This window comes from Gigantopelta aegis, chromosome 9, assembly GCF_016097555.1.
Source record: "Gigantopelta aegis isolate Gae_Host chromosome 9, Gae_host_genome, whole genome shotgun sequence".
Taxonomy (NCBI): Eukaryota; Metazoa; Mollusca; class Gastropoda; order Neomphalida; family Peltospiridae; genus Gigantopelta; species Gigantopelta aegis.
In genome coordinates, this window is record NC_054707.1 from 47,891,781 (window position 1) to 48,035,959 (window position 144,179).

Here is a 144,179-nt window from a genome sequence, read left to right on the forward strand (position 1 = left end):
TGCACTGAAAATGTAAGATATTATATGATAAATATATATACATACAGTTTGTTGTCTATTAATTAGCCAATACTAAATACACCCACATAAAGCTGTTATCACTGCGAATCCACCTGCTCAATTGGGGCGGGATTTAGGTCAGTCTGTCGAGCTCTCGCTTGAAGTACTTGCGTGGTCGCAGGATCGAACCACATGTGTGGATTCATTCAAGTAAAGGGACAGACCCTAGTTACGGCTAGTTATTAACCATTACGGCGTTGTTTTTCGCTAGTAAACCCATTTTTCACAAATAAAATTGCACTTTACTTACCGTTTATTATTTAGAATATACATTTCCATTCACCGGAAGTGTGTTTTGGTAATCCTGGTAATCCTGTTTTTTTTAATACCACAAAATGCATTTTTCGTATTTCATAAAATGGCACGGGCCTCTGAGAAAAAAACGTTGAGCAGACAAGGTCTAATCTATTTTTAGAGGGGATATTTCCATTTCAAATTATAATTTATTTTCGCTGGATGGAACTAGGGTGTGCGGCTTTAATTGGGTTTTTATCGTTCCATCCATTGCACCACAACTGGTCAGATGTTGCGGTATGTGCTTTCCTGTCTGTAGGAAAGTACATATAAAAGATCCCTTGCTGCTAATGGAAAAATGTAACGGGTTTCCTCTGATGACTACGAGTCAAAATTACCAAATGTTTCACATCCAATAGCCGATTAATTAATCAGTATGCTCTAGTGGTGTCATTAAACAAAACAAACAAACTTCCCTGCTCTACAGTCTGAGTTAATAAATCACATTTTTATTTTGGAGACGTATTCTCCAGGATTAGGTAATGATGGTTTCATAATTACAAACAATACTATCTTCCAAATTGACTGAAATGTTCTTACAAAGTAAACTGAATTGTGTTGCGTTCCAGTCTAATTTCCATTGTGTATGGTTATTAACATATTAAATGTTATACAACGTTTGTAGGCCTGAAATCTGTTGATATAGTCTAATTCCGTTAATGGTCTATGAAGTAACTAAGCCAATAAAAAATGATGCATGTGTCGTCGGCATATTATGATATTAAATACCCTTCACCATCTATATCTATATATATATATATATATATATATATATATATATATATATATATATATATATATATATATGCCTTTAATAATTAATAATTGCAATATTTTCAGCACACAATAAAGATCCATTTTGATTTACTCTTCTTAAATAATTATTATAAAACGTTTTGATCCAGGTTTTTTTAAAGATTACTTACAATTAAAAATACGAAGTGCTTACTTATAAATGACCATGGTAATGTATCAAAAGCATTTTCCAAGTTTATATGTAATACAAATCCATGAATGTTATTAAGTTCAGTACTTTGCATAACGTCATAGATTAGTCTTATATTTTCTCGAATTTGGTCATTATCTATCATTTTGTTCAGGATCTGTGTTCGTCTGTTAGCAATGCACATTGGAGCCATTTTATAAACGAAGTTTAGCAGTTAAGGGTCTCCAATTAATTTGTTTTTAATATATATATTTTGGTTTATTTGGTTTTGTAATACATGTAATTGTATCTAATTTTTGTACATCTGACATTCCTATAATAGAAGAGTTATTACTGATGGCCCGGGTTATGCAATGTCCTAAATCAATCCAATGTTTTTTAAACTTCAACTGAAAATACGCCGTTTTAAGATATGATAGTATTTCTGGATACGTCAGTTCGCTTTGAAAGCTATTAGCGTACTCATCATTTATTTATTGAATTTTATATTCGACATTTTTTTTCCAGTTATAGCTGTCGTTCTTTAACAGTAAGCATTCTACCAGCTGAAAAATGTCTTGTAAAAGATGTAATTCAACCAGATGGCATTATTGTTATCCCAGTAACTAGGCCTCCTGGGGGTATTGGCCCCTGAAATCCTATTATAAACTAGATTTCTTTAATTACAAGTTGAGTAATGCCCGAATGACAATTGAAAATTAAAACGCTTTATTTGCAATCTATATTGACAATATTTACGTCATAATGAAGAACTGAAATAACCAAAGCCAATAACATTTGACAAGTACATTGCATTAGATGTTTGTAAACTGGAGATACCTTTTCCCACACTCAGTCCAACATCCTGTGAGTTTCTGTTGTGACCTAAACCTGTTCTCCGATTAACATATCCAAAGATCTGTGCGTCCATCCATCCCAACTCGCTGTTTTGTTTCCATGTAGTATTTGTTGTATCTCTGTAGTTCTATTTCAGCGTTGATCTTCTGTTTTTCCATTATTAGATAACAAATGCAACATATATATCTTCCAAATATCAGACGTATATTTATAATATGAGTTACACGACGAATTTGCATATGGAGAACATTTGCATACGAGTAATTATACTTCTGCACGACCTCATGACTAGGTACAAATGTACTCCTGGAATAACTTTACTCATGTGGACAAATCTGTATACAATACTGTATTGTATATTAAAAGTAGGCTACATTCAGTGATGTGACAAATTTTACTTATTTCATTTTGTATTGAACATTTCTTGTTACTGATATTGACAAATGGTGCACCAATTAAATCTAGAGTCTGATTTCACTGTAAAAGACACGAGTTTCATTTTATTCCTTTAACAATTTTTGTTTCTATATATTCACATTAGTATATATTTATCTATGTGAGTAAACTGGTGCATGCGTTTATAGTACAAGTCTTACTCGAAGTATTAACTTATTTGTCACATCTAGTCATGTGAAATGTATTTCCAAGTGTATAATTAACTACAAATTTGCTCTGCAACGCAAAATGTTCAAACTGAAGAGACAAGTATATATTTACATGTTTGTTTCCCTGTTTAAACATCGCTGACTTTAGCTTCTCTCTGTTATAACCTTATCCAAATATGTGTTGCAAGTTTGTAATCAACTAAACTTAGTGTCCATTTTCACAGACTCAAACTTGGGTCTGCGCCTTTAAAATTGTAACAAGTTATTTTATTTATCCTGCATCCCAACAAGAATAATCGACTAATCGTATTAATCCAGTTTTTGTACGCAAAATGAGTGCCATCAAACTAGCAAAGCTTATGCAGTTAGGCGTAATTCAAGATACATTTTCTCATATTCAAAAAGCGATTCTAAACTACAATAAATAAATAAATAAGTAAATAAGTTATGTATTTTTATGTGACATGTAACGTACTGTACTGTACTGTACTGTACTGTACTGTACTGTACTGTACTGTACTGTACTGTACTGTACTGTACTGAGATGAATGCTTTAAAAAGTGTGTAATTGAAAATATAGTCTGAAATATTCGAGTCGAGCTTATATAGCGTTACCTATATTTCTCGTCGGTGGCCGAATTTTTTTTTTTTTATCTTGTTACTTGTAGTCATCATACGTTTCCAAAGCATATCGTGATTACATATAGTCATGTTTAAGTATCAATATATTTATAACAGAAGTGGGATCTTTCTACGTGATATAATAGTATGCATGTGTTACATATAGTTCTGTTTAATACGTGTATATTATCCTGCATGGGTATGTACACAAATGGTTAAATAAAATAACATAAATCGAAATATTAACTCTGAACACCAAGGAATCTTAAAATGTCTGTAAAATAAAACACACTGTCGTGTACAAAAATAAATTAATTCCCAGCAATGATTAACATAATGGATTTTATTTATTGATTATGGTTTGGTATGCCAATATGTCAGCGTGCAATCTTATACACCTTTTCACAAAGTTTTATCTCTTTAAATGACGTAATCTGCGGAAGAAAAGTTTTCTGAAGGCTATGCGGAAACTTGGATTGAAAATGGTATATATGATTGGATTCAACAAACTGTTGAAATATCCCAGCCACAAAAAGAAGCTGACAACTTCCCTGTGTGAAGTACACGACACGCTACAGAATGGAAGGATGAGAGCATTCAGAAAGAAGGGCAACCAGCAAACAAGAAATGCTCCCGTAATGATGCCCAGAACACGGGCCGCTTTGCGTTCCCTTCTCATTTCTATTTTTTCTTTCCTCAATTTGTCTTTCTCCCTATTCCTAGCCCCCTTGCTGTTATTGTTAGATCTGTTTTTGGAGACCACGTACACGTTTCCGTTATTGGGAACAGTCAATGAGGGTCTGAAATTTGGGCTCAAGGTTGACCCAAGGTTTGACCCGCACGATGTCACGTGCATCATGCCGTTGAATGACGTCGTGGTGGTCGTGGTGGCTGCACCGTCGTTCGGTCCATCGTCCATTTGCGAAGGTTCGTACGTGCTTTCGAACTTAGAACACTCGTTCATATTAACACACGATCCATTGTACATAGAAAAACCGTCTTGACTGACGTCACTTCCAGAAGAGTTCCTCGACGCGTGTCCAGCAGTTCCGTTTTCGACCGTCACCATGGGAACTGGCACTGGGCGTGGTTTGCCGCCGAAATTCTTTTTCCGTATACGCGATCTAGCGGCTATATATATTTTATAGTTAAGCACAAGCATGAAAATTAGCGGGAAATAGAAGGCTCCAACTGTGGAGAATATCGTGTAGCCTTGGTCTTGGCTTATCAAGCACATGCCAGTGTAGTCCGGGTTGCCCTCGTCTTTCCAGCCAAACAGCGGTGGAATGGATATACTGATGGCGACGAACCACACCACCACCACCATGATGATGATCTGCTTGGCACAGCGACGACGGATGTAGTCTATGTTGGACACGGCCCAGAACCGATCCAGCGATATGGCGACGAGGTGCAGGATGGACGCCGTGCAGCACAGGACGTCCATGGACACCCAAAAGTCGCACACCTCCTGCCCGAGATACCAATGGACGCTGACGTCGTTAATGAGGCTGATGGGCATGACAAGCACGGCGACGAGGAGGTCGGTGACGGCGAGCGATAACACCAGGTAGTTGGACACGCCCTGCAGGCTCTTCTCGATGACAATTGCCGTGATGACGAACACGTTGCCCAAGATCGTCGCCAGGATCATCGCTCCCAGCAAGGCACAGATCACGGTCATGATGCCGACGTCGTAGCGGGGAACGTGCATCATGTACCGGGTCACCACGTCGTCGTAGGGTGTGCCATTCACGAACACGTCCGCCGAATCGTTGGCCAACACGTACGTCGAAACGTTGATCAGCGACGTCGAATTAGTGTCGAGGGTCTTCAACGACACCACGGTTATCGTACTGATGGTGAAGTTTTCCATGGCCGTCTTCTTGGTGGGCATTGAAAAAGGTTTCAAGACGAACAGGTAGATGCTAAATACTCATACACATACATACACGAACAAATATACTGGTTATGAAAGACGCTTTTTGTCGGGTAGTGTTTGTTTAAGTTGAAAGATTTCGGTAAAGTTGCATCCGGAGGTTGTTTTTGTTTGTTTTTGTGATTGCAGTTTAAGGTGATACTAGATCGTACATCTCAGCGGTCATGTTGTATTCATACGTTCTATGATGAAATTGCTGATTTTGGCAGTAACCTGTAATCAAATAAAGAAAAAAAACCAGGGTTACAAAGCGAATAATATTGGTTTTAAATTGTGAATAATTATAATAATTATTGCTTTACATTGTAGTACAAATTAGTGGGTTTTCTGTCTTTTGTGGCCCGCGGCAAACAACAATATAGAAGGTAACATTCCAAGCCGACAGAAAGATGTTATAATACATAAATGAACACAATATGCATTAAAAGAAAACCATGGCACGTGATGACATACGCCAATCAAAACTGTTGATGTCCTTTAATAAACTGCTCTTCTCTCCAAAGAAATATTCTACATCCGCCTCTGATTGGTGTTATCACTCATTAATGTATCAAAGAAACGAGTTATAGAAATTATATAATTTATTTGTGTGTTTTGTCTCATTATAGTGTAAATTTCAAGAAAATAACCAACAAAACATATGTTGTTACGTAAACAACCATTAAGATTTGTTTACAAACTGTATAATCAAGTAATTAGTATAAATACGTGTTACAAACATCGAAAACCCCCACATTTGACGTCAAATCATATTAATGTTCCATAGCACTCCAGGTGATACACACACACTGTTGTGAATAAATGAATGAACGAATGAATGAATAAATTAATGCGTGAATATATGAATTAATGCACTTTGGTTGTTGAGTGTTAACAATGGAAAGCACTAGTAACTATATATTATTTCTGTTTCTGTGTTATGGTACGGGTACTGTATTATTGCGTCATACAGATTCCTAGACTGTCACGTGGTTCTGTGTTCGTCATTATAGTTCGTCATTATAACTAATTACTTTTTTTTTATCAATGAGTTGATTAAATCACCGAGTATATCCGATGATTGGATAGCGAGAGAGAGAGAGAGAGAGAGAGAGAGAGAGAGAGAGAGAGAGAGAGAGAGAGAGAGAGAGAGAGAGAGAGAGAGAGAGAGAGAGAGATAAAGAATGATAGAAATGAAGAAAGAAAGATAAGAATGAAAGAAATAAAAGAAAAGAAGGGGGAAAAAAGGAAATCAATAAATACGCTGGTACCTCAATATGCTGTGGCATGATTTTTAAATCGCATATCTACTTTTAATTATTAATATTATATATTTTACAGAACTATAACATTTTAAGCTACATTTCATTAACACAGGAAGCTGAGAAACCCTCCTATGCTCCAAGTCTGGTAGTGATCTAGTATCAACACCTGGGCCCGTGCTTATTAAACTTAAAATCTAGACTTTAATAAAGTCCAGACTTTAACGTAATGCTATTTGAATGGCGTTGCCATGACGTTAAATTCTTGACTTTATTAAAGTCTAGACTTTAGGGTTTATAAGCACGAGGCCAGAAAGAGTCAATAATCCAAGCAAATAACCGTTGATTAAGTCAAGTCGTTTTTTAAAATAAACATTCCTTTCCTCTTTTTCACATGTACTAGGTTCGTTATACTGCGATTATTTTCCGTTCCGAATAAAAACTGCCACTGACATAAATTAAAGAGACTATCTTGAGTTTGTGGCCATTGTAAGATGTTTCAGAGTAATAAAAACTTTAAAAGTTAATATTACATACTAAATATAGCTTCTTGTTTAGAATATCAGTGTCTCTATATTCAATGAGTTTCTGATCGTCCTAATGTTTGCATGAAGCCGAAACTGAATTTGGTCTCCTAATACTTTCGTAGGTACGAAGAAAGATATCTTAAAAATAAAAAGGAAGTTTGACCTAGTACAAACATTAGGGTGATAAGAAACACTTTTAGCATTCAGTCAGTGAGATACTTTATGAAGAAAACTGTAGTAATTATGGAGATATAGTCGTTAGAAAGTGTCTGGTAGCCGGACATCCAATAGCCGATGATTAATAGATCAATGTGCCCTAGCTGTGTCGTTAAAACAAACCATAACCTTAACTGCTAGCCGACAACGGCTTAACAAGGCAGCCTACTCGGGACTGTCCCTTTAACAGCTAGTCGACAACGGCTTAAAAAGGCAGCAAACTCAGGACTGTTCCTTTAACAGCTAGTCCACAACGGCTTAACAAGGCAGCAAACTCAGGACTGTCCCTTTAACTGCTAGTCGACAACAGCCTAACAAGGCGGCAAACTCAGGACTGTTCCTTTAACAGCTAGTCGACAACGGCTTAACAAGGCGGCAAACTCAGGACTGTCCCTTTAACTGCTAGCCGACAAGGGCTTAACAAGGCGACAAACTCAGGACTGTCCCTTTAACTGCTAGCCGACAACGGCTTAACAAGGCGACAAACTCAGGACTGTCCCTTTAACTGCTAGCCGACAACGGCTTAACAAGGCGGGAAACTCAGGACTGTCCCTTTAACAGCTGATCGACAACGGCTTAACAAGACGGCAAACTCAGGACTGTCCCTTTAACAGCTGATCGACAACGGCTTAACAAGACGGCAAACTCAGGACTGTCCCTTTAACTGCTAGCCGACAACGGCTTAACAAGGCAGCAAACTCAGGACTGTCCCTTTAACTGCTAGCCGACAACGGCTTAACAAGGCGACAAACTCAGGACTGTCCCTTTAACTGCTAGCCAACAACGGCTTAACAAGACAGCAAACTCAGGATTGCCCCTTTAACAGCTAGTCAACAATAGCTCAACAAGGCGGCAAACTCAGGACTGTCCCTTTAACAGCTCAATTTAAATCTCAGGCCAAGATATAATTACTCTTGCGATCGACGTTTCAATGACCAGTTTCACTGAATTCCACCCACAGCAAATTTCGCACGTATGACACCCGATTAGATGGGACGAAGCTCACGTCCGTCTGTAACGCTTCAAAATATTTACTTTCCATACTACACACAAAACTACGTTCATACTTCAGTCTTGGAATTTGGAAGGAAAATGCCAGTAGTCATCTGCTAAGTGAAAAACGTTCTAGTATTTGCTGTAATTAATTAAATGAAAGTCTTTGGTCTATGACAAAGAAATTATATTTACTTTCTAATAACCGCCGTTTGCCAACTGATGCCAAAAATAACACAACTGTTCGATTCTACAATTACGCCGTCAGAATGGGATGTTCCACATACGGCATTTATTAATTCCCAAATAACAAGAACTATTTCAGTTCTGCTTTGTTCTGTGAGAGGAAATAGATTTCTGCTTGTGTACACTCACGCCTCCGAAATACGAAGCATTTAAGTAACAATGCTCTCGAGTACTTGGGTATACAAATCTTGTTTGAGACAGAGAGCATCTGGTGAAAATCAAATTGTAGAAAAAGGTTTCAAGTGCCATTTAGGCCGGCTGCGAGTTTATTAATAAACCTCACGTACAAAGAGACAGTGTTAACATATACACGTCTCAAAAGAAAGAGGGGATAAACCTGCCACACATGTACACCAATCCGAAGAAATAAACATAAACACACGCACACGCACACGCACACACACACATGCAAGCACGCACATACGTATGGTCACACGCACGCAATCACTCACACGTACACACATCACAAGGACACTAACAGTATATGTATCGATGTTTGTCCGTTTCTTTCCCTCTGTTTTTGTCTGTCTATATGTCTGTCTGTCTGTTTTTCTGTCTGTCTGTCTGTCTGTCTGTCCGTCTGTCTGTCTGTGCGTTTTGGCACTATTACTCTGCAAGAATAACCAACCACACTCGGATGTAATGCTTCCAAAACATAAATAACTTTATAAATAAAGAAAGGCACTTCCGGTGTATAGGTAAGAGTAAAAGTAACTTCTATGTCTGTCACTTCCAGACAAGGCTTCACAATAAAGTTGAACCACAAGTCTAACGTTAATCACGTGTTATTGTTTAAATATGAGAAGCTGCATGGATCTCCGTGGCAGAGAGATCGACCCAAGTGCAATAACGTTATTAATAGCTACGCATAACAAGCTATATCAAAGCTATATACGCACTGTTAAAGGGACACACCCTAGTTACGTTTATTTGTTAACCATTACGGCGTTGTTTTTCGCTATTAAACCCCATTTTTCACAAATAAAATTGCACTTTACTTACATTTTATTATTTAGAATACACATTTCCATTCACCTGAAGTGCTTTTTGGTAATCCTGATGTTTGTAAAACCACGAAATGCATTTTTTGCATTTTTTCACAAAACGTGTTGTCGAGAAAAAACCGTTAAGCAAGCGAGGTCCAATCTATTTTTAATGTCACAGACGTTGGTATATCACGTGACCGTTATCATTTTGGTTCGGTTTGTTTTCTCGTGCACGGTTCGCGCAATCAACATCCGATTTATTGTTGTTCATTTGTGAGATTTTTTTTCACAGTTAGTGAACATTTTCAGTAACAATAAAGTTCAGACAAGTAAGTGTCTCAATACAAAACGTTACAAACTCTTTAAAACCAATAATTTTGCTAAGTCTTACGATATCTGGAGAGGAGATACAACCAGGACAGAACAGTTGGAACATGTCCAGGAGAGGTGAAAAGAACTCACCCCAAGTCTGTGAAATTTGTCGTGACGTAGGCATTGTTGTGCTTCTACCGGTGACATCAGAATACTAACTTTCAAAATTATTTCAAGCAATTGGGACATGGGGATTCCCATGGTATTTATCGATATAAAACCTGCTTTTTCACTGCATTTGATAAAAAACGTGATCTATGTGTGTTACAGGTTTGTAAATTAACCAAATTATAATTTATTTTCGCTGGATGGAACTAGGGTGTGCGGCTTTAAAACATAATACCTTAAATTATTTTATACATACTCCCTAAAATTGTTATATCTAGCCAATTGTAAACCAAAAGGAAAAAAGGTCAATGTTTTTTACTACCGCAGCTATTAAAACGTAAATAATCACAATGAAATATATATCAAACATTTTAGAAAAGCCCCCCCCCCCCCCCCCACACACACACAAAAAGAAGAGTTAACTAATGACAATGATGAACAAAACGTGCTAGCTTTGTCATGAATCTTGATCGACAAAATCGTTATTCATGATCAGGACCGTATTTCCGCACAGTACAGAGTCAAATGAACATTTCGTGCTTATATCCAATTAAGGTTCAATCACGCTGTCCTGGGCAGACACCTCAGCTATCTGAGCTGACTGTCCAGGACTGTGGGTTAGTTGTTAGTTCGTTAGAGTGAGAGAAGAGGGTGTAGTGGCCTTACACATAACCATTGAGCCCTTAAGAACTCGCTCTGGGTTGGAGACGGTACCGGGCTGCAAACCCTGTACCTACCAGCCTGAAGTCCGATGGCTTAACCACTGCGCCACCGAGGCCGGTTATCCCATCAAGAACCTTAGCTACATAACTGTCAAAACACGTTTACTTCTTAATCCACATTCACTTTAAACAAGGTCTTGTTCTCATTATGTGTCACCAAGATGAGAGAATCCCATTACAATGATACAATAATAGATGAAACACATTCAGAGAATCGTATAAAATCATTAATTAATTTCAGGTATTAGGTACACAACAGAACTTCACTACAATTCAGCCCGTTAAATAATTACTGAATGAATGGAACATTACACGTATTACCTGAAAGAGTTCATTGATTATATATAATCCCCGATGAAAGGTATTCACTGTAAAATTTATAAAATTAAAATGTGATTTCGACGACAAAAGTTCAAAATGAGTGTAGTGCTCATTGTATACGAAGAAGTCGGCCTGTTCATTTTAACTTGGTCTTCGTCCCTGTCACACACCTAAGCTATCTGGACTGCCTTCTCGGGACAGGTGGCTAATAGTTAGCTTTGTAATGATTAGTGAGACAGAATCCCCAAATGGACCGTCAAAACTCACTGTAGATTGGAGCCGGTACCGGGATGCGAGTTCAGTACCCACCAGCATTTAAGTCTGACGCGTGACTGAATCTAGCTCAGTCAGTAGAATGCACATCTGAGGTATCAAAATCGATTGCTCTTGATGTTTTTATCCGTTCCAACCAGTACCCCCCACCACGACTGGTACATAAAAGGCCGTGATATGTACTCTCCTGTTTATGCGAAAATACACATAAAAGCCACCTTGCTGCTTTTCGAAAAAAAGTGTCGAAATAGACACCAAATAGCCAGTTTAAAATGTGCACAGATATCATTAAACAAACATTCCTTTCCTTTCCTAAGTCCAAGACCCTTTTTTGTCCCCTCGTGACACCAGCTATTCTGACTGTGCACGTAAAATAACCCTTGCTGCTGATAGGTGTAACCAATGTAGCTTCAGCGGATTTGCTCTGTGCTAATAAATTACCCCATTAATATCAGCCTTGGACAGAACGTCGACTTGCTTGCCCCAGACAGTGTTTGAACGTTAATTGAAAGTAAACACGAGAATAAGTTATCACCATCATTACTGATGTAAATATGAGGCTATGTGTTATTGAGATTAAGATGTCTATCTACACTGCAAGAGCATTTTAGAGCTAAACTGAGCCAGACTTTCATAATTGTACAAATATCTTTGTAGTTTAATTGGTCGCTTGGTGTAACAAACTATCGAAAAGGATTAATGCTATTTAGGGCTGTGTCGTTATAAAAATCTCCCGAGTAAACAGAATACGATGGAGTAAAACAAACGAGAGAGAGAGAGAGAGAGAGAGAGATAGAGAGAGAGAGAGAGAGAGAGAGAGAGAGAGAGAGAGAGAGAGAGAGACACACACACACACACACACACACAGAGACAGACAGAAAGACAGACAGAAGAGAAGAGATGGAGAAAAGGGGGGGGGGGGGGTAAAATAATATAGCTCGCTATCTATCTGTCTGTCTCTCTATATATGTCTATGGCTATGTTCATATTAAGATCAGCAGGTAACAGGAGAAATATATATGACTAAGTAATAAACCCCCGAGTTTATTTACTATTTCCAAAAATGCATCTAAGGACATCTTCAACTGAACAACATAACATGAGCTTGTTCCATCCTCCCTAGACTCAGATAAGTAACTTAAATTAAATTAAGTTACTTTTCTGGGTAGGGAAAGGATGAAACAAGTCATATTTGTACGGATGTTCCCCAAAAAGCTCTGCCAACCACGATAAGTAAATGACCAATATCAGACCTTCGTTTTTGAAAAACTAAAAATCGCACTCCTCAAAATGCTTACGAGGGGAGTAGAAATGACACTTCTCAAAATGCAGAGGAGGGAAAAATTGCACGCATCAAAATAATCAGAATTGGAGGCAAGAGACCGAGAGGAATTGTACCCATGAACATGATTAAATTTGAGGAGTAATGATTTCTAAATTAAATATCTTAAGAGTTAATGTTTTGTGTTTTCAAAATAAATATCTTAATTTAACTAATATGATAGTTGTTCTCAAAGATGATGGAATGGGCCATTGCAGTCTTTCACAAGAAAAAGAACACCATGAACACAACATTTATCGATTTCTTATATATTATATGCATATTATGTTGCATTAAAATTCTGAATCATGATAATCTGTTGACTATTTATGAATAAAGAATTGAAACTGATTTGTTTGTGTTTATTCTGTTTTATTTAAAACAAGTACAATAATAATTTTAATCTTCATCGCAGAATGATATGATTTCTCCATGGACACAAACCTGTGAACTGAATGTGAATTGGCATTGTAACAACTATGGTATTGTTTTCTACCCAAATATATCTTACTACAATTTTTATAAATATATATTTTTACAAACAGGATTAACTTTAATTATCTGTGTACTGTAGTTAACACGTCATTTATTATACTACTAACTCGAATCATAGCAAACCATAAACAAAACAAAAAAACAAACAAAACAAAACAAACCCCAACATAACCACCCTTATGTAAATTTAATTTTAAAATATACATGCTTTACACTCGGCAAAGTCGAATTACTGAGTTGAAATTAAATCGGTGTATGTTTGTTTCAGGGTTCCGTCAACCGATCACATGTACTAGAAATCTGACTCTACCAAGGGCAATGTCCTTTGCTTTAAATCACGTGGCAGTATCGTGAAACAGAAAGTAGAAATGTCTACGAGTACATCGCTATGTTATTAACGAAAGCAAAACCTGCTTTACTAAATTACGTTTTTGTTTGTGTACGCGTTTACTGTGATATCAACATGTATAAACATTATACATTAAACATTATATATACTGGACAACGCACCTATTATTTTTCCTGTACGTGATCAAAACGACGACAGTATAAACACATTTCGCGATCATTACCTGCATTGTACGAAATTAAACAAACAAAACCGACGAGATCTTAATAATAAGTGAACTCCTAGCTGAATGGCTCAGTGTAAAGATAACCAACCAATCGTGTTTTAATATGTAAAAAGTATTCTAGGAAGTTCATTGTGAACAGAATGGAAAGATTTTTGGCGTTGTGGATTGGATTCAATAAACAATTAAAATGGCGGAGTTAAAAAACAAACAACACAAGCGTGATTTGTTCAATTTAGGGGCGCGTTATTTCGCGCCCGTCAGATTGAGTTGACGGGGGTTCACGGGCGTGATAGCGCTCGCGCCCTTCAAAAACGAAGGTCTGCAATATCAGCTATATTTGTGCGGATGTCCTTACAGATCCTAGGCCCAATTTCACAAAACATCGTAAGCCACGGTTTGCACGTGAACGTGTGTGTATGTATATATAGCTATGTTAATATTGTGCGGATGTCCTAGCCTATCTAGATAAGTAACGTAACGATATCAGCTACGTTAATATTGTGCGGATGTCCTTGCCTATCTAGATAAGTAACGTAACGATATCAGCTATGTTAATATTGTGCGGATGTCCTTGCCGATCTAGATAAGTAACTCAACGATATCAGCTACGTTAATATTGTGAGGATGCCCTTGCCGATCTAGATAAGTAACTCAACGATATCAGCTACGTTAATATTGTGCGGATGTCCTTGCCGATCTAGATAAGCAACTCAACGATATGAGCTACGTTAATATTATGCGGATGTCCTGATCGATCTAGATTAGTAACTTACCAGTATTAGCCATATTTGTTCGGATGTCCTCACAACCTCTTACATCCAGTATGTCTCCTACGAATCCACAGTTGTAGAACATACCTATACAACTACTACTTCTACTAATAATGTCTTCCGTCGGATTATTTATAGACATCTTGTGAAGTCACTGTCAAAAATTAGAACTTTTAACAACCTACTAAGTGACGCAGGTTCTTCGTATGCTCTAAATGTCGATGTGACCAGCGCATCTGCCAGCGTTTTCAAACGAAAGACTTACTTGAAGGAACCGGGCCATTACATTGCCATGGGCTCTGAATTACTGAGAGCTTTCTTCACTAAATGTTAATCACGGTATCTGGACGTCTAGAGGGTTGATGGACGACCGGATGTCACTAACGGTTCATTATCGAGGTCACAGTGTCTGCTACGACTGTTAGTACGGTTTTTGTCTTTATACATACAACAAGTCCCATGACATTGTGTAGATATTTTGATCTGTTATTATTTCCTCATTCCAGTCATTGCTTTGCGGCAGGTGTTGAAAAAAGAAGAAGCCAGGGATGAGTGTAAAATACGTGTCTCCGTAAAGGGTTGAACACCACCATTCATTACAACATGCATTACAATTAACAATACATGTCAAAACATTAATAAGTGACTATCACCTTTTGAACCTATATTTACCTGATAAATAGCATGAAAACAAACACAATATACATGTAGAATGGCCACAGATGTGTTTAGCTATCTACCCATAAACCGGAACACCGGCACGTTTTGCTATTAGGTACCCATACCCATAACGTTTACTTTTATTGACTGATTGACTGATTAATTGATTGAACATTGCATTTACCATTGTTGTACAACATAATGCTTGCACTTATCAGAGAGACTCATAAGTTTGAGAACTTGTGCCCAATCATTTTGTATATGTACACTATATGCAATAAATGACCGCATACTGCACTAATAAATTATGTTACTTAGTAATAACAATAACAGATGCTGTCTAAAGACTGGGCAGTTTAAACATTACCATGGTCAACCTAGCTATAATCATCAAAGAAAACATTTTTCATTTTTGCTTCTACAAAGACCTATTTCCTAAACCGGCCTATATTTAGTTGCTGCAGCTAGTGACGACACGGCGATCGGTGGCGTGATACCTTAAAGAGTTCCTATGTGCCTCAGTACAAGACCATAGTCTGTGGAGACTGGAAAGTGGGGGAGGGAGTAGGGAGGGGACAGGGAGTGGGGAGGGAGGGTTAGGTCGATCCACGTCTAGCGGACCAAGTGATATTTTAGTTTAAGTAAATTTATTCAGTATTTGTCAAAACAAATCTACACCACAAATGTGGTAAAATAATGTTTTAATTAGATCGGTTAGGTTATATGTTCCTTGTCAAATTAACTGCGTCATACATTTCACTGTCTTTTAAAGAACTGAATATTTTGCTTAATAATCTAATACAAAAGGTAGACTTCATGATAAAAACGATCCACACATGGGTCAATGACGGCTAATCGTTTATGCATTCAGATGTATATATTAAACTATTCTCGATCCTGAATCACTAAAGTCCCACTATCATGCGATCTCATAGTGCATTGAAAAGAAAGAAATGTTTTATTTAACGACGGACCACAGGTATTGAGAGAGGAAACCCGCTGTCGCCACTTCATGGGCTATTCTTTTCGAGTAGCAGCAAGGGATCTTTTATATGCACCATCCCACAGACAGGGTAGTACATACCACGGCCTTTGATATACCAGTCGTGGTGCACTGGCTGGAACGAAAAATAGCCCAATGGGCCCACCGACGGGGATCGATCCCACACCGACCGCGCATCGAGCAAGTGCTTTACCACTGGGCTACGTCCCGCCCCTCATAGTGCATTGAGAACAGACTTGCAAAGACGATGTGATGTTGTTTAGGAGAGCCTAAGAGAGCCTTGCGAATTAGGCCCCTGGTTGTAAAGGCCGGCCTAAATTACGATGCTATGTTGATCTCTCTCAAGTGAAGTCCTTTTGCATTGCACTGCCAGATCGCATCGTCATGGAAGTCTTTTTACATTGAACTGTCAGATCGCATCGTCCTTGGAAGTCTTTTTGCATTGAACTGTCAGATCGCATCGTCCTTGGAAGTCTTTTTGCATCTCACTGCCAGACCACAAAGTTTCTAGAGTTTAGTGAATTAGGCCCCAAGTCTTGTTGGTCATTTGGATGGCCCCCACAGACAGGTTGAATCTTGTACTGAATCAAATGCATGTCCTTCCGAATTGTCTATAATTATAACTAAGCGTGCTATTAGAGGAATCCTCTACCGTATTCTGTATGTATCAAACTTGAACCAAATGGATTGATTTTCATATTGTGTAATAACAAAACATTAACCAAATAACTCCGCTTCCATATTATATATACGAGCATATACATACCAATTTTTACAGCGGCAGACGACGAGGATGCCAAGTGGGTGCAGGGAAGGACAGAAGCTTCGCCAAGAAGAAACACGAAATAGGTAGGTGATGGTGTGAGCATATCAGAAGACACAACTGGTCAAATGCTGTGGTATGCTTTCGTGTCTGTGGGAAAGTACATATAAAAAATCCCTTGCTGCTTTAGGAAAAATGTTGCGGGTTTTCTCTGACGACTATATGTCAGAATTACCAATAGCCGTTGATTTAATCAATGTGCTCTAGTAGTGTTGTTAAACAAAACAAACTTTAACTTTAGAACAAGGGTAAAAACAGACTAAAATCATGGGCGAGATTGGAACGTTTTTTATATATTAAGATCATGACAATGATAGGCAGAGGGTGATATATTAGAAAGAAGAATAAAAGCGTCAGCCAGCTTTAATGGGGTTACTATCGTAGGTTCTATATGACAACAGATTGAACCAAATGAATGTATTTCTGTATTGTCGTTATTAAATCAAACGTATTCACTTTGGTATTCTCTTTTAATAATAAAGAAACAAGCAAAGAAAAGAAAAAAAAAAGAGAAACAAGGACAAAAAAAGAAGATAAAAAACAAGCAAAAAGCAACAACAAAAATAAAAATATCTCCACCTCCTCCCGCCACCCCCCCCCCCCCCCTCCCCGAAAACAAAACCCTTTTAATTTCATCTACTTCAGCTATTTTCTATACAGAATATTGAACTAAATAATTCTACTTCCGTATTCGTTAAACCGGGTAAATAAAAATCACCGAACCACATGAATGTACTTCCGTATTTCCTAAATAACAACAACAATAATAATAATAATAATTAAAAACAAATATTGAACAAAATGAAACCACTTTTTTTTTTACTTTTTATAAACCAAATATCTTGAACTAAATTCCCTTCAGTGTTTTTTGAAATATTGAATTTCCAAATATCATCTTTTAATTATATATTGATTTTCTATTGAGAAGACCCCCCCCCCACCCCCGCAAAAAAAACATCAACAAAAAACCCCAACAACCCCCCCCCCCCCCCCCTGTAAATAAAATAGGGAATTATATAAAATGAATAAACGTATGCACTTACAATTCTGAAGGATCACTACATGATGAATGTATTTACGAATTTCCAATCTGTTGTTTCACATAACACAATGAGATGTCTGCTTCATTGATCCAGAACGTGGACGTTTCTGTCAACAGTTTCTCAGGGTAAAACACAGGTTGTGTGTACGTGACGTATGCGCTTTTAACACCTATATGCTGTGCCAGCTGTTAACCGTGCATGGCCTGACAAAACACTGATTTCCACCCTACTTTGTTACCATCCCTGAAACGTAATAGTTGTGCACAGCCAACCTGTTACCACCAGTATCTAGTCTGTGACCTTTCCACTAAAACATGAACGTAGAAAATTGATAAGATCAGTAACCGGAAACCTATCTGTGTATCGATGTTCTAAGCATTACAAGCAGGATGAATAATAATAATAATAATAATAATAATAATAATAATAGTACTGCTGCTACTAATTAATTAGGCAGTCATCTGTGTGTTTGTCCGTGCTTCTCGTGAGGTGACATGCACTGTACAACTACGGCGCGTGTACACAGCGGAGGTGAGTTCCCTGGATGAAACCCATTGCTCAAAGCGATTAAACATACCTGCGTTAAATAATTTTACTTGTTAAATGCAGAAAACACTGCATGTCAGGACTGCCGCACGTCTACGACAGCATGCCCCTGAACCTTTCTGGAATTGACGTAAACGCGTTACTAAGTAAAAAGTACATAAAAAGTAAAGTTTGTTTTATTTAACGACGCCACTAGAGCACATTGATTTTTTTTTATCTTATCATCGGCTATTGGACGTCAAACATATGGTCATTCTGACACTGCTTTTTAGAGGAAACCCGCTGTCACCACATAGGCTACTCTTTTACGACAGGCAGCAAGGGCTCTTTTATTTGCGTTTCCCACAGGCAGGATAGCACAAACCATGGCCTTTGTTGAACCAGTTATGGATCACTGGTCGGTGCAAGTGGTTTACACCTACCCACTGAGCCTTGCTCACTCAGGATTGGAGTCGGTATCTGGATTAAAAATCCCATGCTTCGACTGGGATCCGAACCCAGTACCTACCAGCTTGTAGACCGATGGCCTAACCACGACGCCACCGAGGCCGGTCTTTTCAATACAACGTCGTACAAAGATACTTGAAAATAATACATTGCAAAAAAAGAAAGAAAAAGAAGAGATTTTTCATCTATATAGGCGACATTTGCTACAATAATTGTAACGCATTATTTTATTGGATTATATAGTTGATCATATGGAGTAATTATTTCATTTGGTCCAACAATTTAGTACATGACTGAGGTGTTTACACAGAGAAGCAAACAAATTACACGTCGTGCAAATGCATTTTTAAGTGTTGTATTTACTAGCATTTGTCATGTAGAATTTTACTTGAAGAACGTAGAAAATTGCTTTTTAAGGCATCTAGTTTTCAACATTTTCGGACCCCACTAGAAATTTGTTATCCATCTCAGCCCGCCTGAAATGTGATGCCAATGGACGCATTAAGTTGGAATCACGTCAATAGATACTTTGAGGTTTAGTATTTTAAATGAACTATGAAAATGAAATTCTTCAACTCCGGAGCAGAAGGAATGCTTCTTCACGTGACAAACACAAACCAATATTACGAAGAAAAAGTATTATGTCTTATATGCTTTTGAACGAGGTATATATAGGTAGTACTAAACCAAATAACTTCCGGCTGGGTCAAAGTTCGAGGTCCACCCAACTTTTGATGAAGAAGTGAACACCACAAGTCCTGTGATTGGTTATAAATGTGAGTGTGTTGGTTGTAAAAAATAATAGTTTCATCTGGGTAAAACAAATATGCAATTTTATTTCATCTAGTACCAATGTGTCAAGTAGTCTTGTGCTTAAAACATGTATGGGATACCTGGTAAAAAAAGTACTCGAATTTTCTGCGGAACTAGCAGCTTGACCCCCAATCTTTTCTGATTCACTTTAAGTGTGAAGGGTGGTAGTATTTATATCCGTGGTGTTTATGTCGATTGATACGCTGCAGGTAGGATTTTTAACCACATATGTTACTATTGTCGTCTATGGAATTGGATTTGGTAGTATACACCCATTAGGACACGTTTCTTTACTTAATTTAATTTCCTCTTAGGCAAGGTATACTCCAAAAAAACAACAACTTGTAATTTCTTTTCGTAGATGTATAAAACCGAAACGTTTCAAACAGTGACGTATGTATTCCGTAGCTAAGACATGCACATATCTACCACGGAATACGTCATAAAGACCCTATAACAAAGAAACGTTGCTTTGTTTAACTACGCCATTAGAGAATATTAACTGATTACTTAATCACTGACTATTTGATGTCAAATAAGTGGTGATTCTCATTCTCTCAAAGAAAACATTCTAATTTTTTTCCATTAGCAAGAACGAATATTTGATAATATGCAATACAGTACAGTAAGTACCAATGCCATTGATATACCAGTCGTGGGGAATACAATGGAGAAATATATTAAGATTATTCTAAATTGAATCAGTCATTGTTAGAACTGCTTACTCAATGACTATTATATAAAAATCAGTAAGATGGGTATACAAGGCTATGTCTAACAGTGGTGGAATGGACAAGTGCCCTCTCCTAATTCTGAAACGTGAAAAAGTGCCTGAAATGGTCACACTAAACCCACAGTTATAGCTGATGAGACTTGGCAGGTATGTAGCACGTATGGCCACAAGAGACAAGCACATTCTGCGGTTGGAGTGCCAAGGACTAGGATGTGGAGGTGAACAGCGCAAGACGTTGAAACATAGGTGGAGCTGCCAGATCGGGAAAAAATAATGGAATTCAAAGGAGAGAAAGGAAAGGGGACAATGGGATAAGTAAAAGTGCCCCTTATTAGTTTAAACGTTCCCTTTTATTCTTGCTGGAAAATACCCTATATGCTTGAATCCCGATTCTTGCTTTTTACAGCACCCCCTAGTTATTTAGACTATGTACGACCCTGATGCGTGTGTTTTTGTTATCAAATCAAGGAAGAGGCATTCTGCAACTATATGTGTTCAACAGGTGGATACGGTTCAGTTAACATTTGAATCTCCAATCTTGACTGACTAATTCTTTTTTTCTTTTTTTTTCTTTTTTTTTCTTTTTATTATTTTCTTTTTTGTCGTCAGAAGCGTGAGTTGTATGACATAACAGCCGACATTGATCATGTCTTAGTGTATAAATTGGCAGATTCCCTCCATTACATCGACTTTCCATCCCTCGTTAAATGTGATTTAATGGTGAGTCCTGTGAGATAACGATCAGCAAGTATTTCTAGATGCGCTAATGCCAAGACCACCACTCTCACACAGCGCCTACACAATGGGCTGTAACGTCTGCAGAATTTATTTACACCAACATATATATTGACGGAGTCACTACAATAATATAATATATTGATGGACTCACTACAATAACATAATCTATTGATGGACTCGCTACATCAACATATATATTGATGGACTCACTACAATAACATATATATATCGATGGACTCACTACAATAACATATATATTGATGGATTCACTACATCAACATATATATTTATGGACTCGATACAAGAACATAATATATCGATGGACTCGATACAAGAAGATATATATTGATGGATTCACTACAATAACATATACATATTGATGGGCTCAATACAATAACATATACATATTGATGGTCTCAATACAATAACATATACATATTGATGGACTCAATACAAGAACATAATATATTGATGGATTCACTACATCAACATATATATTGATGGACACAATAACATAATATAGTGATGGTCTCACTACAAAAACATTTATGTTGATGGACTCACTACTATAACATAATATATTGGACTCAATAACATAATATATTGATGGACTCACTACAATAGCATATATATTAATGGACTCAATAACATAATATATTAATGGACTCAATAACATAATATATTGATGGACTCAATAACTGAATAAAATTCTGGTCTGGTCTATTCCGCGGATGTTGTATTTCTCTCTTTACACATTTCAGCGTTATAAAGAGAAATAATTTACCAATGTATTAATACGGGACGTGTTTCACGGGATAAATCAAGTGATCACTCACTGGGCTGACAGTTACAGGAGTCTCCGATAACAAGTCGCACAGATCTGGATGGAATGGTGCAATCTAGCTACACATCTAATGTTTTGCTCCGGTTCACATATAATTTTGTGTAACATTCTAACATCTTGGATTAGGCGGTCTGGATTGCGCGGTTTAGTGGTCCCAACAGAGTGAGTAGCAAAATATTTGCTCTGTGTCTATTTGTACATAGGAATATGAGAAGGAACATGATCTGTCTATGAAAATGAAAGGAATGTTTGTCAAAGTACGACTATTGGGTGCCTAACCTATACAGATGGAAAGACATAAGGAATAACCTATACAGATGGAAAGACATAAGGAATCACATAAATAATAACAGTTTCAAGAAGTTAAGTGTTACCGACATTCTGTTCGTGATTACCGACATTTAGTCCCAGATTACCGACATTTAGTCCCAGATTACTGACATTCAGTCCCAGATTACAGACATTCAGGCGCCCAGATTACTGACATTCAGTTCCAGATTACCGACATTCAGTTCCACATTACCGACATTTAGTCCCAGATTACCGACATTCAGTCCCAGATTACTGACATTCAGTTCCACATTACCGACATTCAGTCCCAGATTACCGACATTCAGTTCCACATTACCGACATTCAGTTCCACATTACCGATAAAATTATAGCACCTCAGCTGAGCGCTCTACCGACTGAGCTAGATCCCTCCCTTTGTAAGAGAATATATCAAGTAACAGCAACTCATCTTTTATTATTACCCATATGGGCTCAAATATACGGGGTAATATTTTTTCGATCTCTGCACAGTGTGCAGATTGCTTCTACAGTCACTGATTGGCTGGCTTTAAAAAGACAAGATTTGATTGGCAATTACATACTGCCGGGACTACTTTTTGTTCATTCATGATTCCATTCATCGGTCAAACTATTACTACGAACTTCAAATATTTTTTGACGATACGAACATTTACGGAATTAAAAATCAAAATATATGTACAAATGTTTAAAAATGTTTTTATTTTATTATTTTGACTGGTTTTTTTTGGAACTATTCTTTGGTGGATACTGTTGGGTGTGCACCGGTAACGGCGCGTATGAATATATTGTTATGGCTGGTAGAGCTTGTTAGTTGTTACAGCAGCGAGAACGTAAATATACTTTTAAAATCGTTAAAGATTGACAATGGGTAATAAAGAGAATAACCAACTCACTACGAGGAATTACGAATTATCTGTCCCTCGTGAATTAATGCTGTAAAACCCTCGCCAGAGGCTCGGGTTTACAACATTAATTCACTCGGGACAGATAATCCGCAATTCTTCGTAGCTCGTTAGTTATTCTCTAATTATGCATCTTTCCACTAAGTTTTTTCGTTCCAATCAGTGTACCACAACTGGTCAAAGGCCGCTGTATGTGCTTTCCTGTATGTGAGAAAGTGCATATAAAAAATCCCTTGCTGCTAATGGAAAAAGATGTAGCGGGTTACCACTGATGACTACAAGTCAGAATTATCAAAGGTTTGACATCCAATAGCCGATGATTAATTAATCAATGTGCTCTAGTGGTTTCGTTAAACAATAATAAACTTTTAAACTCTTGCCAATAATTTTTTTTTTTTTAAATCACCGGTCGAGTGGAACTGATTGGAACGAGAAACGCAATGAAACCACAGTGAATCAGTGCAAAGAAATGATGGTTATTATATCTATGAATAAAAAATGAATGTGTATTTAACAACACCTCGGCACATGTACACTACGGATATTCACAGCCAAATTTTGAAATATATCAGATCTCAGAATTAACGGCGACACCGACGGCAATTTCCGTAGTTGCTTTAAGTCCGCCTGGGCTTTACTGATGGTAGGTTTTTTTTGTCACTGGGAAAAACGTATCGCTGTCTGTTGAAGGGATAATGCTTGGTTTTTATTATTATTATTATGTTTTATTTGTTTCAAACGTTACTAGTTTAAACTTACTATAAGCAAACTCAACATTGCCAAAGGTTTGCATCTTGCGTATAGCTAAAAACTTCCAAAATTGCCGTAGTTAGGAAATTCTTAACTTCGAGCCCTAATAATGGTTTGTTAAAGGGACATTCCTGAATTTGCTGCAATTTTTAATATGTTATTGACTAATAGCGACTTTTTAACGATTGAAATTAGATATCAAATATATATTTCTGCATAATATATTAGTGGGTGTATATTAAACGTGTTTCTGATCGTTCTTATATTTGTACCATTTAAATTTCATATATTTCCTAAAATAATTTTTTTTTAGTACGTACGAAATTATTTCAAGACAAAATCCAGTTTGGGCTTCTTACAAATATTAAGGCGCCCAGAAACACATTGAATATATAGACACTGATATTCTAAACAAAAAAATATATTTAATATGTAAGTTTAATCGTAGAAATATTTTATTAGTCGGAAACATCTTACAATGCAGCAAACTCAGGAATGTCCCTTTAAGGGTTGTTTTCGTTTGTTTTTGTTATGTTATGTTTTGTTTGTTTATTGTTGTTGGTAGTTGCTTTTTTTGTTGTTGTTTTTTCTTTTGTTTTAATTTGTACAGTCATTAAATTCAACAAAGTATACACCACAGTATTTGGTAAACGTCACTTCTTTATGTCTATTTGCAGGGGTTAGGCGTACTTCCCGTGTAAAATTCTACGTCCAGAACGAAACATATGTTTTAATTTGTACCTTTTACCACTATGCTCCTTAAACCGTCATTCCAATATTGTTGACATACTCGACCAAGGGTAAACAAACAGCGTCAGTCAACAACTGTAGAGGCCATTTATGTTATTTCTCATTTCATAATCATGCATTGAGGGGTGCATAATCGCCAGAGTTGAGAGACCAGTGACCCCAGACGCTTCAGAATTCTATCAAAACATTAAAGAAAACTCTAGTGTTTAGTTTTGCACATTCTAGATCATATAAGTACAACTTGAAATGCTCATCTTAAAACGAACATGAGCCCTAAACGTTTTTGTTTTATCTGATCGCCCATTTAGTAGTGTTCTCCGCCAAATCGCACAGATCTAGTAAACCGGCAGATTTCCTTGACATAATGTCACCTTAATTACGTCCACAAACTAGGGATGGGGAGAGGGGAAATGATTATCAGACCATACTTACAATTTATGTATTATCGTGTCTGCCAATCTCAGCGATCATACTTACAAGCTATGTATTATCGTGTCTTCCATTATCAGCGATCATACTTACAATCTATGTATTATCGTGTCTGCCAAACTCACCGACCATACTTACAATCTATATATTATCGTGTCTTCCATTATCAGCGGTCATACTTACAATATATGTATTATTGTGTCTTCCTTTTCAGCGATCATACTTACAATCTATGTATTATCGTGTCTGCCAATCTCACCGATCATACTTACAATCCATGTATTATATTGTCTGCCAATCTCACCGATCATACTTACAATCTATGTACTATCGTCTCTGCCAATCGGTTGGCGTCGACACACCAAAATGGCAAAAACGATAATAACGTTACAGAAATTATATATAATATTGTTTTATAGCAATCAGGAAAGAGATAACTATCTCAGACAAAGGTTAGTTAACCTAGTTAGATTTACACTGTTCTGAGAAACGTTCATCAGAAAGCAAACGACCCTCCCCCTCCCCCGTCCAGGTCACTTCTGGGTCCATACAGCGAAAAAGGTGGCCAACATGAATTGTTTCCTGTTTCACCAAATGGAGTCATGTATCAGAAAACAAGAAAACAGATCGTAGAAATGTTAGAGGAAATAAATTAAAATATGAAATATCTTCGAAATGGTATATGTCGTGAATGCCAACGCGAACCCAATCTATTAGCAACCTTGATCTGAAGTGTATTGATTTCAAAGACAGACGACACCTATGTGGACTGACAACAAAGATCCAGATAATTACGATTTTTATTAATTTGTTTATAGTGTAAACATTATTATTAAAATTTTATCATAGATTTTGGCGCGAAAACACGGCGTTATACGCTTAAGGCGTAAAACAATTTAGTTTTCAGGAACACGACCTTACCAAAGAAAAAAAAAAAAAAAAAAAGAGAAAAAAAGGGCGACTCTAATAGTTTTCAATGTATTATTTATAACGACTTGTTATTAAAATATAGGTGAAAAAAAGGAGTACAAATGTAGTTTAAAACAAATGACCTACAATACCTAATTTGTTTTTTTTGGCACGTTCCCGAAAACACACAATTTGTTTAAGGCCTAATAGGAAACAGACCTTAGACTGGAAGTTAAAGTTTCACATTGATCACATTGATTAATTAATCATCAGCTACTGAATGTCAAACATTTGGTAATTCTGACATCAGAGGAAACACGTTACATTTGTCCAATTGCAGCAAGGGATCTTTTGTATGCACTTTCCCATAGACAGGATAGCACTTACCACAGCCTTTAACCACTTGTGCTGGACGGATTAGAACGACCCCCCCCCCCCCCCTCCATTTAGGTGAATGGATCCATCGAGGTAGTTCGATCCTGCGGCGAAAGAACCTCAAGCCAGCGTTCAACCTACTGAGCTAAATCTCGACCCCCTACCTCCACCAGACGTTTCATAAAGATAGGATAACATATACCACTGCATTTCATATACCAGTCACGGAACACTGATTGGAATGAGAGAAGAAAGACAGCAGAGTGTTGAAGACCAAAATGTCCCAATTTCCCAAAATGTCCCAATTGGTGTGGTTTCTTTCTATAATTAGACATAGGCGACGCAAAACGATACGATTGCATAGCAAGCGATTAAATCGTAATGTTGTTTGTGAAAATAAGCTATTCTAGTGGTTATTCTCGTATAAGACACTCGTGTCGTATAGCGTCGCCTTAAGTGATTTCTCTGTAATATTAAACAGGCCGTGCGAATATGTAATGGGCTGCCTGTTGTTAATGATAAGTGACACACCTGTTGTGATTAAAAGTGGTTTCTCCATAAAACTAGACATATGCAATTATCCAATAGCATGTTTTACTGGTTAGCAGCACACTTTTAGTGATTTAATAGCTCCTCAAATAGCATGTATAGTGACGAAGGGATGGGATGGTTGGGGGAAGATTTTCTAGTGAATTTTTATGTCCCATTTCAGTAATGCGTCAGTCTTTAATTAATCCCCTGCACAGAAAATATAAATAAATAAAAAATAATATCAAAACAACACCCAAATAAATAAAGCCATTCCCCTAAAAAGCCCAACAATTAACCCAACAACCTCCCCACCCCCCGAACAAACACTACCCTCCCGCCAAATCCTGCCATTGGGTATCAAACCAGGGTCTGAGAAACGGTAACTGGATGACAAGACCGTAGTGTATGTATCTGTAACGAAGATAAACATCAGGGCAATCTATACTGTTCAAACTAAATAGGCGATATTCAAACATAACACACGGTACTACGAACAATTTAATAAAGATAATGATACAGCAGAATCAATTCTTTGACACGGTATTGTCATTAAATGTTTTTTGAGGATACAGAAGATCTAGCCCAATCTAATCCCCTTAGTGGACCGACTCGCTGAATGGATTTTCCCATCCCAACCAGTAGTCCAGTGGACCACGACTGTAATATCAAAGGTCATGGTATGTTCTGTCTCTTGGACAATTTATATCAACGATAAATTTTTGCTAATGAAGACATGCAACGAGATCCTCTAAGATTATATATTAAAATGTTTGAAATACAACAGTATAGTCGATGATTAATAAATAAATGTCCTGTAATGATATCGTGTAACGCAAAACAAACGATAACGTTTAGTAACGCTTAAAACCACCACAGTTCTTTAAAAATGTAATGGCATCATCATGTAACCGCAGTGGTTAAATGGTTAAATGTACCAAATTATGGAACGCCACTGATGTTAACTGTCCCAAACGTGTTACATGGGAAAAAGATCTCAGTTCAGGGTTGGCCCCGATATTGGTTCGAAGCTTTCTTTTGTGTTGATGGTTTTCTTGTGCACGTACTCTTCATTTCAGACATATTCATATTTGCAATTAAATATCCCTTATTTATTTTGAGCAGTATGCTTCAACCAAACTCCAGTACTAAAAAAATACATTGTTTAAAAATTGTATAATAAATGAACGCAAATACAAGACACCGAGTGCCAAAGCCACACCTACAAACGAAGCAGCGGTACGAAACAACTAAGTGTGCTGAAGACGTAGTGTAATGCTAGGCTCATACTACCAACTGTCACTATAAGGTTGGCCAACTTTCTGCTGTGACGACTGCTACGACTGTACAGTTGCTAGTGTGAGCGCTCTTACAACTCTATTCTCGTCATATAACCCATTATTTGTTAGTCTGAACGCACCCGTCGTAAGTCGGGAAGTGGAGAAATTACAACGCGACCGTCGAGTTGTCCAACTTTCTGCTGGCAGTTGGTAGTCTGACACAGCCCCGTGGTTATAAACTTTAGAGTCTAGACTTTAACTTTTATAAGCACGGGGCCAGACATAATATCCTGACGTCATTATTTCAGACATTGACGATGATTCTCAAAATTTACTATGATAATGAAGTTCAGTTGTACACATTGCAATAGACTGTTCGCCGTTTCGCTTACTTATAGCATAACAATAATAATAGCTTAACATTCTACAACAAATAATTGAAGATTCAAACAGCAACCTCGTGGATGACACATTCGATATTTGAATCGACGCAAAATAGATATCAGGAAGAAAATAAATGGCAGTCTGAAGATAAACATATACACGCCAGCAAATTAACATGTCAAAGGGGTATTAACGCCAAACCAAACTGTTCTCGAATTATAGTTTTTACCAGATTACAGGCCATCAAACATGATTCGATCATTCAAGGTAATATTCCCTGTTAACTACACGAAGAGAAAAGTTAAAATGATTTCATGATGCACGCAATATGTGATATGAAATAATCACGTCCGTGGTAGCGATATGTTCATGGAACAGGACGCAAAGTAACAGCAACGACATACCGACACAATCATCGCCACTGACAACAGCACTATAACTTCTGTAAAATTACTAAACGCACAGCTAGAGATGACGATGAGGGAAATGGCAGGTTTGTGTAGCACTGGGGGCAACAGGAGAGAAACGCCTGTCGCGGATTTAGACAAGAACTGGCATGTGGAGGTGGACAGCAAAGGAAAGGAAAGAATACTAGGAGCTGTGAGATCGTGAAGAAATAAGATGGAATAAAACGGAAAGGGAACAGTGGAATAAACGTAAAATATCAGAATACGAAGTGCATGTTTTATCCAATCTCGCGATGTAACTATATGGAAAGACACGAGTAATGGCACCAACACTAACAGGAGAGAGGGACTGCAACCAAACACCCCATCCACAGAGTCAGAAAGATAACCGTGTACCCGGTATTGAAACTCCACATTACTGGTCTACAATACCAACAGTGTACCTGACATTGAAACTCCACCTTACTGGTCTATAATACCAACAGTGTACCGGACATTGAAACTCCACCTTACTGGTCTACAATACCAAGTGTTCCTTTATTTCTTTCTCTTAGTAAAATTGGCAGATGAATAATTATACCCAGCAGTCCACAAATACAAGGTATCCCTTGTAACAATGTTTCTTTTGCAGTTTTATTCAGTTTGTTCTAAATACAGATTGCTAATTCCTTCTATACGTTATATTATTAGAATAAATCATTGTCGACAGATAAAACCATGATAAATCTTCACAGGGACGATCCAACCGTACCAGATGTTGCAGTTTTCATTAAACTCGTCAGTGGCAGTGTATTCTCTCACGCTCAATCACTGCACATCAATCCGAAACAACGCAAGCCACATTCAGATGATATCGTCATATGACGCACCAGACAGCCGTATTGATTACGTGTTTATAAGTTATCATATGTCGCTGTCACTTATTAAAAACCGGGAGGTATTTAAAGGTCCATTATCATAGTTGCAATGTCATATTTCGCTATAATTTTTGTGATAAATGAGATAAATAACTACACATTAATCAATTCCACACACATTATTAAATATTTGCATAATTAAAGCCAGAATATCAAGATTGTAATATTCTATCACAGGGCGTAAATCAAGAATCCTTGGTTAAAAATAGAAAGTTCACAGAAAATTTACACCATGTCCTTTTGCTGTTAAATCCGCAGTAGTGTATTTCAGCTTCCATTCCCCGTATAATGCGGTCTCCAGTATTTTTTTAAAACATATAAATTGACGACAAAAAGATGTACGTATAAAACTGTAACGTGAAGAGTTTATCTTTTCCGGTCATCCTGTATCGATTTTTTCCCAATATAATTAGAACAGTTCTACGAGTAAATGGAAGTCTTTAATTGTTATTTTATTGGCATGCACTTGAAGGTACACTGTGTACAGTTTGAAACAAAATGTCATAAATACTTTAGGTGTGGAGCAGCCATGACGCAATTGCGATAGAGATAGGGAAAAAGAAGATTTGTAAAATGTCATCCAGGACTACAGTTAAATTGACTATCCGGATTTTTCGGCCTTAGCGACATTTCCATTTGTTTCCCCAACAAAATAAAAACACATCTTGCTTTTTATTTTTATTTTTAAAAAGCACCATGATGCCTTAACACGTTTTAAATATAAAGGTTAAAGCATTATACGGATAATTACATTTGGAATTAACTTTGGCTGAACTATTTTAAATTTCGAAATTATTTTAGACAAACATCGACACTGAGACACTATAAACTTATTACGGTATCCAGATATGCTTATAAAGATATTCATATTTTAAGCAACAAAATATAAGTAAATTGTAAATCTTCTTTACTATTTTTATTTATGTAAACCTGTTTTATTTGCCGAAAACCTTTTAAAGTGGCTATGAATTCAGGATAGTCCCTTTAACCACTAACAAGGATCGGGGATGTTGTAACCTGTTCAACTCTGCAGTTATGTCACATTTAACGTCTGTGTTGTAACCTGTTCAACTCTGCAGTTATGTCACATTTAACGTCTGTTTTGAAACCTGTTCAACTCTGCAGTTATGTCACATTTAACGTCTGTGTTGAAACCTGTTCAACTCTGCAGTTATGTCACATTTAACGTCTGTGTTGTAACCTGTTCAACTCTGCAGTTATGTCACATTTAACGTCTGTTTTGAAACCTGTTCAACTCTGCAGTTATGTCACATTTAACGTCTGTGTTGAAACCTGTTCAACTCTGCAGTTATGTCACATTTAACGTCTGTGTTGTAACCTGTTCAACTCTGCAGTTATGTCACATTTAACGTCTGTGTTGAAACCTGTTCAACTCTGCAGTTATGTCACATTTAACGTCTGTGTTGAAACCTGTTCAACTCTGCATTTATGTCACATTTAACGTCTGTGTTGTAACCTGTTCAACTCTGCAGTTATGACACATTTAACGTCTGTGTTGAAACCTGTTAAACTCTGTAGTTATGTCACATTTAACGTCTGTGTTGAAACCTGTTCAACTGCATTTATGTCACATTTAACGTCTGTTGAAACTGTTCAACTCTGCAGTTATGTCACATTTAACGTCTGTGTTGAAACCTGTTCAACTGCATTTATGTCACATTTAACGTCTGTGTTGAAACCTGTTCAACTCTGCAGTTATGTCACATTTAACGTCCGTGTTGAAACCTGTTCAACTCTGCAGTTATGTCACATTTAACGTCTGTGTTGAAACCTGTTCAACTCTGCAGTTATGTCACATTTAACGTCTGTGTTGAAACCTGTTCAACTCTGCATTTATGTCACATTTAACGTCTGTGTTGTAACCTGTTCAACTCTGCAGTTATGACACATTTAACGTCTGTGTTGAAACCTGTTAAACTCTGCATTTATGTCACATTTAACGTCTGTGTTGAAACTTGTTAAACTCTGTAGTTATGTCACATTTAACGTCTGTGTTGAAACCTGTTCAACTGCATTTATGTCGCATTTAACGTCTGTGTTGAAACTGTTCAACTCTGCAGTTATGTCACATTTAACACCTGTGTTGAAACCTGTTCAACTGCATTTATGTCACATTTAACGTCTGTGTTGAAACTGTTCAACTCTGCAGTTATGTCACATTTAACGTCTGTGTTGAAACCTGTTCAACTGCATTTATGTCACATTTAACGTCTGTGTTGAAACCTGTTAAACTCTGCAGTTATGTCATATTTAACGTCCGTGTTGAAACCTGTTCAACTCTGCAGTTATGTCACATTTAACGTCTGTGTAGATCTGCGTCCGGTACAGATATTATGGAAGCTTTGCTTAATTCAGAAGTGGTTTATTTGTGATAAATAAAGAAACATCTGTCAAGAAGATTTCAATTGGCATGGAAAACTCCCCACTCCCAAGGAAGGTGGGGTGAAAGAACAAATGAAACAAGAAGAAGAAAAAACCCCAGCTGCTAAGTAATTCGTTGGGTTAGCCAGACAAATTAAAAAATGTTTACACAGTTACAATTTTTCGATTGAAATTTCAAAAGAAAAAATTATTCCGTTCTTGGATAAACTGGCATTTTTTATGGTGTTAAGTAGTAGCATGGAAAATCGATGTTTTCAATTTATAACATTCTTTGATGTAGCATCTAATGTTTCTAAAGCACTTGAATGTCTTTTTCACAGGAACTTTTAATAGCGATCCATGAAAGTGGTCGAAAGCGTTAATGGATTCCAAGACGTCCACGACACAAACCATGAATAACCCAGAAAAAAAGGGGGAAATAATACTAATCTTTATTAAATAAATAACTTGTCTCCCACAAAGAAAAAAATAATAGAATAAAAAAGCGAAAAAAAATCTATATTAGATTACTACCTGCACCTTTTTCCCCCAACATAATTAACTTCCACGAAAAATACAGTATAGTTATCTGCTATCCCAATTTTATCGTAATGAATCCTGATCCGTTTTATTAGAAGATCATATGTTTAAATGCGCATGGCGATGCTGAATAAACATGTGCTCGGGAAACATCGGCTGATTACGTAAAAGATATTTGTAATAGGACAACGTGGTATACACATAATAATTTTATATAGGATCTTTCTCAGTTCAACTAATATTAAAATATTTGTTTTGTAGCATGTCATCAAAAACAAGAATTAAGACATGGTAGTAGCAGCAGTACTAGCAACAGCAGTAGCTTTAGTGGCAGCAGCAGTAGAAGTAGAAGTAGTAGTAGTAGTAGTAGTAGTAGTAGTAGTGGTAGTAGAAGCAGTAGTTACAGTAGTAGTAGCAGCAACAGTAGTAGCAACAGCAGCAGTAGTAAAGGTAGTAGTAATAGTAGCAGTAATAGTAGAGTAGTATTAGTAGTAATAGTAGCAGCAGTAGTAGCAGCAGCAGTAGTAGCAGCAGCAGTAGTAGTAGTAGTAGCAGTAGTAGCAGTAGTAGAAGTAGTAATAGTAGCAGTAACAGCAGTAGTAGCAGTAGTAGTAGAAGCAGTAGTAGTAGTAAAGGTAGTAGTAATAGTAGCAGTAGTAGAAGTAGTAATAGTAGCAGCAACAGCAGTAGTAGCAGTAGTAGTAGAAGCAGTAGTAGTAGTAAAGGTAGTAGTAGTAGTAGCGGTAGTAATAATAGCAGCAACAGCAGTAGTAGTAGAAGCAGTAGTAGTAGTAAAGATAGTAGTAACAGTAGCAGTAACAGTAGCAGTAGTAGAAGTAGTAATAGTAGCAGCAACATCAATAGCAGCAGTAGTAGTAGAAGCAGTAGTAGTAGTAGTAGTAAAGGTAGTAGTAGTAATAGTAGCAGTAGTAGAAGTAGTAATATTAGCAGTAACAGCAATAGTAGCAGTAGTAGTAGAAGCAGTAATAGTAGTAAAGGTAGTAGTAGTAATAGTAACAGTAGTACAAGTAGTAATAGTAGCAGTAACAGCAGTAGTAGTAGCAGTAGTAGTAGCAGTAGTAGTAGAAGCAGTAGTAGTAGTAAAGGTAGTAGTAATAGTATCAGTAGTATCAGTAGTAATAGTAGCAGTAACAGCAGTAGTAGCAGTAGAAGCAGTAGTAGTAGTAAAGGTAGTAGTAATAGTAGTAGTAGTAGTAGAACTAGTAATAGCAGTAGTAGCAGTAGAAGCAGTAGTAGTAGTAAAGGTAGTAGTAATAGTAGTAGTAGTAGAACTAGTAATAGTAGCAGTAGTAGTAGAAGCAGTAGTAGTAGTAAAGGTAGTAGTAGTAGCAGTAGTAGTAGAAGCAGTAGTAGTAGTAAAGGTAGTAGTAATAGTAGCAGTAACAGCAGAAGTATCAGTAGTAGTAGAACTAAAAGAAGATGATGAATGGTAACAACAACATGGCCATTTATACTATAAACTGAAAATTGTATATACAGTATATATATATATTATTCATTCCATGATGGTTCTGGTTTCGGGAAACATGGGAGTCTCATTTGTGTCGTCACTTAGTAAACAAATCACAATATCCCACAAATAACAGGGAATTTAATTTGCTGCCTTCCTATTGTGTGAATTTGTTGGGGGTTTTTAAACGTTTGTTTAGCGAAATAAAGAGTAAGCAAAAGTATATGTTGGCTTTGCGTAGTCGAATAGATGTTAGTAGTGTTTAATTTTCATGTCGATTTTCAACATGACGGAACGTCCAGCTAAACGTCGCCGTGTTGAACTCTCGCTCAATGATAAACTCAAAATAATTAAAATTTTAGAAAGTGTACCTAAACCAACGTTAAGATCTTTGAGTGAAAAGTTTAGTATTGGCAAATCAACAGTTGGAGATATCATCAAAAAACGAGAGGTTTATAAGGCAGAGTTTGAAAAGAATATTAGCGATAATAAACGGTGGTTTAATAACGCATGTAAATTTGATAAGCTCAATGAACTGGTATGGCAGTGGTTCTGTCAAGCTTGCGCTAAAAACATCCCGATTTCTAGTCCCATCATCCAAGAGAAGGCCCGTGAATTTGCCAAAGAACTTGCAGCTGCAGATTTCAAGGGCTCGAATGGCTGGCTGGACAGGTGGAAGTGCAGGTATTCTGTGAAATGTTTCCAGGTCAGTGGTGAGAGTGCTGGAGTGGACGTGGCGGTGGTGGAAGACTACAAAGCCAGAATCCCGGATGTTGTTAGCGGCTACGCACCAAAAGACGTGTTTAACTGTGATGAAACAGGCCTGTATTTCCGCGCTCTACCAACCAAAACCCTCTCGGTGAAGGGCGAATCGTCTAAAGGATGCAAGTCGTCGAAAGAACGAGTGACTGTTATGTTTGCTTGCAGTGCAACGGGAGAGAAATTGAAGGCGCTGGTTATTGGAAAATCACAGAAACCTCGATGCTTCAAGAATGTAAACGTAGATACATTACCTGTTACGTATGTTGCCAACAAAAAGGCGTGGATGACCATCGCATTATTCACGGCATGGATAACAAGTGTTAATAAAATAATGAGACAACAGAAACGGAAAATAATCATGCCGTTAGACAATGCGACGTCACATGGGCCAAACCTTGAACTTAGCAATGTTACTTTGAAATATCTACCCGCGAACACAACTTCACACCTTCAGCCTCTTGACCAGGGGATTATTCGCGCCTTTAAAGCCAGGTACCGCCGACACATGCCCCGTTATCTTGTGACGAGGATTGACGTTGTCGGGAATGCACCTGACCTGTGTAAACAGCTGACACTGCTGGACGCTATTCACTGGATTTCACGGGCTTGGAACGAAACGAAGCCGAGTACGATCAGCAAGTGTTTCTCCGTCGCTGGTCTCTCGCCGACCGACGAATCGGTGCTTGAAGACGATGACGACGACGACATTCCGTTATTACGACTAGCACGCGAACTCGTCACTGCCGACGTGGACACTGACATCTTGACCAGCTTCGACGATGACGTGCCGATTGAAGACTGCACAAACGAGTGGGAGAGAGAACTAGTGGCCAACTTCCGTGGGGACGAAATACCCAATGACGGAAGCGACAACGAATCCGAACAAGATGTATCTGTTCCGGGAAACGATCTCAGCTATCCTTACGTGTTGAACATGCTTCAGATTTTAAAGGACTATGCAATACAGAAAGATGAACGTTTCCTATTGCATGTACAGGAATTAGAAAATTTAACGCAGGCAACCATTGTTATACACAGATGTGAAAGACAATAGACATCGATGGATACGTTTCTCAACGTAGGCTGATTTATCGATTGATTGACAATTTGTGGACTTTTTAATGTATTTTTTATTCAATATTACTCCCATGGATGTTTTTATTTTTCTAAATGCTCATAAATGCACAATTTTTCAACATATTCTTGTTGTTCTTGTTTTAAAACACTTTAACACTTTCCCTATTTTATGGAGAACGGAAGGTATTTCCGTCCAGGCAGACCCCTGAAAACCGGACACCTCTGAAAACCGGACATTTTACTTGGTCCCATGGATGTCCGGTATTGAGGGGTTTCACTGTATATATATATTATTCATTCCATGATGGGTCTGGTTTTGGGAAACATGGGAGTCTCATTTGTGTCGTCACTTAGTAAACAAATCACAATATCCCGCTCACTCTGGTCGCGACTGCAATCAAGACGTCATCACCATCGAAACCCCGTTCTATTGGCAGCCCGGATATAGAGCCTGAACCGATTAATAAGACTTTCAGTAGCAATGTCCGAGAGGTTATCTCCACAGAGACTTTATTTAGACATAAAATGTATACTGGCTCCACTGGACGAACATTTAACACCCAAGATGCAATCATTACAAATGCCACTAGAAGTAAACAAAATTCATCATCCTGTCTCCACGAATAATTTCTCACCGTCTGTGTTTTGACAGTAATTCGTGGACACGAACTGACATGGATTTATGGAAAATTGTCCCCTGAGAAAACTCTGGCGATTAACATTCTTTTAAAGCAGCTAAATAAGCAACGATTTTTAAGAAGATTCAACAGTCTGGATTCATGCTGTAACATTCATTAACACAAATCGGTAGATTATAACGGAATTTTTGTCACCCACGGTTTAAAATTACAACAGTATACACACTGCTTTGCAAACATCAAATTATAAAAATAGAATGCTAGAATATTTGAAACGCACTGTGCAAACAAAATACCAGTCGCATAGTCGACCTATTGGGTTATATAATTTCCTGGTTCAGCAATCTATTATGCAACGGAGAAAACATTGTGAAACTGTAGCTCAATTGTAATGCATTTTATCTTAATTAAATATACAACAAATGAATACTGTTTACTATTTATGCTATACAACAAATTAGAAGTGTTTACTATATATAAACATCAAGTTATATAAGCAAACACCAAACCAGTAAATCCTAACAGAAAACTGAGATTAGCATTTCAATAAACCTTCGCAACACAATACTGAGCAAGACATCCGTGAATTACGTTGCTTAGCAAATGCCACGTGCATGTGTTTATGACGTCATAATTGTTTCAAGTCAAGCATGTCGAACTCCCAACCGAAATCAAACATTATTATTGTTGTTACTAGTTTAACGTGGTATTTTTGGTGTGGGTTTTTGTATGCTGCTCAGTGCTCATTTAAGAAAGACGAAGTTCGGGAATAGGAAGCTAGGATCTGTCCCAGGCCTGATGTTTATGCAATTATCAGTCTAGACTCGAGACTAATGTTTCACCAGGGGTGCAGACGGACTGAATGAGGTTCGCTATTTATTAGGGGTGCAACGATACGATCAAAACCGTATTGCGATATATTGCGATACGACAAACCGTATTGCAGTATGTATTGCGATATATATCTGATATTTATGGATTTGTTTAATGAAGGCAGAAGCGAAACAAATCTAATTGTCTAAATTTAACATAATGAAATAAATAATAAATGAAAGGAATAAAATGTATGAATTTTAATTACCATATATATATATATATATAACGTACGAGTATTCAGTACTGTGTCCAGAAAGTTAATAACAGATAACGCCGTTGGGACGTTTGACAGCTTGAGATAACACCAGGGAACATTTTTGTACTCTACTAGGACCTACCTTTAATTACCAGTAGGTTTCTCCCACGTTAGTCCAGACAAAAATCGTGAAAAATCCCCCAAACCAACATTACAATGACAAATATTCCACATACTAGACGGTCACCTATATCGAGGGGCGGGACGTAGCCCAGTGGTAAAGTGTTCGCTTGATACGCGGTCAGTCTAGGATCGATCCCCGTCGGTGGACCCATTGATCTATTTCTCGTTCCAGCCAGTGCAACTGGTGTAACAAAGGCCGTGGTATGTACTACCCTGTCTGTGGGATGCGGCTAATCGAAAAGAGTAGCCCATGAAGTGACGACAGCGGGTTTCCTCTCTCAACATCTGTGTGGTCCTTAACCATGTCCGACGCTATATAACCGTAAATACAATGTGTTGAGTGCGTCGTTAAATAAAACATTTCCTTCCTTCCTATATATCACCGGCTTCGGTGGCGTCGTGCTTAGGCCACGATTGGAAGCCAGTTTGGAAAATTATACATTATTGTGATAAGACTTCGGAATTTGTTGACTTAGATTTTAAGACAGCACATAACATTATATTCACATATTCCAAATTATTTAAATACGGTAAAGTAGCATCTAGCCAATGTCCTGTTTGTTTTAAACAAGAAGAAGATATGTGTCATTTATTGTTGTATTGTGATGAACTTTATGATTTAATTTCTATTTTTCATGAAATATGTATTTATATGTTTAAGGATAATGGTTTTTCTTTAGAATTGTTAAAAAAAATGATTGCTTTTTGGGTGTTACTTCAAAATACAAAATTGCTCAAATGAATTCATCAATGCTTTGCTCTCAATATATAGAATATCAGTTTTCAAGAGACGTTTTTAAAGCATTATTTGCATCAGTACTTCTTACTACTTTTAAATCAATATCGCTTTAAAAATAGATTTTCTGCATTTATTAATAAATATATTAAAAATAATATTTTTCTTGATCTAAATAATGATGAATTAGTTTTTAAATACCCACTTGAAAACTGATATTTATATTTAGTATTTTTCTTTAAAATGTCATATTATCTTATAAGATCAATATCCCTCAATTTTCGTTTAATGTTTGCGTGTGTTTGTGTGAATGTGTGTGAGTTCGTGATAAATGTGTGAGTGGCTCTATGCGAGAGTATGTGCGTGGATATGTGTGAATCTTTTTATTATTTTTATTTGTAAATTTTATGTATATGTGCAATATTGAGTTTCACAAATAAAAAGATAAAAAAGGCCATCGGTCTACAGGCTGGTAAGTACTGGGTTCGGATCCTAGTCGAGGCATGGGATTTTTAATCCAGATACCGACACCACACCCTGAATGAGTGCTTCGCAAGACTCAATGGGTGTAAACCACTTGCACCGACCAGTGATCCATAACTGGTTCAACAAAGGCCATGGTTTGTGCTACCCTGCCTGTGGGAAGCGCAAATAAAAGATTCCTTGCTGCCTGTCGTAAAAGAGTAGCCTATGTGGCGACAGCGGGTTTCCTCTAAAAACAGTGACCATATGTTTGACGTCCAATAGCCGATGATAAGATAAAAAAATCAATGTGTTCTAGTGGCGTCGTTAAATAAAACAAACTTTACTTTACTTTTCCTTCCTAAATTATATCGACTTCGATATGATCTCCCAGGCTAAAAGGCATGTACTTTTTCGCCTGCTGCCAGTTCGTGTCATCGCTAAGTTTAAAGTCGCCGCGTAAACAGACGAGTGCTGTGCATGGTTATTTGCACACTTTCTGTTTGTTTGTCAAATAAGATACAAGAAAACAATAACGTGTAAATATCGCGATACACAAAACTGTACCGCGGTTCGTATCGAGCTGATGAAACGTCGTGATATACCGGTATACCGGTTTATCGTTGCAGCACTGCTATTTATGCACCGGATTTCACTTGTGACAAAAATGAGCCAGGACACATTTGAGTAATTTTCAAACAACCTCATTTTGTGACAAGAAAAGAGAGAAAAGTTTATTCAAATGGAGATTTTTGAAAGGTGTGATAAACAAAGTTTCCATAAATATATAATATGTTTCATTTATCTTTAAAAGAAAGGTTGGCAGTTGTGATGCCAGAGTCCAAGTTGAAGATTCACAAATAACTGTAGACTTTCTAACTTATATTGTCAGTCGACCATTCACCGGAAGTTCGCCTTGGTAATATTGTCGAAATAGTTTAGCAGCCACGGAAAACTGTTTATGCGCAGCAGTATCTTAGCAAAATTTAAAGATTAACAAATAAAGACATCAAAACAATTGTTTAATAGAAAAGGTTGCATTATGACAGAAGACTACAGTTATTTGTGAATTTTCAAGTGGGTACCCAAGGGAGCTAACTGTATACTGCTATCTCTATGCTGCTGTATTTAGTTTTGGTACAGCCAGCCACGTGGAAACAGGACTTCAAATATACCGCCCCTGCGTGTGCTGTAACCTCACCGTGGTGCAGGGGTGTAACATTCTCTTAGAGAATGGCCAATACAGCACAAAATTGAAGTTTTGAGTAAAATTCAGTATCCGTAAATTTCTGTGATATTTGTGTTTTTGTACAGTTCTTTACACTGTTTTTGTTTAAGTCTTGAATTTTTATATTGATGTTGATCATCACTTTATTTATTTGCATTACCATAGTTTGACACCCAATAGCCGATGTATTTTTCGTGCTGGGGTGTCGTTAAACATTCATTCATTCATTCATTCATTCAAATATACCGAGGCTCCATAATATCGCTCACTGTCGTGCATGCCAGGTGGTGATGTGCGAAATTGACCGAGGCGTCCCGAGTAGGTCACTCACTCAACAGAGCCGGATGCTAACCGGTTTTTCAACATTGTATAACTGTACCTTTCGAGTTTCCTTTTTGGGACATATATAATTAGAAAAGTGTCACGCAGACCAATATTCGAAATTTTCTATTAGTGGCTGTCTGTTGTTTCCATCGTCATATATCTACGTTCAGATGACACAATAAAATCCTGCTGTCATAGCTAAATGTTTTCGATTAACTACAACAATGGTAACTAATAGTGCTTCGGTTTTAACGTCTTCACTAAATACTGATATTTCGAAAATTGGCACGTGTCAATTGAAATGAATCTCTGACGTTTGATTGACGTCATTTTGTGATAAAGCCTCGTTTTGGCGGTACCGTTATAGAAGCTGTCACACTAGTTATCGATTCTATTACTGAGCACGTCACGGCATTGCCCATAACACGACAAGTACCGTACTACATCAGCAAGTGAGGGTGCGTACAGATAATACAGTGCTGCTAATGGACATATGCTGCGGGTTTCCTCTAAGATTGTCTATCAGAATTATTAAATGTTTGACATCCAATAGTCGATTAAAAGATCAATGTGCACTAGTGATGACGTTTAATAAACCGTATTGACATTTGTACACAAGCAGAACGACTAGGTGATGCACCTTCCGATTGATAGCAACATTCATTTATTCACCTCAATTTATATTCATGCTTATATCCACTTAAGGTCTAAGCACGCTGTACAGGGCACACGCTAGAACTATCTTTCTGTCTGCCGAGGCTAGTAGGTTAGTGAGAGATAATTGAGTGTATTGGCCTTATACCCATTCACCTGTGTGATCTGATGGTATCCATGGCCTACTGAAGACTTGTAAAATATAATCGGCCCCTTTAACGTAGCGGCTGGCACTTTGTGCAATGAAAGCTGTCTCAAACAGAAAACAAACCAAGATAGTTGAGAAGTATGTCCAGGACTGCATACTTGAATGTAAACTCCACTATAAACTGAGATGAAAATGAATACTAAACTAGGAACGAATTTATTTATACTGTTGGCAATGTATTTTAGTTCTGGGCCCGAGCTTGTAAAACTTTGGACACAAAATTCCAATAACGTCACAAGAATACTGCGTTTCCATAGCGTTACAGTCTGAATACTTTATTAAAAGCTAGTCTAGACTTACAAGGTTTCATAAACATATGGCCTGAGAAGAACTACCTAGTTAAGCCACAGGTCTTCAGACTGTTAGGTACTGGGTTCAAATCCTCAACTACTAACAATTCAATTCAGGTGCATATCTCTGCCATGCCGACGTACGTTAAATGTCGACCATTGGTGCTAATAAATCGGGGCAGTTCTTGTTTCTGACGAGAGTTCCTATCTTTCTGCGATATTTGAGCGCAAGCCCGTTTTTCCAGACGAAGACCGATATGTTAGCTTTCTCGGTTCAATATTAGTTTTAGATTAATTATCCTGGATTAAAATCGTCGTCGGTTTGCAAAGTCGACCAGACTAATGTCGTTTCCTGTATTCTATTTCCACGACACCAATTTCATCACGCGACGTGGAGGATTAAAACAAAATGTGCCAAGAAAACCAAAATATCGGCCATCGACAGGAAAATAGGTTTTCGTGCATATATCGCAGATATACGAGTACTCTCGACGGAAACGAGAACTGCTTTGGCGATTTCTGATTTGTCGGCATCAAAAACCTGACTTTTATCATATGGTAGGATCTCAAAGATAAGATTCCGGTTTAAGGATTAACCCAATGTCCTGGATAGAGGGCCCAGACAGTTCAGGTGCGTGCAAAGGACAGCGTAATAATCTTGAAATGAAATGAAAGAAATTTGTATGGAATTATGTCTAGAATAAATCAGCTGCCAGAATTACGTTATTCATACGTCTGGTAGATTGAAGGGATTCATTTATAATACAAATAAAGCCGAATTCTAAATCAACGTTTATTAGAACGAATCCGATTGGATCCCTACTAAAATGTAGGGTGGTAAGTTCTGCTATTTACCGGCCGCACATTTTCGAAGTTGAACTACGTCATAAATTAAGCAACAAAAAGGTTTCTTTGTAATGACATCATGAATACAATTTCACTAGCGCACATATTATGCTATCGCGTCGCCAATAAAACTAAATTTGCGACAGTAAATCTACCGATGTACGTCGGCAAATCGGGAAACACGCAGCAAGGTTATGCCCAGGATTGTTAAACTGCGTGGGTGCTGTATTTTGAAAACAATTTGCCTCCCATATCTCGAGGACGATAATTCCAGAAATTTCTTAAGTCAAGAGTGTTTACAGTCTGAAAATCACCTATAACTTGGCATAAATGTCACTGATCACGTTACTCGTCTTGTTGAGGCGTGAACCGAAAACAAAATTGCCGCCCACACCTCCAAGGCGATATATACATTAAATAATACCCGGCATCCAGTATGGCGAACAATGTTTACCAGTTGAGAATCACCTGTAAATGAAACTGGCAGCGTTATTCGTCTTACTCTCGATTCGATGCAGGCCTGCTTCTTAATACCACTCACTTAGTTTCAGTTTCGTTTTGGGCGTGTTTTGTTTCCATCAAAGCTAAGACGTCACATCTTAGTCCTCTAATGTTTTCAACGGTGACAATGCCAATGCCACTTTTATCCACTTTGTGACATTAAGAACACGGCAGGATGGCCCTAAAACGCGGACCGCCTACCGCGACTTCGTGCCTAATCTAATCGGCGACAATAATGCGCGATTACGGGCAAACTGTGTGGTTCATTCTAACATACGTCGCTTATTTAGAATCGGGGCTCTCTTGCCGTCCGGCCAATAATAGCTACTTATGACGCTAAATCAGGCATGCATAGACGAAAAATCCGAAGAAGCGGACACAAATTTGTATGATAGCAATTGATCTCAAAGTAATTTCGCTCCTTCGACGTAAGGCCATTGCCGAAAATACGTATCCTCAACCTTTCAGCTGATCGATGGAAACTTCCTGCAAGATAGCGTTACACAGCTGAGCATGGCGATCTTAGAGAACACTCGGCAGTCTAACCCAGCACGAAGGAATTACGGCTAGCAGAGTATGCGCTGGCATGTTGCTGAAAAGACCTTCAGTATTTATTGCCTTAGGAGTAATTATATACTCAAACCTGAGATTCTCTAAAAGTGGAATTCCTCTTTTCTGAGAGTCATCTCGTGTACTTGTACAAAATTGGTAGGCGACCTGTCCTGACAGGTCCCATTGTGAGGCTATTGATCAAATGATGCGTTATTTGCTCTCCGCGATGTGAAACAGTTTCAGTTGAATGTCCAAGAAGACACGTGGAAGATTCGATGGAAAGAAATACATTTTGAACCTTATATTTTACTTTTTTAAAATCTAAAATATTCCAACAGAACTATGTCCATCATCATTACAGCCGCCATTGTCAGTTCCACCACAACCTATACTTCTAACACCATCATCATTATCACAAGCCCCATCACCTCACCCACGACCATAGATATCGCTACCACAAACATATTCACCACTAACAAAATCCTAAATCCTATCACCACCACCATCTTTATGACTCCCATCACAAACACATTCGTAACCATCATCGTTACCACCACGAACACACAATCATCACGGCCAATCCATCATCACGGCCACCACCCACCCACCATCACCACCATCAATATAACCACCACCACCAGACCCCACCCATCACCATCATCACACCATCTATCACCCACCACCACAACCATTATCATCATCATCATCATCATCATCATCATCATCACCACCACCATCAATATCATCAAAAACCACTACATCCATCACCAATTTACATCGGTACTAGTTCGAAAACTAACAGACAACATCACCACACCAATTGAATGATAACTATTGCGATCACCAAGACCGTCCCAGCACTACTGATTTCAACAACAGCATCAACATCAACAAAACCAGCAGCATTAAATAACAATCCTTATCAGAAGACTGTATCTCGCAGACGTTTGAGGTTTTAATTGGCTGGACATTAATTGTATGGTTTGATGGCTCCGTGCAAAGGGACCGGCCTCGGTGGCGTCGTGGTTAGGCTATCGGTCTACAGGCTGGTAGGTACTGGGTTCGGATCCCAGTCGAGGCATGGGATTTTTAATCCAGATACCGACTTCAAACCCTGAATGAGTGCTCCGGAAGGCTCAATGGGTAGGTGTAAACCACTTGCACCGACCAGTGATCCATAACTGGTTCAACAAAGGCCATGGTTTGTGCTATCCTGCCTGTGGGAAGCGCAAATAAAAGATCCCTTGCTGCCTGTCGTAAAAGAGTAGCCTATGTGGCGACAGCGGGTTTCCTCTAAAAACAGTGTCAGAATGACCATATGTTTTACGTCCAATAGCCAATGATAAGATAAAAAAATCAATGTGCTCTAGTGGCGTCGTTAAATGAAACAAACTTTACTTTAACCTTACCGTGCAAAGGACCGAGTCAGAGTTCACCTAGTGTGGATGGTTGGAGGGCTTTGTTCTCACAGACATGCCGGGACTTCCAGTACTATGGAGAGTTATATTTCTCTACAGTCGCAGTAGGTTAACATTAAATGTATATAAGCTATACAGCTTAAATAATAATAATAATAATAATAATAATAATAATAACAATAACAATATTGATACTAATAATAAATTAATAATTACAATAACATTATTAAATAATGTTAATAATGCTACTACTATTACTATTACCCCTACTACTGCTACTGCTGCTACTATTACTACTACCATTATTCTCCCACCACTACAACTACTACAACAACTACTACTACTATTATTACCACTATAATTACTACCACTACCACCACTGCCTCTACTACCACTAGCACTACTACTGCTACTAATATTACTACTACTACTACTACCATCACCACCACTACTACCACTACTATTACTACAACTACTACTACTACCACTACTACTACCATTACCACTACAACTACTATTACTGCTACTACTACACCTACTACTGTTTCTACTAATAATCAGTGATATGGTATATGTACACATATATCTGTGGTATGTGTATACACTCGTATGTGTGCATGTGTGTGTATGTGGTTGATTGTTTTGGTTTGTGTACGTGTATGTGCATGTGCATGTGCATGTGCATATGCGTGTGCGTGTGTGTGTGTGTGTGTGTGTACAACAAATTAATGTCCTGACTCTAGCATCAACAAACCTCAGATTCATGTTCTGACTCTAATATCAACAAACCTCATATTCATGTCCTGACTCTAACATCAACAAACCTCAGATTCATGTCCTGCTTCTAACATCAACAAACCTCAAATTCATGTCCTGATTCTAACATCAACAAACCTCAGATTCATGTCCTGCTTCTAACATCAACAAACCTCAGATTCATTTACCGATTCTAACATCAACAAACCTCAGATTCATGTCCTGATTCTAACATCAACAAACATCAGATTCATGTCCTGCTTCTAACATCAACAAACCTCATATTCATGTCCTGACTCTAACATCAACAAACCTCAGATTCATGTCCTGCTTCTAACATCAAGAAACCTCAAATTCATGTCCTGATTCTAACATCAACAAACCTCAGATTCATGTCCTGCTTCTAACATCAACAAACCTCAGATTCATGTCCTGATTCTAACATCAACAAACCTCAGATTCATGTGCTGCTTCTAACATCAATAACCCTCAAATTCATGTCCTGCTTCTAACATCAATAACCCTCAAATTCATGTCCTGCTTCTAACATCAACAAACCTCAGATTCATATCCTGATTCTAACATCAATAACCCTCAGATTCATGTCCTGATTATAACATCAACAAACCTCAGATTCATGTCCTGATTCTAACATCAACAAACCTCAGATTCATGTCCTGATTCTAACATCAACAAACCTCAGATTCATGTGCTGCTTCTAACATCAATAACCCTCAAATTCATGTCCTGCTTCTAACATCAACAAACCTCAGATTCATATCCTGATTCTAACATCAATAACCCTCAGATTCATGTCCTGATTATAACATCAACAAACCTCAGATTCATGTCCTGATTCTAACATCAACAAACCTCAGATTCACGTCCTGCTTCTAACATCAATAACCCTCAGATTCATGTCCTGCTTCTAACATCAACAAACCTCAGATTCATGTCCTGATTCTAACATCAATAACCCTCAGATTCATGTCCTGCTTCTAACATCAACAAACTTCAGATTCATGTCCTGATTCTAACATCAACAAACCTCAGATTTATGTCCTGATTCTAACATCAACAAACCTCAGATTCATGTCCTGACTCTAGCATCAGAAACATCGGATTCATGTTCTGACTCCAACATCAACACACTTAAGATTCATGTTCTGATTCTAATGTCAGCGTTTTTCTGACTGCCAATTTTCAGATTCAGGGCAGTCCTTTTCTGTCAACACATGTAAAACATCTTCTTTGATGGACACCTAGAGCTCTGGAGTATTCGTGAATTTGTTGAATATGATCGAAGGACTGGCCAAGGTATATAATACACCTTACAACACAAATAGTAAACCTACACTTTATCATTAATGGTTTTAAAAAAGGTTATTTTTCTCATTTAGTTCAATATATTATATGTATCTATATGTGTGTGTGTGTGTGTGTGTGTGTGTGTGTGTGTGTGTATGTGTGTGTGTGTGTGCGTGCGTGTGTGTATGTGTATGTGTATGTGTATATGAGTATTTGTGTGTGTATGTGTATGTGTATGTGTATGTGAATATGTATGTAGAAATGACCTTTGAAAACAAGTAGCACTTACACCAGGTATCGATTGTTGCTGATTATTGTAATGTTATACATACCATGTTTGTCTCATTCTCTTGTTTGTATTTCAGCTTATCTGAAAAGAAATTAAGAATAAATAAATCAATCAATCAATCAATCAATCAATCAATTAATAATAATACAAATAACAAAACATAATACTTTTATCAACAAGAACACCAGTACCACCACAAGCAAAAACAACAACCATGCTCATAATCATAATCATCACCACCACCATCATCATCATGAAAATCATCATCATAACCATCATCACCATTATTACCATCATCACCACAATCATCATCACCATCATGGTCATCATCACCACCACCACCATCATCATCATCATTTAATATATTTGAGCTATACAAAAACGTGACACTATATTAAAACTCCAATGACAGCAAAGTATAGTCGCAAATACAGTTGACATAGAAATGTTTGTTATTAATATGTTTACACGTTAACACACACACGGTTAAAGTTTTACAAAGATCGACTACGAATAAAGCAAGTATACAAGTTCGCGTCCCAGTACTTGCTCCTGTCCAAAATGACTTCAATAATTATAGATATAAACAAATGGAATGCTGTTATTTAATATTAGTTATGATAGTGATGGAAATAGTGGTAGCCATGGTAGTGATGGTAGTGATGAAGGTGATAGCAACGACGATGACGAAGAAGATGATGATAGTAGTAATGATGTGAAGATAATGGTGGAGGTAATGGCAAATGGTATTGATAATGAGGTAGATGGTGATGATGATGGTGATGGTGGTGATGATGATGATGATGATGATGATGATGATGATGATGAAAAACCAAAAAGACGACGAAGAAGAAAAAGAAGATGAAATGGGGGGAAAAGGAGAAATTTGTACATAACCCGATTAAACTTTATTAAACTTTACACATAACAAGAACTAATAGACATATTTCAGATACATTAATCTACAAAACTGCTTTTGAATGTGAAACATTAGATAATTATGACATATAGTCTTCACAGGAAACCCTCAACATTTTCTATCGGCAGAAAGGAATTATGTATATGCACTTTCCCACAGACAGAACAGCGCATACCATGACCTTTGATATACCAATCATGGGGCAGTGGTTGGAACGGGGTAAAACTCAATCAGAGAATGGGCAGCCTGGCGGGGTTCGACTGAACGATCAAAGCACCTCAGGTGAGCGCTCTACCGACTGATCCAGATCCGGCCCCTATTGATCTAAACTGCAATTGACTATTTCAAGCGAATAACTTTTAAATATTTACTCCCTCTCCAAAATGTCACCTTATGGGGTATCAAAGTAAGAAAGTATTAGGGACTTTAGCGGGACCCTAAATTATAAAAATATTTTATTGCGTAAAGAAACAGGTCAGGTCAGGTCATAGGGTTTAACGTGCACATTCAGAGCAGGCTGTTGTAGCGCACGTCTGTCATGGGCGCAGGTGTCGACCCGTGCCGGCTCCTACGTTCAGGACAAGAAAGGGTTTGGGGTTGGTGAGAGGAGGGATCACCAGCACAGGCAAGTGCAAGAGAGCACCAGCAGCCCGACCATATTTAATACATTTTCATCTCTTAAGGATCTCAGCGAAATATATTGCCCAGGACACGAACACCCCTTACGCTATCCCTTATCTCCCTTTTACTCCCACACGTCTAGGAAATTTATAGATGTATGGCGAGCTAACGCGACTACTAAAACGCGAATCCAATATTATTCATCATCATCCCGGTCTGCCATAAAGCGGCCTCTCTCCGTACGCTTTTCGCACCGAGGGATAACCATAAAACAAGTGCGGTCTAAAATTAAAAGGAAATTTCAAAATGTTATTCGGTTCGGTAACATCTCTATAGACGGGGTCAAAGTTATGACAACTCTTTCGATACTCGTCGACATCTAATCAATATCCTTGAGATAAAGAAAGAAGCAGTGTGACGAACTTACTGAATGGGCGGAAGCACATTTCTTAGAAAGCAGTAATTTGCCCGAGGTATTTATATTAGTCACTAGACCACAATACAACAAATTTTCAATCGGACGATTGGGTTACAAAAGAAACAAATATAATTATTTGTGAGTAATCGTGTTCGCATAATCATATTATATGGAATCGGATTTCTGGATAACATTTTTTTTTTTTTTTTACTTGGATTAATGATTTAAAAAAATAAATCGGTCAATTTAAAACATTAAGCCATCAGTAGATATATGAATGTATGTACTGAACGGTGTTTGAGATTTAGACTTGTAACATAGAACACTTTAATGCGAATGTCCAAGGTTAGGTATAAGTCAGTATTGGACATAACTGTATGCCATCAGACATAATTTCAGTTTAAAATGAAAATTAAATCGCAAGCAGTTTAAAATTGTATGCACTTCAACTTATATGCATAATGAATCACGAAACTACAAAGCCAACTGGATTCCCTGGCCTAAATATTTTCATACTGTGAGCAATGATAAACTGTATAACATGTGACGTGGGCAGTAATTTCAGTTTGATCTCTCAAATTCTGATGCTGACCTTGACCGACGTAGATATATTTTGGGGTGGTGTTTACCGCTCGCCTAATATGACGCCAGTGGGTTTCTTCCCTAGACAGGGGCGGTACGTAGCCCAGTGACAAAGCGGCTGCTTGTTGCGCAGTCGATCTGAGATCGATCCCCGTCGGTAATCCCATTGGGCTATTTCTCGTTCCAGCCAGTGCACCACGATTGATATTTCAAAGGCTGTGGCATGTGCTACCCTGTCTGTGGGTAAACATATAGACATGAAATGTGCTGTGGTCGGTAGAGGGCTCGACTGAGGTGTTTATGTCGTGTAATTGAATCCCTCCAGCAGACCCAATCCTTATTGGGGGTTTTCTCATCTCATAGCTGATATTTCAAAACCGTAGTATATGTTGTTATATTTGTGTGAAATATGATATAAACTATCTGTTACTGAGTATTAACAGTGTCGTTAAACAAACTAAAACCGGCTCCCAAACACTAAAGAGACGGCGGTGCCACATCTAAGAAAGAGGCATTTCGTCAAATTACGTCATATATGAATTACCTCATACATATTATTACACCTCGCCATATGTCATAACCACTTTAAAATAAATCAATCCACGTCACTCCGGTGACAACTCGAAAACGGCAGGTCTTTGTGGTAAAATCCAATTTTAGACAAAATTACTAGCCGAGACAAAATATCACGGATCATCATCATCTGTTTGTGGTCAATAAGTAACTAGACGCCACCAGTGCATCACCAGATAATGTCATACCACAATGCAACGGTACACGCAAATATGCAAATGCCATACTAGTACGTAGACACATCAATATAAAGTCGATTATCCCGGTCATTACTATGGAAAGAGTTCACCCCCGGGGTCAGATTGCGACAGACGGAACGAGCCGGCTGCCTTACGAAGGAGACTAATGGGGTTGTGGTTAATTGCATGATGGCAGGGTGGCAGCTTACATCTAGTGCCACTTGTCAAGGACGTCACCTCTCAGAGTTTCTAATCACATGTAATTGTCCAACACAACGGAATCAGTTGTTTCCCTGTCCTGGACAGAACTGTCTGGCAAACGTGTCCTGGAATAGTTTTCTGATTATCCAGACCATCGGCTGAACTTATAAAGCCTGGTGTGTGTGTGTGTGTGTGTGTGTGTGTGTGTGTGTGTGTGTGTGTCTGTCTGTCTGTCTCTCTCTGTCGTTCTCTCTCTCTCTCTCTCTCTCTCTCTCTCTCTCTCTCTCTCTCTCTCTCTCACGCCCCTCTCTCTCTCTCTCTCTCTCTCTCTCTCTCTCTCTCTCTCTCTCTCTCTCTCTCTCTCTCTCTCTCTCTCTCTCTCTCGTTTTAAATACAATTATGTTTGTTTGCTGGCGCTTTTTTTCGTAAAGAAGATCAGTTTGTTTTCCTTTTTCATATTTGTAAACTTCAGTGGTATCACCGTAATACCGCAACAAGCAAGACACATCACTCACTGTAATTTCCTGCGATTTCTTCACAGTTTATTTTCCTCTCTTGGTAATACTATAAATAACCAATACGGTTTTTATTTGGTTAACTGTCCTTAGAGATAGCTACATCTGTCATATAGTTCAGATGATCCATCTGGATTACATTTCAAGGCGCTAAAAAACGTCCACATGTCATTTGACTATATAGCAAAACAAAATACTAAAAATAATCACACGAAAGCCGACACAAAACCAATAATCGTGCCTTAGGGACAGCTTTCCGACTGACGCTTTGCACTATTGGACACTTCACCACTACCACCACTACCACAACCATAATTGTCATAGTCGTCATCATCATCATCAAGACCGCCATCATCATCATCATCATCATCATCACACCCATCATTATCACAATAGCAAGTAGATATTAATGACTATAATTATAATGCATGTCATAATGATGATACTGACGATAACGATAACGTTGATAATGATGATGATAGTGTGATAATGATGACAGTATTATAACAATATATAATGGCAAGAATGATGATGGTAATGATGATAATTATAGAAGACGAAGAACAACAAGATGATGAAGAAGAAGATGATGACGATATAGATGGTGAGGAGGAATAAGAACAGGAAGAGTGTAGTCTTAAATCCGAATCTTTATCTGTAGTAACACACAAGAAGGAAAACGGAATCAAAGTAAAGACTCATATATACTGGATGCAGCGCGTGCGTACGATCCTGAATTTTTTTTTTAGAAAAACATTATTTTCAATGAGAACATCTAGATTGAATACGTGCGATGCGTGCGTTTGCAAAACTCTTGCGGTTGCGGCCAGCCCCAAGGAAATAACCGTACATGCTGTATGTGCCCAAAACTCAAGCCGCAGACGCCTTACCATTCTTCCTTGGTGGGCTATCCAGAACAACAAAGAGGCCCAACCGTCGTGTTATTAAAACGTGCACTGTAATGGAGATGTGTTCACAGAGGTCACCGTAAAACGACCATTACAGGCGGTGACTTGATTATTCTGGTTTATCACTTAAATCCCACACAAGAGTCTATCCTCTCTTTACGGTGATCTAATGAAGCAAAAATGCAATCTTTATTAGAAATAAGATGGCCAACTCATTACAAGGGAGTATGAATTATGGATGATCTTGTCTACACTGACAGTGTAACCAATGCAAGGGTTCCTGCCCTTCATATCTAGAGGTTGTTTCATATCAACGTAGCGACCTCGGCGGCGAAGTGGTCAAGCCATAGGGTATAGGTTCGAATCGCAGGGGAACAGGTTTAGGGTACAATGGACATAATGCAGCTACGATTTTATGCAGAAAAGTAAATTTTGTGATTTTACACATACCTCTGCCACTAAACTGTTCAGCCGTTCTTGTTTGTTTCAATTTATTTTCGTTCTTATATCCAATTAAGGTTCAAGAACACTTTCCTGGGCACACACTTCAGCTCTCTGGTTTGTCTGTCCAGGGCAGTGGGTTAGTGGTTAGTTACTAGTGAGATAAAAGTCGGTGTACTGACCTGACATCTCCCTGTTATGCAATAATACTGCTCTCTGTTATGCAATAATACTACTTCCGGTAATAAAATTTAAGCCAAACAATTGAATATTTTCATTAACAAATCGATCGTATTAAGTCAATGGACATTTTAGCCTTTAAACCTCGATATGGGTAGGAACCAGTACTGTGATACGATCCCTGAACCTAGCAGTGGTTATTTATTTTAAAAACTGCTCCCTCATGGCCGGTAACTCACTAGCTATTAGCTGGACAGAAGACATACGTGTTAAATCCATGGTCGCAGTTCCTAGCTTCAACCTGTGAAAATTTATACTGTTTGGTTAATCGTAAAATCTGTAACACATTTGGATAACGTTAGTATAAAGTTAAACAAGAGTCTATGTCGCTGAAACTGTAAAATATCCTTAAAAATAGACCAGAGCTCATTTCCCTAACAGATATTTCTCAGACGCGCTTGCGTTTTGAAATATTTGAAAAATGCATTTCGTGGTATTGGAAAGACCAGGATGACCAGAAACACCTCGGCTGTACGCAGATGTATAATCTAAACAATAAAATCTAAGTAATGTCTCATTTGAATTATCAAAAGCATGCTTTAATAGTGAAAAATGCGCAGTAGTGTTTAAAAACTAGGATCTGTCACTTTAATCGCTGCCTCGACCAAACCCCCCGTGGGCTTAACGATAAAAATCATCTATTTACTTTAATAAGGAAAAACACCTCTGTCGCGTCAGCTCATCAGCAGAACAATGACACCTCTTGTAGTTGTTTGATGTAATCAACACATCAATTCTCACCCATTTCTCGCGTTCGGAATGGTTCTAAAATAACGCTTCAACACTCCGATATCCGCACTTTGATGTGGCTGTTAAATAAATACGACTCTCGCATTTAGTGATTGGCCTATGATAATGACCCGTGTACGACGGTAGATAATTTACCGCCAGCCATGCAGGGTGGATAAATGGGCACGTGCACGCAATGTGACACAGAGAAGGATGGTGTCAGGTCTGGTTATGGGTTGTTGCAGGAAATATAAAATCATTTTAAGTTGTCCGTCAGTAGGCCGGGAAGTAACGTCACGAGCTTTGACCTGGACGAAAATTGAGTTTTATGGTGGCATGCTATATGTGTCGACAAAAGAAATATATTATTACATACATGTAGCAACACGCAAGAAGGAAAACGGAATAGAGTAAAGGCTCATATATACTGGATGCAGCGCGTTCGGCTAAAAACAATCGAAATACGTTAGTTTCAATAAAAGCGTCTGGACTGGGTACAATACATTTGCGGCCAGTATGTGTCCACAAAAGAAATATATGAATTATTATTATCCACATGGTTCGAGATATTCAGGGAAATATAACCAGTGTGACCCATATGTGTCATAATGATTTCACATGCACAGCGAATGACGTCATTTTGGGAAATGATGTCATAACTTAATGCGGCTTCTCCCTTGTAAACGCTTATAAAAATCACAACTTACGAGGCCCTCTTCTATATCCATACAATATACTTGGCGACCTATATTATTACATAGCTGTAAATATAAAGTACACGTATACATAGATAATAATACATGAGTTTCTCTTTGATACCATTTATCTTACGAGTTGTTTAAAAACATATCCAACGAGCGAAACGTATCCAATGATTTCACGTGCACCACGAATGACGTAATTTTGTGAAGCGAGTCATAACTTAATGTGGCTTCCTCAGTGTAAACGCTTATAAAAAATGACGTCATGTCGGAAAATTACGTCGTTTCATCATCTCTTTTTAGTTACATTTTAAACGTTTTGACATGGTCCAAGCGTGGTATTCATAAAAATAATAGTTTGGATAATGTGGATAATAAAGAAATCGTACTGATCTTACGAAACTCTTATCAGAATTCATGTATTACAATACAATAAACCTGACACTCGTTTTATAAAATCAGTACGTATAATAATCTCTGTATATATATTTGAACATAAGTAAATATTTCTTTATTATTAGCATCGCTTAATGTGCTTCGACCATATATGTCTGTGTGTATGTGTGTGTGTGTGTGTGTGTGCGTGCGCGCGTGTCTGTGTGTGTGTATGTCTGTGAGTCTCTCACTCTGTGTGTGTCTGTCTGTGTGTCTGTATGTGTGTCTGTGCGTGTGTGTGTGTGTGTGTGTGCGTGTGTATCTGTGTCTGTCTCTCTGTGTGTCTGTGTATGTGTCTGTGTGTATCTGTGTCTGTGTGTGTATGTCTCTCTCTCTCTCTCTCTCTCTCTCTCTCTCTCTCTCTCTCTCTCTCTCCGTCTGTATTTGTGTGTGTTTGTGTGTACGTGTCTGTGTGTTTGTGTATGTATGCGTGCGTGCGTGCGTGTGTAATGTGCGTGTGTAATGTATAATGTTTATTTTAGTCCAACCAGTACTGACATTTTTGGTTTCATGGTGCGGCTTTTTTCAAATTTATTTTGCAATGCGATGCGTATGTTTTCAAAACGCTTGCGCCCAATCGCAATAAACCAACCGACCCTGATGGAAACAAATAAGGGAAACAAATAAATAAATAAATAAATAAATAGTAACAGTAAAATAGTTATTGCTATCAACAGTGTGTGGAAATTAACCGTGTTACTGTTACTGGCAGTCATTGCACAGTACGGTACTGATATTCAGACCCACATTACATTTCTGTATTGTATACTAGCCTAACTACTCGGGTAGAAGTGTTCCCGTATTTCTTTCCATCAGTATATATTATATGTGACACTTTAAAATACTACAAATTACATAGAAAAAGAAAGATGAATATTTATTAGAAGAGTCATGCTATTTCCTATTAACTGAAACAATACCTTAGTCTTCATACAATAACAATACATTATAACACACATGACCGGTTAGATGCCCTTTGAGTTCAGTACTAGTAATATATCACTACACAGGCCTACGTAGCATTTATATAAAAACTTCTTTTTTTTTAAACAAAGAGAAATGTGTACCAAACGGTGATTTTTACACTGTAGTGTTATATTAAAGGGACATTCCTGAGTTTGCTGTAATTTTAAAGATGTTATCGACCAAAAGAGACTTTTTAACGATTGTAATTACATATCAAATATATTTTTGCATAAAATAGTAGTGGCTGTATATTAAACGTGTTTCTGATCGTTCTTATATATATTTGTACTAGGTTAAATTTCATTTTATTTCCTAATATATAATGTTTTCGTACAAAATCCAGTTTGGTCTTCTTACAAATATTAAGACGACCAGAAACACATTGAATATACAGACACTGATATTCTAAACAAGAAAATATATTTAATATGTAAGTTTTATCGTATAAATATTTTATTAGTCGGAAACATCTTACAATGCAGCAAACTCGGGAATGTCCCTTTAAATAGTGTGTAATACTGAACAAAGCTAAATAAGCAACAGTTTCACAACGCTGTCATTGTCAAAGTCTCGTTTTCTTTGCAGAGTTTTTGCATACGAACAAGTGGACACGTAACACATTAGATGTGATCTGTTATTTTGTGGGAACTCTGAGAGAGAGAGAGAGAGAGAGAGAGAGAGAGAGAGAGAGAGAGAGAGAGAGAGAGAGAGAGAGAGAGAGAGAGAGAGAGAGAGAGAGAGAGAGGGAGGACCTTTCGCCACATATGGTACTGCAATTGATAAAACATCAAGGGGTCTTTTATATGCACTTTCCCATAATCAGGACAGTACATACCATGACCTTTGATGTACTAGTCGTGGGTCACTGGTTGGGACGGAAAAAACCCCGGGTCCATCGAGGATAATCGATCCTGAGAACCATGGCGCCTCATTCAAGCCCTCTACTACTGAACTATAACCCGTCCTCGTAACTTGAAGTTGTCTTTTCTTGAATCAACGCTCCATCGTCTGAACCAACATCGACGTTTGTATTACCACCATCCCGACGTCTTTCGAACTTGACACTATATAGTCCGTTTGCGGCAAAAGGAAACCGATGAACTGACATAAAACTAAAAATGTTAGAAAATTATCATCAAATGACAAAATGCTGGAACAGCCACGGTATACAAGTTCACCTGAATTGTTATTTAAGTAATCAATAATGCAGTACACCGAGACAAAAGGCAGAATTGGCACCTTGGGCTGTTCCATCAGTTGCATTAATCTCTGTATTTAAAAAAAAGGTAATTTGGATTAAGCAATTGATTGTTAATTTGTAAAGAAACTTCTTTTTGTTTTAAATTTACGCTGAGATTAATAAAAATTCTTACGAGTTCGTATGGATTTGAAACTTAATATGAATTTTAACATTCATTATAGAGTTACAAACCAATTCATGGGTTCCCTTTTGATACAAACGGCCTTTTTATAGTAACTTCTGCTGTCAACCCTTATCATGAACAGCAAGACCAGATAACTGTTATGAGTGTTTGTGTGCACCGGCCTCGGTGGCGTCGTGGTTAGGCTATCGGTCAACAGGCTGGTAGGTACTGGGTTCGGATCCCAGTCGAGGAATGGGATTTTTAATCCAGATACCGACTCCAAACCCTGAGTGAGTGCTCCGCAAGGCTCAATGGGTAGGTGTAAACCACTTGTACCGACCAGTGATCCATAACTGGTTCAACAAAGGCCATGGTTTGTGCTATCCTGCCTGTGGGAAGTGCAAATAAAAGATCCCTTGCTGCTAATCGGAAAGAGTAGCCCATGAAGTGGCGACAACGGGTTTCCTCTCAAAATCTGTGTGGTCCTTAACCATATGTCTGACGCCATATAACCGTAAATAAAATGTGTTGAGTGCGTCGTTAAATAAAACATTTCTTTCTTTCTTTCTTGTTTGTGTGCATGACGGCGTGCTTGTACCTCGTGTGGCAATAAGGACGAATATAGATTAAAAATGTCGTGGAAACACTTTTAGTAGCTTACATCAAAGTGACCATCAAATCACTCAAGTCTGAGATTTCCATCTTAGTCGTTCGAGTGTGAATGTTTCCAACCCGAGACTGCTCGACAACATGTTCAATACTGCAGCGTGTAACCGCGCCGCCATGGTTTACGACGTTATGATTTTCATAGCGAGATACCGGGACTGGAGATAAACTCACGGCGTATATTTGTCTCACTGCACGGCCTGCACGGTTACTCGGTGTGATTTCATTGTCCGGACGCTTAACTAACTCCTACATCACGGCGCTGCGAGATGGAAGATCGGTGTGTTCGGGAGAGAAGACAATATCCATGCCAACTGCACCAGCAGAAGAGACATTTATGTTGCCACGAAACACCACAAGCGTCGGTTACAGCCCATATACGCGCGCCTGTTTCCGCCATTACAGATGGCGGTGCTGTATGATGGCGATAAACGACGATGTGCAGCAGCTTTCATTGGGAATCAATGAGACATCTCCCGAATGACGCCGAGTCTCCACTGTCATAAAACGTTTGATTGCCTTTGTAATTAAAATAAATCCACCGGTCATTTTAAACACGTCAAACTGAAGAGGGATTTGGCTTTCGCGTCGTTGTCATATTGATCATAAACTAAAAAAACTAATGTAGCCCAGTTATTTCAAGAGGAAGAAAGTTTTACATTTTACGCTTGCACTCGCGTATGTACGCACGTACATGTATGTATGTATGTATGTATGTATGTATGTATGAATGGATGTATTGATGTATGAATATCTATATATTGTATGTATGTCGAGGTTGACTGTTACATACATAGATATTAACGCAATGGCACAGGTTATAATTAAATCCTTTCTGGCCTCACAAATTGTCCCATACCGTTGCCGGGACTCGAACCTGTGGCACCGAATCGCCCGTAAATTGCGAGACTAACCACGATGCGCTCTGAGCTATCGAGGCATGATGCATATATGTATGTATGTATATATGTATCTATCTATCTATGTTTGCATGCATGTATTTATGTATGGGAGGGAAGTGGCCCAGTGGCAAAGAGACCGGCAGATCGGTCTAGTATCTATCCCCATCGGTGAGCCCATTGGGCTATTTCTCGTTCCAGCCAGTGCACAACGTCTCATTCCCAGTCTGGAGCTCTACGCGGTAAGACGTGTTTGTTTCGCGTGTGCACACTGCACGTGCTTTCGTGTGCTCGACTTGGGGGTCCTTCATTTCGTTGTTTTTGTCAGCGAAATGAAGTTTTGTACTGAGATGTATGCGGCCATTGGAACTGATTGAACGCTGGAACGCTTCTCGTTTCGACAGCCTGCACCACCAGGTTGGATTCTTTTTTAGCGAGATTCCCTGCCTCCACGTCATTTCTCCGTCTGACTGTCGAATTCGTTTTTTTCGTGACTCGTATGACGGCCATTCTGCAGAACGCCACGGTTGTTCGCGTTTAGTCTCTGCATGTCCGAGCCTGTCCTAGCAGCACTGGAAGATTGACCGCCCCACTCTAAGAAGAAATAGGAAGCGGGGTCGGCCCCTACTACTCTTTTTCTAGACTTTACCTTGCTTTATAGATACCATCTCGTATCCTCCGGAGTCGGGCCCGTCCGCACCACTATACCAAACCATGACGACTGGACTATACCCTAGTCTGATACTCTCTCTCGTTCAGACGGATCCGGCTTCTCAAGATCTGTATTTCAGCACAGCACTACACCTTCAACGTCTATCGACTGTCAATCTAGGTGTTTTCTTGACGGGATGCAACCCATCTCGTCCCTTTAAGCTGTGCACCCAAACGGCCTTAACGAGGCCACTCGCGTGGACATATCGATCGGACTTTAAACTTTTAGATCTGCGTTCAAAATTTTATGTCGAAATTACTTCTTTTTTAAAAATATTATTAAATAGTCCGATCCTCTCTTCTTTCTCTTATTTAATTTTGGACTGTCCTTCTAAAATGCTCCAAATTATATAAATATTCGGCCGAGCAGTCAATTCTTTTTTACTTTTGGCTTGTAACCTTTTTTTAAATTTTTTATTTATTCTATTAACCTTTTTACTAATTGCTATTTTCAAAATTCTGCCCATTTTCACCCCCCCCCCCCCCCCCCCCCCTCCATCCCGAGTCAGGCCACCGATCTTATCGGAGGTCGGACTCGGGATGGGCGTGTTCGAAACCCTAGTGGTATATGGGCACGTGAAACTAGTTATCATCATCATCACAACGTCTGGTATAACACAGGTCATGGTATGTGCTATCCTGTCTGTGGGATGGTACATATACAAGATTCCTTGCTACTAATGGCAAAATGTAGCGGGTTTCCTCTCAAGACTATATGTCCAGTAGCCAATGAATAATAAAACAATGTGATCTAGTGGTGTCGTGAAACAAAAACAAACGTTAAGTTTAACTTTAGCATGTGCACAACACGTATTTATTTGTGTACACATGTGTGTGTATGTACGTAAGTATGTATTGATGTATGTATGCATGTGCGTGTGTGCGTTCGTGTGTGCTTGCGTGCATGCGTGTATGTGTATGCATGTATGTATTGAGGTGTGTATGTATGCATGCATGTATGTGTGTGTGTCTATGTTTTACTACATAAAATGAAATATACTAGTACATACCAGATATACATACCAGTATTTTTCGAGATGACTATTACCTTGACCGTAGACAATACATACATGCATACCTTGAATATATTTCATGGACAGTTGTAAAAACACCTGCCGTAAAATGATGAGACCTTTGGTCTCTTGTAGATATTCAAAGCATTTTTCTATCACGTTACAGTGACGCGCGAAATGATACACATTCTGGGTCGCGGTCAAAGCACATGGCATGCAACACAAGACAACACACGCAGTTTGTGGTGCGTTTTACCTTCCTGTTACACGCTCGGAGGCTGTGTGATGATTGGACTCGACACACTAGCACGACTATTGGTTTTCTGTACTTTTAAAATACCGAAACAGGGAAGTTTTAGTTGTGTGCTGCATAAACGTATGGTTTGTATATTAATGGAATCTACTTCGGATACAGATGGACACTGACAAGGCTGGGAGCGGGACGTAGCCCAGTGGTAAAGCGCTTACTTGGTGCGAGGTCGGTCTACGATCGATCCCCATTGGTGGACTCATTGGGCTATTTCCCTTTTCAGTCAGTGCACCACGACTGGTATATCAAAGGCCGTGGTGTGTGCTATCCTGTCTGTGGAATAGTGCATATAAAATATCCCTTGCTACTAATGGAACAAATATGGGGGGTTTCCTCCCTCACACTGTGTCAGAATTACCAAATGTTTGACTTCCAATAACCGAAAGAAAGAAAGAAATGTTTTATTTAACGACGCACTCAACACATTTTATTTACGGTTATATGGCGTCAGACATATGGTTAAGGACCACACAGATTTTGAGAGGAAACCCGCTGTCGCCACTACATGGGCTACTCTTCCGATTAGCAGCAAGGGATCTTTTATTTGCACTTCCCACAGGCAGGATAGCACAAACCATGGCCTTTGTTGAACCAGTTATGGATCACTGGTCGGTGCAAGTGGTTTACACCTACCCATTGAGCCTTGAGGAGCACTCACTCAGGGTTTGGAGTCGGTATCTGGATTAAAAATCCCATGCCTCGACTGAGATCTGAACCCAGTACCTACCGGCCTGTAGACCGATGGCCTACCACGACGCCGGTTCCAATAACCGATGATTAATAACTCAACGCACTCTAGTGATGTCGTTAAAAACAAATCAAATTTTAACGTTTTTAACTGGATGGACGTACTTGTACCTTGATTGGATAGAGGCATGTAAACAGAGTACCCAAAGAAATTCTTTAGAAAAGCTTTCTATGCTTAGACCGTTAAAATTCTATTCTACCTTACCAATAGTTTAGTTTTTTTGGTCTGCCATGATTGTTGGCTATTTGTTTTTTGTGGGTTTTTTCTTAAGTATATTCAGCCACGCATTTTTTCCCTAGTGAACATCTCCCATTTTCAATAAAACTTAACGTAATATGACGTGAGATCAATACTTTACTAGAAACATACAATCGAAATCGCTCCAATTATATTCTCTACCCAAATTGACCAATAATCGGTTAGGCGAAGATTTCCGAGGATTCCTGTTTGCTTTGTTGTGTTAAATCCATGCGATTTGAAACGACTCGCTTATAGAGACTTCTCAAAGCCGAATTAAACCATTTTGTTAAGTATGGACACAAAGTCTCAATTACCCCACTCTCCTACATTTCGTTTACACGTGACGCGATCGAACATAATTTCCAAATGCTATTCAACTAGGAACGAAAGATATCTCTTAACACGGTTCCAATCCTGGAACTATTGAAATGATCAAGACCTAAGTAATTTAAGGGCAGGCTTATGGCTTGTGTCTGGATTGATCAACCCCTCGTTGAGCGATATTTTTGTATTACGAATATGAATAGACTTTGATTAGGAATAACCCCTTTTTTCCTTTGTGCAAGTGAAATGAGCACATTTTCTAACGTCAATTGTCTTTGCCTGTGATTATGACTTAGCAATCTTGGCTTCTTAAGAAGACACCGAATTCTCGTGATGATAATTGCATCCTATTTTATTTAATAAAGATATTAAAGCTTCGTTCTCCAAAATATTTCCCTTCCTTACTTGTGTTCCGCAACTAGTATATCTGATGCGTGTTCAATTATTATTTGATTGGGTACCGTCGTCTTCTACCATATCACATCCATTTAACAATAGGCGCTAAAACAGTTTTGCAAGCAACATCGATCGCTCGCTGTACATACTGAACATACCTCTATAATGCTGGTTACAAAATATATACAAAAACACTTGCTAGCAAAACGGAAAGTGTAGAAGATATGACGTCAGCGTTTCTTCAATCGTTCTCTATGCATGTGTAAAGAAAGGTACTCTGTTTACATGCACCCATCCACTTAAGGTTCAAGCAACTCGGCCCAGGGCGTATGTACCGGAAAACATGCCAAAAGGAGAATTCCCACAATCTAGAAAAAATATACTAATGCATGTATCACCATTGTTTATCGAGTTTGTGACGTATGTCGCTGATTTTACGTTCGCAAATTTAGTTTTAATGTCGACCTTTTAAACACAGTCAGGCGGTTCCTGACATAAATAACTGAAGATGTAGTTACAAAAGAACAAGGGCGCAGACACACAGCTACATACGGCTTCTTTAGCTAAAATTAAAGTTTGTTTTATTTAACGACACTACTAGCGCACATTGATTTATGAATCACGGGCTATTGGATCTCAAACATTTGGTAATTTTCAGATATAGATTTAGATAGGAAACCCGCTACAGTATAACACATACCACAGCCTTTGATATACCAGTTGTGGTGCACTAGATAAAGCGAGAAATAGCCTAATGAGCCCACCGACGGGGATCGATCCGAGACCGACCGTGAATCAAGCGATCGCTTTACAACTGGGCTATGTCCAGGCCGTTTCTTTAGCTAAATAAAACAAGGCATTGGTCAACTAAAAGTGCACGTGTTTACTTTTCTTGAAGGGAGATTTACACAACAGTATGACGCTAATTCTAATTTCACCCGTTTATTTCCAACCAACAAATTATCTACTTATTATAAGAATAACCATCACATATTACCAGCTGATGACGTTACCTGGCATTAAGAAATCTAGTAAGAGATGGGTGGCCTTACCATTAGTGTATCTGATAGTATGTCATTAACACGGTCTCATTAGCTGTGTATAAATAAATCCTAATTGGAAAATACGCCTGTTTCCGACATTAAAATGTTCGACATACGCAGTATGTATAATAACGAAACCATTTAAGTGACATTTTGAAAGTTGTAACAAACTAAGATAATCTAAAATATATTCTCTGTTAAAACACACACTTGATTGTTATGTGAGTTGTGTCACATTTTTAACTTTCAGATATTTGTAGAGAAAGACGGCGATTTTACTACCCTACAATTTTACCAAAGATCCAAAATGATTTGTTTTTACAAATGTGGTAAATTAGAAGTACAATTTACTGGATATTTATTAACCGCTAATTATAACAATAAGCGTGAGTGACGTCAAACAAACAAACATTCCTTGGACAAAACACCACGCTAGTTGCTCTGCCAATTCACCCATCCCGGTCAAAACAAAGGAACAAATAAAGAAATAAAAATAATAAATCAGTAACAGAAAACCTACGAATACGTAAACAAAAATGATAAAATAACAACAACAAAAGAACAACGACAACAATAACAATAACAGGAGTAGCAGCAACAAAACAACAATAAAAAACTAAACAAAACAAACAAACAAACAAAACAAAACAAAACAAAACAAAACAACACAAAACAAAGAAACAAAACAAAACAAGACACCACAAAGGACATGTACGTTTACTAGCATTTGGTATGTTGTTGGCCAAGGTGGTCTGAATGAAATCCTATTAAAACGTGCAACCACATGGACAGGCAATGGAGACAGTGAGCCACAATGGTCATAGGTCTGGACACGGCATGCGACTTTCAAATTGGCTTTTAGTGGTCTGTTTTGTTAAGATTAAAACAAGAAATAAATATCCCAAAATATAACAATATCAATTAGCCGACAGACCGATCCGAAAGAAGTCCCTTCAGAGCTTTCAGAGATCCACCACAGAATTGCTTCCAGTGATTGTTTTTGCATACGGAGAACAATTGTTCTACATTAATATATGCACCAGTGCACATATTTATTTAAATTCGCAGACTGGCTGCTGCCGTACGGAATAACCAAAAAATCCGCGATCCCAGGAGGAATTTGATATTAATTATTCATGTCCGCGTCTACACGATTTGGCTATTTGGGGCAATAGTGTTATGTTATAACAAACCATATTCCTGAATGTTAAAGGGAACGGTAGGGCTTGTTTAAAGGGAGATTCCCGAGTTTGCTGCATTGTTATATGTTTCCGAATAATAAAATATTTCTACGATTAAACTTACATATTAAATATATTTTCTTGTTTAGAATATCAGTGTCTGAAAATTCAATGTGTTTCTGATCGTCTTAATATTTGTAAGAAGCCCAAACTGGATTTTGTCTTCAAATAATTTCGTACGTACGAAAACATATTTTTTAGGAAATAAAATGAAATTTAACCAAGTACAAATATTAGAACGACTAGAAACACGTTTAATATACAGCCACTAATATTTTATGCAGAAAAATATATTTGATATGTAATTACTATTGTCAAAAAGTCTCTGTTAGTCGATAACATCTTAAAAATTGCTGCAAACTCAGGAATGTCTCTTTAATAACACCTCACTACATTTCGTTTTAATCAGCGGCTGCTGGACATGGAACTGCTTGATTTTACCACAACTCAGGTAATTTTAAACTACGGCTATTTGGTGTCCAACTACCAACTGCCAGCACACAGTTGGCCAACTTTCTGCTGTCACTGTCCAATTGCTAGTCTGAGCGCTATTACAACTTGATTCTCGTCGTATAACCTATTAGTTGTTAATCTGAGCACACCCGTCGTAAGTCGGGAATTTGGGAAATTACAACGCAACCGTCGAGTTGGCCAACTTCGTCGTGACAGTTGACAGTCTGACATTAACACAACATACCACTTTTACGAGACTTAGTCTAGTGTGCCAGTGGGAGGAAACACCCGCTGTCGCCACATAGGCGGCTCCTTTCGAATAGCAGAAAGGGATTATTTCACTCAGACAGGACAGTACACACCACGCCGTTTGATATATCAGTTGTATAGCTCTGAATTGGGAAGGTAATACACATTGGTTTTACCAACAGCGATTGATTGTACGGCCCATCGCACCACAGAAAAGCGCTCTTCCACCTTTCTGTTTCAATTAATGATGAACACACCAAAAAGTGATTTTCTATTCCCTGCATAAACTGAAAATCAAAACTCCAGTCTATTTTATTCATTCATTCATTCATTCATTCATTTTATTTTCGTGCTTATATTGTATTATGGTCCAAGCACACTATCTTGGGCATAAACACCACAACCAGGTTCTGGTATTTAAAAAATGGCTGCCACGGCCAACAGGGTGCGAGTTTGTGATGGCCCAATATCCAGTTTTGTTCCCAATATATCTTTCAACACATCTCCCAAATGTGGTGCTTTTATCACAAAATGAACAATTGTTTTGATTTGTTGAGCTATGCCGCCCCACTATCTGCCCTCCCCCCCCCCCCCCCCCCCACCCCTCCAAAAACCATTATAAAATGTTTGGGTCTCGCTAAACAAACATTCGTGGTGGCTCACTTCGATTCTTGCTTCGATTCTTGCACATTCCAATCTAATATCTCGATGACGACGGACGTTAGCCCTTGCTCTCTCGATCTGCCCCCCCCCCCCCACCTGGGGGGACTGATGAATACCTATGGAATGCTGATTGAATACCGGGTCTCGTACACCGGGTCACGGGCAACCGTGACCTTGGTGTACGGAGACCGGATTCAGAAGAAAGGAAGGTGGAGGAAGAGGAGACGTGTGCCAGCGGCGGCGCAGGGGGGGGGGGGGGGGGGGATCAAAACCGGTGGCTAAACCGCCGGCGGCGACTCCTTCTGTTAGACCGCCGAACACCGCTCACCAGAAGAAGACGACCCAGATGGAAGAGGTTCCGGCCCCGGCTGTCTCGGCTACCGTCCCACTGGAAGACGACGAATTGGACGAGCCTGACACAGCCATCTGTGTCACCCCGTCCAATCGGCCTCCGACACCTACTCCTACTCAAGCGCCTCCGGACGTATCGCCGACCCTACCGACGACACCCGTTGAGGCGCAGGCCCGGAAGGAGCCAGTTGTGAAGAGGAGGAAGGCGAACACTCCCCCGAGTTCAACACCACCCAAGCCAACTCGCCCCTCCAAACCGCCGCAGCCGAGGACAGAACCAGAGGGATGGTGGTCACTGCAGGCCGGCCGTCTCCAACAGCGTTACCAGCAGCTGGTGAAGACGAACCTCTCCGATGTACGCCATCTGATTAGCCGCCCCAAGGAGCAGGCATATCAACCACTACCCGACGGACTCAACGAGGGGGAATTCGCGGTGCACCGGCTCAAGATGCGGGAGGGACAGAACGCAGTGTGCGTAACCATCCGCCGGAACGGGAAATTCAATCAAGGTCTGCTACTACAGGAGATGGACAACCCGACATTACATCGTGTCCTGAAAACCGTCGCGGGTCCACACTACCGTCCAATCACCAGGTCGCTAGCAGACTCCGATTACCGGCAGTTCCTCCCGCACCTTGACATCCAAGACTACATCGGAACCCCCTAGATAACAACCTTTACCTCCGTGAGTACCAACCTCTTTTTTGGGCTAGTTAGACTTTAAACGTTTTGGAAGCAGTTCAAAATTCTTATGTTTATTTTTTTATAAGTAGTCTAACGCATTTTATTTTGGCGCCCGTTCAATTGCTCAAAATCACCTTAAAAACCTTTTGGCTGAGCAGTCTTAACTATTTTTGGTTAAATTTTAGAGTCCGGACATGTTTTGGATGCAGTTACTCTTTGTAGACTTAGGTAAAATACAGGCTTCACCGAGGAATCGAAATTCAGCCAATCAGAGCACGGCTCCCACTCGGTGTACTTCAAGTTTACGAAGTGTCTGCTATTTGGTCCGCGCTCGCGTCGACCTTACTAAATGGCTTTATTCCAAATTCCGCCCACCTCAAACTTACCCCCCCCCCCCCCCCCCCCCCCCCCCCCACCCTCCTGCTCCGGAGTTAGTCACTGGCGAAGTCAGAGGCTAAATCCGTGGTGGGCGTGCCTGAACCTTCGTGGATAGGGGCACGTAAAAAGAGTTGCCCGTTGCCCGTTCGTGGTGGCTTAACTACTATATCACCAAACACTGCATAAATGAGTCTACAGAGTATTCACGAGATGAACCAACTCTCTTTGCATGAGTTGTCTCCCCATGATCACTCTCGTGTGTACATTAGTACAGTAATCCATCGCGTAACCAGGACGGAAGGTTAATAGTAAAGTGGCGCTGAGACCTCGGATGATAACAGCCTGAGATAAAAAAAATTAGTGTGACGCCAAAATGACAAAAATCATTCCCCTACGGGTCGGGCCCAAGCAAGCGTCATAATGTCGGTACAACTAGACACATCACGCCTGAAATAATAAAACGAAGCGCAAATAGAACACTTACAAGTTCTGCACACAATTTGCTAATTTAATTCCGGTAACCTTATTGCATAATGTATCATGCTGACATATCGATTATTTTAAAGGAGATTTTGGAATGCAATCAGATTCTAACATGCAAACATGACATGCACCATCTCTTTATCCTCAAACGTACGATGGAAGAAAGATTACGCAGAAAAAAAAAGATACAAAAAAGGAAGAAAAAACCGAGAGAAAGATCAAGCAAGACACAAAGCATCGTTTGTTCTCAGCAGACCTATTCCCAAACAATAACGTCAGATATGTTATAGTAACGTTATATAATAAAGAGTAAAACTCTTTATAACCTACACTATCGAATTCCGTCCCCCATCGAATTCCGTCCTATTTTACTTCCGCACTCTTTCTAATCACACTGCTCAGTAGCGGATCCAGGGGGTGAGAAGGTCCAGGGGTCCGGCACACCCCTTTTTGTAAATTCGAGCATGATGTATTCGAATGTAAGAGGCGCGCTGTGTAAAAGAAGAGATGAGTCATCGCATTTGGACCCCCCTCCCCCCCCCCCTTTTCAGAAATCCTGCATCCGTGCCTGACTGCGCAAGCACGAACTTTAATTCTACTGCATATGTATCAACTAACCAAGCCTCGATCGATCAAAATAGAAAATGAGGTTGGAAAAAGGTTTTAAAATGTTTGTGTTCCTTGCGGTAATTCTATTATTGTATACAGAAACGATATCCAAAGGTTATAATAGATTAAAACCTGTATAAACGAAGAGACTAGACTTGACAGATCGGTAATGACTGTCGTCTACATTAGTTTTGTCTATATTAGGTTAAAAGTCACATGACTGACACTCTTATGGGGGGTGGGGGGTGATGTATGGAAGGCTGTTTGTGTCAGATCCACAATTGAAAGAAAGAAAGAAAGAAATGTTTTATTTAACGACGCACTCAACACATTTTATTTACGGTTATATGGCTCAGACATATGGTTAAGGACCACACAGATTTTAAGAGGAAACCCGCTGTCGCCACTACATGGGCTACTCTTTCCGATTAGCAGCAAGGGATCTTTTATTTGCGCTTCCCACAAGCAGGATAGCACAAACCATGGCCTTTGTTGAACCAGTTATGGTCGGTGCAAGTGGTATACACCTACCCACTGAGCCTTGCGGAGCACTCACTCAGGGTTTGGAGTCGGTATCTGGATTAAAATTCCCATGCCTCGACTGGGATACGAACCCAGTACCTACCAGCCTGTAGACCGATGGCCTAACCACGACGCCACCGAGACCGGTAGATCCACAATTGTTACTGAGAAACAACATTAGTCGATTTTGCTTCTTTTTTCAGGTACCTATAAACATTTTCCTATATTCATATAAATGTGTCGACTACTTGAAAAGCCGTTAAGAGTGGCATGACTGTTTACAAAGTATCTGAAAAAACACAAAAACAAAAACAAAAACAAAAACAAAAAAACAACGTAAAAATTTATAGATATATTCATAATTCATTTACATTTGCGTCGTTAACAATCTGCTGTGTTCTTGTTGCCTCAATTTTATGACGGATGTGGTCTTCCATACATTCCGCGTTTGTGACGTTCACATGGGACGGATTTCGATGGTGTGAAAAAATGTACAAATACTAGTATTCTCTTCCTGGTAGGAATTTTATATTCGTTGACAACAAAGGTAAGTAATTACACAAAAAAAAAAATTAAAAAAAAAAAAAAAAATTACTTTGTATTGGAGAAGGTAAACGATGTGGTTAAATTTATCCTGTTCTTGGATTGAACATGCGCAGTAGCGACTTCCTGTTAATAGGATGGAATTCGATAGGTCCAGGATATATGTAACTATAGTATTTGTATTAGGGATTTCTGTTCGGGGGTATACTCTCACCATGGTGAGTCGTTGTCACTATTAAGTCGTACCATTTGTTTACGTTCTAAGTCTCACAGTAAGATGTGTAAACAGTCAAATAGCTAAGAAATTTTAAGTATCAGGGTTTCTGCCATCTGGAGGGTAAAATGGGTATGGCGCCATACCCAGATTTTTTGCAGATTTTATTTTTTTAAGTTAACCTTTTGACAAGATTAATGACTTATGATTATTGTATGATTTTTTAAAACCCTATCCCTAAACTTAACCCATATCCTATCCTTCCTTCCATCAAGACAGTTAAATTTGTTCAAAAATTGCGAAATGTCACGTAATCTCTTGTTGGTGAATTCTATACTTGTGATAAGCCAATGAAAACCGAGATCGGTACAAGCCCGTCAAAAGTGTCCCACTTTTAAAATACTGGCTTTGTTTTTGACCTGGATAAGCCAGCGTAGTGAAACCAATGCGGAGTGCGGCATCATATATGCCCCAAACGTAATTGGATTTTCTGTTCTATATGCTTAAATAATAAAAATATTCCAGGGAATGGAGTTTTTAAAAAAAAGGTTTTTTCTACACAAGAACAGAAATAGATCAAAAACACATGACCCGTATGCCAATTAAAACATTTGTAATTTTCGTAATTTATGGCGATCATGCCCAAAATATATATCGAAGTGTCGTCTTTTTTTTCCCCCGTATTAGTCAGTGACGTCAGTAAAAATGTGAGGTCAAATTGTAGCTATATACTTTGTTCTTACGACGTTTTCCGCTTCTATAGACGGCATTTCCTCGGTTTCTCTCCAATTCAACCAATCGGATATCAGCATTTCGATCCTCTTAATCATGAAGACACACCAAAACGCCGTCTTAATAACAAGTCACATGACCAAAATTACTTCGACATAGTTGGCCACACATCATCGCCAAGAGCTGTACAAATGACGTCAAAACAACTGGCGCGAACACGCAATGACGCTTGCCCAACCCATATCATGTACGGTCTCACTACACAGATCACTTCCGGGTGAGAGTTCATTGATCACGGTCCACTATAGTTCCTAATTGTGACACGTTATTGTTCACATATTCACTTCTAGGAAATGGTGAAGAATTAAAACAATATGTATGTTTAATGGTAAGCCTTCTGGTTGTATTTTGCCCATGTTATTTTGTAATATTGTGCATCGACCTTTTGGGACTTGGGTGTATAGCGCAAGAGACAGCCGGAGTGAATCGGTTAGTGAACCACCTGTTCGGACAGATACTATAGCCAGATGCGGTCATATAGCAATAACTGAGACGGAAATGTTCTCAGTTTTGGAGTGAAAATAAATGCTTATATAATGTATGTTCGCAATGGTGTATGTTGTTAGTGCCAACGAGAACCCGTTCTATTAGCAATCTTCGTTTGAAATTGGGCAATTTAACACGGGTTTCAATGGCAGCTGATATCTGTGTAGTGAGACCTAATGAACCTATAAAATGCCGTCTAAATCGGTTAGAAGGCTTAAGACATTTCTTCAGAAATAAGAACAGGCTCCGCCCCTTCTTATTTCTAAAGAAACGTCTTAATGCCTTCTAACCTATACATACTTAAGTAACACGACTCAATAGGTGTTTTTTTCGTTTAGTGAACGGGGGTAGACCGATTGTAAGCACGTATACTTTTCATTGCAATGAATATGTAGATTTTTCTGCATTGTTGGGTCAACTAACAATTAAACATTTTCTTCGACTAATAATTGTAATAAAATTACAAAACAGTTTTAAAATATACTAATACAATTATTACGTACCTCGAATCACCAGGGTCCCATGCTACCTGTGAATATAGGCACTCTCTGCTGGCCAGTCTCTTAATGTCATTACAAACGTCAATATCTCGTTTAAAACAAACCAATTCCACCAATAGCATTAATACTGGTTACAGATAAAATATCTTTATTTTGTTTAACGTCACAACTAGAGCATTTTGATTTATGAATCATCGGCTATTGGACATCAAACATGAGGCGCCACACGCGAAAATCTACATCTTAGCATGACGTCAGAAACCAAGTAAACGCGGCTCAAAGTTTGACGTCACATATAAACGCGAAAGTGAAAGTCGACATGCTGTTTGCGCTGTTTGTTTTGACGAATCTGAAAAGATGGTATCTTCTTCTTCTTTACACGAAGGTCAGTTTGAAGTAAGTATACATCTTTATGTTTTGGTTACTATTTTGTATTTTTTAGAAATAAAACCTGAATACATTGGTCGAAATAGTTAACGATATCATCTGTACTTTGATACACATTTATGATTTACAAACATAGGGAGCAGTCCCATATATTGATATAATATGCGAGTATCACATATTTTTATGATGTACATGATTATGCACATCATAAAGTTCAGCAACTTTCTTAGAAGTTATTCAATATTCATAAGTTAGACCAAACATCAAATTAGGATCGTATCGGGTTGCATAGGTCTACCACTCGGTTAGGACTACCTGTTCTGTGGACTGCGATCAACACCACTATTTCTTTTCCAATTTCTACTTACAAACTAAATACTGAAAACTAAAACATGTTTATTATTTCCTACAAAAAACCCATCTGTAACAATACTACATTTTTAGTTATTTATTTACCATCGTGTGCAAACATATTTTCTGTCGGCAGCACACACATTGCGATACGGCAACAACAGAATGCGATGCTGAGGTATTGTGGGTCAATACTCGAAAGTCCCCCCCCCCCCCCCCCCACACACACAATTTAAAAAAAAAATAATTCCCGTGTGTGTGTGTGTAATAATTATTAAATTAATGTATCTGTTCACTTTACTCACTTCATATCATTTGTATAGAAGGAGTTGGTTTTCTTTCCTACAGATGTATATTTTAATTTTACAGGAGATTGAAGTTCTCTTTTAGGAACATTTTGGAATTCAAAATAGAATTCCAAGACTAAGAACAGTGGAAACGGAAGAAACAGTATCTCTATTAGATGACCATGATGAGCGCGGCGTAGCCCAGTGATAAAGCGCCTGCCTGATGCGCGGTAGGTCTGGGATCGATCCCCGTCGGTGGAACCATTGGGCTATTTCTCGTTCCAGCCAGTGCACCATCTGATGATAGCACCAGTGAGCAGAATGACAGTGAACCAGATCCAATTAACATTTTGACAGAAGTAAAACATAAGGTACAGAAACGATGCAGTGGATTGTGTTTTAGAAATATTTTGAAAATCAAATTTATGACCATATTTTGAATTTGAGGAAAATGAGGAGCAGAAAGAAATGTACGTAATATTCTCGGTGGGTAAAAATTAAAGGAGGGCGATTGCGCGGGCTACGTTAAGCCTATCGTGTATTGGTCGACTTTGCGAAAAGACCTACCCCTTATTTTAATATTATTATTTTAATAAAGATTTCAAGATACCTAAAAATACTTTTTTTAATGTGTTCCCCTTAATTTTTATTATTATTATTTATTTTTTTATATATAAATATTTATTCACAGATCCCCTAAATTCGGATAAAATTCTTGTGTTCTTTTTATTTCTTCATCGAATAAATCGATCGCATTGATATTGCCAGCTGATAAAACGTAGTTTCGTTTTTGTAAAGGCGGTGTATATATTATTTGGCACCCAAGATAAATGTGTTTAATGATAAACACTACCACTTCCGTTGTTTTTATAAGCGGTGATACCTCCTAAAATTAAAAGTTCATAATATTTTATAAAAACATTGCCGAATAAACAAATGACAGTAATTAAAAAGTATCAGTTACGACCAACTACATCTGCAACTGAGAACAAAATATCAGACGAAAGTTAGTGGACATAAAAGACAGGATGATCGTTCTGATCACGTGACAAAATTGGACATCAACTAAGTGTTTTTTTTTCAATCTCAGATTGCCGAAACTATGAAAATAAAGTGTTTTATTGCTCAAATAAACTATAACTTTAATTTTTTGTGTTAAACATACAAATGAATACTGGTACGAGACACAAAAGAGGCTGTTAAAATAGTGTTAAATTACTTTACGGTTACTATCATAAGCTACAAAGTTTGCGGTTTCGTGTACATCACGGTTTGTTTTCTTTGATATCCAGTGTGCAGACTGATCAATTTTTTTTCCGTGTGTGACAAAAAAGGTGTTCAATTTGAAATAGCGGAGCTAGGTGCTATAAAATATAGTAGGATGCGGGAAAATAAAGAGGGGTGGGGAAAAAATAAAGGGGGCTGCAAAACACGAAAGCGGGGTAGCAAAATGCAACAGCGGGCCAGCCGCGCCGCTTAAACAGAGCAGCGAGAACACTTGTCACAACAGAAACAAAACTACCTGTATAAAACCATTCGACAGTTTGTCCGCCCCAAGTACCAGGATACGACATGCCCTACCAAGCAAAAACTGAAACGATATTGTTCGGAATACATAACTTAAAATACTGGGTAAACAGAAAATTTAAAAAGCACCGATTCCAAATCAATTGATTTCATTGAAATTGAGCGGGAAGTAATCTAGAATAAGGTAATAACGTTGAATTGTCATATGTCGGCTACTTTGATGTTGAAAACGTGACGTCATTAATGCTGTATTTTACAAGATATAACTAAGATACAGCCTAAATACCCGAGATTTAGTTTTTTAAGGTTATTACCTATTATTTACTCCCCCCAAAAAGAAAAAAACTTTGTATCCAAATTTGTTACAGGTTTGTAAATTAATCAAACTTAGTGTCCATTTTTACGGGTTGAAATTAGGGTCTACGTGGAAAATATGCCTTAGAGTTTAAAAACTAGGGTCTGTCCCTTTAAGAGCAATGCTTGTTCTTTGATTTTGGGAGGCTTTTTTACCCACCCTCAAAAATAAAAAATAAAAAATAATGAAGTAGGTAACCTCTAACAGAGTAATACCGGTACCACTTATTTGTTTTCAAACAGATGTCTACTGCATGGTATTTAAACATTTTGAAAGTTGACAAAAACTCTAGTACTACATTTCAAAAATGTGTCTATCCTCATGTTAAGAAAGAATGAACAAGTTTCGCAAACATTGAGATAATATATGTGTTCACCGAACGCTGAATAACATACTAGCTATATATGTGACTGTAATGTGAAGTGATGAAAACACAATTTAATATTTCTTGCGAAGAGGATGTTTCTTGTCAGTATCAATCTAAGGATTCAGTTATGACACAGACGACATGTCTTCACTTGTTTTGTTGCTTTCTTGGCGATTTAATTGTTCTCTTGTCGCTATGATGATTTCGTTAGGACACCAGAAACTGGTATATTAATATCGGAACACGATCAAGTCCACTATAATTGTTTATAGTTAGCTGTGAAAAGAAATTAACCGAGATAACATGATCTATCCCAAGCGGCAGTGTGTGATATTTTGGTTGAACTTCGGTACTGACTAAACACAGATATTCGTCTTAGTTTGAAACATCTTTACGAGGTAAGTGGAACCTTAAATCAGCGGTAACAATTCGAGATCTCACCGTACAAGATGAGCTATCACTCCCGCTCCCCATCACTCCCCTGAGACTAGTTCAAGAAGAGCGATTTTTAGCTCCTGTTAGCATATGAATTCATATGGTATCATTTTGATAATATTTTAAAGGGCGATTAATCACTCTCCTCAATTTCGTTTCTCACGTCAATGTCTGCAGTTCAGAGTTCCATGGACACCCCTAGCGGATTTGCAACTCAGTAATAGGATTCGATGAGCAAACTGTATTTAAGAATTGAACGTGATCATGTTTTTAAAATCACAGATCCGCTTTAAATATGAACGGTTTTACAGCATTCTCCATTTGAACCTTCGTAAGATAAAGCCGATATCTTGAAACAGTAATAGGTTATTCTTTCCATATAAAATACTATCAAATAACCATCCCCATTCTACGGTTCGTCCATTTTTATTGTAAACTGATGGCGAGTGTGTTCTGTATTGTGATTGGTTAATTACATTATTTTTCCGGACTCAAATAGACAATAACACCCGGAAAGCTAATGAGGTCATTAAAAAGTGAAAAATGATATTTGCGGGATCAAATAGACAATAACACCCGCAAATCTAAAAACTCCATATGGTTATCTCCTAATCATGACCAAACAAGCAACTATTAAAATGATATTTCAATAAACAATAACATTTACGAATTCATCAGCTGAAACGATCTATTTATTTTTTAAAGCACCAAATCCAAAGGAGACGGAGGCCGAAAATAATGATCCATGGATTTACAACAATTTTAATAAGGAAAAGATAATTATGTTATAATCTTTGTATATTGTCCAATAAACAAAGTGATGTTAAAATTTCAAACAATAACAGAACGTTCAGCATATTTAACCATGATACTTACCAGGCCCGTAGCCTGTGGTTGTGGTTGTGGTTGTGGTGTGGTTGTTGTTGTTGTAGTGGTGGTGGTGGTTGTGTGTGGTGGTGGTGTTGTTGTTGTTGGTGGTGATGGTAGTTGTTGTTGTTGTGGTGGTGGTGGTGGTGGTGGTGGTGGTGGTGGTTGTGGTGTGGTGGTGGTGTTGTTGTTGGTGGTGGTGGTGGTAGTTGTTGTTGTTGTGGTGGTGGTGGTGGTGGTGTGTGTGTGTGGGGTGGGTGGGGGTGGGTCGGTACTTACAATCTGCTGGACATTGCTGTTGTATATGTGCCTGAATTAAATACGTCCCATACCGGCTTAAAACGTTCATGGAACTCTCTGACACCAGCTTGCTACGTTCTTTATACATTTATCTTAACAAAGACAGATAATACTTATAATTGAAAAAACCTTTTATATGTCAAACGACAAAAACACCCGTTATTTCAAGTCGTGGGGCGGGACGTAGCCCAGTGGTAAGGCGCCCGCTCGACACGCGGTCGGTGTGGGATCGATCCCCGTCGGTGGGCCCATTGAGCTATTTTTTGCTCCAGCCAGTGCACCACGACTGGTACATCAAAGGCCGTGGTATGTGTTATCCTGTCTATGGGATGGTGCGTATAAAAGATCCCTTGCTGCTAATCGAAAAAGAGTAGCCCATGAAGTGGCGACAGCGGGTTTCCTATCTCAATATCTGTGTGGTCCTCAACCATATGTCTGACGCCATATAACCGTAAATAAAATGTATTGAGTGCGTCGTTAAATAAAACATGTCTTTCTTTCTTTCATTAGCCTACGACTAATGATAGTGTCGCAATCTACTTTAAATTGCAAATTTTATTTAGTTAATTTTTAAAAATTGGAAAAAAAAGAGGGGAAAAAAACGAGAAGAAAAGAAAAAAAAACCCAACAAAAAAACCCCAAAACCAAAACCCATTATAGACACAAAAACCTGACGGCGTGTGTTCCGTGACGATAAACGCTAGACGCGACTGTTAATGTGCAGTTGTAAGGCGCTTTCTATCCATTAGGTTGCAATAATAACGTGCATTAGGAACGCACAAAGTGACGTTGAGCCAGGGTAAAGAAGACGTAGTTGATCTCGGCTCCCACAATTACGTTCCAGTTGGGCCTAATGATTCCGTGGAACTTCAGCTCAAGCCTCTATTATCTCTCGAGAAGTACTAATTGATTATCGAGACTCAATATCTACATCGATTGTCATCGTCAAGATACCAAATGGCTGTAGCCTCCGTCGTGTATTGATTAAAGTTAAAGTTTGTTTTGTTTAACGACACCACTAGAGCACATTGATTTATTAATCATCGGCTATTTGGTGTCAAACATTTGGTAATTTTGATATTTAGTCATAAAAAGGAAATCCGCTACATGTTTCTATTAGTAGCATCGAATCTTTTATATGCACAATCCCATAGACAAGATGGCACATGCCAGGGCCTTTGATGTACCAGTCATCGTGCACTGGTTGGAATGAGAAATAGTCCAATCGATCGATCTTAGACCGACCGCGCATTAAGCGAGCGCTTTACCACTGGGCTACATTTTCCGATCCTGTTTTGACTAAAACCTTAAGACTGTGGTAGGCACTGGGTTCGCATCCCGATACAACCGACTCACACCCACAGTGAATTCCAGTCACTCTATGGGAAGGTGTTAGACCACTACGCCGACTTCTCTCTCACCAACAACTAGCCATCAACCCACTGTTCAGGGCCCCGTCCCACAAAGCGACCTTAGTCCTAAGATTACCCTAGGCGCATAACTACCCTATGCACTTAAGTTGATCTTAGGGCTAAGATCGTTTCGTGGAACGGGGCCCTGGACAAAGAGGCTCAATAGCTGAGGTGTATGGAAATGACAGCGTGCTTGAACCGTAACTGGATGGTATATGCAAATGACAGCGTGCTTGAACCGTAACGGGATGGTATATGCAAATGACAGCGTGCTTGAACCGTAACGGGATGCAAATACGAGATTCAAGTTATCATGAATTTGAAAAAAAAGAAGGCTGTGGCCAGTAACATCTTGTGGGTAGCTCAGCTATTTTAATACTGGTAGGTGCAATATGAGAATGGGGATTTTTTGCATAGCTTTCGTCAGAAAACTGTTCAAGCACGCCTAACGTGGGCTTACCCGCTGACATCGTCAGAGAGTTCTGCCCACGACAGGTACTGGTAGGTACGGAGATCGTCTCTTAATACCGGTTCTAACTCAAAATAGCTGCTCAGATCAGACAAGAGGTGAAGATCGACTACACCAAACAGGGGTGGACTCAGGATTTTATAAATGGGGGTAGGGAGAGCGTCACAAAATTCCAAAAAGGGCAAAATTGAGTTTGCCGAACGCAAATGAATCGAGCTTCTAAAGGGAGTGAACTCTCTGTGTGTGTGTGTGTGTGTGTGTGGGGGGGGGGGGGGGGATGTTCGCTAACCACTAATTTTAATTAATTAGTTAACCTTAATTTTATTATAAACAAGGAATAAATAGATACATGATCAAGCCCGTAGCCAATGGGGTGTTGGGTGGAGGGGGGGGGGGGAGATCGACCCCCTATCGGTGGCTCTTTTTTTTTTTTAATATGTCCCCGGACCCCCTTACGCAACTTGGGCGCTTCGCCTCGTGTGAGGCACCCCCCCCCCCCACCCCACCCCACCCTCAAAATCCTGGCTACGGGCCTGAATGATTATAATAATGAAGCAAAGAAAAGACGTATGGTCTGCATACACGAACTCGTACAAACAAGCGACGAAAGATCTTTACAGGTGAAAGCTACCAAGTCAAACATCTTTTGAGTTAAGGTGACGCCACACGACACTCGTGTTGAGTAACGTCGCCATTAGCCTAAGCTAGCCGAAGGATGTAGTCAGCACACAGATAAGTCATTTTATAAAAACCTTCATTTATCCCGATAAGACCACTTAAAAAGTATAAGAAAATGAATTGAAAATAAACGAAAACACAAAAACAAGAGAACCTGTAGGTTCTAACCGACCAAATCAATTCCTATTGCCGATAATGTTAACGTTTACTAATAAAACTGCTATAAGTAGCGTATCAACACACACATGAAGTACAGCAATACAAAGTGTGGCACCTCACATCTAATCTACCTACAAGAAAATGTGTGTGTGTGTGGGGGGGGGGGGGGGGGTGTCACATACCATTTAAGAGATTTAATTAATGTTTTTAATAGCAACCGTTATTTTTGCTGAAAATTGCCGTTCCAATTTTGGGGGTACCCCGCATTAGTTTCAACCTCTGGTATATACTGCATAACAACTGTACAACAAATAAAAGTGTATTTATTTATTGTCAATGGATAATAGTATTTGCACAAATAATCAATGTCACATATTACTACCAATCACACCCACAGCTGTTTTTACTCCGTGCACCTCGAACTTTGACACGGAACTCTCTTTTTTTAGTACTATGCAACCTGTAGAGAACATTTAGGAGCGCCACCCAGGCTGGGTGTTAGTGTCGTATGAACGCAAGACAGGTCAACAATAAATTCAGTAAATACGATTGATTCCATTTTATTTCGTCGCCCAGTACCGCCGCGAGCTACACTATACAACTAGACAAAAGAAACGCAAATAAATATAAATACTCTGTATAGAATCCACTTCAATTCATAATGTGTCACAATTGCAGCGTTCTTCTGTCTATTTCACACCATCGCCTAAAACAACATATTTTATTAATATGTTGCACCTCGCATTATTTTGTCGTTTAGTATACTTAGAGCAATATTTAGGAGATAACCATATGGAGTTTTCAGATTTGCGGGTGTTATTGTCTATTTGATCCCGCAAATGTCATTTTTGACCGAAGGCGCTTAAAAACGTTTATGACAACTCAGAAAATAGCGCCCTTCCTGTGTGCTGCAGCTTTTTTTAAAGGACCCACTATAAGCGTTCAATCGATGGTTTTGACGTACGAACTAGTTCACACGTACGACACTAAGCTAAATCACCATAAAGTTAATTATGGATTCCCCACCGTATCAGAAATCATGTGTTAACGCGTCGTCCATAAGTCAAATCAAGGCAGAAGGTGGCGAAAGTATTTTCTGCAGCGGAGAATGAAATGGGTGTTTAGTTTTACATGTCAGATGATATATCTAGACATTGGAGGAACTCTGAGAGTAGTGAGACGAGATTTTGTAGGAACTAAAGCTAATTCAATATCCACAGAGAGACAGGGAGAGGGGGGGGGGGGGGGAGAGAGAGAGAGAGAGAGAGAGAGAGAGAGAGAGAGAGAGAGAGAGATGGGGGGGGGGGGGATCACCTACCATCACATAGATTACTACTGCAAAAAAGCAACAATCATGGATTTTTTTTTGGCACTTTTCCATAGACAGGACAGTGCATTGTAGAACCTTTGATTTTCATGTTATAGGGTACTGGTTGGGACGGGAAAGAACGGAGGCCATCAAAATCCCGCCCCAATGTTTATGACAACATATCACGGTCATCTTGAATCCTGGAAGTTCTTCGAAAATGTATGAATATATGATAACTATACGATACTTTAAAGGAGAGATACGTGGTGACAACGTGACGCTATATCAGTATGATGTCTTGGACAACGAACATTCAATGGCGCCCGCGAATACTCGCCGTCCTGAACGCGCTATACCAGTAACGTGCCCAGGAAGGTGAATCCGTGTGAACCCCGGCCAATATTCTCCGTCCTGAACGCGCCATACCAGTAAAGTGTTCAGAGGAATGAATCATTGAGAACTCTCACGAATACTCGCCGTCCTGAACGCGCTATACCAGTAACGTGCCCAGGAATGAAATGGAACTCTCACGAATCCGTGTGAACTGATACCGTGCAGAGGAATCACGAATTCTCCGTCCTGAACGCGCCATACCAGTAAAGTGTTCAGAGGAATGAATCATTGAGAACTCTCACGAATACTCGCCGTCCTGAACGCGCTATACCAGTAACGTTCCCAGGAAGGTGAATCTGTGTGAACTCCGGCGAATATATGCAAATACCAGTAAAGTGTTCAGAGGAATGAATCATTGAGAACTCTCACGAATACTCGCCGTCCTGAACGCGCTATACCAGTAACGTTCCCAGGAAGGTGAATCTGTGTGAAGCGTGCAAATACCAGTAAAGTGTTCAGAGGAATGAATCATTGAGAAACTTCGGCGACCATATGAACTGCGAATAAATACCAGTAAAGTGTTCAGAGGAATGAATCATTGAGAACTCTCACGAATATTCGCCCTCCTGAACGCGCTATACCAGTAACGTGCCCAGGAAGGTGAATCTGTGTGAACTTCGGCGAATATATGCAAATACCAGTAAAGTGTTCAGAGGAATGAATCTTTGAGAACTCTCACGAATATTCGCCCTCCTGAACGCGCTATACCAGTAACGTGCCCAGGAAGGTGAATCTGTGTGAACTCCGGCGAATATATGCAAATACCAGTAAAGTGTTCAGAGGAATGAATCTTTGAGAACTCTCACGAATATTCGCCCTCCTGAACACACTGTACGAGTACCGTATTCAGGGAATGAATCATTGAGAACTCTCACGAATATTCGACCTCCTGAACACACTGTACGAGTACCGTGTTCAGGGGAATGGCTCATTACGAACGCCCGCGGATACCGGCCCTCCCCAAGACGCTGTACTTACTGTTTAACATGTCCAAGAGAACGAATCTTACAGAGTGCCCGCAAATAATGGTACTTGTTAAATTAATTCTCTACACGGTCTAACCATAACGCGTTCAGGAGGACTAATTATTGCGAATGCTCTTACTCCTCACATACTACATTATCTAAGCAGAAACACGTTCAGAAGAGCGAACTCCAGCTAACGCACCCAATGGATTCAGTGTGTACGTCATAGGGAATTAGTCCAGAATGTCCGCGAACACTCGTCCACTTGAACACGCCACTAATCCAGTTGACATGTATGGCAATGTTAAGGATCCAATACCGTGTAAAATAGTATAACCAATCGGTTCAGATCCTTAGTGTGCCCCCTTTCAGTCATTTTGGTTTAAAATGTCCATACCCTTCACTATAGCTGGTGCCCCCCCCCCCCTCCCCCCACTTCTAATTCAAATACCGTTCCTACAGGCTTGTAAACGAACTTGACTCGAAAATATCACGTGTACATGAAGATTTATTTGGATATTGAGAAAAGAAAATGAGCTTATCGTCATCAACTGTCTGGAAAGTATACATGTAAAAGAAAAAAGGAAACACAGTTACAAAAATAAAGCAGTATCACACACAAACGAGAAAGCGCACGTGAGGTATCATGGCATCGGCTATCATCATTAACCAAATGAGTTAACACGTCGCAGGAGGTTGACGTTTGTATTAGTACTAACCAATCAAAATTGTATAAATGACAAGATAAAAAGAAAAGAAATAATCACCAAATTTGATTTATAGAAATGGTTGACTGCAGTTTACACGTATGCCCATCACGGTCGGTTAAGTAATCTTAGACACGAAAGTGTGATCGACAACCATCTATCAAAGACAGGCTTGCCTACCCATCGTTCTCGTTGGTCAAGACACACATGGTACATTTAGGCATGCATCATTTGTCGCTTTATTTTGTGTTTGTTTTGTGTTTTGTTTCGTTTTCATTTGAGCCTAGATTGGTGTTTCAAAAGCACGCGTAACAAAGGGAAAAAGGAAAAACCCACCCCCAACTCAACAACCCCAATACCCTGACAAAAAACAAAACAAGAAACAACAATAACAAATGTAGATATATTTGTTATTGTTGTTTTTTTTTTTTTATAAATATATATATATATATATATATATATATATATATATATATAAAGAAAAAAAGAAAGAAAAGAAAAGAAAGTTAACACCCCCAAAACACAAAACAAAACAAAACAAAACAAAAACCACCACACACCCTCCCCGATAAAACAACGTTGCTGCTAATCAATGAGACAGGTTTGTTCTTTCATTGCTTAAACAAAGCTTCGCAAATGCACACAGCAGCTGATTAAACAATAAACACAGATTTTTTTTTCTTCTTCCCAGTGTTGCGATCAATGTTCCACACACGCTATATAACGAAAACTGCAGTGCAGTACATTATTTATCACCATATCGGTTCATAGAAGTTTAAAAATAATTCTTTATTATTAATTCACGTCGAGATGTCAGATAACTGATCTATTACATACACTGTCTTTGAAACTTGGATGTTTTCGAATTCCAGTAACATAATACTGAAAGGGTGGATATTAGCTCAGTCGGTAGAAGGTTTGCTTGATGGCCTTGGCTCGTGGGATCGAACCTCGTCGGGAAACCAATTTTGTTTATCGTGTCTCAAACAGCGTCCCGACACTAGTATTTCAAAGGCGGTTGATTGCGTTGTCCTATCTATGGGAAATTGCATGTAAAGGAATGAAGAAAATGTTTTATTTAACGGCGCTTTCAACACATTGTATTTAGTTATACGACGTCGGACAATGATATGGTTAAAGATCACACATATAATGAGAGAAGAAACACGCTGCTTATATCACAATGGGCTATTATTTTCGATTAGCAGCTAGGTATCTTTTATATGCAGCATCCTTCAGATAAGATAGTACTTATTATGACTGTTGTTACACCAATCGGCCCACCGACAGGGATCGATCCTAGACCGACTGGGCATCAGGCCACCGCTTTACCACTGGGCTAGGGCCGAGACATAGTCCAGAAGTAAAGCACTCTCTTGATGCGCAGTCAGTCTGCGATCGATCCCTGAAGGTGGACCCATTGGGCTGTTTCTTGTTATAGCCAGTGCATCACGACTGGTACATCAAAAGCCATGGTATTTGTTATCCTATCTGTAGATATTTGATATAAAAGATCCCTTGCTACTAATGGAAAAATTTAGCGGGTTTTTTTAATGACTATATGTTAGAATTGCCAAATGTTTGACATCCAAAAGCCGACGATTAGTAAACCAATGTGCTCTAGTGGTGTCGTTAAACAAATCAAACTTTAACTTGAACGTCCCGCTGATCCTCATTGGTAAGGTGGAGACGTTGCAGGTATGCTGAAGATGGAAAGAAGAAATCATTTGGAGCGTTTGTTTGTCGATAAGTGCGCGTGGAAGGCAGAAACAAGGAATTTCTCACCTAAAATCCTTCAGACTATATTCTACAACAGTACCGTCAACAATAAAGCCAACCCAGTATATGTGCGTAGATATACTTGAATGGTCATAGCAGTAGTACATTGAAACAAACAGACAGACACGAGTGAATCGTTAAAAATAAATATATACAAAATAATAAATAAGTAAGTATATAAGTACATAAATAAATAAATAAATAAATAAATAAATAAATAAATAAAATAAATAAATAAATAAATAAATAAATAAATAAATAAATAAATAAAATAAATAAATAAATAAATAAATAACCCCAAAGTAAATAACGAATTAAAAGAAAAGAAAGAAAAAAAACCCAGAACCCCCCCCCCCCAATAAATAAATAAATAAATATATAAATAATAATAAAAAAAAAAAAAAAAAAAAAAAAAAAAAAAAAAAAAAGGGGGAAAAAAAAGAAATGTAAAAAAAAGACAAAACAAGAACAAAAACAAACCCCATAACAAAACAAAATAAATAAATAAATAAAACAAAATATATAAATAATTTATTTCGGATTTTTTTTTTTAACTGACTTTTAATTGGCGTAAAATAAAATATGTCTGCCTTACCTGATACAGCAATAACAAAACATGATGTCAATCGGAACATCGCTGTACCGGAACTCAAGGCGTTAATCGAATACATGTATAGTCCGCTCAACTGATCTGCGTTTCCTTGCAGAAAACTGCTGTTAGTGAAAATAACCAAGTGTAAAACACGAGAAGCATGAGACGATCGACGCAGCTAATTGATCACATGAGCGAATTACGCGCGATTTCATTGGATTCGCGGAGAACACTAAAATTAATTAGCTGTGAAGTGACCATGCCATGCCGCGTCTGCTTGCAGTAAGTAGTCCCGTCTTTTGAAACACGAACAGTCAGATGTGAAGCAGTAAGAAAAAAAAATCCATTCTATCCCCCGGACTTCGATTTTCTGTTAAAAACATCTTCGTGCAATGTAGATAATTGATAGTCGATTAGCCAGCGAGGTTCAACCATTTTCATTAACCGTAAAGAAAGAAAGAAAGAAAGAAATGTTTTATTTAACGACGCACTCAACACATTTTATTTACGGTTATATGGCGTCAGACATATGGTTAAGGACCACACAGATTCTAAGAGGAAACCCGCTGTCGCCACTACATGGGCTACTCTTCCGATTAGCAGCAAGGGATCTTTTATTTGCGCTTTCCACAGGCAGGATAGCACAAACCATGGCCTTTGTTGAACCAATTATGGATCACTGGTCGGTGCAAGTGGTTTACACCTACCCATTGAGAAGAAGAAGAAGAAAAGTAAAATTAAAAAGAAGAAAAAAAAAACCCCGATAACTCCCCCAGGAAAAAACACAACATCCTAAAACAAACCCACCAAGAAACCCAAAAACAAACCCAAACCAAAAAAATTACAATTTACAATATGGATTAGTCTGCTGACACACTATAACACACCTTAGTAAGAAATGAGGGTGAAATATGCAACAAAACTAATAATAAGAAGTTTGCGTTTCCCAACTTCTACATGTACGTGTACTGTTATGTATAGCGACCTATTCACTCACACGAATTGCAGTGAACTTCGTTGCTAAACAAGTGGAATCGTATCCTGCCATCCATTCCGTCTCTTCATTATCCCTTCTCTTCCAACTCGTTCCCTCTTGTTTTACTGCCTCTTCCCCCTGGCTGCTATCCTTGCCCGTCTGCGATACTGTTCACGTGCTGCACGTGTTTAAAAAGTGCAGTTATTCTGTAGTACCAAAACAACTTGATTTATCGCTCAGTTTGCATTCATGACATTCTTGAAATTTCTAGCACTGACATACATAAACTTACAAATTTCAAGTGCTTACCATGTAAACAACAACTGAAGCACGTGCGTATGTAGAAACCGGAAATGAGTTTTTCGTCATAAATTCATGCGCTCAGTGTACACGTTACAAGATGGTTGATACGTGTAGAGTGTCATTTATACGTTAAACGTGTACTTTAGCTGATTTTACAATAAGACGAGTATAATTATATTTAAAATCTCTATACAGGTAAGAGAAAAAGTGACAGGAAGAGAAAATAGGTTTCTGTAGACACGTGTCGACTTGTGTCGCAACCTAGTTAATTACAATTCATATAGTGTCACTCTGCAGACCAGTACACGTACAGGTACACGCACAGGTACACGTTTGGAAGCGCAACCCCCCTATTGATACGAAGATCAATGGGTTACAAAATATCGCGCTGCTGTAGTCGTCTCCGTATGAAAGTAACTGCTCTTGGCTCTTAAAGGGACATTCCTGAGTTTGCTGCAATTTTAAAGATTTTATCGACTAACAGAGACTTTTTAACGATTGTAATTACATTTTTTTTTTGCATAAAATATTAGTGGAACGATCTTAAACGTGTTTCTGATCGTTCTAATATTTGTACTAGGTTAATTTTCATTTTATTTCTCAAAATATAAATGTTTTCGTACGTACGAAATTATTTGAAGACAAAATCCAGTTTGAGCTTCTTACCAATATTAAGACGACTAGAAACACATTGAATATACAGACACTGACATTCCAAACAAGAAAATATATTTAATATGTAAGTTTAATCGTAGAAATATTTTATTTTTCGGAAACATCTTACAATGCAGCAAACTCAGGAATGTCCCTTTAAAACATTTTGAGCAATCAAACATATTTCCACATCAAACTGCTATTTCAAATGGAATGGAATGGAAACTGGGTTTAACGTGCCCCTATCCACAGAGGTTCAGGCACGCCCACTTCGGATTTAGCCTCTGACTTCGCCAGTGACCAACTCCGGAGGGGGGGGGGGGGGGGGGGGGTCTATTTCAAAAAGGGAGCTGTAAGTGCCATCATCTTTTTATACTGTAATTAATACAGATTTAGTGGGGGTTTTGTGTGTTTGTCTGTTGTTGCTGTTGTTTTAAGTCCTTCGCATTTCAACTTTGCCATAATATTTGGAACAGACCAATACAGCGAACTTTCCCCCTGAAATTATAGTAACATCTAATGGATACTAAGTGTATTGGTTGTCCTGGTATCTAAATCGAACATACCTTAAATTTGTATTTGGGGAAATATATTTTCTGTACTGTGTCGTGATATAAACAATTAAATAAAAACCTAAAACAACAACTGACACATCAGTTAATTGGAGTTATTGTCTGTTCGTTGCACAAAACCCTCAGTTAACCAGCTATTACTATAAATACATGCGAATCCTGCTTTCAAAATATTTACGATCAGCAAATAAAATGCGTTCGTTGAAGAACTCATATGTCAGAGAAAAGACTAATCATACATTTCTCTTACAGTATATTATATCCTTATTAGCAATAAATTATTATTCTCAAAATGTATCTTCCCGTTACGCTTCCGACCACCTATAAAAACGTTTTCATGAAACCTTTGTTTTTAGCTAGAGTACAGGTATATTAAAATGAATGTGCATTTTTAGTGTATTATTTAACGCAACTCTCATAGCGGTGTTAGGACAGATTGTCAACATTTTATTTTGTAAGACAATAATTTACCAAACAAAAGAGCACATTTTCGTTATTTCCAAAAATACTTTTAAAAAATTACGTTCGACATTAGTGAGAAGTAAAAATCCACTTTGAGTTATTGCAAACATTAAGACGAGCAGACAAACGTTGGCTATAGGAACACTGATGCTAGAAACAAGAAAGTGGGTTTTATATGTAATTATCTGTTTTTTAGAAATATGTTATAATGGCAGCAAAGTCCAAACGATTCCTTTAAAGCTTCATTCAAATGGTAGGATGGGTGTATGCTGCTGATATCGGGCGTAACAGTAAAACGTGTTTCATTACCATAGTTCCGCACAAAATAATAGGAAAACGAAAGAAAGAAATGTTTAATTTAACGTCGCACTCAACACATTTTATTTACGGTTATATGGCGTCAGACATATGGTTAAGGACCACACAGATTTTGAGAGGAAACCCGCTGTCGCCACTACATGGGCTACTCTTTCCGATTAGCAGCAAGGGATCTTTTATTTGTGCTTCCCACAGGCAGGATAGCACAAACCATGGCCTTTGTTGAACCAGTTATGGATCACTGGTCGGTGCAAGTGGTTTACACCTACCCATTGAGCCTTGCGGAGCACTCACTCGGGGTTTGGAGTCGGTATCTGGATTAAAAATTCCATGCCTCGACTGGGATCCGAACCCAGTACCTTCCAGCCTGTAGACCGATGGCCTAACCACGACGCCACCGAGGCCGGTCTAATAGGAAAAGGGAACACATCAAATTGTAGACCATATTTAATTCCCTACTAGCGTAGTAATGTCTGTATTTCATACCAAGTTGAAATGTGGTATTGAATGTCTGTAGTGTCGAATGTCTGTAGTGTCGAATGTACTGCCTATTTGTTCCCACTCGACAATTGATTTTTGATGCAGTCATTATTTTTTGTTGCTATCTGTATGATCCTTTATTTCTTTCCATCAGTATATATCTCCAGTATGTAAGGCTCTATTTATTGTTTGGTGCTCTTTGATCCTTGACCCGGTGTGACGTCCTTTGGTATACTGCTACCTTATAAACCTGGGCACACTTTTACGAAACGAACTTAGTGCTAAGATCGCCTCAATTACAAAAAGGTATCTATGCACTTAAAGCCATCTTCGCGCTAAGATCGTTTTGTAACACGGAGCCCAGGACGCGATCAGTATCACAGACTCAGCGTGTCGGGTATGTGACGTATGTCTCTACTTGTCTTACACCTGTTAACAACAGCTCGCGTGTCTTGGACAAGTATCAGAAAACATTCCTCCTTCTCGAGTGCACCAATTATCTCGTGCAGTAATGTTCATGCCACTTAAAGCTACGCAGTTCCAATCGTTATTAGTATCGCAGAATGGATTTCGTCTCTTGCATTCTCAGAGCGTACGCATTTCGATTGCTGCAGGTATTTTTAACAGGTATGAACGTACAGCACACTGTTTTCAATTCCGTTTTGCATCCTTAATCGGACTGAACGTAGCCTAAATAACCAAGGAGCAGAAAGTAACAAACAGGGCAGTTTTAAACTGAAAACAGCACTTTGTTTTGCATATTTAAGTTCTGTCCCCTAACCCACTGGCTATAGCCCTTCGCATCATTAAAAAAAATTAATTCATAATTTAAAATTATACAAAAATAATATGTATGTAATACTTAAAACATTAGATTTGTTTTTATCTAAAGTGCAAATATGCTTTAAAATAAAATAACACGTCTCAATTCTACACGTAAATGACGCGGCAGACTAGATGAGAAATATTGGTCAATGATTCCTACGGAAAGTTTATTTTGCTTAACAACACCACTAGAGCACATTGATTTATTAATCACCGGCTATTGGATGTCAAACATTTGGTAATTTTGACATAGTCATAGAGAGGAAACCCGCTACATTTTTCCATTAGTGGCAAGGGATCTTTTATATGCAACATCCCGCAGACAGGATAGCACATACTACGGCTTTTGATATACTGGCTGGGACAAGTCAATTCCTACGGATGTAGAAAACCAACTGGCGTGTCCTATTCAACCATACAACCTATGCAAACTAAGTGTCAAGTCCTGCTAATTAATTTGAGTAACTCGTCGCAGTGTGAATCAATATGGTTAACCATGACTGTTGTCTCAATTTAAATTGAATATTTTTATATTAGGATATAATAATTCTCTATATCGATTTCAACTTTGAATTTAGTTAATATTGTATAACACTGTGTTCTAGTAATTGGAGTTAAAGTATTTTAGTAAAATAAAATTTGTTTTAAAATGTATATTGTCTACTTAAATGAAGGTTGATAGTAATACATTTTAATATTTGTTTTATAAAATAAAATGAATTGAATTATTTACGTTATTGCATTTTTAGTCAGTAACGATAACTTTTGTTTAGTGTTTCGAAACTCCACACTGAGTAACTCGATCTTACTGTTCATGTTCTGCCAATCTAATCCAATCCAATAGGGTTTAACGTTCACATTCAGAGCAAGCTGTTTTAGTGCACGTCTGTCCTGGGCACAGGTGCCGGCCTTGGCCGGCTTCTCCGTCCTGGACAGAAAAGTTGGGGTGGGTAGGAGGAGGGACCGCCTGCATTGGCAGGTGCAAGAGAGCACTAGCAGTCCGGCCGTGACCGGTAACAGGCGGAGGGTGGTATGGTGCTATGGAATTTGGGATTGATAATTACAGCCAAAGAGAAATGGTGCGCATTTTATGTTCTGCAGTGGTCGTGTGTGTTTTATGGCTGAAGTGACACGTTCATAAACAACGTGTCCGTCGTCCTATAATTACGTGTTTGATTAGGTTTAAGCAGGATTAAAACTCATTTTCATTCTGTTCATTTCCATCTCTACTTAAATTAATTAATTATTGTAACGCAGACGCCAGATGTAAAATTGGTTTCTGCAGACAGATTTACCGCTGAAAATATAAACTTTACAGAACGGTATCGATGGCTTATTGTTTAGGCCATCGGACTTATTAAGACTAATAGGTACTAGGTTCGCCTCCCGGTACCGGCTCCCGCAAAGAGTGAGGCCACTTCATCAACTTTTCTTTCACTAACAACTAACCCTCTGTCCTGGACAGACAGCCCATGTAGTTGAACCATAATTGGATATACGCACAAAAATAAGTATAAAAGAATTGAAATAAAGTTTATAAATATAGAGCAAAAAACCAAAAAAACATTCTGAAAAAAATTGTGCACAAAAAGTTTACTTTGTTTAATAATTATTTTTTTTTAGAAAAATATTACATTATGACGTTTTCCCGAAATAATTTTCTTTAAGATGACTTTAAGATGAGGGAGGAACTGCCCAACACTTTATTAATGAATAAAACTATTGTGCACAATAAAACAAGAGGGAGTTTTAAAATAAATTGTCGAAACACAAACTCGAAAAAAAGTTTCATTATCCATATCTATTATTAATGGAGCGACAAGCACCAGCGTTGTACAGAGCTATCTGAGAGGGTCTGAAGACATGTATCTCCAGACAGGGTTGTTAACTTATAACGTAGTGTAATGACATTGATTATGGCACCCGAAAGTGGATGTTTTGTCAAATCTGAACGACAAAACCTTATTCCGACATCAAAATCGTATCTCTGCACAAGACAGTCGAACGGGCGTTCGGCTGTCATGGCTTCCATAATCCACTATCAGGTGTTTGACCTTAGGACGACCGCCACTCTTAGGAGGACCGTAACAGGATGTTTCATCCCTCTTGCACCATCCACAGGAGGACTGCTACTCCCAGACTAGCTTAGAAAACCCAAACTTGCATAGGATAGACCTCAATGGAATATATACAGCTGTGATGGCATGCACTCATGAATCACTGTAAAAAAAACCAGTGATGATATTTGGTGTTCACGTAAGGTGAGCATATCATCCTGCCCCACCGGTGGCACCCATCATGAGCACAACCTACAGCGATCAAGTCCACAGTTGAAATGTACAGGATTTTCACAAAAAAAGAGATAAAAAGGCTTGTACACGGTCAACATAAGGTATTGCATCAGACATCATTTTAGTGAGTGATGAGTCATATCGTGAAATGACCTCTGAATGTCTACCATAAAAAAAACATGTTGAAAGCTTCAGACAGTGGTGACCAAAGTGATGACCAGGATCTTCGAAATCTGTGTGCACGTCCGGGTACAGTTCTTAAAAAATAAAAACCTCATCAACTGGCCATATGTTTAAACATAATATATTGCTAGAGCAACGATTTTCTAAAATAATTAATTGATGGCCTTCATTGTTAATACGCCACATTCTCAAGTGAGTTACATTCCAAATTTAAATTGGGACTTTTTTCTAACACTGCAAAATTACCAGGGGACGGCAATTAAACACATAAAGCAATATCCCCACCACAAAGACTAGCACGCGATACTAATTGCAAAACATTATTAATAAATGATCCGAAAGGCATGCACTGCAATCCAGGACTAACACGGAAATACACACACACACACACACACACACACACACACACACACACACACACACACACACATTGTTAATTTAGACCCATAACATATGAAGAAAGAAAAAAATCGTTTATCGATACATTTTTGAACGCCAACATGCTATGTTGTAATATCTCTTCGACATATGAGCGAGTTAATTGGAACAGAATTATGTAACTCCGGAACATGCCAGTGCTATGAAAAATCTAATGGATCGTAAATGAGATAAATATCATCGCAGTGTGAACATCATCTGTGGTGGCCAACACTGGAATATGACCTCGCTAAATACATCATAGTCTGTAGACGCTGGCATCGTAATCCCATTTTGTTGAGTGCTCCGGGAGCACTCGGATGCACTTCTTTTGTAGAGTGTGAAAATTTGACCGCGATAAACAAAGGCAACCACATTTGCACGCAACTAATGCCCTTGAGACGGACATATTGGGTACGTGGTGTTTTGGTAATTGAGAACGTTTGAATTATTAAAGCCACTCCAACAATGTTGCATAACTGCTGCTTTCCACGAAACATTTTTTTATTAATTTCTGCTATAAAATATAAAGATTATACCTTCAGCTATATGCCCACGAAAATGAGAACCAAATATCTCCATTTACTAGTACATTGTTTGTTTTAAATTGGAAATTATATAGAGGTTGGCCAACGGGTTAAGTTAGTCACGTCAGTTTTGTGCGCACGTGTCTACCCATAATTCACTGCGATCAGTTTAAAAAGAAAAGGGTAGCCGCCAAAGCACCTAGGATAGGATGGCTGAAAATCACCACAGATTTAGCCGAAAAACGTGACGTAAATCTTTCTGTGTACTTTCTGATTTTTAGCCAAGGATTCTTGGGAAATCAGTATTTAACTCCAGTGGCAGAACCTTACAATTTCGATATTCTCGAGTTATTTATGCAACATTAGATGTGTCGAGAGTGGGTTAATGTGTAGTTATCTATGACAAATGAATGTTAAACTAGCGAAATATGAAACCTGCAGTTATGTAAATAGACAGTTAATCACGCGTATGTTTATGTATGTGTTTAATGTATGATGTGGTAGTTTATTATAAACACTTCTTGCTGAATTTCTTCTCATTATTTTCCAAATATTGTACTTAATCTTATTTTGTGGTATGAACTTTTTAGTCTGTGAAAAAAGCACATATAAAAGATGCCTTGTTGCTGTTCGGTAGGAGCAACCCCTGTGGTGACAGACGATGTAATACTCTAGACCAGATCTGGAAATATCCGTGTCAGATAAGTTCAGACAGTGGCAGTAGTTTAGAATGAGTTGACGATTTGTTAAACAAACATTCCTTTCCTTTCTTGTCCAGATACTACTTTGAATATGCTAACACATTTATGAAACTGCATGTCTAGAACATCAGATGTATTACGAATTTTTAAACATGTTGTGAACATCAGATGTATTACGAATTTTTAAGCATGTTGTGAACATCAGATGTATTACGAATTTTTAAGCATGTTGCGAACATCAGATGTATTACGAATTTTTAAGCATGTTGCGAACATCAGATGTATTACGAAACAACATCTCTCGAACACCAGGTGAGTAATTAAACTGCATGTCTCGAATATCAGATTAATTATGAAACAACATGTCTCGAACATTAGATGTATTACGAAACTGCATGTCTGGAATATCAGGTGTATTAAGAAACAGCATGTCTGGAACATCAGGTGTATTAAGAAACAGCATGTCTGGAACATCAGATGTATTAAGAAACAGCATGTCTGGAACACCATGTGTATTACGAATGTGCAAGCATGTCTCTAACATCAGGTGTATTGCGAATCTGCATGTATCGAATATCAGATGTATTACGAATTTGTAAACATGTTTCCAACGTCAGATGTATTACGAAACAACATGTCTCGAACACCAGATGTGTGTCTAGTCTGCATGTCTCGAATATCGAGTTAATTATGAAACAACATGTCTCGAACATCAGATGTAATACGAAATTGCATGTCTCGAACACCAGGTGTGTTATTAAACTGCATGTCTCGAACACCAGATGTATTACGAAATTGCATGTCTCGAACACCAGGTGTGTTATTAAACTGCATGTCTCGAACATCAGGTTTATTACTATATTTCATGTTTCGAACATTAGGTGTATTATGAAACTGGATGTCTCGAACAGAAGGCGTATAACTAAACAACACGTCTCGAACTCCAGGTGTATTACTAAACTACATGTCTCAAGCACCAGGTTTATTACTAAATATCATGTCTCAAACATTAGTTGTATCATGAAACAGCATGTCTCGAACATAAGGCGTGTTACCAAGCAGCATATCTCGAACGTCAGGTGTTACAAATCTGCATGTCTCAAACATTAGGTGTATAACAAAACAAGTCTCGAACATCAGGTGTTACGAAACTGCATTTGTTTCGTACGCACAAAATAACTGATAGGTAAAATGTAGTTTGGTCTACTACAAAGATTAGGATGGCGATACGCAGCTTGCATATACAGACACTGATATTCTAAACAAAAAACTATATTTAAAGGCATACTGTCACGGATTTAAGGAACTTATTTCTCTAAAAATGGATACTAAATAAAAATTACATTAATTGTTGGAAACCAAATCTAGCTATCGCATCACCTTAACTGAACCATGATGGAGTGAAATCCATGTCATCCCTCTCGGCAATTTTAGTTTTGGAATTATGGACCATTGCCATAATTCAATTATTTTTACAAACTGTCATTAATAAATAGAGTATGGTGGTTACGAAGATGGTTGAATAAAGTACATTTAGAGACAAATCAAATTATTTTTGTTCAGGTAATTATTTGTTAGACCATTGCATAGGTCAGTGGTCTGTGACAATATGCCTTTAAAATATGATAATTAGTTGTCAAAGTCTCTATTCGCCGTGAACTTCTTAGAATCGCAGCAAACTCAGAACTGTGATTTCAACTTATTTGCGTGCTTATATCCAATTAAGGTTTAAGCACGATATCCTTGGCACACACACACACACACACACACACACACACACACACACACAAACACACACACACACAACACACACACACACACACACAACACACACACACAAACACACACACACACACACACACACACACACACACCTCAGCTATCTGCAGCTATCTGGACTGTCTGTCCATGACAGTGGGTTACTTGTTAATGGTTAGTGAGCGAAAAGAGGGTGTAGTGGTATTACACCTACCCATTGAGTCGTTACAACTCGCTCTGGGTGGGAGCCGGTACCGGGCTGCGAACTCAGTACCTACCAACCTTATTTATGTCCGATGGCTTAACGACGACACCACCGAGGCCGGTAGGGAATGTATCTGTAAATCGGATTATTGAAAGACTTCTCTATTGCGACTTGAACTAACCGTGTATATAATCTTATATTCCATTCCCTTGAGATATGTACTACTTACACACATCAGAACGTTGTCAAGCATCATGACGATAAAGTGCATCTGACACAAATGGACGTATTATTGTAAGAAATCTCTGACACAAATGGACGTATTATTGTAAGAAATCTGTGAAACAAATGGACGTATTATTGTAAGAAATCTCTGACACAAATGGACTTATTATTGTAAGAAATCTCTGACACAAATGGACTTATTATTGTAAGAAATCTCTGACACAAATGGACTTATTATTGTAAGAAATCTCTGACACGCGTGTTACGCGGCTGGCATTGTTCTTACGTCACGTAACGGGCGTTACATGCGGGGGTTTAGTGGCCGGCAGGCTTAATTGCGGCTCATTTGTGTCTTTGGTGGATCCGCCATGTAGTAATCTTATTACGCGTTTTACAGACACTGTTTATTTACGTTGTAGTATTTTGGGATACACGCGTTTTACTACTTGCTGTTAGTCTGATCACTATTACAATGTTCTTTTCTTTTCTTTAATAGCTATCTTTCTTCTTCTTTTTTTCTGTCTTTCTATCTTTTTTGCATTCTTTTTCCTTTGTGCGTGTTTGTTTGTTCGTTCGTTTATTGGCTTATTCCTCTGTTCTTGTTGAACACATGACTTCCAGAAATGTCATAAGTTTTCCAAGAATCTTGACAAAGGCGAATCGAAGGGGAGATACGCATGGCTATTGCTACCTAAGTGACAGACTCCAGTTTATACACTATGGCGTATGTTGTACTATTAAAACCGTTTTTATAATCGAAATCAGTCATTACTTAGATATTCTTATTTATATTATCCATTTCCGTACATGCAACGTGTTGCTGGTCATTCTGGTGTTTGTAATACCAGGAAATGTTTGGATGTTTTTCATAGCAAAAAACCCACACACGTACCTCTGAGAAGTAACGGTTATGGAGACGAGTTTATGTCTACTGTTAAGGGTATTTCCCTGTTTTAAAGTCACAGATTAATCAAACTTAATGTCCACTTCCACGAGTCTGCGACTTTAATGCGTGCGATGGACAATACGAACACAGTAGTTAGTGTGCAAACAAACAACACTTTGTGTCAACACAGACCTGTCACATCTCTCAACAATGTAAGGTACGACAGTATTTAGAATCACTTCAATTTTGTACGCATCAATGTATTCACGTATTGGGGGGGGGGGGGGGTGTGCGTGACGTAGCCCAGTGGTAAAACGCTCGCTTGATGCGCGGTCGGTTTGGGATCGATCTCCTTCGGTGGGCATATAAAAGATCCCTTGCTGCATTAGGAAAAATGTAGCGGGTTTCCTCTGATGACTACGAGTCAGAAATTACCACATGTTTGGTATGCAATAGCCGATGATTATTTAATCAATGTGCTCTAGTGGTGTCGTTAAACAAAACAAACTTCGTCTTTCTTGTATTCACGTATGAATGAATGAGTGAATGTTTCAATGATTGAATTAATTACATTTATAAAAAGAGGAACAAAATGTAACAATAGTCTGTCTTTAGTTTTACGGGCATGTAAATAATACATTCAAGTACTCTCTCTATTTGTACTTTGATTATTGAACAAAACATAACCATAAAAGCTTTTTGTTTGCAGCATAATCCCGCCTCTTTGTCCTCGCATTCGATGTTTTAACTATATTTACATATACATTGAAAATAGCTCCAATAATTAGCACTGGTTGCCGTTTTTCCAGAGTCGCCCAGATGTTTCAATATGTCCCTTTATCACCGAGTGCCTGTAAGATTTACTTAGTAACAGACCGCGTCCGATACACTTGAAGTATACAAGCGTTGCCCGGGAGCTAAAAGCTCTATGAAACTGTTATCACATGCTATCTATTCGAAGATGGATACCACACGCCTTTGATGTTCAAACAAATATATTGTTTTGTTTTGTGCACAAATTTCTGTGTATCGGATATCAGATAAATAACGTGGTAGTCAATACCTTATTACGTATTTCGACAAATTTCTGTGTATCGGATATCAGATAAATAACGTGGTAGTCAATACCTTATTACGTATTGCGACAAATGTCTGCCTCCTGGCATACTGGGTAGATCGAATTAAATAGTGGGATGATTGCCTTCGATTTTATTTTAAGAGTTATCTACATTTAAAGGGACAGACCCTAGTGTTTAAACACTACAGCATATTTTTCACTATTAGAGCCGTTTATGATCACTGAAATCAAACATTACTTATATTTTATTGTTTAGATTATCCATTTGCGTGTGTTTCTGGTCATCCTGGTGTTTTTAATATCACAAAATGCTTTTTGTCATGTTTTTTTTTTTAAACGCACGTGTCTCATAAGTAGCGGTTATTGATTCGAGTCTAGTCTAATTTATAAGGATACTTCTCGGTTGTTGTTGTTGTTGTTGTTTTGTTTTTGTTTTTGTTTTTTTTGTTTTTTTTGTTTTTCGTTTTTTTTAAAGAAAAAAGATTTATTGCCCCCAGAACATGGACAGTGAACAGGTTGGGGTTTTAACATCACAAACTTTATCCAAATGTGTTATAGGTTTTTAGATTAACTAAACTTAGTGTCCATTTTTACGGGTTGAAACTAGGGTCTGCGCCTTTAATGAAAGTTTTCCGTTACGAGAAGTGTTTAAAAGACCCAGTGTTACACCGGCATCTTCGGTCACCATCCGATTTACGTCCCTTAGTTACTCTGGATAACTTAGTGTAACACATGCACACAATCTCCTTCCCCAATCTGCCCCGGAACTGGTCACTGGCGAGGTCAGAGACTAGGTCCGGGGTTGGCGTGCCTGAACCTTCAAGGATATGGGCACGTAAATAGAGTTCCCAGTCCCAGTCCTTCCCCAGTTATTATGACCTCGCCTAGCTGACTGCCCGGTTTACATAAAAGTAGTGTCAACTCTCATAGCTCATAAACGAAACGATTAACTTATGTGGCGAAAATGGGTTTTTATAATGAATGAATCAAACCATATGTCAAACACCATACAAACGTTTCAGTGAGAATTTTATTTTATTTTATGTGTAACCACACAACTGGAGCACACTGATTAATTAATCATCGGCTATGGGATGTCAGACATTTGGTAATTCTGACAAGTAGTCATCGGAGGATTCCCGCTACATTTTTCCTAATCCAGCAAGGGATGTTTCAGTGAGAATTAACTGAGGAGTGAACGAACGAACAAACACCCTGACTGAAACCCCCAGCACGAATAAATGTCATCTTGGATTCTAGATTATCAGGAATTTTGAACAAGGGTTTGTTTTAGTAATGGATTAGAAAATGTTATGACTTATATATATAGTTTTTGTCAAAGCAAAAAAATACAAACACGAGACGAAATTACCAAATAGGAGTTTGCTCGTCGCCTGACTACCTCCTCCCCAATATGACGCGCTTGGGAGATGTTACAAAATTTAGGAGTTTTCTTCCATTTTAGCGTCTAAAAAAAGTAAAGTTTGTTTTATTTAACCACGCCACTAGAGCACATTGATTTTTGTTATCTTATCATCGACTATTGGACGTCAAACATACGGTCATTCTGACACTGTTTTTTTTTTAGAGGAAACCCGCGTTCGCCACATAGGCTACTCTTTTACGACAGGCAGCAAGGGATCTTTTATTTGCGCTTCCCACAGGCAGGATAGCTCAAACCATAGCCTTTGTTGAACCAGTTATGGATCACTGGTCGGTGCAAGTGGTTTACACCTACCCAATGAGCCTTGCGGAGCACTCACTCGCGGTTTGGAGTCGGTATCTGGATTAAAAATCCCATGCCTCGACTGGGATCCGAACCCAGTACCTACCAGCCTGTAGACCGATGACCTAACCACGACGCCACCGACGCCAGTATTTTGGTGTCTAAAACAATACTAGTACTATGACCGTTAGTTTTGCGTACAGTTTCTTCTGTGACCAAACTATCGTCGCTTGTTGGTACTTATCACGGAACTCTGAGTTAAAGTCTCAGTTCATTTATACTTAGTTCCGGGCTTATATCCCAGTAAGGTTCAATCACGCTGTTCTGGGCACACATATCGGCTATCTGGGTCGTCTGTCCCGGAAAGTAGGTTAGTGGTTAGTTGTTAGTGAGAGATGTCGGCGTAGTAGACGTACTTCTACCCACTATTTCTTTTAAAGTTAAAGTCGCTGTGGGTGGGAGTCGGTACCGGGATGCGAACCCACAACCTACTAAGACCATGTTTTATATATTGGTAAGTTATCGTTTTGCCCATTCAAAGCACTCGCCTAAAGACTATTTCTCATTGCAGCCAGTGCTCCACAAAGCCCGTGGTATATAATATTTAATATCCTGTCTGTGGGATGATGAATAAAAAAAAATATCTTGCTGCTTATCGAAAAGGTTTAGCCTATGGACTGGCGCGAGAAAGCCCCCCCCCCCCCTCCGCCCCTTATCAGTGTGCTAACCATATGTCCCACGCCGTATTACAGTAAATAAAAAATGCGTGTATACAATTATCATGATGGATACGGGGTACGACGTCTATAATTGAGTGTTGTTAGTATATCGCTGTAGACGTGTCTCAGGCAATGAATGTGTAGTACCCACGTACATTGCGTGCACATAAATCACGCCAATTGCAGCGAGTATAAGCAGACATTTTACCGCTAGCCTGCTTTCTTCCATTGTGTACACGAAGCAGTAAATAGTAACCACTAACCTCGGGTTGTCTAAGACAGTTTTGTAATCATAGAAAAACATATAAAGTTAAAGTGTTATTTAGTTAACGATACCACTAAAGGACATTGCTTTATTAATCATCGGCTATTGGATATGAAACATATGGCAATTTTAATCTAAGAGAGAAAACCCGCTACATTTTTCCACTAGTAGCAAGGGATCTTTTATATGCACCAGCCCACATAGAGGATAGTACATACCACGGCTTTTGATATACCAGTCATGTTGCACTGGCTGGAATGAGAAATAGCACAATGGGCCCACCGACAGGGATCGATCCCAGACCGACCGCGCATCAGGCGAGCACTTTACTACAGGACTACGTCCGACCCCTAGGACAACATATTACAATGACCCTATATGTATTAAGGAACATCTATATAATGCGTGGTTTTAAAATGTGATCAAGATTAATTATTTGTATATTATGGCCCCTTACACCCTTCCCAGTTCAAAATAATCTACCGCGGGCCTAACTACTAGCATCCATTAACCCATGACATTAATAACATTAACCATTGTATGTATGTGCCTGTTTTTATATATGCGTGTTCTTTTGTTCGATAATAAAATTTTAAAATAATATCTAAATTAATATTAAATGTGGTCTGCATGGTGCCAGAGGGTTTCCTGTCTCATTTTCTAGCTCACGAGTCAGTTATGATAGGTTAAAACCCCATAGCCGCCGATTAAAGGGAAATACCCTAGTTTTAAAACACTAAGACATATTTGTTTACTATTAGAGCCGTTTTTGATAACTGAAATCAGACATTATTTAGATCTTATTGATTAGATTATCCATTTCCGTACATTCGAAGCGTTTTTGGTCATCATGTTGTTTTTAATATCACAAAATGCATTTCTCATATTTTTAAAAACGCATGTGCGTCTGAGAAGTAACAGTTATGGAGTCGAGTTTTAGTCCGTTTTCAGGGGGTATTTCACCATGTTAAAGTCACAGACTTATGTTTCACCCAGTTTTCACTTTATTCAAATGTGTTACAGGTTTGTAGATTAACTAAACTTAGTGTTAATTTTCACGGGTTGAAACTAGGGTATATCCCTTTAAGCAACGAGCTGACGTGTCACTAAAATCGCGGACACTGGTCTCAACACGTGAAAATTGACACCGAGTTTGATTAATCTACAAAACTGTAACAAATCCGGATACAGTTACAATATAGTGAAACAAGAACATATGACGTTGACATGGGAAAATACCCCATAAACATAGACTAGAGATCGTCTCATTAACCGTTACGTCTTAGAGGTACGTGCCTTTTTAAATTATGAAAAATGTATTTCGTGGTAATATAAAAATCACGAATGAATGAATGAATGAAAGGATGAATGAATGAATAAATGAATGAATGAATGAATGTTTAACGACACCCCAACTCGACAAATACACATTGGCTATTGGGTGTCAAACTACGGTAAATGCGAAAAGAAAAGAATAACCAGGATGGCCAGAAACACTTGGGATGTAGGGAAATTGATAATTTAAACAATGAAATCTAAGTAATGTCTCATTTCAGTTATCAACAATAGTTCTAATGATAATGAAGACTACGCCGTAGTGTTTAAAAGACTTTAACCAAATATGACTTTTGTTGCACAAATACAACGATACTAACACGACTGAAATGAAACTTAACTACTGTTTAGGACTGCAGTACTTGTGTAGAGGGAATCTTTATAAACCGCACGCCGCCAGTGTTAGAAGATGGTGTATGGTGACGGCAGAGGGAGGGACAGGGGATTACATTTGGTTAAATTTTAACATTCGTGTATCCATCTCCAAAGTACAAGAACGCTTATATATATATACATATATATATATATATATATATTTATTTATTTATTTATTTATTACCCCAGCAGGCACTCATAATGGGAAAAATAAAAATTTATCATGATTTGATCTAATGAACAATGCTATTGGATGATTTGACCAATGACCTTGTCGGTACTAAATATGACGTCATCACGATTTTGCAAACACACACAATGACGTCATGTAGTTTAAACAGTTTGCGTTCACGGCTGTCTGTTTTTGGTGTTACATTTATAACAAAATGTCATTTTAATGCAATTCGTTATAAAGAATAAAGAGAACTTTTGTTTTTGAAAATTATCTGTGAACGTGATTAAATTACAAAGTTATAATAATACTCAGAAAAGTGCGTAAAGTGGTTTATATCGTTTCTATACATGTACGTGCATATATATATATATATATACATATATATATATATATATACATATATATATATATATATACATATATATATATATATATATATATATATATATATATATATATATATATATATATATATATATATATGTATGTGTGTGTGTGTGTGTGTGTGTGTGTGTGTGTGTGTGTGTGTGTGTGTGTGTGTGTGCGTGCGAGCGCGTGCGCATGTGTGTGTGCATAAAAAAGGACCGTGAAAAATGTCCGGGAATTCCGGTTTATAGAAGGGTCGGTTTTGAGAGGTTTCACTGGTGTTGTTTTTTTAAATAAAGGTTACACCACACTTAGGTCACACCCGTTCACGAACCGTGGACATATTTGTGCATGTATCTGGTGCAGCCAGTCTTATGTCTTGAAATGGTTAACACACGTACGTATATAAACAATTATGTGTTATAAAAAATAACGCACGGTATTCTTACCAACGGATGTGCAAGAAATTTATTTTCCATTAAGAAGTTAAAAGTTTCAAATTAAATCAATTTTAAATAATGGAAGTGGAGCAGATTAAGTATGCTCATGATTATTACCATTATGATTATCATTATTAACATCACCACCACCATGATCATCAGCACCACCATAATAATAATAGTCATCATCATCATCACCATCATTAGTGTCACTATTTATTTATATTTATTTTTAAATAAGACTAACCTCGTTACAGACCACCACTAGGTCTCATGACTGTGTGTAGAATAAGCCTTTATTTTAAAAACAAGTAAATCTCACAAATTACGTTTTTATTATCATTGATTGCAACAACAAGTCTTAAGAGAATTTAGTCCTTTTTCATTCATTATAAAACTAATTTATGCGTGAAATCATATTAAAATAACAAACCGCGAAAGGTTTATGGAGTTAATAGAAAATGATGTCATTTGGAATTAACCACAAGAATGTACAAACCGCACTTATTCGCCGTGGTAAACTCCTCGTGGATGCGATGAGTGGTAGTGGTGGGGGGAGTAGTAGGTGGGGCATCTTAGAATGGTACCTTAACGATATTCGAACAGCTCTTGATTGTTTTGAACAAAACACAGACAATGCTGCGATATAGCTGTTCAGGTTGCGGTTTTCAGTTGGCACCTGTGGTTATTTATATACATTCCCACACAGACATGACTGTATACAATACTAGCTGATGCAGACATTAGCTTCAGCGTGCCATTTAGAAAAACAACAACAACAAAGAAGTGTTTTATTCCAAGTAGGTTTGTAATTTTTTCGTACACAAATCGTTAGGTTTTGTTTTAATATTTTACTTTCATATAAATACTTCATTTACCTACGAAATGTCCAATAACTTCGCTGGGGTGATTTATGTACGCTTATGAACTGATACACTGATATATTTTATTTACTATAGTAGTTTTTTTATATTTTTATTTTTGTGCACAAAGCTATGAAGAGCCTAGAGGTTAGAGCTAATGTAAAATCTTATTAAGAATTTCATTAATTTGTGTTTTGAGACTATTGGAGATATGTCGTGATCTTTCGCATAACAACCGAATACTAGTATTAAACAATTTTGTTCTGGGTAATAGGCTACGGAGAGAACTAAATGGGAGGGATTTACTGTAGTGTATTAGTATTATATGAGAAGAAGAAAAAACCCCGGAATGCTTGTTTAACAGCAACACGGCTCAATTTACAAACAGCTAGTTGGTGTCTAACATGGTTATTTTAACACTTGGAAGAGAGAGAGAGAGAGAGAGAGAGAGAGAGAGAGAGAGAGAGAGAGAGAGAGAGAGAGAGAGAGAGAGAGAGAGAGGTACAGAGACACCTCAGGCGAAAACTCTAGGCTGGTATGTTTACAGATTCTATGTACATCATGTAAACATGTACACATAAACCAGTAAGCAATCACACTAGTTTAGATTGTGTTTTTAATTAATTATCTTACAACATATGTGTACGTAACAATGTTCGTATATTTCAAGTCAGTAATAATTACAATACGTACATAACGTTCATCTTCTACATGTAAGTCACTTTAGTATAATTTGATTTAATATCTAAATTAATGTTTTTACTTTCACATTAACCTACTATTTACTATAAATTAACCTACTCTTTACGATTAGTTATAAACTGGAAATTAAAATAATAACTCGCTGTATACTCACTCGTACGAGGGCATGCAGACATTTGACGAGCATCCATGCAAATCAAGAACAATCCATACTTAATTATATAAGTACTAATTACTTTGTGATACCAGATTTTCTTATTAAGACAGAATGTTAGAGATACGACTAACTAGTATAACATGCTCCCCATTCCTTTCTTGCCCGTGAAGTAACACAGACACCAAACAACAGAACGTCATTCACAATGTAGTCAACTAACTTGCCTCGCTTTGTACGTAGGCTTGTTATGTTTGGTTAGACAATTTCAAAAAGGTATTCAGTCTTGCAAATTAGCCTTCAATTTTTTTTATTTTTTTTTAATTAAGACTGTTGCAACTTATCATTCAAAACGACAAAGGAATGCATGCTATATACATAGTAGTGTACACCAGATTATGGAATAAACTGCACTCCAGGTAACCAATCATGACACGAAGACAAATATCATATGTTAAAGTTTTATTAAATTATTTTTTATTATTGCTAATAATACAGATAAACAATTATGTCATCGGACGTTATTTTCGTGTACGCTTAAAGTCAGAAATTTGTAAATATTTACACGAGTAAAAGTCAAAGTTTGCTGGGAGATTTATATCCACGAGGACGTTATTACAGCGACTCTTCCCTTGTAACATTTCACACACACCTCATACAGGCATGGTGGATGTGACACAATGACTTTAACATGTACTTAATAATACCACATAGCACAAACAAGCATATTTTGTAAACAATGGGGTGTAAACCATGTAAAAATCGAAACAGGGACAATGTGGAAGAGTACAATAGACCGTCAAATCTGCCATTGTAACATCCCATTTATGACCAGACCAGAGCATTATCGGATATTCTACCCCCCCCCCCCCCCCCCCCACGTTTTGACAGCCAAGCTTCCACAACGCTCAGATACTTATAGTTTGTAACACGAAACTTAGACAATTAACAAGTGTTTAGCCAACGCCAAACCGTTAACAATTATTTAGCCAACGCCAAACCGTTAACAATTGTTTAGCCAAAGCCAGACTGTCAACAAGTGTTTACAACTGTATCTCGCCTCATGGTATCATAACATCATTTATTTATACAAAATACTAACATAACTATAGTTTTAATAAACATCTGGGTTATCGCTATCAAAGAGTATAATCAATTGCTTTCATTCAAGATACAAGTCTGTCGCCATGTTTTTGAATACTTTGTAACACGAAACTGGAGAAGTGGTCCGCTTCTTATGTGGCCTATATTAGATATCATAGCCAAAATATTTCGAAGAATAACGTAGACGTCATCGGTGTTTCTGTGGATGATCTGAATGGTTAAATAATTAAAATATATTCGATAGTTCACCTTTAAAGTCGAGCGCCGCTTTGAGGTGGAGACTCGAGTCAAATATTTATTCCGCGCCGACCCACCCCATCCCTTCCACTTCTCACCCACCACGCCCACTTCCACTTTCCACCCTTCCACTTCCCACTTTCCCCATCCCTTTCACTTCCCACCCTCCCCATCCCTTTCACTTCCCACACTAACTGGTAATGTTAAAAACTTCAAATACTGTTTAAAAATAAAATAAAACATTTTAAACCATTTATTTTTAAAGTATTAATCATATTAATCATAATTTTAGTAGAACAACAATGAATGAATGAATGTTTAACGACACCCCAGCACGAAACATATATCAGCTATTGGGTGTCAAACTATGGTAACCGGCCTCGGTGGCGTCGTGGCAGGCCATCGGTCTATAGGCTGGTAGGTATTGGGTTCGGATCCCAGTCGAGGCATCGGATTTTTAATCCAGATACCGACTCCAAACCCTGAGTGACTGCTCCGCAAGGCTCAATGGGTAGGTGTAAACCACTTGCACCGACCAGTGATCCATAAATGGTTCAACAAAGGCCATGGTTTGTGCTATCCTGCCTGTGGGAAGCGCAAATAAAAGATCCCTTGCAGCTAATCGGAAGAGTAGCCCATGTAGTGGCGACAGCGGGTTTTCTCTTAGAATCTGTGTGGTCCGTAACCATATGTCTGACGCCATATAACCGTAAATAATATGTGTTGAGTGCGTCGTTAAATAAAACATTTCTTTCTTTCAAACTGTGGTAAATGCAAAACTTAAGTGATGATCAACATCGATATATATAAACATTCAAATGCATATAAAATAAAGTTAAAACCTACCTGCTTTGTTGCTATGTTACAGAACATCCACGTGTACAACACAGAGTTATCCAGTGGTGAAATATTGGAAGATATTCAACATTGCCGCCATTCAACATTTTTCAAAACTGTTTCCTTAAGCCAAGAATGACGTCCCCTTATCCACATGATTCTCTATTCGATACACAGTCTTCTTTAGCTACATTTTTCACAAAATTAATCATCCAATATAGAATCGTAATGCAAAAAAACCCCAAAGAGTCTTAAATAAAGATATAATTTTTTTTATAAAAGACGAACATTTTCAAAGAGTATGGCTTTATGCACAAAACTTTTTTATTATTAATTTTGTGTTTGTTTTCGGAATCGTAATGCACTGCACAAAAGGCTGTCTGACACTTGGTTCGAGCGGCACTTGTTAGAGAGACTCAGCCCAGCTCCACGCTAATCTGAACCAATACTCACTTCCACAGTGCTGGCATCTTTCGTGGAGCGATATCGGATATTGAATTGCCGTCTGCATTGGGTGTTGGTGGGACGTTACAGTGCGCATGTCAGGGAGTAGCAATATGGCGGAGTATCGACCTAGGCTTTGTCGAGAGGCTCGCGCTTTAATCTCTGTTCGTTGTTTAGAATACTGGTCTGTTGTCATATTGCGAAACCTACGGCGCGGGATACTCTTACAGCTGCTTCAAATGCAATCACATATATTTTGGAGGGTTGACGGAAGATGAAGGAAAATCTGAAACGGTTTTCACCCATATAGCTAAATTGAATAATTTCGCAATGCTGCCGAAAATTGACACCCATAAAGTTCTAACTTGAATATTTATTCATTGCTTTAAATGATAAATAATTTTTTCAATGTTATATATATATATATTTGGATGGTGTATGTGTGTTCGGTAACAATAACCGTTTGTTTGTCATACATTTACATACGTATATATTCAAATTATACACATGTTAACTATGTGAGATTTGTTTTGCCCATGACAAGGGTTAATGGTTGAGTGTTCATTGTTAGTGAGAAAGAAGTCAATGTTGTGAAGTGCTAACCAATTGTATGTTGATGACGGTACTGGGGCGCGAACCCAGTACGTGCCAACCTTAATGTCAATGGCTGGTGATTGGTATAACGATTATTGTTTAGGCATTGTGGGTGCATACCACGGAATCATAGCCAACCAAAGACAATTGTGACACATGTGGCTTGAGCTGTTACATCCAACCACAATCAACCTAACCATATATCATAGAGATATATTAAAAATACATGGCCCTTGAAATTAATCGAAGAGAATGTGGGCTGAAATCACTCGTATCGAAGAATACGCACATGTATGCAGTATGCTTGTGACGGTACATGCTCTTAAATTTGTTTCGCCTGTGGCGATTTTAATTGTGTTAGAGGGCCGTGTGCAGTTTCATTGCACTTAAGCCCAGATGGGCAACTTGTTACGTAATACTTCTGCGCGACGGTCCTCGATCGGTACGCCTAATACACACCCAGCCAGGTGCGGAGGCCATGTGGCTAGTAGTTACGTAATATCTCCGGTAGTGCTGTTTATGGCCAGGAGATTGCTCGCGGTTGGCGACAGCCAGACTGACGATCAGAGAGAAATATACCGACTCTAGTAGAGGTAGAATATGAGATGATACGTGAGGTACCGCCTTGTATCCCCAGGCGTTTTCTGATTTTTGAATAAATAGCTAGGATTTAGAGATATCTAGGAGAACGAACTAGGAAGGCTCCAGGGGATCACGAACGTAGTCCGTTAGGACTTGGTAAATATCATTTCTGCTCTGTGTATAACCTTGATGTGATTGATGTGACTTTAAATATTTTGATACTGTATTATACCAATATTCTTTAGACAGTGTCTTCGGTCATCTGACGAAGTAAATCGTAGACTTTTTGTTCTAACATTATATGAGTATTTGGTAATATAAAGCTTAGCCAGTCATCCTAGAGGACCTAGGTAAACTGTAGGTTATTGTCTTTATTGTGATAGGTACCAGTATTAATTCTGTGTTGCAAGATTACTGAAAGAGTAGTTAAGGGTTAATTAAAAATTAACCCGTTAAGAATAGAGCTGTAATTCCTTTATTAATTAAGTTCCCCAAGAAGCGTTCCTAAATTATCACACGTTACTGAACGAGTAGTAAGGGTTAATTAAAAATTAACCAGTTTAGGAATGGTGTTGTAATTCCTTTATTAATTAACTTCTCCTGGAAGCGTTTCTCAATTATCACACGTATGGGTGTGGTGTAACGGTGAAGTGATTCGCATATTGTGTAACTAGACACCTAGAGATTAACTAATTAAGTGATCAGTTCTGGGTTGTTATTATTGCTGTTATTAATTTACTACTACGGCTGTACATTTGTCAGCGTAGATTAATACAGATTCCAAAGTGTATTGTGTTTTGTTGTGTTTCTAGTGAGCTAAACGTGCTATAATAATATATACTTTATATAAGATCGTATCTCTGATCATACCTAGACGAGCCATACTAGGGTTTAACCGCCTGTTACAGAGAGATCTAATAGATATACAGTTAGGAGAGATATTTTGATAATCGTGTTTTATTCAGTTACGGGTATTATAGAATCCCCGTGACAATGCTCGACTATGTATAGTAAACACTGTCAACTCGAACAATACGTACATGTATGTAGTATGCTCGGTTATGTATAATAAACACTGCCAAGCCATAAACAACATACAATACATGAACTAAACATCACATGCCATTAATTGAATTCCACCACCGTTCTTTATGAATATCAATCAGTCTCCAGCACACCTCAGTAAATCACCACGGACGTTAATGTATCATTCGTAGTGGAGCACTGACTGAAACCCTTTCTACACATTCCTGATTCAGCCCTCGAGATGGCAGTTTGATTCAGTTACTAGAACTCGCCTGAGAGTCGACACCCCCTGCCCACCTCCATCCGCCCATCCCCACGGCGAGAAGCTGTGCACGAGTGCAGCAAGACTGGTGTTGAGTACCGCGTGATAGACACTGGTGCAGCAACAACTCTTAACGATGTATTTAGTCAACAAAGACAAAAAGAAAAAAAAGAAAAAAGAAAAAAGATAAAGGAATAGAACGAAAGAAAGAAAGAAAGAAAGAAAGAAAGAAACAAACAAACAAACACACAAACAAAAAGCGAACAAACACGGAAATACTGGAGGGAGAATTCGCCAGGAAAAGTCGTCAAACATAGAAAGCGCCACCGGTGGATGTACTGTCGGCGGACTTGCTTCTTGTGACGCCATCCCTACCTCAGCCCAACCAATCAGTGGACACCACGTCACTTACAGTCAACAGAAGTCGGGCCAGCCCGGAGTCACCCTCAGCTTTGACTCCACCGTCTCTCACGTGCCATGGTGGTCTGGTCGGTGCCAAGCAAATAGTCTGAAAGAGAATAGCCAAAAGGAAGACGGATACTTATCTTTTTACCCGGATGACCAACTCAGCTCAATCCGTAAGGCCATCTGTCATTAATATCCATATTAAATTACCCAACGTCAAGAGAAGAGTTAGAACGAGTTCTCATTACAGTAACGAAATATACCATTGCGAACATGTATATGTATTTATTTTCAAAATTTTCCAAACCTCAAAATGTAAGAACACTTACTTGTTAGGTTTTGTTTTTGTTTTTGCTATATTACCCCCTTCTAGCTATAATGTCTGCCTGTCCAGGTGATACAGGAACCGATTAACGACAGCCACCTGTTCTGCTGAACACCTATGTCCCAAAAGGTTAATGCGTTATATTAAAAAAGACCCCTTCCAAAAAAACCCACACACAAAAAAACCTACCCCCCCCCCCCCCCCCCCCTAAAAAAAACAACCCCAAAAACAAACCAACAACAAAAAACCCACCCAAAACAAAACAAGCACAACACAACAAAAAACGTGGACAAAATTGAGCCAGAGGACTTGCCATTGAATGATACAAATCGCTTTAATTCTTCCCCAATTTCCGTATGTCACATTGATGAACGGTAGTGGACCATACTGACTGAACTCTCACCTGGAAGTGACCCGTGTTGTAAGGCACAAGACAACACCTGGTTCAGGTCAAGCGACAGCGAGCGACGCTAATTGACTGGTTCCTGGTGTGGTCATTTGGTTTAACGTGAAGCGCAAAAACCAGTCTAGCGAACGTTTTTCCGCTCGGTCAGACTGAACTCGGCCACGGTAGCTCAACCAAGTGAGACGTCCAGCCTGATTCCACCAGTTCATCACTGGGAATATGCGACCAACACTGATGAACTGATAAACCGGATGTCCTAAATTCGATGAGAGGGAATTTAACATCCCCAGAACGAAACCCAGTCTATCGTTGGGAAGGGGACGTATTAACAAATCTGAGGTAGAATCAGTTCTTTATTGAAACTTTGAGCAATATCTGCTCATCAGTTAGTCGGACTTGCCGACGACCCCTCTGAATTGGGAGATTGTCCTCATCCATGACAAACGAAAACAGTCGCACCTGTCTCACCACTGCAAAGCAACACACATCACCTTGCCTTAGCAACCCTCTCACCCCCTCCCGAAAAATAAGTTCCTCCTTTATAAGCATATAAGGTTTTTACCAGGCTGTGAACATTTTGATCCCATTAAAAATGTGTCTATTGAAACAAAAACTAGTTCGATGGCATCAAAGTGAGGTTTTTGTTTCACAACAACTCCAGAGCACATTGACTTGTTAATGATCGGCCATTGGATATTAAACAGTTGGTTATTCTGACATATAGTCTTAGAGGAAACCCGCTACATTTGTTTTTCATTAGCAGCAAGGGATCTTGAATATGTACTTTCCCACAGACATGACAGTACATGCCACGACATTTGATTTACCAGTCGTGGTCACGGGTTGGAACAGGACAAAAAGAATGATAATAAGTCCACTGGGAGGATTCGAACTTTCGACCCAAGCACGTCATCCCAGCGGTTCAAGTACTGACCTATATAACAACCATTATTTGAGTATAATTTGCTAAGTCTAATTACTGGTATATTAATGTAATAAACATAACTGGATTGAATTATTGAATCGGACATGAGCCTGTTTGATTATTTGCTAAATCAATCTAAACACGAAATTAGTCACCCTCCCCTCCTGTCCTAAACTGAGTCGCGGATGAAGTCAGATGGCGTTCCAAGGAGGACATGACTAAATGTAGTTAGGATATAGTGAGAAAAATTGTTTTATTTCTATTCCCAAGAACTGTTGTGCGTTTGGACATTGAGGCCAGTCTAGTTTTAACACGGAGTCTGAGGAACAGTGTCACCCAACGTTTGTCATTTTGTCAAGCTGAGATTTAACATTCAGTCTAGTCTACTTGTAAGCATTGCGTCCACTCTACGTTTGAACAATGGGATCAACCTACATTTGTGCATGTAGCAATCAAATGGTTGAATGTTGAAACGACCTAGGTGTGAGAAATGAGTTCGACCAATGTTTAACAACTGCGTTGAGCAATAAAATAAGTGAAATTTTGAGCTTCATCCAGTCTAGGTTTGAACAATGAAGCCAACTTTGATTTGAATAAACAAGGCCAGACTACCATTTAAGTATTGCGCTGAGCGTAGAATCAAACAGCGAGTTTGATCAAGGTTGAGCATTTAGTGCAGAATAGGTTTGAGCATTGTATTGCTGAAATTCAGCATTGTCTTGTTTTCAATATGGGGGCGGGATGTAGGCCAGTGCTAAAACACTCGCCTGGTGTGCGGTCGGTCTAGGATCAACCCCCGTCTGTGGTCCATTGGGCTATTTCAAATTCCAACCAGTGCACCACGATTGGTATATCAAATGCCGTGATATGTGTTTTCCTGACTGTGGGATGGTGTATATAAAAAATCCCTTGCTACTAATGGAAAACTGTAGCTGGTTTCCTTTCTAAGACTATATGTCAGAATTACCAAATATTTGACATCCAATAGCCGATGATTAATAAATAAATGTGCTCTAGTGATGCCGTTAAACAAAACAAACTTTGTTTTCAGCAATGTTTTCAGCTCTTTATGACAGTACTGCTGTTTCTAGATTCTGTCTAATCAAAATATCCATTTCATATTCTATGAAACGCAGGTTCCTATGAATCTAGCAGAACTGTGTTAATCATTGTCAGAAATACAATGACACAAATCGTCTTATTCCCCCATGTTAGATGGTCGATATGTTTTAATGTCAATGTTTTATATAACCAGAATAGTGAAAGTGTAAAAATAAACTATTACATCACAGCATGATTTCAGTTAATGGTGCGTGCTATTGTTAAATGGCTTCTTAATGTGTGCTGTAAAAGGTTTTAAAAGCGTTCATAAGCCACTGACTGTTATAATGGTAGCTGATTGATTGAGAAAATATTTTATTACATAAAGAACAAAAGGATCTGACAGAACTTTGGTAAATGTTGACAAAACAGGTCCGTATCTATGACTTTCGAAGAGGAGGTATCGACATCCACATGGGAAATATTATCTTATTATACCCCCACCCATTTATTTATAGTTAGGGACAGAGGAGGGAAAGAAAGAAAGAAAGAAATGTTTTATTTAACGACGCACTCAACACATTTTATTTACGGTTATATGGCGTCAGACATATGGTTAAGGACCACACAGATCTTGAGAGGAAACCCGCTGTCGCCACTACATGGGCTACTCTTTCCGATTAACAGCAAGGGATCTTTTATTTGCGCTTCCCACAGGCAGGATAGCACAAACCATGGCCTTTGTTGAACCAGTTATGGATCACTGGTCGGTGCAAGTGGTTTACACATACCCATTGAGCCTTGCGGTGCACTCACTCAGGGTTTGGAGTCGGTATCTGGATTAAAAATCCCATGCCTCGACTGGGATCCGAACCCAGAACCTACCAGCCTGTAGACCGATGGCCTAACCACGACGTCACCGAGGCCGGTCAGAGGAGGGTGCGCGAATCTTATTTACCAAGAGCTTCATTGATAGCTATTGTGCATGAATCTATAAATTTACTATGAGAAGTATATTTAAAGGAATTCCTTGGATTTATTGTAGATATAGAGAAATCATTGATAAATCCTTCGTTTGTTCAGACACGGGAGTTAGGTACCCTAGACGTTTTTAACAATATGTGTTTTCGGCTCAGGTTTCAGCGTTCATAACTGGTTTATTATTCATTCGGGGTGCAGCAATTTCGTCAGATCACTTGGATATATTGAAGTCGCAGATCTTAGTTTGAATCTGTAAAAATAGACACTATGTTTGGTTATACAAACCTGTAACGCGTCTGGATAAAGTTACAACAGAATGAAACAAGAGTCTGTGGCGTTAAAACGGGGAAAAAGACCATCTTAAAATATACCAGAGTTCGTCCCTCATAACCGTTACTTCTCAGAATGTAGGAACGTTCTTAGAATTATTAACAATGTATTGCATGGCACTAGCATGACCACAAAGACTAATGGTGAACGGAAATGGATATTCTAAATAATAAAATATGTCTGATTTCAGTTATTAAAACAAACGGCTTTAATTAATAGTGAAAAATACCTATAAACTTCGTAGGCACTGGGTTCGGATCCCAGTCGAGGCATGGGATTTTTAATCCAGATACCGACTCCAAACCCTGAGTGAGTGCTCCGCAAGGCTCAATGGGTAGGTGTAAACTACTTGCACCGACCAGTGATCCATAACTGGTTCAACAAAGGTCATGGTTTGTGCTATCCTGCCTGTGGGAAGCGCAAATAAAAGATCCCTTGCTGCCTGTCGTAAAAGAGTAGCCTATGTGGCGACAGCGGGTTTTCTCTAAAAAAAAAAACCTGTCAGAATGACCATATCTTTGACGTCCAATAGCCGATGATAAGATAAAAAATCAATGTGCTCTAGTGGCGTCGTTAAATAAAACCAACTTTACGTTTTTACGATAAGTAATGTTGAAAAATTACTGTGTTGTTGCGGTGAACACGAAATTGTGTTGTTGTTGTGGGGGTTTTTGCTTTCAAACACATTTAATAATTCTTTCCCCCGATTTGAACAATATCATCTTTCAATATGGCATTTGTCCACATGCTTAATATATATATGACATTTGTATAAGAAAAGTGATAAAATACCCATTGCGTTATTTTGGTATTTCAGTATATGACGAAAGTATTCGTTTTGTGCATGTACATGGCTATATGTAGTACACAGTTGTTTAGGAATATTGTTTTACATTGAGAATTTAATTATGATACAACACTGTGAAATCGGCTTTATAACGCTGACAAGAGATGGAATCATTTTTATTATACTGACGTCAGCTCACAGGCAGCTTGTGTTACGCGTGGCAGTTTTGAGTCATTAACTCCCTCCCGCCCCCCCCCCCCCCCCAACCTCTCAACACGGTGTAAACCTTATTTACGACCCTGTAATATAAGTTGCTATAATATAAATACGTATAACCATTTCACACAAGGGTCTCCTGTTTGTCCCGTCCGGAACACTGTTTAATGCAAATCATTTTAAAATGTTTGAAGATTGTAGAAATCAAACGCTGTATATAGTTTTAAACTTGTTTGCAATTAACAGTGTTCTGAACAGGACAAAAAGGATATTTTTATATGAAAATAGAAATGGCCCTTAAATGTTTGGGACGCAACATGCAAGAAGTTCAATTATAAAAGAAGAATTTTTTTATTTAACGACGCATTCAACACATTTTATTTACGGTTATATGGTGTCAGACATATGGTTAAGGGCCGCACAGATATTAAGAGAGGAAACCCGCTGTCGCCACTTCATGAGCTACTCTTTTCGATTAGCAGCAAGGGATCTTTTATATGCACCATCCAACAGACAGGGTAGTACATACCATGGCCTTTGATATACCAGTCGTTGTGCATTGGCTGGAACGAGAAAGAGTTCAATTATTATCATGGAATATGTGTGTATGTTTAATGAACATGCCTTAATACATATTATATTAAATGCTATTAAGGGTATGTATGCATGCCACCGACATCAACGTGCATTTGTGATGTTCCACGTTTATTGTTCCACGTAAGACATATCGTGAGTTCAGTTCCGAATGAGGTAGAATGTCATTGTGATAAGCTATACCATACACGCACACACGAGTGAATAGGACAATACAATACTGAGCAACTTTCAACTTTAAACAAACAGACGTCGTTTATGAATCACCTGATATAGTATAAACTATACTGACATTTAAATTAAAAGACATTACTAAGGTTTATGACAATAAAAACAAAACAAACCCAAAAGACTTTTATGAATCACCCGATATATTATGCATATGCTGAGAGTCATATCAAAACACATTGTTAAGTTTTATGACAAAAGTAACAACAATCCCATTCTCATCCCACCCCATCGAACAACCCCCCCCCCAAAAAAAAAAAAAAAAAAAAAAAACCCAGAACACAAAGCAAACAAAAACAACAACAAAAAAACACATCCAAAATACAACCAACACCCAAACACAAAATTCAACATAAAAACATAAAAAAATCAAAACGATAAAACCAATCACAAAGGATACATTAAACAGTGTCTATTGTATTTGCGTATGGTATTTAGTTCCGAATATTTCTAGCGAGCCCTTCAAAACATTATGCAATGTTTATCTATGGAACCCTTCAAATATGTCGCATCGTTCAGTTTTTCACTTTTCCCTGTTATGTCATGCCCTAAGATTAACGTCAGGAAATTGGATTCGTTTTACAAGGCTGTGCTTTCACGATTACAGATTCTGCCTGTAAATATTACGGAGAATAGTCACTGGAGATGAATTTCCTGTTAAATATGGAAAGGTGTAGGCTTTTTTGTGAATCGCTTTGACCACAGGCGGCATTGAGAGGTCAAACCGGAAGTTCATTTATCGGTGATTTTAGACTGGTAAGCGACGCACGGCGAAAGCACGGATTAGCATGCGACGTAACGTATTTATGAGAAATCCACTTCGCTTATTTTCATGCAAATGACCACCTGATTTGATTTACTGGCAGTAACAGTTACCTAAGTATGCACGACTTGCATATGCGAAGTCACGTCATCAGACTAGATTGACATGCATGCCATTTAACGGAAAAATGATTGCGCCATAAAATTAATGCAATTGAAGCAAATTCGATTTCCTTATTTATATTGCTTAAAATATGCATATTAAACCGTTTTCTAATGTCGTTCTCTGTGTCTGGCTGTAATGAAATTATTTTTGTAGCTACATGTATGCGAGTGAAGAAATTATTACACGGCCGCTATTGGAGTTCGTCGCGCAAGGAAGATTATTTGGTTGTATGACTACAATAACTTGAATTAGCAAAAGGTCACACCAGTTGTTCTTCACACACACACACACACACACACACACACACACACACACACACACACACACACACACAAACACAGACAGACAAATACACACAACACTTCACACTCACACACATACACACACATACACAGAGACACAACAAAGATACAAACACCACACACACACACACACACACACACACACACACACACAGACACACACACACCACACAACCACACACATACACACCACACACATACACACCACACACACACACACACGCGCAGACACAACACGCACACACACCACACACACAGACACAACACGCACACACACACCATAAACATACCACACGCACACAGACACACACACACCACACACACATACACACAGAGATAAACACACACACCATACACACCACACACACACACCACACACACACACACCATACACACACCACACACACACAAACACACACACGTGCGCGCGCTGGTTGTCGGCTGCCTAGCCTTGATTTTAACGTGGCCAAAACAAAGAACAAAAAAAGAAGAGAAGAAACAAAGAACAAATACAAAAACAAAACAATCCTCCCAAAACGTTAAGAGAAACAGTAAGGTACTTTATTCAGCAACAGTCACCACATCACACTTGTTTTCGTTATTGCCATACGTTGGAGAGAAACATCTTGCATTTTTGCTAGCCGTTTGCAAAATATTTGCAAAATGATATGGTATCGAGAATAGAGAATACTACACGAGTGGCTGTTAGATACCATTTATCTGTTGTTTTAAAACGTATCTAATAAGTTTGGTTTGTTTAACGACACCACTAGAACACATTGATTTATTAATCATCGGCTATTACATGTCAAACAGTTTGTAATTTTAACATATAGTCTTAGAGAGGGAACCCGCTACATTTTTCCATTCTCAAGTAGCTAGGGATCTTTAATATGCACCATCACAGACAGGATAGCACATATCATGGCCTTTGGTATATCAGTCGTGGTGCACTGGCTGGAACGAGAAATATCCCAATGGACTCACCTACGGGGATCGATCCTAGACCGACCGCGCATCAGGCGAGCGCTTTACCACTGAGCTATGTCTCGCCTCCATCATTCCACCAAAGCTCCACAGCTGATGCAAAAATAACAGTGGTAGATAGACGCAGACAGACAGATAATTTATTGACGTGGTATGTGCTATCTTGTCTGTGAGATGGTGTATATAAAGGCCCCTTGCTGCTAATCGAAAAGAGTAGCACATGGCGTAGCGGAAACGAGTTTCCTCTCTGAGTATTCGTGTGATCTTTAACTTTAAATAAAAACCTGTTGAGTGCGCCTTTAAACAAATACTCTTTTTTCTTCTTTCCTTTTAAAATGTCAACCATCTATTATAGAGACATGTGTCTCGTAGTTCAACTGGATTTGACAGAATCGGTTGAAATTCGTCTCATACTAATGGCTGTATTGTGAAACACAAAACTGACTTCATTTATGAAATTAATTTCTCGTTAGATCTATTTCATTATTTGATCTCAAGCCATAATTGAAGTTATTGTGTGGGTGTGGTGTTGTATTTCCCAATCACAGTTGAACACGAAGAATTAACAATACAGAAATATTCCATATCTTTCAACATTACATATCACCAGCGCATTGTAATTTACAAATGTATAACTGCGATGCATGCATGCTATAAAGTGCGTAAAACAATTAATGACTTCGTTGTCACAACATCCACTTCTCGAAAGTTAAACAAATGCCAAGACAATTAAGAAATGTTTACATTATACAAGTTGAAAGATTCTTCCCGTTATCTGCGCTATCCTTTCCTTCTAACTTATTGTCGTGCTTATATCCAATTAAGGTTGAAGCACGCTGTCTTGGGCACACACCTCATCTATCTGGCTGGTTACTTTAAACCCTATATTTGCCACAACCACCAGCATAAGCATGTTTACTACAACTTTTTCTAGTTCCAACCAGTGCACCACAGCTGTATTTTCCTGTCTGTGGGAATGTGCATATAAAAGATCCCTTGCTGCTAATGGAAACATGTAGCGGGTTTCATCTGATGACTACGTGTCAGAATTACCAAATGTTTGACATCCAATAGCTGATGATTAATTAATGAATGCGCTCTAGTGGTGTCATTAAACAAAACAAACTTTAACTCCAGCTGGTTCTCCAGACACTATTCTGGTTTATTGTTCCTCCGCGTATCCATTTCCGGAAGTGCTCTGACCATTATTGCAATTTATTGGTGTTTCTCTTTGATCAGTTGGGTCATAGTACTATCTGCCAACATGCACCACAATACCAAGGAAAGCTGTTTACAAATTAAACCTACCGTAACACCCACGGGATGCATGGACGTCGCACCCGTACATTAGTTGGTCGTATTATCAGCATTGCGGGGACTTTAATGACGTCATGAAGCATGTAGCACTCGCAGCAATACACCCATTTACAGCATATGCTCGACATTAACGCCATGGGTCATGTAGTCATTAATGGTTGGTTTTATGTTCGTACTAAGTCGACTCCTCGCTGTAGGAATAATGTTGACTCGGGAAAGAATATGTGTGTGATGAGTGTATACAAAATAAAAATGATCTTGTAGTTGATAAATGGACATCAACGACGCTTTGCTAAATCAAACACATTATGAGCATTCGTTCCATATAGTAGTACCGGAAGCCAAAATATAGGGTCCAAACTCATGGACTATTATTATTCGTGCTAAGAAGGAGTGCCGTCCGCTGACTAAAGGAGGGGGAGGCGGAGGGGGAGGCGGTGGAGGAGGAGAAGAAGAAGAGGAAGAAGAAGGAGAAGAAGAAGAAGAAGCAGAAGCAGAAGAAGAAGAAGAAAGGGACATATACCGCAGCACGTTTTAAACTGCTATCCTATATAACTGTACCCCAGTTATTTTTATACTTTGACCCAATTCTTTTTATACTGCCACCCCATATCACTTTCCCCCAATTCTTTTAACACTGCTACCCCATATAACTTTTCCCCAATTATTTTTATACTGCCACCCACCATATCACTTTACCCCCAATTCTTTTTATACGGCCATAGCATTGGGTCCAATTATTTTTATATTACCATCTCATATTACTGCGTCCCAATTCGGTTTATACTGCAACAACATATTACTATGCCAAATTCCTTTTTATACTGGCGCCCCTATTACTGTGCCACAATTAGTTTTATATTACTACGCCATATTACTGTGCCAAAATATTTGTATACTGCCCCATCATATGACTCTACTCCAATTGCTTGTATACCGCTAACCTAGATTATTGTCCTGCAATTATCTTTATACTGCCACCACATATTATTGTGCAGGAAGTCATTTTATACTGCAATCACTTATTAAACTGTCCACATTCGTCTTATACTGCCACCCCATAATTATTACAGTGCCCGAATTGTAATAAATTAACTGAATTGTAATACCTGCCTTGAATTGTAATAAAAACTGCCCTGAATTGTAATACTGACTTGAATTGTAACAAAACTGCCGCGAATTGTAATACATTAGGGCAATTCTTTCTTACAATTCAAGTCAGCTAGTTTATTACAATTCAGGGCAGTTTTGTTACAATTCAAGTCAACTAGCTGACTTGAATTGTAAGAAAGAATTGCCCTGATGTATTACAATTCACGGCAGTTTTGTTACAATTCAAGTCAGTATTACAATTCAGGGCAGTTTTTATTACAATTCAAGGCAGGTATTACAATTCAGGTAATTTATTACAATTCAGGGCACTACAGTGTCACAATTATTTTTATATTGTCATCCCATATTAATGTGCCAAAATGTTTTCATACTGCCCCCTCGTATGACCGTGCTCTGATTGCTTGTATGATGATAGCCTATACCACAATTATTTTATACTGCCACCCCATCTAGATATATCATGCTAGGTCCGGCCTTGTATTTATAACACTTGTGCATCAGTGGACAAAGAAGATAAAGTTTGGATTTGTAACCGCGTGGGATGCAGGACGAGGACTGGGTATGACGGGAAATTACAGATAATAATGTCAGTGAAGCTTAGCGCCGCTGTTGGTTTCAGGTTTGCAAGACGCAAGGCGGGGACTTCCTGAACCACTAGCTTTGTAATTAAACACACACACACACACACACACACACGACAATGTATCATTAAAAACTACACCGCTGTCGTCAGATTAAGTCTGATGTTAGCTGTTATTACATGTCAGACACTTGGTAATTATGATGTATGGCTGATGACAAAGAAATAAAACCAATAATATAACAAAAAATAATAAATGTAAAAAATAACAACAAAAAAGAGAAAAGAAATTAATTTTAAAAAACCAGAAAAAAGAAAGAAAGAAATTTTTCATTTAACGACGCACTCAACACATCTTATTTACGGTTATATGGCGTCAGACATATGGTTAAGGACCACACATATATTGAAGGAGGAAACCCGCTGTCGCCACTGCATGTACTACTCTTTTGCGATTGGCAGCAAGGGATCTTTCATATGCACCATTCCATAGACAGGATAGCACATACCACGGCCTTTGATGTATCAGTCGTGGTGCACTGGCTGGAGCGAGAAATAGCCCAATGGGCGCACCGACGGGGTATTTGGATACTAGTTCATATTTGGTAAGAATAAGCTTCAACAAGCCTGCTGCAGTATTTGAATTGGTGATGTAAAAACCTTTGCTCAGATTTTCGAAGCCGTCTTAAGCTATGACATTTGTCGTTGTGACGTCATAGTTTACGACGGTTTTACGATATCCTAGTGCTAAGATAGCTTCACAAATCTCTAGCCAGCATTATAAATATTATCTTGTTAAATTACAGTGTTAAATTAAATGTTTCACTTAACATAATGACACAAATACTGCAAATACGATAGTATAGTTTATTTATGATAAAATGGTCAAATAAAAAGTGACCTTTTTCAGCTATCTTTGTCTGCATCATGCATAGTCATGTGGGATGCCAAACAAAAGTAAACCCTCGGCAAGTCTCGTCCCAGATCGAAATTTCTACTACCGATGATGTACCTTTTCTACCCCACGTGACAGCATATAGTAAGAGTTAATAAACTGTATATACGTGCCTATATTTCCATTCAAGGTTCAGGCACCGGCCGCATATGATAAGTTCTTACAGTCTAATGCTAGGATCATACTGTCAACCGTCACGACAAATTTGGCCCACTCGACGGTTGCGTTGCAATTTACCCAACTCCCTACTTACGACGGGTGCGCTCACATTAACAACTAATGGGGTATACGACGAGTTGCAAGAGCGCTCAGACTAGCAAATGGACAGTCGTAGAAGTTGTAAGAGCAGAACGTTGGACAGCGTTGTGTTGTCAGTTAGCAGTGTGAGCCAAGCATTAGTAAACTGTATTTACGTGCCTATATCCTTTCAAGGTTCAGACACCGGTCGCATGTGATGGATTCTTACAGTCTTTAATAACCTGTATTACCCTCCCCCCACCCCACCCCCAATCTTCGTCTACTTCCTCCCTGTAGTGGTTAGCACATGTTCTAATATATACATACCATAGACATTAGAGATGCCATTACGGTGGGACTGGTATGCTAAGTACCTAAACATGTCAGCACGAACAGGCGACGAATGGGAGGGGGGTGCATTAACTACAGCGAAGCGAACAAACGGATACACCGGCGTAAGGACTTCCTACTGAGTCTCGCTCAAGCCTTGATTACTGTTTAATTACTCGACTATAGCGAACAGTAAAAATAATGCCCAGCATCTGCGTCTCGTTATTTTCCATTAGCGCCGCGCTACGGTTGTGATTAATGAACGCAAAGGTGCCAAATAAAATATGATTACGGCAGAGTTGTCATGAGTGTGAAATAAAGATACTATATACTGCTGACTGACGCAGTCACACGTCTGGGTGGGTTGCATGGACGGTTCCAATCGTCCAAACTTATGAGGGTGAGAACCTTTTCAACTAATATAATATTTTGGTAGATCCAATTTTTAAAAATAATTCTGAGGTGAATTAAACATATGTTTAATGCTCGTGCCGGCCTCGGTGGTGTCGTAGTTAAGCTACCAGACATCAGGATGGTAAGTACTGGGGTGGCAGCCCGGTACCGGCTCCCACCCAGAGCGAGTTTTAACGACTCAATGGGTAGGTGTAAAGCAATTACACCCTCATCCCTCTCACTAACCACTAACTACTTACCCGCTGTCCTGGACAGACAGCCCAGATAGCTGAGGTGTGTGCCCAAGACAGCGTGCATGAATCTTAATTGGATATAAGCACGAAATAAGTTGAAATGCTAAACCATTAAGCGTGTATACAATTATCCTGAAAACCTGCTGTTCAGTCTTTTGGTTTTAGCAGAAAGAGGTACTACGCCCTAAACAACAACAAACTAATAGTAAGAAACCCAAATAAAACAAAGATAAAGACCCCCCCCCCACACACACACACATACAGAGACGCACACACAGACACACACACAGAGACACATACACGGAGACACACATAGACACACAGAGAAACACACACATACAAACAGATATATATATATATATATATATATATATATATATATATATATACACACAGACACATACATACATACACACATAGACACACACACATACACACACACGGACATACACACACATACATATACACACATACACACAGTGAAACACACACACACACACACACACACACACACACACTACGTCCCCTAAAAATAAACAACCCTCACACACAATAACAAACAAAAAACCCCAAACAACAACGAAATAACAACAAAGAGAGAGAGAGAGAGAGAGAGAGAGAGAGAGAGAGAGAGAGAGAGAGAGAGAGAGAGAGAGAGAGAGACACACACACACACACACACTACGTCCCCTAAAAATAAACAACCCTCACACACAATTAAAAAAAACAAAAAAAAAAAAACAACGAAATAACAACAAAAAGCAAACACAATACAGTCAGACCTTTATCCTCCGGACTGGCGGGGATGAATGTGTAGGATGTATTTCATAATAGCCTGTTATGCGGCTCTGAAATCTTAACAAGATTGCACACATCACTCTCTTTTCAAATGCCAATTCATTGTTTTTTCGTTTGTTTTGTTTAACGACACCACTAGAGCACATTGATTTATTAATAATTGGCTATTGGATGTCAAGCATTTGGTAATTTTGATATAATATTAGTCTTAAAAAGAAAACCCGCTATTTTTTTCATTAGTAGCAATGTATCTTTTATATGCACCATCCCACAGACAAGATAGCAAATACCACGTCCTTTGATATACCAGTCGTGGTACAATGGGGGGGGGGGGGGGGGGGGTATTTAGCTCAGTCGGTTGAGTGCGTCGCAGGATCGAACTACCTCGGTGGATTCATTCAACTGACTGGCTTTTTCTCTTGTTCCAACCCGTGCACCACAACTGGACAAAGGCCGTGGTATTAAAAAAAGAAGAAAGAAATGTTTTATTAACGGTAATATGGCGTCAGACATATGATCAAGTACCACACAGATATTGAGAGGAAACCCGCTGTCGCCACTTCATGGGCTACTCTTTTCGATTAGCAGCAAGGGTTCTTTTATATGCACCACCCCACAGACAGGGTAGTACATACTACGGCCTTTGATATACCAGTCGTGGTGCACTGGCTGGAACGAGAAATAGCCCAATGGGCCCACCGACGGGGATCGATTCCACACCGACCGCGTATCGAGCGAGCGCCTTACCACTGGGCTACGTCCCGCTCAAGGCCGTGGTATGTGCCGATGATTAATTAATCATTTTACAAATACTTGTATAGATCAGGCACGAAACTTTGCTTTGCCCCCTCGATCTGAGTCAGTTCGCCCCCCGCAATGTCTACTTGCTTCCGCCGTGCCTGTAGCTTGTTTCTTATCTAACAGCGGACATTTGTCCCTCCGAAAAATAACTCTTTTTTTTTTTTCGTGTAGATTGTGAATATGCTGAATTACTAAGATGTGATTCTTTTTTCTACTGCCCCTGTCACCCAGTTATTTCAGGATAATTACGGCTCTGCAAATTGGCGCAACTGTTCAAAAAAAATTGAGGCATCGTACATATCTGGTCATTGGGTTGCCGAACGAGTGACACTTACCGCGACGTAATTCGTAATTGTACGCCACCGATCACTCTGCCCGCTTATAATGTAACAAATTGCATCACAGAATGGAGCAGCCCCAAATACGGCTGTAATTCATCGATTGTCACGCACAGAACCCCCAACTAGGTCAAAGATCACGCGTTCGGTAGACAGGCTGTCTCCTGCCTTCCGTTAACACGCACGCGCAAAATCCCAACTAGGTCATCGATTACGCGTTCTACAAGCTATCGCCTGTCTTCTGTCGAAACGCACGCACACAAACCAATTAGGTCATAGAAAACGCGTTCTATAACCTTCTCCTGCCTTCCGTTACCACGCATGCGCAAACCCCTATCTAGATCATAGAAAACGCGCTCTACAACATTTCTCGCGCCTTCAGTTAACACGAGTGCTCGGTGGCCTTTATGCAACACTCTCTCGGCTGGTTTTGGTTTTGTTTTCTTTTTATGCTATAATGAATTGTAACTGGACAGGAACACTTGATATCGTTAGCAAGTGCTCGCGACACTGAACAAATCCAAGCTATTCCATGCCCATGTGTCGGAGTCCTGCGTTTGACTATAACGTAGTTTATTAAACAATCAGGGTTAAGGCTGGTAGGACCTGCGTCCGTGTCCCAATACTGGTTACAATCGATAGTGACATCACGATTCTGCCAAATGAGTGTGGACTAACAACTAACTCTGACAATCAAGCCCCTGTGCTGATGAAACTTTTTATAGTCTAAATTCAAGCCTGAGACTTCATGGCAACGTCATACAACGTCATGGCAACGTCATACAAATTGTATGCGTGTGACGTCATTAGACAGTTCAACGGGCCCTGATCAAAAGTACTTTAAATAGAGTTACGTTTCAAGTCTACTTATTGCCTTATGTTTTACAAATCGTCAGCACATATAATAAACACACGTCTATATATACAGTATATACACTATAATGGTGGAGAGTGATTGTCACATGATGTGAAAAGTAACAAATACAGAATACAAATACAAATATACAATCTAGATTAAATCAAATTATGAAATTTTCAAGGTTATTTGGCTCTTTAATTAATATTTCCAGTACTTGGAAGCTAGATTCCACCAGGTCGTCTGTAATCATTCACTAGTCTTTTGTCTGATTGTACACTACTAGTAGGTGATGAAACTGACATTGGTGATGAATCCCATTATGTAGTCGTCTTTTTCGTAATTCCCGAATATATTTTTCACACCTCATACAAAACAAAACTAACCCATTAACCCCAACCTCTTATTTTGTCTTGATATGAGAACAGATACATGTATATGCGTGAAATGTATACTACTACTACTACTACTACTACTACTACTACTACTACTACTACTACTACTACTACTACTACTACTTCTACTACTACTACTACTACTACCACTACTACTACGTCTACTACTACTACTACTACTACTACTACAACTATTATTATTATTATTACTACTATTACTACTACTACTACTACTACTACTACTACTACTTCTACTACTACTACCACTACTACTTCTACTACTACTTCTACTACTATTTCTTCTACTACTACTTCTACTTCTACTTCTACTACTACTACTACTACTTCTACTACTACTACTACTACTGACTACTGTTACTGCTATTGCTACTGCTACTACTACTACTACTTCTACTACTTCTACTACTACTAGTACTACTACTACTACTACTACTTCTACTACTAAAAAGAAAGAAAGAAATGTTTTATTTAACGACGCACTCAACACATTTTATTTAGAGTTATATGGCATCACAGACATGGTTAAGAACCACGCAGATATTGAGAGAGGAAACCCGCTGTCGCCACTTCATGGGTTACTTTCGATTAGCAGCAATGATTCTTTTATATGCACCATCCCACACACAGGGTAGTACATACCACGGCCTTTGATATGCCAGTCGTGGTGCACTGGCTGGAACGAGAAATAGCCCAATGGGCCAACTAACGGGGATCGATCACAGACTGACCGCACATCGAGCGAGTACTTTACCACTGGGCTACGTCCCGCCCCACTTCAACTACTACTACTTCTACTACTACTATTGCTACTACTTCTACTACTACTATTGCTACTACTTCAACTACTACTATTGCTACTACTACTATTACTACTATTGCTACTACTACTATTACTACTATTGCTACTACTACTACTACTTCTACTCTACTATTGCTACTACTTCTACTACTACTATTGCTACTACTTCTATTACTACTATTGCTACTACTTCAACTACTACTATTGCTACTACTACTATTACTACTATTGCTACTACTACTATTACTACTATTGCTACTACTACTGTTACTACTATTGCTACTACTTCTATTACTACTATTGCTACTACTACTACTACTACTACTACTACTATTGCTACTACTACTACTACTACTATTGCTACTACTACTATTACTACTATTGCTACTACTTCTACTACTACTATTGCTACTACTACTATTACTACTATTGCTACTACTTCTACTACTACTATTGCTACTACTACTACTACTACTACTATTTCTACTACTACTACTATTGCTACTACTACTATTACTACTATTGCTACTACTACTACTACTACTATTGCTACTACTACTATTACTACTATTGCTACTACTTCTACTACTACTATTACTACTACTTCTACTACTACTATTGCTACTACTACTATTACTACTATTGCTACTACTACTATTACTACTGCTGCTACTGTTGTTGTTGTTATGGTTATTACCGTTACTATTATATACAAGTATGTACCATGTATTATGTATTATTAAGCATATACTTCATCTTGTAAAACAAATATTATTTCGTATATATACATTGTACTCCATCCTCCTGTAAAACCATCTCATCACATTCATCCCATCTATTGCGTGTGTCCGTCTGTTGCCGTTACGGAATGGCCTGGGTGTAACAAAGTTCTGTTCTGTTCTGCTACGTCTTGACTCAAAGAAGACGAAGGCATGCAGATGACGATTAAATGTTTGTTTTAGGCGTGTGCCGCTCGCTTTGTGCTTAGATTACAGATACCGCTAACTCGAACTCCCAAACGACCGAATCGATTTCTAAACCGATTATTCTGACAAAGACAACTTTGGCTGCGAATTAAATATTAACGCACCACCCCGAAAATCGTGCAAAAGACGAAAACATATGCATTAATTATAAGCCGTGTGAACGTACGGAAATATTGACCACACTAAGCAATATTATTGGAAAATATTACCTTGTCATAAGCTGGTTTTGGTGTGTATGTGTGTGGAGGATAACATTCTTATAAACCTCATTCTGGATACGTTTTGTTTATAAAGCCGCGCCTAATACGCAGTCGGTCTAGGGTCGATCCCCGTCGGTGGACCCATTAGGCTATACCTCATCGCCAATGCCTCACAACTGGTGTAATAAATGCCATGGGAAGGCACGTATACAACTTCACTTGCTTAGTTGCTAATCTCAAAGAATAGCTCCTGTAGTGGCGGTAGTGGATTGCCTCTCTATGTATATATCTTTGTCGTCCTTCACCATATGTCCGACGTAATCAAAATGTGTGTTTGTGTGTTTGTTTGTTGTTTGTTTGTTTGTTGTTGTTTTTTTAAACCTACAATATCGACTACACTTATTTAAAACTATCGAGACATTTAAAACAACCCGTCGACATTAAAGAAGTATACTCAACACGGCATGTGATCTATTTCGCTATGTTTACTTGTGTTTGTGATAAAGAAGTATACTCAACACGGCATGTGATCTATTTCGCTATGTTTACTTGTGTTTGTGATAAAGAAGTATACTCAACACGGCATGTGATCTATTTCGCTATGTTTACTTGTGTTTGTGATAAAGAAGTATACTCAACACGGCATGTGATCTATTTCGCTATGTTTACTTGTGTTTGTGATAAAGAACTAAAGTGAAACGCCTCTAAACCGGACACCCTCGGGACCAAGTAAAACGTCCATTTTAAGAGGTATCTGGTTTAGAGATGTTCTCTTCTGTACAGATATTTAAAAAGGGGCCACACAAAATGTCCAGTTTTGAGGGAATACCGGTTTACAGAGGGTCCGGTTTTGAGAGATTTCACTGTACATGTTAATCGATTCCTCGTGTTTTCAGTGGATTCATCGAGAGTCCTTGGCGAACAATAAAACAGAAAATATTCCCTCGCGTATCCAAAAGAGTAGGGGCGGGACGTAGCCCAGTGGTAAAGCGCTCGCCTGATGCGCGTTCGGTGTAGGATCAATCCCAGTCGGTGGACCCATTGGATTATTTCTCGATCCAGCCAGTGGACCACGACTGGTGTACCAAAAGGCCGTGGTATGTGCTATCCTCTCTGTGTTATGATCCATATGAAAGATCCCTTGTTATAAATGGATTCCAGTAGCGGGCTTCCTGTATAAGACTGTCAGAATTAGCCAACGACTAATAAATCAATGTGCTCTTGTGGTTTCGTTAAACAAAACAAACTTTAACTTTTTCCAAAATAGCAGCTAGTATTTTATCAATTCGGAGATGCATTTTATATTTACATTGTGACGTCACGTGTTAACCTGCCGATAGCCCTTTTTGAATTCAGAAGTATTACAAATTTAGTAGGCAATAAAATTATTTGGATGTAAATTTAATGGGTACGTAATTCAGGGTAGGATCTTTACATTTCACAAGAAAAATAAATACATATATACATGCCATTTTTCGATACCAGTTGAATTATCCGCCATTGTAATATTCAGAAGCAGGCGCGTGTGTAGGGGAAGGGCTCACTCTACTGATATTCATTCATTCATTCATTCATTCATTCCAACTTATTTCCTGTGCTTATATCCAATTAAGGTTCATGCACGCTGTCCCAGACAATGGTTAGTTGTTAGTAGTTAGTGAGAAAGAATAGTGGGTAGTGGTCGTAAACCTACCCATTTAGTCGTTAAACTTGCTCTGGGTGGGATCCGGTACCGGGCTGCGAACCATCTTTATGCCCGATGGCTAAACCACGACGTCACCAAGGCCGGTTTACACGAATACTGTCGTTATCCATTTTAAACGTTCCCTAAAAAAACAAAAAAACAACAACAATTGTCCGCCCCTCAAACGTCATCTTCACAAGTAACTTTATTATTTCACTAATAAAGTAACAATGTTATTTCACTAATAAATATTTTACAGATATGTTACTGTACTAAATACACTGACCTGTCTTGGTAATATCCACACTGTAGAGCATTATTAAAATAGCAGTTAACCGTTGTGCAAGCTCCGCCATCTTTAATATATTATAAACGAGTACCAAGCAAGTTAATAAATAATAATATTATGTTTAGTTGTACACTTAAAATATGTCCATAGACGTAAAATAGCGATACCGTTCATATCTTTCTGAATTTAATCTAAATACAGAAACAAATGTACGTTAAGCAACTTTTATGTCCATAATCATATTAAACGTCATCGTATTGTTGACGTAATAAGACAATTTCTGCCAACGTCCGTGAAATACGGAAACTGTCAAAGTGCCACTCAAAATTATGTTGGTGCTTTTGGTTTGTTTCTTTAAGTTTCAATAACAACCGAATTTCATAAATAAACTGAATTGTGGACTCTTACACATAGGTCTACATCTCTAGTTTTACATACTATTTAAGACAGGAATAACCTGACACCGCAATTGGTCGATAGCCTACTATAAATTCAAAGAAAATTACAACACGACCCTCGAGTTGTCCAACTCCATCATCAAAGTTAATAGTCTGAGCCTAGCATCACACTCGCTCTGGATGTGAACGTGTATCGGGGAGCGAACCTACCAACCTGAAGTCCAATGGCTTAACAAATACAGTACACGAAAGTTAGTGCTGCTTTAGAATTATAATTATAATTATAATAGTGACGAGAATTGCGAGATTGACATACTAGAAAGAAGATATAAAACTTGCTACTACCACATACAATACTATTGTCGATCAGCATCAAGGAGTATTTTAAATACCCTTTATCTTAGCCTTGCTGCAACTCGTGAAAATGGACACTAAGTTTACTTAATCTACAAACCTGTAACACATTTAGATATTAAAAGTTACAATATCGTTAAACAAGATTCTGTGACGTTGCGACACGGATACGCCCTTAAAAATAGACCTGGGCGCCGTTCCACGAAGCGATCTTAGCGCTAAGATCGCCTTAAGTGCATAAGGTAGCTATGCACTTGTCACGGGGATTCTATAATACCCTTAACTGAATGAAACACGATTGTCCAAATATCTCTCCTAACTGTATATCTATTAGATCTCTCTATAGCAGGCAGTTATACCCGCTGGCTCGCCTAGGTATGATCAGAGATAAGATCTTATATAAAGTATATATTATTATAGCACATTTAGTTCACTAGAAAACAACAAAAACACAATACACTTTGGAATCTGTATTAACCTACGCTGACAAATGTACTGCCGCAGTAGTTAATTAACAACAACAAATAATAACAACCCAGAACTGATCACTTAATTAGTTAATCTCTAGGTGTCTAGATTACACAATATGCTAATCACTTCACCGTGACACAACATCCAAACGTGTGATAATTGAGAAACGCTTCCAGGAGAACTTAATTAATAAAGGAATTACAACTCTATTCCTAACTGGTTAATTTTTAATTAACCCTTAACTACTCATTCAATAATCTTGTAACACAGAATTAATACTGGTACATATCACAATAAAGACAATAACCTACAGTTTACCTAGGTCCTCTAGGATGACTGGATAAGCTTTATATATATATATATATATATATATATATATATATATATATATATATATATATATATATATATATATATATATCAGAACTGTGAGCCTACAGTATACTGCGTCAGATGACCGGCAGCACCGTCTAAATAATATTGGTATAATACAGTATTAAAATATTTAAAGTCACATCAATCACATGAAGGTTATACACAGAGCAGAAATAAAATTATTTACCAGTCCGGACGACAGCGATCCCTGGAAGCCTTCCTATGTTTCTCCCCGATATCTCTAAAACCCTAGCTATTTATTCAAAACTCTCAGAGATAGCGAATATCGCCTGGGGGCACAACGCGGTACCTCACCTATCATCTGATATTTCCACCTCTCCCAGAGTCGGTATATTTTCTTAGATGACCAGACATTCTGTCGCCAGTCGCCAAAATCACGGTTGTAAAAACCGCACTCGCGGAGGTATTACGTAACTACTGGCCACATGGCCTCCGCATCTGCGCTGGATGTGTATTAGAAAAGCTCGACGACCGTCGCGCAAAGGTATCACGTAAAAAGTTGCCCATCTGGGCTTAAGTGCATATTGGAACTGCCCACGGCCCTCTAAAACAATTAATATCGCCACAGGCGAAAACAAATTAAGAGCATATTCCGTCACAGCACTTAAGGTGATCTTAGGGTTAAGATCGTTTCGTGGAACGGTGCCCAGAGCTGAGTTCAGCCAGATAGAGCGGTAAAAAAAAAACGTCCGCTAGACTAGGTTTATGCGCATCACGATAAGCCAAATGGCCACGTCGGGAACCAGTCAAATAGTTCGCGAACGTTAGGTAGCAGTATGCCGTTAGCTCCCGTGTGTACCCGCACGCGCAAAGAGTTCGCTTGTTGGTTTTGCTCAGATCCATATTTGAAGGATAATTATTTGGAATATGAAGTCAGTTCTTAAGCTTAGTGATAGCCAAGAAGTTACTTTTAAAAGTGACAATTGGTCTGTGACCAGCAGTGCAAACCGTTTAGCAGTAGACCTAATGAGGTTTGGTATTCATACACCGGCTTTTCCTTGTGGCAAAAGACGGGCGTGATAAGTTTGGGTAATTTTCAAACAAGCTGATTTTGTAAAAAACTGAATAGCTAAACCTTTATTCAAATGAGGGGTTTTGTAAGGTTTGAGTAAAGTTTCCATAAATATATGTGTGATATCGCCAACTCCTGCTTGTGTGTGGCTTGTATAGGTGTGAACATTGTCAAAAAAGGCACCCAAAATTATGCAGTTTGGACACATTATGATGAAAGTAGCACAAACATTTTACTAAAAGTATTTAAAGTGAGTCCTCTTTATACTTATGGCCCTTTTTGTAATTTCCTTGAGACTAAAAACATCTGCATCTTTCTTTATTTTTAAACCATAGGTAGGCATGTATGATGCCATAGTTTGGTATGCATAAATCTCAGCAGAAGATTCACAGATAACTGTGGTCTGCTACCGTAGCGTTTTCTGGGTGAACGTGAGGTAGACAGCAGGTTTTTAATCGTAACGAGCGGGAAGCAAATTGCTGTGATGTCACCGACTACACTCAAAGTGATGACCTATCACTATCCGTAACAGTAACGGTGTGGTTGCGAAACCTACACTCAAAGTGATGACCTATCACTATCCGTAAAAGTAACAGTGTGATTGCCAAACGTGGCAAATACAAACTTAATTAATACTGTCTTGCTAAATTACTGCCCATGATTGTTGTTATGACGTAAACTGCAGTCAGATAACCGATGTTCCTGGTAAACATACAAAAAAATGTCTTTACAGACGGACGTTGTCAAGGTTTGTCTACCGATGTTGGCATTGTCAGTTTCAAGTAAAAATTATCATCATAATCTAAGGTGAAATGTATTGATTTAAAAACCGTGTCATGTGAGTGCACTTCAGAACGGTTGGCTCACTGCCAAACACAGTACCGGACAGGGCATGCATTCAACTGCGTTCCTGATTTTCTTAATTAACAAAATTGCATTGGTGAAAATGAAACACATCAAAAGTAAAGAAAGCGTGGAAATAGATTTTTTTGGTGTGATTCACAGTTGTAATGAATAAATGAAAAGATAACTTGATATTGTTTTCCGGCGAAATGAGTTCTAGTTATAATTTAATTTGAACAGGCACGTCTTGAAGTATGCGTATGCTAATATTAATCTACACATGACACAAATGCAACATAATCTCTCTCTCTCTCTCTCTCTCTCTCTCTCTCTCTCTCTCTCTCTCTCTCTCTCTCTCTCTCTCTCTCTCTCTCTCACATAAGCGTACGAGACAGAAGACGGGGGCAAATCCTCAAATTCGGGCAAAACATTTAGATATTCGGGAGAAATTAGCTGGCCTGAAACCTTTTCACCATGTATTTTTATCATTCTACCCATAATATTAGTTTTAGTCCATGTCAAAATGCGTAGTGATTCGTTTGCAACTCTATATTTAACTATTTGGCAGTTATGCCACACACACACACCCTTACAAAACAGGATCCCGTACGCCTATGTTGAGTGTCTTTCTCCCTTTCTCTCTCCATCTTTCTACCTGTGTTTCTATTTTTATCTGTCGTCTGCCTCTCCATATCTGTCTTCATCTGATTCCGTCTGTCTGTCTGTCTGTCTGCATAGCATCTTTAAATAAATACACCAGGTAATGCACTATAAAGGAAGGGGAACAAAAATGCAATCTGCAGCTAATGTAACGTCCATTAATCTACCCACGAACTTTTGTCGAACTCCATTACCAGCCATTCCGGAAGACATTCCCATCCGTCTGCAGTATTCATTGCGTGTTCTTGTCCCCGTATAGATTCTTCTTAAGCCCGGACTGAACATTTCGCCCTTTTTCGTCTGTGCAAAAATATGACAGTTTTCAGTAATGGAAATTGTAATTGGCCTAACTTAGACAATGCTCAATGCAATCAGGCGTGTGTCCGTCTGGTCCGCAGTGTATACGTCTGGACAATATAATCTGCCCCGATATGACAGTGGCAGAAGTGAATACACTGATTGCATCGCCGGCCTGTATCTGGTTTCTTTTTCAGCAAGCACGGCGCTCGAGCCATTTCAGGCAGACGTGAGATGATGGACTAATGCATATTTAATAAAATTACCATTCCACGGTGTGGAATCTAGGTAAGTGCGTATGAATATTAAATCACAAAATCTGTGTTTCTTTTGTTGACAAGGCGCATCAGTGTAACTCGATTCGGCCTGGCATGCTCGTGTAATATGGAAGTCCAACACTGCCTCTATGATGACAGTCTCACCTTAGCGATGCATAACAAACGAAACTCCCCGACCTTGGCACTTGTAAAGTCTTCCGCCTTGAGGGTGAATCCCACCAAATCAGGAGGGAAGAAGGGAATGTTTTATTTAACGACGCACTCAACACATTTTATTTACGGTTATATGGCCTCGGACATATGGTTACGGACTGCACAGATATTGAGAAAGGAAACCCGCTGTCGCCACTTCATGGGCTACTCTTTTCAATTAGCAGCAAAAGATCTTTTATATGCACCATCCCACAGACAGGATAATACATACCATGGCCTTTGTTACACCAGTTGTGGAACACTGGCTGGAACGAGAAATAGCCCACTAAATCAAATCACATAGACAACAACAGTAACATGTGTGGCTAAAATTGGTACACGCAGCGTTTCTATCGACATAAACACCATGAATATAAATATAACCACTCCTCACCCTTAAAGTAAATGTAAATAAAATTGGGTGGGGTGGTGGTGAAATGGGGGATAAGCTATTTTCAGACTTAACTGAAGGTGGCGTTGACTAACCTAGTTCCACACAAAACTTGGGATCCCATAGGAACACACATGTTTCAAGCACACTAGTAGCTGGTATATTGCTGAATGTTAAAATTAAACATTAAATTGTGATTTTTTTACTGACCAGAGGAAACAACATTTTATGACAACAAACACTGTCCCGTTTATCAACAATAATAATATCTAATTCGTTAGAACAGATACCACTGTCTGCAAGTCTAGGTGGGAATGCAGTTAAACTTTGTTTCGTTTAAAGGGACATTCCTGAGTTTGCTGCATTGTAAGATGTTTCCGACTAATAAAATATTTCCACGATTAAACTTACACATTAAATATATTTTTTAGGAAATAAAATGAAAATTAACCTAGTACAAATATTAGAACGATCAGAAACACGTTTAATATACAGGCACTAATATTCTAAACAAGATAATATATTTAATATGTAAGTTTAATCGTAGAACTATTTTATTAGTCGATAATATCTTAAAACGTTGCAGCAAACTCAGGAATGTCCCTTTAACAACACCACTCGAGCATATTGATCAATTAATCATCATCTATTGGGTGTGAAACATTTGGTAATTCCACTAAATTGTCTCATTAGCAACAGGATATATCTTTTATATGCCAGGTGGTAATAAAGACAATCGGAAAGAACAATTAGACAGACGTACTTTTTGTCCATTTAATTTTCTTTTTATAGTTGTTTTATTTTCTTTGTTTGGAATTCCTATGTCTTCTTATTTGTTGTCCTTTTTCGTGTTGGTCCGCCAGAAAATATTTCAACTTGCTGATCTAATCTTTATTTTAATACAGAAGGACAGTAACATACAAGAAATCAGTATGCAATTTGCAATTATGACCTTCCTATTTTGTAGGTTTGTTCTCTAATTCCCAGGAGTCTAAGTGGCGGCAGCGGGTTTCGTATCTCCTTCTCACAGACCAAGTGTCGCGATCAAAATAGGTTTGGTATAATTAAGTTAGAAATCTTTGAATATAGAATGTGACGGCATGTGACTAAAAACGCGTTTTTCTTCTTTAATAGCCTACAAAACAACTGTCTCAGTTACCATACCATATACCCAATAGTCCATGATTAAAAGAAAAATTTTTCCGCAGTGTCAAACACACGGGTTTTTTCCTTTAATTTGTATGCAAGTTTCAAATACGTATTCAGTGGAGCTGGTAAGGACATCTCATGAGGGAGACATGTGCATGGAGCTGCATTTTAAGTATACCAGATATATGATATGGAAATCAATAACAATGCAATGTTTTATGTAAATAGCAACTAAAAAAACGAGTTCTAAGGATAATTTAAAAACACAAATAACAATACCCCGAGGGTTTGGGTGATAAAATATGCATGAATTTGGGTTGATTTTATTCTCATGCGTGGGTTTAGCAGACGTAAAATTGAATAATTCATTCAGAGTATACTCCAGTTATTGCGTTGACATTATCGTACACACATTGATTTGCAGGTATACGAAATATGTAGGAAATGTTTGTATTATTAATATTTACAGTCAAAACCATCTATAAAATCACTCGAACAACACACAGAAAGATGGCCTTTCAAACCAGGCAACCTTTATGTATGAAGGACACATATTCTCCTGACAAACAGTTAGGCAACGACCAGTGAAAGAAAGAAATGTTTTATTTAACGACGCACTCAACACATTTTATTTACGGTTATATGGCGTCAGACATATGGTTAAAGACCACACAGATTTTGAGAGGAAACCCGCTGTCGCCACTACATGGGCTACTGTTTCCGATTAGCAGCAAGGGATCTTTTATTTGCGCTTCCCACAGGCAGGATAGCACAAACCATGGCCTTTGTTGAACCAGTTATGGATCACTGGTCGGTGCAAGTGGTTTACACCTACCCACTGAGCCTTGCGGAGCACTCTCTCAGGGTTTGGAGCCGGTATCTGGATTAAAAATCCCATGCCTCGACTGGGATCCGAACCCAGTACCTACCAGCCTGTAGACCGATGGCCTAACCACGACGCCACCGAGGCCGGTAAACAACGACCAATGAAGTATGGAAATAAAAAATCAATTGACAATATTGTTAAACTGAATGAATGCGGGATTATACCTTCACCACCTGTAAACACTCAATCTGAACGACAAAACCGTTATCCGCTGTCAAGACCGTATCTCTGCACAATGCAGAGTCGAATGGGCAATTGACAAAATAGTGTTTAATTCCACGAATCACTATCTAATACCTCGTTTATAGGGCAGCCACTTCCAAGAAGTGACATGACAATCACCATGCTATGAGTTGCGCGAGTTACCTACTCTTGAATACAAAATAAAAATATGTTTAAACATTTAAAAAGCCGACTGTATAGCACGAACAATAATTGCTCAAGTAACAAGGTATCTCGGAGTGCCAGAAATATGGGAAACCAGCAATTCCTTGGCTTCCCATAGCGCACATGCCACAATTAAGTACTTACCATATTACTGACGACGTCTTGATTATTAGATTTGGCAAAAATTCAGTTTGCAATTTAAATGTTCAACTGACAAAATAGCCCGTTGTTTTAACTGATTGCATCACCCGGCCCATTAATGTGTCCGAGTTAAAAGGGGCGGTAGTGGCTATTTGGTGTAACTGGCGCTGAGAAAGCAAATCATGACGATAGGTGAACAATTAACATTTCGTAAATTACTGGAAATCGTTCTCGTGAAGCAGCACTTTGATAATAACTTTAGACAAGCTAAATATTGCACTTAACCCACTGACAAATTCACTGCATTAACTTTTTTTTAAAATATTTCCAAGTAAATATGTTCAAAAGATGCGTGCACCACATTGTTGTCTGTAAGACAAAACTAACATGAACTGTCAGTAACATCCTGGCCTAAGTCGTGTGTGTGTGTGTGTGTGTGTGTGTATGTGTGTGCGTGTATGTGTGTGTGTATGTGTGTGTATGTGTGTGTATGTATGTGTGTATATATATATGTGTGTGTATGTGTGTGTGTGTGTATGTATGTGTGTGTATGTATGTGTGTATGTGAGAGAGAGAGAGAGAGAGAGAGAGAGAGAGAGAGAGAGAGAGAGAGAGAGAGAGAGAGAGAGAGAGAGAGAGAGAGTGTGTGTGTGTTTGTGCGTATGTGTGAGAGTGTGTGTGTGTGTGTGTGTGTGTTTTTGTGTGTGCGTATGAGAGAGTGTAATATGTATATGTGCGAGAAAGAGAGAGAGAGAGAGAGAGAGAGAGAGAGAGAGAGAGAGAGAGAGAGAGAGAGAGAGAGAGAGAGAGAGAGAGAGAGACAGAGAGAGATACAGAGAGAGATAGAGATACAGAATGAGTTTTGTTTGACTGTTTGTTTGTTTTATTATAGAATGAATATGTTCGTTTTGTTGTATTATGTTGGTGTGTATAATTAGGCCTTTCACTGCTACGACTTTCACAACCATTTGATGATAAACCATCAGTTTGCAAATATTTACTATATTTGGCAACCAATAGCCTACATACTTTTCATTCATTCCTCTATTCCTTCCTGCCCTCCTTCATTCATTCATCCATCCATCTATTCATTTATCCATCCATCCATCCATTCATTCATTTCATTCATTCATTCATTCATTCATTCATTCATTCATTCACTGACTTAACTGTAAGCTGTTGATATAAGGGGGCGGGACGTAGCCCAGTGGTAAGGCGCTCGGTCGATGCGCGATCGGTGTGGGATCGATCACCGTCGGTGGTACCATTGGGCTATTTCTCGTTCCAGCCAGTGCACCACGATTGGTATATCAAATGCCGTGGTATGTACTACCCTGTCTGTGGGATGGTGCATATAAAAGATCCCTTGCTGCTAATCGAAAATAATAGCCCATCAAGTGGCGACAGCGGATTTCTTCTCTGAATATCTGTGTGGTCCTTAACCATATGCCTGACGCCATATAACCGTAAATAACATGTGCTGAGTGCGTCGTTAAATAAAACATTTCTTTCATTCTTTCTTTCTGTTAATACCAGCTAGTTGTGAATACATGATAGTACAATCAGAAATCTTCATCTCCTGATCACGGAAAAAGAACTGTGGTTTAAGCATTATCGTCACCGTGATAACGAACATAGCAGGTCAGGTTTGTTCTCTTTTTTTTTAACTTTGGGGAACCATCCATTTTGGCATTTATTTCTCATCACGGACATGCCATAATCGTATTTTCTTCACATTATCGACGATGTCCTTATATTAGATTTACAAAAAAAATTCAATTTGCAATTTAAATGTTCAAATGGCCCGAGCGGTCGTTATTTTAACTGATTGCATCACACTGGTCGATTAGGCTGTCTAAGTGAAAAGCCGCAGTAGCAGTTCTTTAATGGGACAAGAGCCGTGGTAACAGTTTATGAAGATAACACGCTAGTTAGAGGAGCCTGAACAAATAGTGTTAGCGGACATCATTCTCATTAAACTGAATCGATCATCGGATTTTGGCGCCAAATATTTATTTTTATAGACTGTTGCGTGTCGGCCATTAGGCTTACGTCAACAGAAGAAGAGCGAAATACCATAGTCATCATAATCACCATTATCGTCATCACCACTAGCATTATCATTACTAAAAACATCAGTATCATCAGAACAACTACCATCATCATTACCACCACTACTACATGTGATCATCACCACCACCACCATCATCATCATCAACATATCATCATCATCACCATCACCACCATCATCATCATCATCAACATCCTCACCACCACCACCATCATCATCCTCATCACTACCACCACCACCATCATCATCATCATCAACACCACCACCACCACCACAACCATCATCATCATCATCACCATCATCACCATCATCTTCTTCTCTTCACCACCACCATGATGATCATGATCATTATCATCATGACCTACACCACCATCACCACCACCATCATCACCACCATCATCATTATCATCGCCACCACTATCATCAGCATAACCACTACCACCACCACCATCATCATCACCACCATCATTATCATCATCACCCCTATCATCATCATCACCACCACCACCACCACCATCATTAGCATCAACACCACCATTATCATCATCATCATCACCATCACCATCATCATCATCACCACCACCATCATCACCACCTGCATCATCATCATCACCACCACCACCAATATGATCATCAATACTACCACCACTATCATCATCATCACCACCACCCCTATCATCACCACCATCACCACCACCCCTATCATCACCAACACCACCACTACTATCATCATAATGTTCATCATCACCACTACCATCATGATCACCAACACAATCATCATCACCATCATCATCACCACCACCAGCACCTCTACCATCATCATCACGATCATCATCAATGCCATAATCAACATTACTACCATCATCTTAACCAGCACGATTATAATCATGACCACTATTCTGACTGAGAATCAGATTAATATAAGCATTCCTCAACGATTCCTGTGCGAGACAACGTAATGCAGTAGTCCTCATTTAGAAAACACTACCGAAAATAAAACAGATACTGAAGCAATATCTTAAAATGATTAAAAATGATTGCCAACTAAGACTTATAAAACGTTTACTGGTGAAATGGGAAAAAGAAAGACTTCACACATAAGCAATATCCAGATTAGCTCGCCCAGTGTATTAGGCCTGCTACTGGTAGTCAGATTATCAGTCATATAGATCTTCCATGACTAACACAGGTGGACGGATAAATCCGAAACACTGGCACCTGTAGTAATCGCCCCAAGCTCTCCCCGTGTGTTAGCACAGTCTGGAATCATATCACTGTGGTGCAGGCAGTTACGCTAGTTGATTTATTCATACACTGCGACCTTTTTTTCGTGCTTATATCCAATTAAGGTTCAAACACGCTGTCCTGGGCACTCGCTCCTCAGCTGTGTGTCCATGATAGTGGGTTAGTGGTTAGTGAGAGAAAAGTCGGTGTAGTGATCTTACACCTACCCACTGAGTCGTTAAAACCCGCTTTGGATGAGAGCCGGTACCGGGCTGCGAACCCAGTACGTGTCAGTCTTATGTCCGATGGCGTAACCACGAAACCAACGAGGTCATTTTGGAATAATGAATGAATGAATGCATATTTAACGACACCCCAGCACGAAAAATACATCTGCTATTGGGTGTCAAACTATCGTAAATGTAAACATTTTGGAATAAGAAACAGAGATATTATGAATCATATGAAATCTTTCAAATGTTTCAAGAATTTGATTTTAAAAAACCCAACAGAGTACTAACCGATATAATAATTTAAATAGAAACCCACCCCACTCCACCCACCCACCCCCAGATATTCTAGTTTATCAGCCATTTTATATACTCGAAGCCTTGAAAACTTTTGGAATAAAGAAAGTTAATAGAATCGGGAACAATACCATTACAAAGATCGATGTCAGAAATAAGGTCTGCAGATACGACTGGCTCACGTTATATCGCTGGTTCTCGCAGTATAAAGATGACAAATGGCTTCGGTTCTGTCAGCCAGACGATTCAAACAGCAGATAGCGACTGGAACAATATTTGGGAAATTAACCCCTTTAGACGCTGCAGAAATCAAAGAGCATGACATCGTACTACGGAGTAGTGTGTGTACGGAGTAGTGTGTGTACGGAGTAGTGTGTGTACGGAGTGTTTGTGCTGGCAACAGCTAGCTACTTTCCAATTAAATCAGTTTGGTAAAGAGCTAGGCTGCTAAACAGACGGTCTCTGGTTCGAATACACACAGTGGACGTTGCTTTATCTTTTAAAATTGGAGTCGACATAAGGAGCAGGTGTTTTATTAATATCCGCCAGAACATGCAACACCTCAGAACTTAGCTATTGCTTCACTTCGGGCATGTTTCCACTTTAGCGTTCACGCAAAGCGCTTCAAATTGCATCGGTAAAGACTCATTATATAAGACTGGATGCGCCTGCGGTTTGCGTTTTGGGCAATCTAATTAAAATTAGCTTCACTATTACATGTGGATCTACAGCAGCCCGTTGGAACTCATGTCGTTGACCTTTCATTCGACCAATCAAAACCTTACTGGCAAAATCATGCCAGTGATTTGAAAAGAATTTGAAAACATTCGAGATTATGCCGAGGGTATACGAAATGATTCGGGTGAATTACGAAGTATGCCGGAAACTAATTTCAATATAAAATTTTATATAAAATTCGTTTCAAGACGAAAGAAAAACGTGATGGTATAGGCATAAAATATGTTTATACTAGTATACAATCCAGAGTTTATTACTGCACTTTTCCCCCTATTTTTTCAATGTTGAAATAGACCAACAAGTTCGCCTATTGCATAAATAGTCTCGCCTGATATTTTTAGAATTTGTATGCTCCCGAATAGCGCTATAAAAGACGAAGTGTAATTGGTCGATATTTAAATTGTTATTTATAGATGAAATGTCACCTGGACATGGGAATCCACGCAATGCTGTTAGAGCTACTGGTGAAACCAGTAGAATTAATTTTA

At 38.6% G+C, this 144,179-nt stretch overlaps 2 protein-coding genes and 1 long non-coding RNA gene across 4 annotated transcripts; 1 reads left to right on the top strand and 2 right to left on the bottom strand.

Annotated features, from left to right (window-relative positions):
• Positions 1-1,991: 1,991 nt before the first annotated feature.
• LOC121381398 (5-hydroxytryptamine receptor 1D-like) lies at positions 1,992-108,064 on the bottom strand. Of its 2 annotated transcripts, XM_041510689.1 has the most exons (3): positions 107,577-108,064; positions 47,803-47,840; positions 1,992-5,515 (listed from the first exon to the last, which is right to left on the bottom strand). In XM_041510689.1, the coding sequence occupies exon 3, from the start codon at positions 5,258-5,260 to the stop codon at positions 3,776-3,778; it is 1,485 nt and encodes a 494-aa protein (XP_041366623.1). In that variant the 5' UTR covers positions 5,261-5,515; positions 47,803-47,840; positions 107,577-108,064; the 3' UTR covers positions 1,992-3,775. The 2 variants fall into 2 exon arrangements, with proteins under 2 accessions (XP_041366623.1, XP_041366624.1); XM_041510690.1 differs by lacking the exons at positions 47,803-47,840; positions 107,577-108,064 and adding an exon at positions 17,998-18,209.
• Positions 34,742-36,271, top strand: LOC121381608 (tigger transposable element-derived protein 6-like). The gene has a single exon (XM_041510944.1). It carries the CDS (start codon positions 34,742-34,744, stop codon positions 36,269-36,271), a length of 1,530 nt encoding a protein of 509 aa, XP_041366878.1.
• Positions 108,065-116,394: 8,330 nt separating the features above from the next.
• LOC121382348 lies at positions 116,395-131,497 on the bottom strand. The gene is made up of 3 exons (XR_005959154.1): positions 131,274-131,497; positions 130,997-131,130; positions 116,395-116,454 (listed from the first exon to the last, which is right to left on the bottom strand). It is a non-coding gene; the product is annotated as an uncharacterized LOC121382348 (long non-coding RNA).
• Positions 131,498-144,179: the final 12,682 nt, after the last annotated feature.

Coding starts and splice junctions, on each gene's coding strand:
- LOC121381398 (XM_041510689.1), bottom strand. CDS start 5,260: ATGCCCACCAAGAAGACGGCCATGGAAAACTTCACCATCAGTACGATA.
- LOC121381608 (XM_041510944.1), top strand. CDS start 34,742: ATGACGGAACGTCCAGCTAAACGTCGCCGTGTTGAACTCTCGCTCAAT.